Raw genomic sequence first — 144,179 nt, forward strand, 5'->3', positions numbered from 1 at the left:
TTTCTCACTTACAGGACAGTGTCTTAGTTCCAATCCAAGACAGGAGAAGGAATTCTGTGAAGGAGACCTGTTCTCTCTCTAGTCCTTCCCAGCAAAGGAGCAAAGCAGACAAGGACTGTGCACTCATGGGCTCAGGGAGCATTCATGGGAAGTTAGAGTGCTGGGACCTTTGTACTCCTCACCTTGGGAGGTGAGACAGTGTTCTTGCCCTCCCTCTGGTGTCAGCACAGATCCCAGCTGCTCCCTCCTTCCATCCTTAAAAGTCGAGTGAGACCAGATCCAGCTGGGAGGGAGGACTGGGTTCATGAAAGATCGACAAGTTTTTGTGGTGCTCTCTCTTTCTTTTTGCCATTTGCCCCAAAGGATGTTTTAATTGATATCAAGAAAATTCCACTCAGTATGGTCACAGTTCTTTTGGAGCAAATCAATGATCTGAGTGAGGAGTATAGAGAATACCTCCTCCTGTTGTTTGGTTTTGAGCAAAGAAGATTCACCCACCTTTATTCACTGTATGTCGTGGGAACAAATGGAGGGCATAAAGCACTTTGTTCTTGCTCAGGCTCAAGAGAAAAAAGAAAAAAAAAGAGGTTACATTTAGAAGACAGGAGCCTGGGATTCTGGAGTAGAAGCTGTGTATGACTGCCTCTCAGATGGTGCTCCATTTCAGGAAAAGTGGTGAAAGGACATCTGTTGGCAAATTGCCCTTTTTTGGGTTATTGAAAGCAGCAAGTTGAAAAACAGAGGAGATGAGGATGTGTGGGATCCCAACTGACCATAAGAAATCAGATTGCACTCTTTAAAAGAAAACTGATTACCAGACATATTAAACTTTAATCTTATTTGCAGTTAGTAGCCCCAAAGAGAATGCTTTGTTGGAGACCTTCCAAGAAAAGCTATTTCAGACAGCTTGTAAAGCAAAGATGATGCAGTAGAAATAATGCAAATACAGTTCAACTTTTGCTATAATTAAGTTAGTTTATGACAACCTTTCTAACAACCTCAACAATAAATGCCAATATCCTCATTGGTAATTAGCTCTGGTGAGAGAAACACTTCCCTATATTTGATGGGAAGACACTATTTACATATTTCTTCCTTTTGAAAAAGTGGACTGTGTCTGGCACATAAGTATACATTTTATTTCTAAGGTTTCTAAGCACCATCTAAATACTGAATGAGTGCAAAATGACCTCCACTAAGATACTGCCCATTTGCATTCGGTTCAAATGGGATGCTGCCTCAGATGCAGCAAACTGCCAAACCCTGGCACTGTAACCTCCTTCAGCTAGGGAGTATTTTAATTCCAGTTCTGTGAGGATTCTTTGGCAAGGCTACTCCTGGCTGTTGTCCTCAGGACACTAAGTCATGCTGCTGATGTGAATTATAGTTACACGTGCCTTGCCTGTGGGGTCTGGTCACTGATGCTTCCCTTTACCTTGTAGATAGCCTGAACTTCAGCTCCTCGTCTGGCAACTTTGGCATTTGTCATGGTCAGTTCACACCCCTGCAGCTGTAGGTGGGCCGCAGACATAGGATGGAGACCTGTGCAGAGAACTGTGCCCATTAGTGCCTGGTGTAGTACAAATTACACGGGGCAGGGAGGGGCTCCTCTTCTCTACTGTTTTCCTTAGACCTGGTATTTTGTGGGGTTCTGGGCACATAAAAGGAGCAGCACAGCTTGGGCAAACATGTAATCGAAGTAAGAAAAAATACTCAGTTTTTTCTTGCTTCCCTCCAGGTAATTCTGAAGTATGTATGTTAAAGTCTCATGAAATCAAAAGGCTGGCATTGACTATAATTACAAACCATCACGAAGATTTTTAATAAGTATTTATTCGTTCTCATGACTTAAAGATGTACATGTTGTGAAAGATCCCTCCAATAGTAATTTTACAAAGTTGACTTAGTAATGCTCCACAATCCATAAACCTGAATCTCAGTATAATTCTCTAAATACAACTGCAATAAACACAGCCCTTAAATTATAGACTATATTTTTGAATGCTCACTTCAAAATTACATCTTTTTATTAACAGAGTTTAGTGAATTCATGTCACTTCTTAAAGTGTCTCTGGCTGTATCTAGACATCTCACATTGACTTTTTCTTTTCATGAAATTAATAGCGTTTTTGCTAAGTGAGTTTCCTGGACTTGGCAGCAATGCAATAGAATAGTTAATTGAGGTGTCATAAAGACATTCCAGCAAAGGAACTTGGGATACATCCTATGGCACCATCAATCAGAACAAGTGTTAATCTGCTTGCATACAATAGATCATAAAAAAAATAGTGTGAATTTAAACCACTTTTTTTTTTTAATAGGAAAGTTGGACACTTCTTGTATTATGTGTCTGTGTATAAGCACACATATATTTAGTGCCCAGCCTATAAATGCTAAATGAAGGCAGCTCGACAGCTCCTGTGTGCATTACCTCTCACAGGGAAGCTACCTGTCAGTGCACACACTCCCTGCTGGATGTATCAGCTGAGCAACACAGCAAAGCTCAAACATTCAAGTTGTTTAAGCACACAAGGAATCCCATTCAGCTCACGGAAGGTGAACATATGTGAGAGCCCTCCACTGGGCAAAGAATGCCTCCTTGTCCTACTGTTTATGCATTGGCTACCTTGGTATTTTCACAGGAATGTTTACTCTGTCACCTGACTACACCTTCAGGCATTTTCCAAAATGTTTTTTATTTTTTTTTATTCAAACTGTTTCAGTCAATATTTGTCAAATCCTCTTTTAGTTGAATTCTCAGTGCACCCTGGTCTTCTCAGGAATCCATCCTGCACTTTTGACTCTTCCCCAGTGAGGGGAGAAAAGGCAAATGGATTCAAATGCAACCACCGTGCTGCTGCCTGCACTGTCCTGCTTAAAGAGGCTGGGCCTGAAATAGCTTCAAAATATATATCAAAATATATGAAGAAACAAAGTCCTGCATGCTACCTCACAAACTAAATGCTATCCTCAACAGATCTGTGGGTACATGAGGATTCTGAACTTGCTGGTTTTGTCTGAAGAAAAGCATCCCAAATGAATGGCCGGAAAACCTAAGTGCCTTTAAAAAGGTCTAAGTTACTTTGGAGGGCAGCAAGAGCAAGTACCACAATAAAAATTAATTCTTAGGGTTAAATAAAATGAAAACACACTTTCAAGGGTGTTGTGGTTAAAGGGCTAGAACCAGACAGTGACTGAACTGAAAGGTCTTTAAAGAGAGAAATGAATGGATGCACCAGCAATATCCCCCTAAAAATGATGAGGCATCAGTATGTTGTGTTCAGCATTCACCTTAGTCTGCACACTTTTTTTGTTTTTCCTTTCCACGTTTAAGTTCTATTTTGAATATAGGGTTTCTGCCAAGAAACTTATTAAAAATTTTTATAATGAGCACAGCATGATTTTTGGATTCTGTAAACAAATACCTCTTTAAAGTTATTTATTATTTCAGAGACTTAAGATTCACTCGTCAAGGAAACCCAGCGTTTTCTTCACTAAAACTTTGTGAGTTAAACTTTCTAAAGGGGACATACAAACTTTGATCTATAAACTTTAAAAAGCTGAATTTAAGATTAGGGAGAAGATAAAACACTTCACAGAATTTAGGTGTCAGACTATATCTTGTTCTCTGTGTGTGAAGTAATTTTCTAGATGTATGGAATAATAGAACACAAACTAGTCCTAGGGCACCTGTGTAACATTTTGATGATTCCTTGCCCAGGGGCCACTGCTAAGAAGAGGCTTGTTGCAGCCTAATGATCCAATGCAACATTTGTTTCAGCTATTCGTCCCAACATCGCTGCCGGGGCACCACGTTGACGGCACGCAAACTATGCCAAAGCCGTGGCCCAGCAAGGAGCTGGGAGCTGCTGCTGACCCCACCAAAAGGCGCAGCAAAGACGAACCGGCGCCACGCGGTTCCCGCTCATCCTCACCGACCAGACCTACTTTAAAAGCACACGTTAACGCGGGTGCAGCAGGTGCCAGCGCAGCAGGGATGACACAGGGAGACACCACACCTGCTCCCCGGCTACAAAGCCTGCATGCCACGGAGAGCCGCCACCCGGCTGGCAGCCAGGCACCCGCGGCCCGCAGGGCCGCGCTCGAAGCGCCGCAAGGCCCCTGAGCCAGGGACCCCCGGGTCGATACGTGTTGCATTAGAACCCGCCAAAGCCGGCAGCCGCCCTCACCCGGGGCAGGCTGGCACCGAGGACACCGGCGCCCGCCGGCTTTGCTGCACCGGGCTGGGCGGCGGCTCCCTCCCTCGCCGGGCATCCGCACGCCCGCGACAGCGACCCCCGCCCCGGGTACCGACATCCCCGCCACGGCGACCCCCGCACATCCGGGGCAGCGGCGGGGCGGAGCGGGGCCGCGCGGGGCGGTCGCCGCCCCTTCCCTGATCCCGCCTCTCCGCGCCGCCGCCGCCGCTGCCGCCGGCGATGGAGACGCGGCGCTGAGCGGGGCTCGGGCGGCAGCGGTGGTGCGCGGGAGAGCGAGCGGGGGCGCCGCCGCCGGCGGCAGCAGCGGGAGCGGCGGAGCGCGGGGCATGCGGAGCGGGCGCCGCCGGGGGGCTGCAGCTGCGGGCTCCGAGGCGCCCAGGGAGGCGGCGGCTCCTCCGCGGGGCTCCGTGTGACCGCGCTGCTGCGCCCGGAGCGCGGCTCCCGGCAGCCGCAGGAAGAGGGGGGCCGAGGCGGCGGCAGTGCAGCGCTGCTTCCCCGGCCGCGGAGCGAGGCGGCGAGCGGAGGCGCCGGCTCCCCGGGGCCGTAGCGGCGGCCGCCGGCAGCCCGGCAGTGCAGCGGCAGCGGCGGCCGCGCCTCAACTTGGTGCGAGGCAGCGGCCGCCGCGACGAGCGGGCGGAGCGCGGCTCGTCCCCGTCCCCGCCGCCGCCCGGAGGATTTACCCTGCGGGACTCTTTTGCTCGGGCTCCCGGCGACCGGAGCGGCAGCGGCGGGGCTGGCGGCGCCCCTCGCCTCGCCCCGACGTCCGCCCCGCAGCGACGGAGAGGAGGGCCGAGGTGAGTGTGGGCTCCGGGCGCCTCGGGTTCCGCTTCCCCCCGCTCCACTCCCGGCCGCGCTGGGGCTCGGGGGAAGGGAAGCTCCAAGTTCAGGCAGCGCTGAGCTTCTTCCCTCTCCGGCCGCCTGCGGGAGAGCCGACGCCTCGGCTGGCCGCCGCTTCCTCCGAGCGGGGTGACCCCGCCGCGGTGCCCGCTCGGAGGCAGCCGGCGTGGGGGACGGGCACACACAGCCTGCGGCTGCCTTCCGGCGGCTCCGCGAGGTGCTCTTGCCGCGGAGAGGGTCGTGGCGCTGGGGACGTCCTGTTGCTGCTTCCAGGGGTTGGGAGCTGCTGTGTGTCCGCAGCCTCCGGCAGCGTGGCTGTTTGTGCGTGTGTGTGTGTGCAGGGGGGAGTACCAGGGCACCATCGTCGGCTCTACCTCTTCACCGCTGTCACATCAAGTTCGTTCAGTTGATGTTTATTACGTAACCTGTGACTAATATTTTAGAGTTTATCTTATCTGCTGGGCTCCGGATCAGCCTTATTTTATTGCATTTTAATTCATAAAGCTGAAGAGGCTCGGGAAAGCTCTCATTCTAATTGGTTGCCTAATGGAACTTGGTTTTCATGTGACTTTGGCCGTGTTAACAGAGGGTTACTACCTCCTTCCACTCTGGGAAAGCAGAAGTGCGTGTCTTCTGCTCCCACTACCTCCGCCCTCCCCCTTATATTATTAAGCATGGGCAAGTTTCTTTAGGTCCCACTTGTTTTTTAGTAGATTATGGAACCTGCCACTTCGTGAACTTAGAGCATGAGATACTGAAATAGAAACTGATTTTTGTGCAGCAGCTGCTGAGAGAAATAACTTTTATGGCGATGAACAGGAGTGAAACAGCCTCCTCAGTTTATATAAATGATGTTGGCACTACATGAACTGTAAACGAACATAGCCAACAGCTGTGAAAACCAAAACTATGTAACTAACCATGTATTATTATGGATTGCTGCTCTCAACTTAATTCCTTTCGAAAGACATTGAAGATCGTGCTACCCTGAGCACTTGGAGCACCACAGAACTCGTTTTTCTTGTAAATACAAAGAATTACTTATCTTGAAGATAGCACTTCACTTTCTAGTGCCAGCTTCATCATTTTCTGTGACTTGGAATTGTGTCTGTGTCCTCCTGTGATGCTGGCCTTTTTTAAAGTGGTATTGCTAGCACATTCAATTTGTTTGCTGCATTTTCTCAGGCTTACTTATGAAACAAGAACGTAAACCTGAGACAATTATTGTCAGTAGGGAAATTGTGGCAGCATGGTCATCCTCAGAAAAATGATACAGACGTTACCTGGCAAGGACACCACACCCGAGTCACCCTTGATCAAGGTGATAAGGACAGCACACGGACTATTACTGGATGATGTCTGTCTGCTCAGAATTGTAAGCTGCATGAATGAGTATACCTTATTCCTAATGTACCTTGTTCTTATAGGAATAGGGCAATTCAAAGACACTATTGAAAGTCGTGAAAATGCTTTGAAAACACCATGTGACAGTCATTTCTCAGCCTAGTGGTGAGGTGGTACTGTTTCACTTTTATACAAAGATTTATTCCTCCCCACTCATCATCTCAAAGTGAGTTTGTTCAAATGAGTTCAGGAATAAGCTGTACAGAAAAAGAATGGAGGTAATTTAGAATAAATTTCAATACCGAATTGCTTTAGGAAAATAATATCCTGCTGTCCTTTCATTGTTGCATATGTGTTGATAACCCATATGTTAGCTGCAAACTTTTAAAATATTTTTCTTTATTATTTCACAACAGGAGTGTAATCTTTGTCTTTGGTCTGAGAACAAAAAGTAGCTTCAGGGACACTCATCTAAAAATAAAGTACTTCCAAATATTTAAATCTTTTGAATGCAATTTGCATCGTGTTTTGTTCAAGAGACAGGAGATTTTTGACAGATTTTACATTTTATATTTCTAGTGGATTTCGGTTGTTTTGTTTTTTATTTTAGGGCACATGATGTCAGACTGTCCATGTAGCACGAAAGTTTGATCCACAGGACCAAAATGGTATGGTCTGTGGCTCTGCAGTCTTCTCCAGCCTGTGTCTTTAGATGTCTTCTCATGGAAGTGCAAGGACCATCTCTAGATTCAATCTGAGCTGGATCAGGAGCTGTCACTGCTTATAAAGAAAAAAAATCACCCACAAATTCTTTTTTTTTTAATTGTGTAAGGTGCATTAAAATACCTTCTAATAGTTGTAGTGGTGCTGTTTCATACTTAACCACTCATTTCATTAAGAATTTTGGAGTTTTTTATCTGTCTTAAATTATAACCAAAATCTGGAAGCATGTTATGCTGTCCTTCAGGCCAAGTTATAGTGCATCATTTGCATTCCTGCGTTGCTCTTTGATTTTTAAAGTTTGTTTGGAAGGAGGTGGTTTTGGCATCCCCCTCCTCCTTTGAAGAGTCAACATGTTGATTTTAATATTGAAATTGTGACACTGGATTTTATCTAGAGTTCATCTGGTTGAATAACTCATGATAGATACAAGAAGTGTTAAAGAAGGTAAATGTTGAATACTTCTGTCGTGGTATGTGTCTTGCACCAATACTTAATAGAGGTAGGCTTGGATCATTACATGGGATGTTCTTCATCCCAGTCAATTTTTTCTGTCCTCCTTTGAATATTGACAGATTCTTTACTATAAAGATGTGCTAGACATAAGTGAATATTCAATTATGCATTGTATCAAAAAAGAATATCTCTGGACTGTATACTTCCTGCTTTCACTGAGCAGCATCTTAATTTTTGAGGTGTAAATTATTTCCCTTCTGTTTACATTTAGTCTTCTTATAACCTTTTTTTTTTTTTCATTCTTTGTCTTCTGAACCTTTCTGTTGGATTTCTAATTTCTTTACCTAGTCTAATGCTGCAGCAGCCTTTTTCAGGTCATCATTAAGAATGAAGCAGTAGTTTTATATGAAGGCAGTTTTGCTAGGGCTTGCCACTGCTGCTTTTGAATCTTGATACTTTTAATTATCAGCAGTGATGTTCTCATATTGAGCAGAGATCTTCCCTGAGTTCCACAGGGATGCTTGTAATCCTCTTGTTTGTACTAGGCCTACTTAATTTAGAAGGTTGCTGACCATACTAGTAATTATTTAACTTTCAGTGACACTTCTTCTACATTTATTAACATTGACTTTTATCTGCCAGTGTATTACCTGTACATCATGGTTGATTACATTCCAGTTGGTTACATTTTTGGATTTATGTACTTGACCATCCTATACAACTATTAACTTTTCTGCTTTCTTTTTCAGCTCATTAATTAGTGCCTTTAAATGTTGCTAGCTTTATGGATCCTTGAAGCATCCTACTGTTAACCTTTTGTCGTGTTGAAGTTTGATTGCATATTCCTAGTCCAAACTTCCCGTTTCTTAGCTAGGAATAAAATACTTAAAAGAAAATATACCAGAAATATTGAAAATATATCAGCGGTGTTGAAATCATGGCTTTTACTCAACTGTTAGCACCAGGTCTATTCCTGACAGAAGTACTCTAAATTTAGCATCCCCAAATAAAATGTTTTAACTGTGTGCTTGTCATAAAGGCACTTTGACACCATCTTCCGCTAATTCTGGCAAAGTGTTTTTTCCCCTTTACAGTCTTTCTAGAGAGCTCAATCCATTATGTGAAATCAGCCCATTGTAAAAATCAATGGAATTGATATACTTTTAGCTAATGTATTAAAGAGCTGGCTAACTGCTCTATTATTCACTTTTTGATTACTTAAATACAGTTTTGCAGTATGAAATATGAAGGTTCTTTAGGGGCATTTACTTTCAGCTAAATTGGAAGCTTGTGACTGAGCACTGCATAAATTATCTCATACATGTGCTGTTGTAGGAATTCCCAACTCATGGAGGCATTCTTACCATTGGGTTCACGTTAAGGTCTCTTTATAACCCACAAAAGAGAATTAGCTTGAATTCTAAAGCCCTTCACTATGCCTCTTACTGACTGCTGGTTTGTAGTCCCTTACAGGAAAAGCGATTTTGATTCCTCCTGTCTTTACCAGTGGAACTGAACAGTCAGCATGGAAAAGGTGTGTTTAGCTCATAACCTCAGTTGTCACTGAAAGCAAATGTGCTTGGAGACTAGTAAGTTAAGAAAAGGTACCCTTGGCAAGTTAGTCTTCCTAAGCTAGCTTTTGATACCATTTACCAACCTTGTTTTTGTGATCCAGAGCTTTATTTTCAATTATTAAAAACTCTACCACAACATGTTTTTGTTTTAGGTTTGGTTTTTTTTTTCTTTCTTCGCTCTTTAAGCAGTAAACTGTGGTATGGAAATTGACTATGAATAAACTTCAAACCAGTTATTTTTCTTTCCCCCAAAGTATTTCATTTTGGCATTAGAGTGGTCAGTTTCATTTCTTTGGAATTAAAAAGTTATCCTTGAGAGTAAGAGCTTTGTAATGGTGCCTTTTCATTGGAGTCAGTGTTTAATGACCGCAGCAACTTTCATTGATAATTTCAGCTCTATTGTCAGACTACCATTTAAGAGAAATATACAGGTATGGATTTGAGCACTGCTTGCGTTGTGTTGCTGTTCTGTGTAATCTGATAGTCCTCAAGACATTTGTGTTTGTTCTCCTGTGAGGAGATTCTCCTTGAGAAGAACAGTGTAAAGCAGCAGCAGTTTGCTACTGTGGACATTCAGACTCTGGGTAAAGCTGCTGTGAAATTCACTCTTAGTTAAGGAGGGAAGTGTTTTCATACTTTTTTTTTCTTGTGCCATGCTGGTATCAACTTGTCGAAGCTTTGCTCTTTTAGAAAACTTATCCAATAGATAATCCAGTTCTGTGTTTTGCTGTCTAGCTGAAAGAATGTTTGCATCCTTTGGAGGCAGAATGTGTGAGCTGCTCTTTTGTACTTTAATCCTCATCTTGCTTTATAAGACTTTGTCCTGTAAATTGCAAGCCATTGTAAGATTGTAAATTTTATTGAAAATTTTACTTTGTTTTCACTAGTACTAATATTGGTTAAACTGTGGAAGTGGTAGAATCTCTAGGAATTATTTTTTTTTTTTAATGAGATTTCTTACTGTAGATGAACTCTTAGTGTTTTTTGTACAAATATTTCTTTGTAAAGGGATGCAGTACTATTTTCATGCTGAATTCCAATATATCTTCCTGTAACAGGGTTCTTGATGTGTAGATGAGGTCATACGACAAAATTTGTCATCCATCCCATTTGGTTATGTGGAACAATTGAGTCAGAATGATATTCAGCATCTAAGTTGCTTGTGAAAACTTGTTACAGGCAAGCAAGAGGGTATGTCATGTTCTTTGACTTTTTATTTTTACAGTGCATTAGAATAGACTCCAGAATTTCATCTGATGCTTCCTGTCAGCCACAGGAATGATGAAAATAACAGAGCACATACATATCTCTCAATAAGTAGTTTGACAGGAGGCAGGAATACTGGTCTGATTTTGCAGGCACCACATGACAAAGGCCAACAGAACCTGAAGAACTTGAATCCCAATCTGTTTACTTTTCCATAGCCACAGGTTATTGTTATCGTATGTCTTTTTCATGGCTTTTAAACCTGCACTTGGTATGCTAGCAGTGCTTTAGTGCAAATTGTGAATGATAACCAGAATTATTCTGACAATTAAAGGGAAGGTGATAATGCCAGGATTCTTCCAGGGAGAAGGAAATAAATTTTGGGGTTGGGCTTTTGAGTTTGCCGCCTTTTTTTTTTTTTTTTTTTTAAGAGTTTGTTTGTTTGGTTTGTTTTGGTGTTTTTTATTTGTTTTTCAGATGTCTGTGAGAAACAAACCAGGGGAGGATGGGAATACTGGTAACAGGTTGGAATCAATTGTCAGTGTATATAGAGAGATTTGAAAATTCTTATTACATACCTGAATGGTGAAGCTGACTGAAAAACAGAATGAAAAATTGATCAAATGACCATGTATGTCTATAAAGACAAGGAAGTATTTAGTATTGGTCTGAATTACAGAATATGCTGAATGGGAAAGGACTATCAAAGATCTTCAAGTCCAACTCCTGTCCCTGCACAGGACCGTCCCCAGGAGTCACGCCATGTGCCTGAGAGCATTGGCCAAACACTTCTAGAACCTTGTCAGGCTGGTTGACCACTCCTCTGGGAAGGCCAGGCACTTCTGCTGCCTGACCACTCTGTAGTCAGAGAGTGAAGAACCTTTTCCTCTTGTCCAGTCCAGACCTTCCCAGACACAACTTCAGGCCACTCCCTCAGGTCCTGTCGCTGTCACCACAGAGAAGAGATGAGTGCCTGCCTCTCTTCTTCCCCTCATGAGGAATTTATAACCATGATGAGGTCTCCCCTCAGTGTCCTCCAGGCTGAACAGACCAAGTGACTTCAGCCGCTTCTTGTTCAGCTTCCCTCAAGCACTTCACCATCTTTTTTGTCCTCCTTTGGACATTCTCTAATAGTTCTATGTCTTTCTTGTGTTGTGGTGCCCAAAACTGAACACAGTGTTCAAGGTGAGGCTGCCCAGGAGCAGGACAATGCTCTCCCTTGACCAGGTGTCTCCACAACAGTGTTCAAAAATGAGTTTAACTACCACGGCCAGGGTGAGCAAGGACTAAGATCAAGCATAAAGCTGCCTCTCACCCCAACCCAAAGTGGGTAACAAGTAGATGTAATTTCATGAGGTCAGTTCTTAACTTTGGTGTTAATTTTTTAAAAAACAGAGTAAACAAATCCCATGTATAATAGGTTTCCAAATCTTCTGATGGCCCAAATGCTTATTAGTTGTGGGCAAAAAATTAAGATTGATCAGAGTTGTCTTTTCACTCAGTGACATTCATCAGTTTGATTACCACTATGAATAATTTAGCATTAAGAGCAGCCCGGGCTCTTATGTGCATATCCTGTTCATTATGTTTCTGCGTTAAATACATTCAATTGAGAACATTCACTGATGGAGCACTTTTAAAGTATCTTTAAGGACTCATTTAGGTTAAAATTAAACTAATGGATTTATTTAATTTTCAGTTCATTACATACTTAGGGTAATTGGGATTGATACACTTTTCAAACACAGAAGCTGAAACCTAATTTTAGGTGCAAAACTCAGCTTTAACTGCTGTTTCCAGACAATACTTCTGTTTGGAATTATTTCTGTTTCTCCTGATTGCAGTATTAATTTGGATGTCCAGTTTGTGAGTTTGCCATCAAGAAATTAAGTATGCATTTTCGAATAACTTTTTTTTTTTAAGATGACTTTGTGGTTTTAAAGGCTACTGTCTGTAGTGTCGTGTGAATGAATCAAATATCTTCTATCTTTATCTTTGAAAAATGGTTGAAGATGGCACACCAGAGCAGTCCCAAAGAGATACCTGAATAACAGCTCTACTTAGAATAGCAAAGAAAACCCCCACCCCTGCTAGCAGTGTGTAACTTTATTCACCCCTTTTCCAATATACTCTTGCAATTTTTTCTTCAGGGCTTGCTGATCAGAAGTTTAAGAAAGCTGGATACTTAAATTAGTAATAGTTTAGTAAACTTGTTTTGTTTTCAAATTCTGAAGATAGTGTGGATGTGTACACATCATACAACAAATATTAAGCTTCCTAAGGTGCAGCAGAGGTGCTATGATTTAAATACATTTATTTGAAATACATATTTCAAGAAAAAAGAAAGTCATCCCTTAAGGCCCTCTGTCTTCAAAGAATGGTTATAAAGTTGAATAACTTTTTCAGGCTGATGTTTCTAAATGTTTGATTTTGAGGTTTATTTTTGTGAACTGAAAGTCTCAGAAATGGCATGAAAAATATGAAGTTGTTCAATAACTTTAGGAAGTAGGAAAGCACAGTACCACTTCCATGAGCACTAATGCAGGTCAAAAATACACTCTGTACCTTCTTAGAGTCTTTGAAAGGCCTTTAGATTATTACTGGGACTTGTTCCTTGCTCTAGTGGTGTGTGTGTATAAGCAGAGTTACAGATATGATAGGAAAATTTAGTAGAGTTTGCTTCAGACTTACCTTTAATCTAATTATCTGTCCTCTTAGAAGAACAGCCTGGCAACCTTTTGTAAATGTGGTCTGAGATAGCTGTGAGAAAACAACTCCAAGCTGCTCAGTGGTCCCTTTCCTGCAACTTCTGCTGTGGTATAATTTGGCACTGAAGTGAACAGGGAGAACAATGTGACATGAAGGATGCTCAGGAATTCTTCCTTCTTTGTCAAGTTCCCTGCTAAAACAGGGAACTTGACAGTGGGGCAGCTGCTGCTATGTTAGATTGCATACTCATCAAAAATGTGTTAGTTGGTTGGTTTTGGGGTTTTTTTTTAACATCAAATTGGTTTTATGTAGGGTATCACAGGTTTTATGGACACTGGAATAAAATAATTTAAAATTGTAACAACGGCATCATCCTTAAGGACAGCTTAGGCTACACAGAGTTCCAGAAGTAAATGACTGGTAATCTAGCCTTCAAAACAACTGATGTTATGAGGGCTTAAAATTATTCTTAGTATAACTTTAAAAAAAATAGTGTTCATTATAGGTTTTTGTGTGCTCTAAAATTTGTATTTGATGTTTGGCTGTGAATAGATTCATTGAATTGCTGGGAGCTGCATTAATATTTTATCAAGTCTAAAGTTGTGTGTTGGTAGTTAAAATACTACTCACATTTTAACTTCTTGTTGTACAAAATGTTAAAGAAGAGAAAAACATTGGTACCATGACTGCCCAGTGACACTAACGGACTCCTGCAGAAAATATTAAGCAATCCATCAACTCTTGCAAAAGTGCAGTTGGAAGATATTTAAATGTGGTACATCAGAGTATCCGAAGAAAATCTTAACTTGAATAATTGAAAGGCATGTAGTACAGCCTTTTTTTTTTTTTTTTGCTGTTACAAATTCAAATGATATTTTATAATATTATTCACATTATTCTGCAATGGTGTCATGTCATAAAATGAAAAAGAGTGTTTAGAAAGCATGAAGAATTTGAGGAGTCTAGTGAGCAACCAGAGCTGGTTAAAACATTTTAAAGTAATTAATACATTATGTATGCAGACTCAGCACAAAACTTTTTTTTCTCTAGCAGAATATACTTGCCAGATTCTATATCTAATTTTGTGCTGCAGTCCTAAATCATAAAATCTTTATACCTGCAGTAGTTAATTAAAAAAAATTACGGTTACCAATGCCCACAGGAAACAAAGTAATCCTGTGTATTGGATTTGTTAAATCTTTAAAAAAAGAAACCCTATAAAAAACATTAAACCAACCCCCTTGTTACTAGACATTATTTATCTTCTTTCCTTTCCTCCTCATGTTTTTTTCTTTTAGTTGCTTTTGGATCTTACAGAGCTGTCAAATCACATCTTTTATTCTGTCTTTCCATGTCCAGGAAAACTAATCACTCTTCTGCAAGCAGTTAATGCTTGAAATCTGCTGAGTGCAAGAAACCAATTGACCCAATCTCAGCTGGGATCTGATTCATGAAAGTACAACAATATGTAATTTTCTTGCTTTGGATCATATCAAAGATTTCTTATGCAGTTCTAGACTATTATGACTATTCATTCTTCCCCCCAAATTGTGCTTTCCCAAACACAGTACGAGCTTCTAAGAGCTTGAAACAATGGTTTCTCTGTATTGTGGGAGTGTTATGTATATTTCAGAGGCATCTAAGGACTCCTTTTTTAACCACATTTTCCTCTGTATGGAAAACTTCATAAAACATCTTGCCTTCTGCCAGGAAAACAATGCCTTTTATTTGGTTTTTTAATAGTATACCTCATGTTATTTTTAGTAGAGTTGAACAGCAGTGAGTTGTGGTCACTAGTTTGCACTAATCTGCTAGTTTGGATCATGAGAATTTTAATTCAAAGAATACACAATGGAATGATTTTTAAGGTGAGCAAACTTTCTTTATGACCACTTCTGTGCAGAAGAGTTAAATACCATGCACATCAGGCACTTATTTCCAAATCAAATGTTTGACCTTGCAATCTTCATAGCTACATTTTCAGCTCTGTGGCTGTAAAAATATTTGAAACCAACTTTCTTACAACCAAACCATCTTTTACTGCAGAGGCAAATGAAATTATGATTCACTACTGCTTCCGTTGGCAGGGATGAGCTTTGTGGTTTATTTCTATGGAGCAAACCCAAGAAGAATTTCTCATTATTCCAAGAGACTGTTTGCTTCTTCATCTGTCACTTGTAAAATGCTGGCTAATTGTTAGTTAAAAACAGCTTATATCAATTATTGTTGTAGCACACCACCTTAGGTTTCCATGATTTGTGATTTCTCTGGGTATGTGATGAGTGGTTGGATGAATCATTAATTTTATTCGAAGAATGTGGTAATGATTCAAGAACGGGAGTAGAGAAATGTATCCAAAGGAAGTCAAAATAATAGAGATGTAATTTGGGGATTTTGATACATGGTTTCACATTTCTTAGAGATCTGGCTGTCTGAAAGTGAAGCTCAGTGTTTTCCAGAAAATCATCACTTTTAGTGTAACTCAAGTATTTAAATTTTAAAAAAAAGGAAATTACCTCAAAGTCAGCTAACTGAGAGTGTTCATTTTACTGTACTGGTGCTTGGAGAGTATCCAGAAAAGATGTAAGATCTTTTATTTTCCTTCACATGTGAGCTATTATTGACATAATTTAATTTACTAAAGATATTTCAATGTAGTTTGAATAATTTAATGAGTTTCTCTATGTTTTAACAATTTATTAAACTGTTACATAAAAGGTAAAACTAGGATATGTCAGGGAAGAGAGACAAGTCTTTAAGAGCAAAATGAAGACTGGTATGTTTGAAGTAGATTGAAGTCTAGTTATGATCAGGCTTATTGAAGAGGAAATCATTACAATGGCCCAACTGACAAACATTGTGTTTAAAATTTCCATTTCCAAATCTTAGGTTTTGAGGAAAAGAGTTAAGCTCTTTTGGTGGTGTCTGGAATTGGAGAACTTTAGCCAGTCTTATACATACTTGAAGAATTATCTTCCTTTTCCAGAAGGGATTTGTTTCAGATGGACGGGTAAAAAGCCAAAAAAAAATCGTAAAAGCTTGAATGTTTATGGAGGAACATAAATGAAAAGCCTCCAAGCTTATGAAGTCAACTGTGTGTAGACTAGGGGAATTTTAAAACACTTCTGTGTTAAAACTGTGTATATGTCTGAAAATCTTTGTATCCACTGTAAATGAAGGTTTATGGAGGAAATACTGTTTTCTGTTCAGCTTCAAAAAGAAAGCTTAAGATGTATAAATTTATTTTTAAATTGAACTTTCAAGACAGAGGAAAGTTAAGGACAAAACTTCAATGCACAAAAAGTGAATACACAAAACTTGAAAACATTTGGCTTTGCCTGCATGTGTATGTATCAAATGTCCAGACTTAGTGAGTGATGGGAGGGGCATTTCCCTGGGTGTACCACCACTGGCTGGGATTCTGTTCCCTGCCCACAGTTTGTCTCCTTGGTTTCTGATCGTATGTCAAGTGTGATGACATTGACATGTGGTACTCCTTTTTGTTAAAGCTAATAGTGTTTTTACTTGAAGATTGCCCCAGTCAGGCAACAAAAATCATTTTGGTTGGAGAGGAAGAGTTGCCTTTTCAAGACAGTTTGATCTCCTGCTCTGTTCACCCTCAGCCTTTCCTCTTTCTTACCCTGTGCCCCTCACCACCCTCCTGCTCCAATTTGTAGAGTGTTTGTAGTAATACCTGATGGGCAAAAATCCGCAAAATATTAAATTGACACAGTTTTGGAGAAAATTGAAAAAAGACAACTCAACAATTACCTGTTGTTTTCTAGCCTGCCAGTTCAGCAGTGAGTCTTGCTTTTGACTGGCCAGATGGGTACCTGAACCTTGGCACAAACCCTAGCATCTGATACCCACTGACGATTTGGTATTTAGGAGGCATAGGGAAGATGTCTTAGTATTGTGAGGGAAATGGACATTTTGGAGCTGGAGGAATAAAGGAGAGCTTATAAGAGGCAGCAGCAGCAAGGTGCTGAGGTTATTGTTGTCTGTGGGAGACAAACCCAAAAGTTCTGCTTTCCACAAGGTGGGATAAATTGTTTTACCAAGATCTGTTTGCAGATAGACCACAATTTATTTCTAAGCATCAATGTTCTGTCAGTCTTTTTTTTTTTTTTTTTTTTTTCTTTCCAGTGTGCTGTGGCTGATACTGCAGCTGGCCCTTTTAAATTATAAAAAAATATCCAGCTGCTGGTACAGGGCAGTTTATTAGAAGAGGATAGTGGTAGAAGTTAAATTGCTCTACTTACATTAAGGAATGGTTGATCATGTTTCTTCTCCCTGAAACAAAATTTCCACAGTTTGCTTAGGAACTGTTTGGTCTGAATTTATGGAAAGAGTTATTTTTGTATCTTTTATTCTTAATGGGAATAGTTGAAAGCTGCTTGTAAAAGAGACCATTAGCTGATAAAGTGACTATTTTGTAAGTATGACATCTCCTGTTCCTCTGTTGGAAAACCAGAGAGGGGCACGGGAGAGCAGACAAGATGAGAAGATTAATGTAGTGTTCATACATATAAAGTATGTAAGCTGATGTAATTAAGGAGAGTGATAACCTAGGTTATTTGCTTTCTGAATTGCATGAGGAAAAGGAAGGAAAGAATCTTAATTTACTGTCTTTGTGCTAATAAATATTTCCTGCACTAAAATCAAACTGGGTACCTTACTCTTATAAACAATACCTTATATACCTTGCTCTAATAAACAATATTCTTGACTTTTCTGAATGAATGCTAGTAGCTGATATGATTTTAAAGACTTGACTGTTACTAAAGTGAAATGTTAGTGTAAGAATGGACAGATTTTTTACATTGCTGTCACCTATGCTTTCATTCCAGTTTTTACCTGAATTATCTGCTTTTTGTACATGTAATAAATAATAACTTTCTTGGCACAAAGCAGTGTAATCATGAAAGGAGTTGGTTACATCAACCAACTTGAACTTACTAAATCCTAAGAAATAGTATAGGTTGTCTTAAGGTGCATTGTATCTATTTTTTAATCTCTTGGTAATGGTATCTGAATTATATGTTTATCTTGGTCTTCCTGACAGGGATTACTCTGCATGTTAGCAAAAAAATTCCAAATTGCATGTAATATAAAACCTCCTGCTACACTCAAATTTCTTGCCATTCTGGTGATGTTCATGGGTCACTGACATACTTTTCAAAGCATAAGTAAATCACTGGGTCACAATATTGAAAAACTGTACTGTTGGCTCCTCAGCTTGGAACTATTTCGGTAAGTGTAAAACACCAAAAAAATCTGATAATGAAACATTACATTGTGGAGAAGTATTGCCTCAAAGAGCAAATATTTGAGATTGAGGAGAATTGGGATTGGATGGCATGAGTGATGCTACCAAGCATCTTTTAGCACATAAAAGTAGTTTGCATTGTGTCAGAATCAGAGGCGTTGGGAGGTTCATCAGGGGCTCAAAATAAAGTCAGACAGGTACTGGGCAATGTAAAACCTGTAGGAAAAGGGAACAGAAAAATTGGCAAGAGAGAATAAAATGTGTTGCTCTAAAAGATAGCAAAATATTTAAATGGCTAAATAATATTTCACTCTTTCTTCTGTCAAATAGTGATGTTACAAAGGTATAGCAAGGTAATTAGTAAAAGAGATGGCAAATCCAGAACTGTGAAGGGAATGTGGAATTGTTGACTGGGGACAATTTACCTATTGACAGATAAAAGTTGTGACTAGCGTGGTTTGCCTGTCCAGCCAGTTTCACATAGGAAAAAAAATCAGTTTGACCTTCTTCCTTCCTTCCCCTCTGGACTCTGACAAGGGCAAAATTTACTCTTGACATAGGATTTACCAGTGGGAAATTACCAGTGGGATCTTTGCAAGATCTCAGATGGGTTTATATGCCCCAGTAAAATATAGAATAGTCATATTCTCTGCTTTCATTTACAGCATGGGGCACACCAATATAGTCCTGGGGTGTGCTGGAATAATTGCTGGGGAGGTGGGAAAGACAGTATATGTATTTGGATGAGACATGGTGTCTCTTGAGCAAAAAGTTACATGGTATTCCAAACTGTGGACCATATATAAGAAGTTAGATGTACATGTTCTTTAAATACTTGTAATTTTCTTTTAGATTCATGTGCTGAAGATAACATTGAGCTATAAGTCTTTTACAAACTTTTGTGCCATATTCATTTTTGATGAATTAGCAGAATGTCATCATGGTTTGGAAAATCAAATTTAATTTTCCATTCTGTATGTAATTTTTCCATTAATATGGAAGGCTGATAAGGCTTTTGCTGAAAGGATCGTATTTAAATCATCATATTTTTATTTAGAGTTTATTTAGAGCTTCCTTTCTGGTAGTGTGCAACACTTTTTGCTACAAATGTAAGAGCAATGCTGACAAATCGCTGGTTTGAGCATTCTTGGTCTGTAGAGCACTTCAGCTTGCAAAGGAAATACCCATTCTCAGCATTTGCTTTTCTTTCAAAGCTGATGAAGCACTTGAACTACTACTTATAAGTTGATTCTTAATTTTATATCAAAGTATTTTGAAGCTAAATTTTCATCTATCATCATGGAAACCCAGCTCAGTTATTTTGACAAATGGATGGTCTCTTCTTTGGTGGGAGCCTCACAGGAAGGAATTTGCAAGCCTGAGGTTTTCAGTTGCAGAGGAAGGTTTTAGAAATGCTGTTTTAGCTGGCACTGCTTTCTCTAGTTTAGTTACTAGTGATGAGTTGAATTTGAGTCTTTAAATAACACAGTAGATTTCCTAACCTATACAGAAAAGTTAGTTGATACTTTCCACCTGAGCCAATGTTGAGGAGTCATTTGCAAAGCATATAACCTTGTCAAACAGTTGAGCTGAGAGCTGAATGAGTTGGAAGGCTTTGTTTTGGTCTGTCATGAGGTTGGCAGAAGTATTGAGAGCTCCCTGCTTGCTTTGCTGCATGAAAGTTAAACATTTTGAGATAAGTGGTTTAAGACAGTATAGTACTTCCAAAATTTTTTCCCATGTGTCCAAAGGAATTCAGTGCTGAGTGAACAAAAGTAGTATGATAATTTTTTTATTGCTTTTCCTTTAATTGTATTTTTAAAAGCTGCCTTCTTTCATTTTGATGCATGCTGAAATGTTCTGTAGCACAGCAGACCCACTCATAAAATGAAAAGTTCCAATTTTATTCTTTTGTAAGTCATAATTCTCAATATCCTGACTCTCCTTCAGCATAGTGGGTGCCTAGCCTGCTTGTTGCATTATTTTATCTAAAGTAATTTTAGGGGCTGATTAGAAACTTCAACGTTCTGCTTGTTTTCATATTGCTACCTAGATTTGGATGTATACTAGGATGAGCCTCTATATAGAAGATTCCTGTTTCATCTCTTTCTGGAATATTCAAGCAAGAATTATTCCTCAGTCCTGAATCAGGTGTTAAGGGAAGCAACTTGTGTCCTTCCTGTTATTGAAAATGCTAAATGGTCAAATTTATATCTGAATAACTGGTGGAGATTTCCAGTAATGAAAGTTTCTCATTCCCTGAAGCATTCTGCCAAATATCAGATTAATAATCCTTTCCTCATGATGTTATGATGTAATTAACAATGTTTGTGGCCCAGCTGCTCAGGAGCTGGCAAAATTGAGGTGGAAGACTGATAAAGAATAACTGAAAACCACTACAGAGTTGGATAAAATAGAAGATATAATTTCTACATAATAGGCATGTTGAGATTTAGTGTAAGAAATGTGGCAACTCTCAAAATTTAAAAATTACATTGTTAGCATTGTGTGTCTGCTACTGCTGCTGAAGTAAAGTCTTTTCCTGGACATTCCTTCCCTTGCTTAGGCAAGTATTGTGAAATAGGTTGCAAAAATTTCTCGATTGAGGTTTTTTTCTGTGCTGAATTAGCTCTGAATCTGTGACTGTGATGTTGTCAGAAAGGAGTGTGGGGATAGAGCAAATGCTTAGGGACTAGGGGTGTTATTATGCAGTCCTTGAGCTGCAGTGCTGATGATTTTCAGCTTTCTTGACTTTTTTTTCCCCACTTCTTTTAAGCATGATGTATATGTAAACTGTATACCTTGTTTCCTGCATACTGAAGTATCTTTTGGGTTTGTGCTTGTAAAAAGAAAGATGCTGCAAACAGCTGACTGACTCAGCAATTAGTAAATCAAATGAAATGGGATATTTCTAGGAAGAAACCTGAAGGTTTGCAGCATGATTTGGGAAACTGTGGGCTGGATTGCTGCATTGCCAAAGGCTGCATTAACACAGCAGTGCTTTTTTTAGAAAAGCTAATTCATTGGGTTATTGTCGCAGTTTCCTCATCCTTGTTTTGACAGCGTTAATGGCTCTCAGAATGCTGTTTCAACTACCTGAAAGTAGTTACTGACTTTACAAAAAAGGGACAAGAAAAAAATTGGGATCTGTATTACTAACTGAATCCATTGTTTTGGAAACTTGATAACGTAATGTTTCCTGTGTTCCTCCATGGTAAACAAAACTTCCTGAATTAGGGACCATTATCTCACCTGAAGCCAGAAAAAGTTTGCCTGCTTTATTTTCCTTAGAAGAATGGAATATTTTGTTGCTGCTGTTGTTTAAAGGGATCTTGCTACTCTTGCAAGTGAGAAATGATAGTCATTTGTCAGCTCAGCCAAATTTCAGATACTGTTGCAAGCAGCAGAGCTTTGCCTGGAGGCAGATGCATATATCCGAAACTAGAATTTCTGTGGGAGGGTTAGTATTTGTGCATGAAGACATATGCTCAGCCAAGCAGTTTGTTGGTTTGGGTATGTTTTCTCCTGTTGACACTGACAGACAGTTTTACTGAAAAGCTTTAAATCTGGCAGAAGGCAGAAAACCATTCCCTCTTCACTATTTATTCCCCTCACCACAAATTTTTGTTTTTAAATAGAACATTAATATTTTCAAAGGACTGAGTCTCTAGGCCAGACCTTTTTTTTTTTTTTTCCCCCTAGGGGAATTTGTCTGTATTACTTCTGTGCCCCAGGGTCACTTTTTTCTAAAGGTTTACTTTTGTGTACTGTAAACTTATCTCTTCCCTGAGTTAAAGTCCTCCTAATAAGCAATGTGTTATTTTGGACTTTGGAGTTATGATGTGCTTGTTCACCTCTTAAACAGCTGTCTCTAAGATTTCAATTACTTACTGGGGGCTAATATTGTAATGTGTGATGATTTAAGGCTTAGCAAAAGCTTGTGGACAAGAATACAATTTTCTCATTTTCCTCTTTGATTAACAAGTGTTAATTATACAGTGCAAGAAACTACTTCCTGTTAGATTTGTGAGGGGTTTTTTATAGTTTCATTTGGTTCCTAAGTTGGTAAATATATAAACAGCCTTTTTTAGCTTTGTGTACAGCCACAAATGATTTAATTTAGAACTCCAATATTTGTATTTCTTTTGCAATGAAGCTAGAGCTGAATAGACAGTGGCCTGTCTCATGCCAGAGTGCTGCAAGAAATGATTTCTCAGTGTCCAAAGAGACATAATTAGATGTGTGGCGCAGTGGTTTTACTTTGGGGATTTTCTACCACTTAGCACTTTGTTTATTATCTTTGTGAGAAAATACTAATATCATTGATGCCCTTTGTAAATGTTGAGAAGCATTGTGTAAATGTGACATTTGCTTTTGCAAATTTACTGGTTGATTTATTTCAAGTAGTGCCTCTTGTGAATGGCAAGTCTTAGGATCTTGCTTAGTTACCTCCCCCTCCCACTTTTCTCACTCTAAGTAATGTGCTATCATTCCTGCTATAATCCTCTGTGTGTGTGAACTCAAAAAATCTAAGCCTTTGATTAGAAGTAGAACAATTCAGTTCTATTTCTCTGCATATAGGATTGAGTTGCTGTAACTTTATTATCCTGCAGGTGTTAACACTTGAGAACTGATTTCTTGGCCCATGGAAGGCAGAGGTTGTGGTCTTTTAAGCACCATTAGGACTGCATATTTGAATGTCTTTAACTCTGGATCCCTCTGATCATCTCTGAAGTAATGGGAAATATTTTTGTTATTTTACTCTGTAGTCCCATTAGTAATTACCAGTGGAAATTAGTAAAATGGGTATGGGAATAACTCATGTACATTTTTTCCCCTAAACTCTGTTCGCCCTTGCCATCCACAACTGTAAGCTTTACTACTGTCTGGGTGTTTGCATCGGATCAGAGAAAGGGAGGGAACAGATTATTCAATTGAATATAAAACTAGAATAAAGCAGGCAGCTCTCCTGAAGCCCTCTGCGTGCTCTTGAAAAAAGCATTGATCATAGGGCATGCAATTTTACAGAATGTAAAATTTATGAGGGCAGCTGTCATTGATTTTAATGTAGTTATGTATTTAGCTGTTTTGCATTCATTATTAAATAGGATGTTTTTACTCAGTAGGTCTGGAAACATTTAGTCTTTTCTCATGAGTTGGGGAAAACTAGGAAATGTTAAAGTCCCATCTTTCTCAGCTGAAGGGGCCTTTGTTAACACATTTGCCAGTGTTAATATTATGTACACTTTTTCTAGCAAAGAGCAGTATTCTGAAGATGGAAACTGAGCTACATTTCTAAGAACTAAGTGAAGGAAATACACATTGTGTACATGGCTATGCACGCGCACACATATGTGTAGCTGGGGTTACTTCTGGTTTGAACCCTTGAGGGGCCAGTGATCCTGCCTGGTTGCTGCTGCTGGATCTGAGGCTGTTGCCATACTCGTGTTTTTTGAGGAAGATGATGTGTTAGAGTGAGTGATAACCATCTGATATCTCCTGAGCTTGGTGTGACTTGTGGTGAAGAGTTGCGTGTGAGGTCCAAAGTCGGTGCTCTTTACACAGGAAATGTGTTGTCTGCAGCGGCAGGGATGTGCATCTGCTGCTGGTCCCACCTGAGCTCTTCCCTGCAAGGGCTGACAGCACAAGACTGCAGTTGAAATTGGATAGGAAAGTGGAATTTTTAGAGCAAAGTACAGCTCAGTCTTTATGTTTTCATAGCCTATTACAATGGAAACGTTACTGGAAAACTACGCTACCCACTCTTTATAAACAAACAAATGCAAACAAAACACTTTAGTTGACACAAACATTAATTTTTTTTTTTTGGCTTCTGGATTCCTTCATAGTGAATGTTTTGTCAGCTGAAGGGGCTGAGAGGTGTCCAATGCATTTTTCACTGTGGCTCACATCCTCCATACACACCAGTGCTGGTTGCTTTGCAGACTTGTGAAACAATGAGGGTAGTGTTTCCTGGTGGCTGAAGAGAAGGTGCAGAGGGTGTCTGCCAGCTCGCAGCAGTCAACACACAACTCTTTGTTGATAGTCCCACTGGAGGCAAGCATGTTTGGATTGATGCTCTGTGCTCCTACTTAAAGCTGATCTAAGTTAATGCTATCAAAATAAACTGGTTTTGCTGATTGCCTTACTAATGTTTTTGAATTGTGATAGTTAAGAAAGATTTCTATCGTCTTTACAAACCTGCAGTGCTTCTCCTGATTTTTGAATAATTTGGGTTTTTGTCTTTCTGGAGAGCAGGTGTGAGGTTATGAAAGATAGCTTTTTTTTTTTTTTTGGGGGGTGACTTGAACAATTCTGTGTAGGTAGTTTGTATTATGAAAAAGCTGTTTCTTACAGTCCAAAAGGATTTAGTAGTGATGCAGAATATGACAGTAATGACAGTATACACTTCACTGGTGGGAGCAGTAGACTGTCTTGTATTTTTGGTTTTTTTCTGGTGCTTTCCAGCAGTGTAGTGCTCTCAGGCAACATGAAATAGAGCTTTTCAGTACTCTTGATTTGGGGGTACAGGTTGGGGTGCATTTTGCAGTTGACTTCTAAAAATCACACTTACTTCAAAGTACCTCTGTGGGTTCAATCACTCTTGGTCCCTTTCATACACTGCTTGTGTTGGCTTGTGCTGCTTTGAGTCTCTGTCCTCATGGGCAGCAGGAGACCTGTGAGAAGAAGGTGCTGCTACATTGTTTGCATGGCTGTGTGTGTGCCAGAATCATTGCTTGGTTGGTGAACAACCTGTTAGTGAAGGCCAGGAAAAGCAATGACATGCATTTTAGATGTCAGTCTGATCAAAGCAACTGTTACCTTGACAGTTTTTTCCTAAGTTTTAGCAAGATAATATGATAGCAGTGTGTACTTAACAGCTGTTAAACATAATACCTGTCTTTATGGCTTTGCTGCTTCTGTTATAAATGATGCCTATGAATTTTTTTTTTTTTTTTGAAACAAAGTGTGTGCAGAAAAAAAAAATCTCTGAATTGTCTTCCTTAAGAAAGATTTACTCAAATGATTTTTTTCCCCCTTGCTGTCTTTCTGTATAAGATAAAGCCATGGAGACTTATGAAACAGAACTGTGGTTGTTTTGTTGTACACTCTGGGTTTTTTATGTATTTTTGGTCACTTCAGGAATAACAGGAAGATGATGTGGTTTTCTCAGTGTTACAAATCTGTTTTCTTCAGAGTTTAATGGCGCCCTAATAATTTAATGCTTTTCTGTTCAGTTTCTTGCACTGATTTTTCTGACCTTGTGTGGGGTCATACCACTGTAATGAGCTGGTAGAAAAAAAAGTTGATGCAATGGAGTTGGCTTCATATTTTATGGCACGTTTATGATTTTGTATGTGTGAGGAGGTGTTTCACTGAATACAAAAGAAAGTGACTGCACAGACTAGAAAGGTAATGCATGGCTAAAAAATCATACAGTCAATCTGTACTGTATTTAGGAAGAGGTGAAAGTGGTAAGTGGAGTGTGACAAGTAGGGATGGCTATTTCATTGGGCATAGATAGCTCTGCATGATTGTTGCTGTTTTAAACATTAAATGTATCAGAAGAAAGTTCTCTACATAATAGGAATGCAAATATTGAGACTATTCAGTTTAGCCACTTGCTTAAATATGAGGCAGTTGTATTTTGCACTCTACAAACATTGTGGCTGTGAATCTGGTCAGCATTTTAGGTTGACTGGCTAAAATTTGTTTAGGTTTAAATAAGTTTCAAATAAACCTTTCTTCACTTTTAAGTGATGTCCTGGTTTTGGCTGTGATAGAATTGATTTTCTTAGTAGCTGGTACAGAGCTCTGTTTTGGATTCAGTATGAGAATTATGTTGATAACACACTGATGTCTTAGTTGTTGCTAAGTAGGACTTACTCCAAGGCAAGGAATTTTTAGTGCCTCATGCTATTGACCGTGAGGAGGTGTGCAAGAAGCTGGGAGGGACATGGCTGGTTCAGCTGAGCCAAACTGGCCAAAGGGATATTCCATATCACAGAACATCATGCCCTGTATATAAGCAGGAGGTGGGGGGATGGGGAATTGGTCTGGGATACAAATACAGGTAGGGTGGGAGTTGGTTTTTATAGTGGATGAGAGGCTCAGGATGACCCAGCAATGTGCACTCACCGCCCAGAAGGATGAGCATGCCCTGGGCTGCTTCCAAAGCAGCATGGGCAGCAGGGCAGGGGGCTGTGGGGGGTTCTGCCCCTCTGCTCTGCTCTGGTGAGACTCCAGCTGCAGTGCAGTGTCCAGCTCTGGGCCTCCAGCAAAGAAACCATGTGCACCTGCTGGAGTGAGGCCAGAGGAGGAACACCAAGATGGTCAGAGGGCTGGAGCACATCTCCTGTGCAGACAGGCTGAGAGATTTCTGCCTGGAGAAAAGAGGGCTCCAGGGAGACCTCAGACCTTTCAGTACCTAAAGGGAGTTGAAAGAGAGTTGAGGAGGGGCTTTTTACAAGGACAGATTATTAATTATAGGACAATGGGTAATGGCTTTAAACTAAAAGAGGGTAGATACAGATTAGATATAAAAAGAACAATTTTGTGAGGGTGGTGAGGCACGAGAACAGGTTGCTCAGAGATGTTATGGATGCCCAGTCCCTGGAAGTATTCAAGGCCAAATAGGATGGGACTTCAGCAACCTATTCTGGTGGAAAGTATCCCTTCCTGTGATGGGATGGAACTGGATGGTCTTTAGAGTTCCTTCCAATCCAGACCATTCTATGATTCTGTGAAGATGAGAAATGCATAATCAAGGCAATGTAATATCCTCTCTAACAGGAAGCTTGTGGACTGGAGAAAGCCACATGCGATACTGGTAGAGAGCAAACTAAGGAAATACAGCCTAGATAAAAAAAGCTATTTTAGGATATGTGTAAACTCATTAGGTTAACAGTAGCCAGAGGTTTTTCAGAAGCTCTCTTTAGTAGCAAGGGAAGCATATTGTATGGGATTTTGTAAAATTGTTTCAGCTAACTGTTCTTGTTCATACTGGCTAATTAGCGTATGGTTATGAAATCTAAAGATGTGTTTGGGAATAAATGCAGTTACACAAAGGTGGGATGGCAATTCAGAAAAATCTTAAATGTTGGAAAGATGGCCTGGGAGAATAGGATCTGATTTAGAAGAATAAGTTGAATGCTGTATATTTAGGTCAAAATAAAATTTGAAGAACATCTGTTAAGTTTCTCCTGCCACTCCGTTCCTCACCATGGATTATAAAATGAGAGCCAACACTGCAGTAAGGTTGACAAAGAAGAGGTGTATGTATGTATTGGCATGACTAATTGGTGGTATAATCTGGAGGATGTGGAGTTGAACCTTTTGCTTTGGTCTATATTGTGAAATTCAAGAACTGTATCTGTTTTGGCCTTCAAGAAAGATGTAGGCACACTTTAATTTGCTCAGGAGTTTAATGACTCATGATTTAGAAAAGGTGCTGTGTGCAGAAGGAATGATTGAATTGACATTTTTGTAACCCAAAGAAAAGATCAAGGGAAATAATAAGCTTTTAAGTGTGTGGAAGCTCGCCACAAATAAGTGAACATCTGCCCTTGGTAGCTGTGCCTTGCTTACTAATGGCAACATGGGCCATTCCCTGTGTGTTCTCTTCTCCCTCTTTGGCTTCTTGTCTTGTGTTTTATAAGGACTACTTCTAGTCAGTGTCTGGACCAGCACTGAGCAAAGCATCTTAGGATCCTTTGAGAAAATATATAAATTAGCAAAATCACTAAAGTAAGGATCTTCATCTAACCAGATAGATGTAGAGACAGGTACTTCAGTTTAAACTTTAGAGCAGGTAGAAGAAAATTAGCTCCTAGACTTGCCAGCCACTTGGCCAGTAGCAGACCTATTTCCCCATCGGTAAACATGGATCATGTTCTAAACCCGCCTCTGTAAGGCAGCTGTGTTTTAGTGAAGAAAAGTGCTACACAAAAGACTAATTTAACATAAGCAGCATTTTTTTTTTTTTTTTTTTTGTGTGGGTGTATTGCATGTTACAGTGCAGCATGTAGAGCCTAGTCAGATATATCATGGAAATCTGTTTAACCTCTTGAAGGCAACAGCTGATTGGCGTTGATAAAGGAGATTGGGTCTCTTCAGGATGATGTCATGATCTCTTATATTAACATGTTCAGAAAAGAAACAAACATTATTTGTGTTAGGTTTCCTGCTGGATGTGTCTTGGGTCATATTTTTTCTGGCCTTTGAAACTTTGTTTTTTTCAGATTTGGTACAAATTGGTATCATTTCAAGGAGCTCTTTAGCCAGTTCTATTAATGATCAGACTTTGAGCGAAGACATTTTCCCCTTCTACTTTGGTATGCAAAAAAAAAGGGAAACTGCCAAGTATTACACTAATTTTATCTGCTTCAGTATTGGGGTAATAATTAATAATTAGGTGGTTGACAAACACCTTTTCTATCACTGCCAATCTTAACCTTCCTTACCATATGCTTTCTCCATGCTGTCGCGTTACCATAGTATCAGCAACTTTTTTTTTCTACAAAGTTTTACACCTGGATAGATACCTAGAAGTAAAGTTTAAACAGGCAGAGGCAGGCAGTCAAGAAACTTGACTAGTTTAGTAGGTTCAGATATAATATGGCAAGTGCAAGATACAAGCTTGAAAAATATGTGGCAAATAGTACCTAAGTGTAGACAAATTTCAATTGCATTAAAAATTGATCAAATCTCTCTTGAATGTTAAGACATTCTTTAGTTTTCAGCTGTTCAGAATTTCCTTCAGACATTGCTGTGTTAAGTGGGCAGAGGCAGAGATTTGAAGGAATTCATTCAGTATTGCTACAGTTTTAATAGATAAGATTTGGAAAGGCTCAGGCATCATTTTTCAGGTGTCACTTTTTTTTTCTAGAAGTGAAAAAACATTGCTTCTTAAGCGTCAAGTCTGTGTTACTGTAATAACACCTTTTTTCCCAAAAGCTGTCATTATAAATGCTAATGTTTAACTTGTGGGCGAGAAATGAAAGAATGTAAAAACCCCTACATCTATAAACTAGAATATGTATAGGAAGATTTAGTCCAAAAGAGTGATCATCTGGGGAGCTGCTCATGTGAATGTGTGCTGTTTTTTGAGGAGGCTGTTTTCTTGCCTTATTGAGAACAATTCATAGTTTGTTGTGCTAAGTATTCATGATTGGATAGAGAACGACATATATAGAACTCAAAAATAGATAACAGCTTATTTGGGAGGACAGGCAGTCCTCCCACTTTAATCATATCATCTGGAAGGCTAAAAAATGTTGATGACTTGTTCCACCTCTCCACTCTTCCCTGCATATGTTGTTTTCCTCACAAGCACAGTTCACTGCCTCTTTTTAGAAACAGTCTTTGACTCTTTCTCCCTTGCATGGGATTTTAGATTTTGAAATCTTAAACGGGAAACTTTCCTCCCCTTGCACCTCAAGCTCTGCCAGGAACTGAGCTAGGAACTTATCTGAATTTCTGTTTTTCCTCTAGGACAGCCTTAAGACCTTTCTGGTGGAATACCTCTCTTGCTCCTACGTTCATGTTGGAATGGCCTAGGCCAGTCTGTTGCTGTATGGTTCCTGCCACAGGTGCTCTGCAGCAATGTGTCAGGATTTTGCCACCCATGCTAGTGGACCATCCAGATGGCTGTAAAACTGCAGAGGAGGTGAGTACAAAATGTGTTCCAGGAATTTTTGGTGCTTTGGTCAGGTCTGTCTGCTTTGGGTGTGTTTCAGATCAAAGGGACCACTTAATGACTGCACGTGTGCTTTGTCACTGGATTGCACTGGGTTTGTGTGGCAAGGTTTTGCTAGTGACTTATTTAGAGGCATCTTCTCTGAGAAGCTGCTAGGAACTTCCCCTGTGTCCAATGGAACCAGTGCCAGCCATCTCCCAGAGGGACCTGCCACTGGCCAAGGCTGAGCCCATCACTGACAGTGGTGGAGTCTCTGGGGTACTGTATAGGAAAACCATGCTAGAGCAGTGTTCCTGAAGGACTGCACCCTATGGAAGGGAGCCATGCTGGAGCAGTTCCTGAAGAACTGCAGCACATGGGAAAGACTCAGATTGGAGAAGTTTGTCAAGGGCTGCTTCCTGTGGGAGCAGGGGAATAGTGTGAGTAATCCTCCCTCTGTGGAGGAAAGAGAGGCAGAGCCAGGATGTGATGAACTGACTTTAACCCTCATTCCCTGTTCTCCTATGCTGCTAGAGGGAGGAGAAGGTTAAGAAAACTGGGAGAGAAGTTGAGCCTGGGAAGATGGGAGGGATGTGAGGAAAGTTTTTTAAAGATTTGGTTTTATTTCCCATTCTACTCTGATTTGATTGGCAATGAACTCAACTGGTTTCCCCATCTTGAGTCTGTTTTGCCTGTGATAGTGAGAGATTTCTCCCTGTCCTTGACTCACAAACCCTTTTTTATATTTTCTTTCCCTTGTCCAGATGAGGAGGGATGGGACAGTGACTTTGGTGGGCACCTGGAATCCAGCCAGGGTCAATAATCTGCATGCATATTCCATATTTTACTGTTCCTTGTGTATCCTGTTGGACCAGTTCAGTTGTCTGCAGCTATTCAACAAGTTTCCATAAGAATCCCTTTAGATATTAGTGCAGACCTAACTAAACTGTTACTGTGGTTCTCTCTGAGTGTTGGGAAGCATAGTGTCCAAGTAGATAAAGGACCTCATTATTAGTTTTCCTAAATTCACCTTTACCCTCTCAGAATATCTTGAAAAGAATTACTTAGTCCAGTGAAATGGAATTCAGATCAACTTTCCATACAGATGAAATAAGGAAGCCTGAGTGTTATTTTCTGTGTTTCTACCACAAGCACAGTACCCTTAAAGCATCCTTGTCAGACAACAGATGATTTATTAAACCACCACTGTGCAGTCATTGGCTGTGCAGTGAGGTGTTTAACAACAGAGCACTCCTGAAGCCTCCTCTGTGTGTGCATCTCCTACACTTTTTTTAAGCTTGATTGAAGCAAGATGGAGAACCAAAGTTTAATGGGATGGACAGGCAATGATGTGGTGTGACAGGTCCATTTCTTTTGGCAGAAAAGTCTAACCAGTGCACTTGTATTTAGTGTGTTAAATGGTGTCCTGCGCTTGGAGTCATTGGTATTGACATTTTGTGTTAATTTTTCATCCTGATTTTTTTCTTTCCTGAAACCTATAAGCCGTTTTCATAGATTGGTTTTCACAGACTGAGTTCTGAAGGACTCTTTGGGTCCAATTCTGAAGTTCAGGTTCAGCATTGTAAAATGGGAAAAATGTGTTTCATGTATAGTGGGTCCTTTTCCAGTCAACTTCAAAAGATCTAACATATAGGCTTAAATTCAGTCCTTCAGAGGTATAATTGGAACAAGTATCAGTTTAGAGGAGAGGAAAAAGTATATCCAAAATTGCTACCTAATACTCTTTAGTAGTGGAGGCTGATAAGAAAAAAAATCTAGGGTAAAAAAAAAGTAGAAGGTTTTTTTTTTACTTCTGTGTTTACTTCTGTTTACTTCTTTTGGCCACTCAAGTGGTATCTTGACTAACTTTTTTTCATGGTGGCCCAATCACCTCTTCTGTGGTTGCTGACTAATGTTGAGTTTAGTGAGATCAGAGACTTGAGTAGAAATAACTTCTTTTAGAGAGAATACCCGATTGGTCTGAGTCTGCACTGAGAGACTAATGTGGCTGAATAAATACAATGGTTCTTGGTTCTTTTTCAGCTGTGTCAGTTCTCTGATTAAGTTTCTTCGTTGCTGTGTAGATTTTTGCTGGCAGAGCAGAAGGCTGGCATGTTGGAGTAGCAACTACTTGTGCAGTAATGGTGTGCTGATAAATCTTTAACCATGGTCTGGCTTCTAAGGCATGTCTACTATCTCTCCTTGTAAGGGTTCTAGAGATTTCAGAGAAGGTGAAAATCTTTCAGAAAAGGTATTGAAGAGTAATTTTAATTGTCTTGGAGCACAGAATTTTAGAAGATGTTTTAAAAAATACCTGATCTCTGATTAGATTTAAATTTTAGCAGTGATTTTATTTCTCAAATTCTGTGATTTTCAGTTAATATGTAGTTGAATTTTCAAAACACCTCCATTACATTGCTTTCTTTAATATTGTCTGACAGACTGACCTTTTTTATGGTGACCTGTTTGTCTCTTGGCTTCTAGTCGGGAATTAATTTTGAATTGTAAAACAGCTCAAGTTGCTACAAGCTTTATACCTTCAAAAATCATTTGATGTCAAATTAAATACACTAGCTGTTTTTTCATGAAGTGCCTGACAGTTTCTGGGGGAAAAAAAGCAAAGTAATAAGCACCAAAGTATTTGAAGAAATTTAAGCACTTCACTGAAGTCTGATGCATACCTCCCTTCCTGAATGTTCTGCTGATTGTTTTCCCTCTGCAACTATGCAGAAAATTGTTATCATCACACTTATAGGTAACTTGGGAAACAAGTGAAGTCTTCCGCAAAATAATCTTTCTGCCTCAAATTGAATATCCCACTCTTCAGATTTCTCTGGACTGCTGTAGTACAGGACAACAAATAAAAAATTTAATTTTTTTTTTCTTTTTGACCTTACTTATGCATTTTCTATATCATGATATGGCTGTTTTATTTGAATTTGTCAGGATGAAAATTTACAAGTTCAACCAGATGAAAAACATGTTTTGGGATTACTAGCTTTAAGAGTATAGTCTTGAAATTTAGTGTCTGAGAGAATCTGCCAATTTTTTTTCTAAGAAATATGTAAGAAATAAAATGCAGCAACATTTGAAAAGCATTTATTACAGAATAATGAAAATTTAGCATTTTCTTTTGAAAATGACCTTGTTTAAGTAATTTCTATGGCCAAAGTGAAAACAATTTTTTTTAAAGTTTTATTGATTTTTGCTTTTCTAGCATTTTCTCCCTTAAATGAACTCAAAGCATGATCAGTTTGTTCTTTTTGTCTTTTTTTAAAGTGCAGATTTGTAAATCTATTAAGAAAATAGGACTTTTATTTCTGTGGAACTCAATTTATCTTTTCCATAGTTCTGCTTTTGACCAAAAGTGAACTTGAATGTAATACTTTTATATATTTTTCAATGAAGTTGAAAGCTGCGGAGAAGTATGTGCATGATCAATTAAAATCTCTGTGATTTGGCCCATATTTATCCACTTTTGCAGGCACATATTTATTGGATGGGTGGGTACTGTGTGCCCCAGGCTTTTTGAATCATACAGGCTGCTTTATATTTCTTAGATAGTGGGTTCTTCTGTCATTTTCTCCTCCTCTTCTTTTACAGTGTTGAGTCCAGCAGTAGCAGATCATTTTCCATCCTGTCTCTACCTGTTACGTGTTATCTTAATTTTTGTTGGTATGGTAGCAAACTAGGAGATGCAGGTGTAAGAGCAATGGGGTAGGAGGGGGCATCTGCTTGAGGGACCTGAATTGGTCATAGCTGCTCCCTGCCAGAGTTAGGGATACTTTGCTTGCTTGAACAGCAAAGGGAAAAAGGCACTGAAAAAGGAGAGGCACAGTAGAACTCTGTGGTGAGAATGTCTCACTGTGAAACTAGCATTTGCAAACCTTTGCTCAAAATGGGGAGTACTGATACCTCTGTGAATTCTCTTGTGATGTCAGGCATCACAGGTCAGCGCATAAACCTCTGTAGCTCACCTAAAGTCAGAATTCTAGAGTTTAGAGTCAGTGCCTGTGCAGAGACCAGTGCCAGTGCTTATGACCAAGATTCTACATGGACAAAGATGCAGGATTCTAGTCCTGAAGAAGAGCCATTGCAATAAGAGTCTGCTTGAAAGCTGTTCTAGCAACTTCTCCCTATCAGCTTGTTCTTGCCTTGTCCAGTCTTGAAAGTGTTCTCAAGTTCTAAAGGATTTCCAGAACTCTGCATTTATTTTTCTGTCTTTTTAGCTTTTTATCTGAGAGTTTTTTTTCTTGTTCCCCTCTTCAGTGTAGAACCCAAAATTTGGATATTGCCTATATTAGAAATAAATTTTACCTGGAAAAATTGATGAGTCTCATTGTTGAAGAAAATCTCTTTGTTGTTCTTTTTATATTGTGTGTACATTTGCATGGATTAACAATTAAAACAAAGGACATAAAAGTGTGGTATTTCTCAAATTTTTTGTTGTCAGTGATCTCTGAAAAGACGGAATTAAGAAAAACTGCATCTAAAACAAGTGAGTCTAAGAGGGAAAGGGAACAATGGATGTGAAGAATCTTCTCTTCAGTGCAGTACTGTGTGTGTTAATTAAGTACAGAACAGTTGTTAGCAGCAGAAGCTACCTGCTGAGCACACAGCTTTGTGATGTGAGAACAGGCTTATCCGGGATTGTATGCTTAACAGCTACATTGCCTTTCTCTATAAACACTGCCTTTTTGCTCTCTAGGTAGACTTTTAATGGATATAAACCAAAGGAGCACAAGTTTTTGGGAGAAACATTGCAAAACTTTAATGTATCCCAAAATTTGACATTGCTAGCTTTTCTTTTTTTCCTCCATATCTGATCAGTCTTTTCTTTCTAGAGAAAGAGAAACACCACCCGCATGTGTTTTTTTGTTTTTTTTTTTGTTTGGTTTGGGTTTTTTTTGTTGTTGTTGCTAGACTTTTGTTGATGGAGATCTGATGTTTTCTCTGTATTTCAAAAAGTGCTTAGCCCTGCAGAAGTGCTGACTTATTTTGGTTAGAATTTGGATGTTTCCCTAGACATGACTAGGTGTGGTTCTTTTCAATTTTTTTTTTAAACTATCTGCTGTGGCACTTTTAAAGGAATGGGGGGTAAAACTGGGTAATTTGTTTGAATTCTTTGCCATTCTTCATTCTACTTGCACTCTTCATTTTACTTGTGGTGGAAGAACCCACAGTGTGTTAAAGGATTGTCACCCATATGTTTTCAAATGATGTATCCTAATTCTTCAAGTCTTCACCATTAGTCATGCGTGTTATCCTTTCAGCAGTTTTTAACTTGATATCTGCATTTGATTTTTCAGCAAGTTCTGCCATTATTCTAGGCAGAATTCAGCCAGCTTCTCTATGATAAACACCCTATAACCCCAGCATGTATGATGACTTTTTTGTTTAACTGTGCTTATTTCAAAGCTTTTCTTCTAAGACACTATTTTGAATATTTTTCACATATGCTGAAGGCAGAGAAAAAGTGTTCTTTAAAGTTATTTGGTATTTTTTCAATTTTCCCTGCTGGATTTTTAATCTACAGTAGAAAATTTTCAGGATTAGAGGTTTCTGCACCTTACTCACAAAAGGATAGTTGAATCTATTGACTGCAATTTACCCAATGTTTCCAGAAGTCTCCTCTGTAATATTTTTTTTCTCTAATTAGCTACTCTGCTTTTCTTTAAATCAGATTCTTGCCCATTGGTGATTCATCCTTAATGATGGCTATTTTCCTATGTAATTTTCTGCCATCTTTAAAAGTGTTTGAAGAATTAATAAACAATTTTATTCCACTCTAGCTTGTGGCTTTGATATATACCTAAAAAATAATCAGAAGCTTTATGGAGATTTGATATTTTTGGACATTTGAGACTTAGCTTGAAAGATTTAATAATTTCTTACAACATACAAGGAAGGTGTCATGGTTGGCTTGCATAAGATTTACTCATTTGATTGTTTAGAGCCTGCATAAGTTTTTGTCTATGAAAAATACGTAGCTAGTTTTGTGATGGTGAATTCACCTGACCTTCAAGTAGTGAAGGATTTCTCCTTGAGGTTTGTAATTCTTTCATACTGACACCTGAGTTTCTAGTTTTCTTCTAACTTAATAGCAGACCAGTGAGTGAATTTGAGACCCTTTTGTCTGTGCTCATCGCTGTTTTCGAGAGGAATTTGCTTATTTCCTCAAAATACTTCAAAAGCAAATGCTGCCTGACATTTTTGAGTGTTGACATGTGCAGACTGAAGAAAGCAAAATCAGCAGAAAATTCTATTATTTGACACATTTGTTTGAAGAGCGACCTATTGATAAGTATAGTATCCATTTTAGCTCTGTCTCTGCTGGTAAATTCTAAGTTTGTTGGACAACTAAATGTTGAACTTTTAAAACATTTTGGAAGTCAATTTGATTTTCTGAACTGTGTAGAAACATTGTAAAGGAAGATGGAAAATATGAGCTTTGAGAATATGAAACAGCTTACTGTGGTTTTACTTCCACATAGTCTAATTTAGCACAAAAGAAGCTTGCTCACAATACTAAATTAATTTTTTTTCAGAAAGAAATTTAACTTTAAAAGAAGTCCTATCAAGTATTCTACTTACAGCTCAACTGATGCTTGCTGAGTTATTTAAAATAATTTTTGGAAATGTATAAATTTTTGATTATTAGAAATCCATGACTCCTTGCATGCTTTGTTTCTTAGGGAACCCATGCCTTGTAAGGCCAGGTGATGCTGTTTCTGGCTAGAAGCCTTCACAGTGTTACATCCTGTCACAAGACTGAGAGCCTAAAACATGTGGAGGTGTTTACAGCTTTTTCTTGCAGACAGCTAATAGTCTACTAATAGCCTAATCTCTGCTACTGTGACACTACTCCACTACAATATAAATTTTGGGTAGTTCAGCTTTTAATTTCTTTAAAGACCATTTAGATCCAACAGGGAGCCTAAAATTACTTAGTTTTAAGCTGTTTCTTCTGAGTAATGGTAAACTTGCACAGTCTGTACCTCACATGACAGATTGTTTTTCTTGAGGAAATGGAGGTCCTCACCTAGAATACCTGTGTTGATGTGACCTCAATTTTTCTCTACAAGTCCTGTAGTGTTGGGGTTGAAAGACCAGCTAACACAGCTCTTCAGGGAGTTATTAAAAACTGGAGTCAGTTTATAGCTCTGGGATGCTGATTGGCAGGAGTGCTGCTGTGCTGAAAAAGCCAAGTGCTGGGTCACCATCTGTGAGTCTTCCAAAAAGAAAAACTATTCTAGTGGTTCTTGTCCACTTCAGCCTTCTAGGCTGCTGTGAAGGGTAGCAGAAGGCTCAAAGAGGTCTTACTGATGCATCTTTGGCCATTAATTATTGCATGTCAAGGCTTTATGAGCTCAGTGCTTAAATCATCTCTTGCTGCTGTTAACAACAAAAGCTTTTCACTCGTGAATTGCTCATTGTCTTTGTGCTGCCTCTGATACTCAGTGATGAAAATACTGCCTGTATTCTCAAGCTGGCTGTTTGTCTTAGTCAAGCACCCTCAGTAGCCCTCCCCGAGTGTGCATGCATAGTAGCTATGGCTTGGAAGAGGAATGTTTGCTCTCTGTCAGCATCTGAGGTGTCAGTAACCCAATTTAAGACTGCACTTGTTTCAGGAAAAGAAATAACTGTCTTTTGGCTTAAAAATCTGCTTTCCAAAAAGGATTGCCTATTCTGCACCTGTCATGAGAGGCAGTTCTGTGGTTCAGTCTAAAAGGGAAAAGATTCAAATAGCAGTGATTTGAACTTAGCTGCCAGGACTGTAACAACAGCCAATAACTTGATGCCCATGTAAGCACCTATTTCTCTTTGCTTCAGGATGATTATATATCTGTGTATTCATTTTCTTATGTGTTGCAGTTAACCTGGCCTAACGATGTGCTCCAAATATTTGAAGCAGTTCTGTAAAAAGATGTATAGTTGTTTTTTTGTTATCGGATTGGCAATATTAAGTAATATAATTTGATTTCTCACTGGACATAATAGAAGTATATTATAAATTTTAGAGCAGTTGAGAGAGTGGGAATGTGTGAAGAATCCCTGAATGAGATGTCTGGTTTTAGATAATTTTTATCCAACCTTTAGAACAACAGAAAAATGAAATTGTTCCCACAAACATTTGAAATGTACTTCAAAGACATAGAATAGACATCTAGTGAATCTCAGCTGGTTATATGACAGCAGTAGTCTTTGTACTTTTATTGTGTTCTTAATTTCCAAATTTTAGCTATCCTCTTGAGCTCTTGCAATATTTACAGTGATATTCTGATAGGGAATATTTCATCTCCCTCCTGGATCAATTTATTCCTTTTCTTGCATAGCAGAAGTTACTGTGAAAAAAAGAATATTAATCCAAAATATGTGCATTGAATTTATTTGAACTTTTATTATTTGATTAAAATACTGTTCTTCTGGTCCTTTGAAACCTTGTCCACTGTAGTTTCTTCCTGCAAGAAGGACAGGGCTTTCATAAAGTCAATCTAAACTGGTCTGATTCTGACTGGGAAAAAGTGTAATTTAAGTGTTTTCAAAGGTTTTCATTTGAGCAGTTGTGTAAATAATCTTTTGTTCCATTCTCAAAAATGCTGTATTGAGGGAATTTGGCATTTTTACAAACTCATTTGAGAAACCATTAAGCACTGATTTGCAAAATTATAAGCTGTTTTCAGAAGTTCAATGACTATAGTTGTTTCTGCAAACTATAGGTACCAAAGGAACATTGCATTTTCAATTAACTTTCTTGCATTAACTGTAAGAACTCGTTTGAAAAGCCAAACTTTATAAAAGCCATTTTTTTAAATTCAGAAATGCTATTTCCTTACGATGTAGAAGTATTTAGAGCTAATCTTAAAAGTTTAGAGGTTAAGTAAAGACTACTTGGGTAAGAAGGTCCCTTCCTACCTGAAGTATTTTATCATTCTGTGATTCTGAATAGGGGGAATCAGAGGTTCAAGCACACAGTCTTGTAGTTCCATACAGTTGTAAGCAGTTTGACAGAGTTGTAGTCAGAGTGCATAACTGTTGTTCCATTTTTGGTATTGCTTTTCTATGTGATGAGAGATTTTAACCTCACAAGAGCTTCTACTTCTGTAAGTATAATGCATTCTGTTAATTTGTAGGAAAGGAGGCATGAACCAGTAGCTTCTGCCTTTGTGTATGAAGTTCATCCTTGTTTTTCAGCTGTTGTCAACCACTTCTGTTTGTTGTTCTGCCTTTGTTCCAAGGCCCACCATTTTTAGAAACATAATTGATTTTTTTTTCAAATGGTCAATTAAAAAATTGACTTTTGAATTAAAAAATTGCTTCTGGTGAATTAAAAGTGTAGTCTTCCTACACAGAGCAAGAAGAATAGAAATTTATTTTACTGACCTACATTTCTCAGATTTACTGAAGTGCAGGTTTGCTTTTAATGAATTGTTTTCATATGGTTCAGACTGGTATGATCTGCTTTGTCTCATCACCTCCTCAGAACTTACTTGCTGAATTGTACTGAACAGATGAATAATAAAACCTTTCAAAATCCATCAAATGAGCATAGCCCCATCAAACATTCTTTTCTTATGTTACTTCTGAGAAGAAGACTACTGGCATCCTAAAACTCTTTAGTATTATTTTTGCCTGTTGAAATTTACTGGATGCATTTGTGTTACTGTGAAAAAGATGAAGAATAATCTGTTTTCCACAGGTGATGGGCTGACCTAATTTAAATGGTTTTTTATCACTTGCTTTCATAGCATTGAAAGGTAGTGCTTTGTTTACCCTCAAACCAACCTGTTTACTGATGTTCTGATGGTAATGAGCTCTCTGCAAACAATCATGAGAACCAATTTAGAGCATGGGCCAGTAAAAAAGAGAAAAAAATAACAAAACGAAACATATCAGCACAGCAGCAAAAGTAGTTCTGGAACCTGATGGTTGTGTTGGCATCACTTCTGTTTTCAAATACAGATGTAATCAATGGGATTGGACTCACTAATAGTTCAGAGATACAGAGCTGTAGACAATGCTCACAACAGTTTGTGTTGGGTCCATTTTTTAGGAATTTGCTCAAAAATCCATACACATGCCTAATATGTTACCGTACAGTGTGCCAGTTTTTCTCCCTCATTGCTAAGTAGACTGAGAAGCTGAAAATTCAGTTTTGTATAGGCCATCAATCTTTCCTTAGATGCTGTTCAGTTAATCATTTTCCATTTGGTATAAATTGATATTAATAGCTTAAACATAGTAAATATTGTGTCAGGATTTTGATGAGCCCTTATTTTGTGCCAGCTTCTTTTTGTTCATATCTGAAGTTCTGGAAAACAAGCTTTACATCAGCTTTGTCTGGTTACGTGCTGCATCCAGTGTAGAATCCTGATTTAGCTGAATAACAGCAATGAAGTCCTTTGTCAAGCCTGCCACAGAGTCATATTGAAGACTGATCACTAATATAAACAGAGATAAAGTTGATCCAAAGATAAAAATGACTGAGTATTTGTGTGCTATACTGAAAAAGAGTAAGTTTTCTTTCCCATGCCAACTGTGTTTGTAAAAGAGGTTGTTAAGTGAAACAATGCTCTTTATATAAGCAGTAATTTTAAAGATGACCTTTTCCTGTAGAGTCAAATGTATCATGGATTTTGTCACAGGGAAGAAAAATTCACTCGACCTTCAGAAATAACAAGGCTTGAATGCACCCATTTTTCCTCTTTTCACTTTATTCTTGATAAAGTACAACCTTTGTTCCTACCTTTTCCAAGGTGTTTTTAATACTCCTTTTTCTTCCATAGTATAACGGTTTTGTAATGTATAATCCAGTATTTTGAAGGCATGAAAAATACTTGGTTTTACAAAAATCTTCAATTCTATTACATTACTCTGTAGGTAAATGCAGTTATTAAGTCTGTGCATTTGGGGATTATTTCTCTGGTTGCTGGGCTGGTTTGTAGATGCAGTTGACTTTCTTTGCCATAAGAACACACTGCTGATTCATTTTGAATTTGCTCTGGGGCTCCAAAGGTTTCTTCCTGCAGAGCAGCTTCTTAGCATGGTAGTACCCAGCCTATGTAGATAATCCTTGTAGAATCATGAGATGGTTTGAAGGAACTTAAAAGTTGGAAAGAACTTAAAAGGTCATATTCTAGTTCCAAGCTCCTGCCATGGGCAGGGATGCCACCAGCTAGATCAAGTGCTCAGGGCCTTATCCTTGACCTTTAAGAACAGGAATTTGTACTTCTTAGTTACTGAATATTTGAGGTTTTAACCTGCCTGTTTTTCCAGCCTTTGAATGTCCCTTGAATTGGCCACCCAAATCCATTCCTGCATGTTGTTTCAGGGTGTTGCCTGCGTGCTCCAGCCCAGCTGGGTGTCACCAGCAACCTTGCTGAGCGTGCTTTCAGTCCTGTCCCTCAGCTTCTCAGCAGAGACACTAGCAGGTGTCAGCCCCAGTTTTGGCCTCAGAGAGCTGTCACCAGTGGTTGTCAGCTGAACTTTGTATGGCTGGTCAGAACCCATAAAGCCTGGTGCTCCAGCTAGCTCTCCACCCCCCTGAAAACCCACTTCTTTAGATTAAATCTCACTAAATTCTGAAAAAGTACTCTGGAAGACTATCACAGTCCCTGTTGAAGTTAATGCAAACACCATTCACTGTTCTTCCCTTGTTCATCAAACCACTGCTCTCCTTGAAGTGAGTCGCCAAATAGTTCAAGTATGGTATGGCTTTGGTGTATCTGTACTGCCTGTTTCCCTTTTAGTTTTTGTGTTGTGGTGATCTGGTTGGGATTGGGTTTGCTTTTTATTTTGTTGTTTGTTTTTTGGTTTGGCTTGGGGTTTTGTGTGTTTGTATGTAAGATTTCTTACATGATGTTTGCAAGGACTGAAGTAAACCTGACTTAGCAGGTGGTTCTCCAGAATCTCCTTTCCAACTTGATAACTTTTTTCCATATCTTGAGGATTGGGAATCTCTGGATCACCATTGCAGACGTTTCACAGATAATAGAGAATGAGAATGGCCCTGCTGTGAGATTAGCCTGCTCCTTCAGCACCCTCCAATGCCACCTTTCTGATGCCAGGGAATTGCACATGTCCAAGTGGTTTAAGAGATCCCTGACTCAGTCTGTGTCCTGCATGTGAAGTTTCACTCTTGCAGACTCTGCCTCCAATAACAGAGAAACTGAAAAAGGCATTGAGTATCTTAGCCTTTGCACGCTAAGCACTGGATCTGCATTATTCTCAGCCTTTTTTAAATTTTTTATTTTTTTGCTATCCTTAAAGTGATGTTCTTGTTGCTGCTTTTGCTTTGTTCCAACTTGTACTCCTTGATTATCTGAGAAGCTCCTCACATGCTCAGGAAATGTAACTCAGGCCTATTCATCAGTCTTTCAACAGCATCCCAGCAGTATAATTGTTGTGGAAGGGTACATCTGCAGGCTTTCCTTCTGTTGCCACAGTTTCCTGGATTTGTTTCTCTCAGCCTCCATTCTGGGAGTTTCCATCCACTTATCCTTTGAGTGCAATGCTTAGCTGTCTCTTCTTCTTTTTTTTTTTTTTTTTTTTATCATGGGGGACAGACTCGTGACACTTCAAGGTCTCTGTGGAGATGCATCCACCTGCTGTTTGTCCTTGATCACTTTGCTCCTTAGCCTCTTCCACTGAAGAAGCAGCACTCAGGCAGAGCATTCCTCCCATGGTTGAGGCCACCACCTCTCCAGCAGCAGACGGAGGAACCAAGCCCTGGATGACAGAGCCCCCTTCCCAGAGCTCTGAGTCAAGGCTCTGGTGTGCTCAGGGCAGTTGCTTTGTCAGAGTTTCTGGGCCCCTCTGCTGCACTGCTGTGCTGGGGAAGCAGACGGGGGAGTGCTGTCATAAAAGCAGTGGTAAAAATGCAGCGTAATTGATGAGATGATAGACTGCCCAAGGGAATGAGAGCCTTCTTCTAAAGGTACCGGGAAGGGCCTTTTCGATGGAAAACTGTGTGTTGAACTTTCGCATCGCTCTCTTCTCATCACTTCCCCAAACCCTCAAAGGGTTCACAAAGTGTCTTTGTGACATTTCACTGAACTGACGAAGGAATTTTCTTTTGTTAGAGGCAGATATACCACCAGGCTATGCATTCCAAAGCACTTGATATAGAGCAGCAAGTCTAGATTGTGGTTCTCCTGGTGTCTTGCTAATTTGAGGACCCCAAAGCGCTGTGCTCCTGTGCAGTTTTACACCGTTTTACAGCCTAATGTCTCACAAGTCTGAACTTCCAAAAGGGTGAAATTAAAAGAATTGGTAGAGTTTTCTTTCAAAACACATATTTTATTAGCATTTGTGTTCTTTAAGTACAAGCAGGGTGGTGGTGTGACTTGATTCCTTGCCAAATCATTTCTATAGCATCCGAGTTTGGACCAGAAGAAAACTATTGTATGAAGAGTTTAAGGGCAGTCATGCACTATGTCAGACAAATTTTGTCTGTATACAGTATTTGTTTCTGCCAGTGGATGCAGAGAATATTGGAAACAGGAATGATACTTCCTTGCTGTACCCTCCTGGAATGCAGTGACTTGAAGTTCACAGTCAGGGACTGGCTGAAGTAGGGGTGAGGACTTGGTATGTATTAGTTGATGAAGAGACTTGCAGTGCTGGCAGGGGATGGTGGCAGGCAGCTCCCCTAGATGACTACACAATGTAGGGAATACATTCCTTTTCTGGATTTTAACCTCTTGCTGTTAAATTCGCTTAATTTCTGCCAATATAAGTAAGAGTAAAAGGCAACAGTTGATCTCTATTTACCATCTCCATAGAGCTTTTGATTTTACAGACCTGCCACTTGATTTAGGTTACATCTGTTCCAGCCAGGAAAAATGCTATTTTCATCTTATAATAAAGCTGTTCTTTGTTGTATTCATCCTTTCGCACTTCTCACTTGGTCCTTCTAATCCTCCTATATCCTTTTTGAAATTATAAGACTGGATGTTCACACAGCCCTCAAGATGAGAGAGCAGATACTGTGTAATGGAGTAGTGATGGTTTGGTTTTCATTTTCTACGTAGTAGTGTGTAACAAATTTATTTTTCTTTCACTGCTGCTGCTGATTTTACAGAATTTCACAGTACAGCTCCCAAGATCCAGAGTTCAGGTCTATCCTCTTATCTTTTTAAAAAAATAACCAGCCAGAAAAAAACCCCAACCGAAAAACCCCTGGGATTTTTTCATAATGTCACTTAATATTTCCTTGTGGTAATTTCATCTGTTGCTTTATCATCAGGTTGTTAGTTACAGATGCTTCTGCAGTTCCAAATTTTTTACTGTCATCCCTGCACACCAAAACTATATAGGTGCAAGCTGAGATCCCCAAAATAATTAATTCTTGGCATTCGATATGCACCTATGCATGAAGCAGAGGGTTGTACACCCTTCTAGCCTTGTACAAGTGGAAGGCCACAGGCTCCTATGGTGCTGTGCCATCCAAAGCTGTGTGACTTCACTGTAAAGGAGTGCAGGGAGATAGCAATGTGTCTGCTGCCAATAAGTAGTAAGCTGTATTTAGAAAAGGGATATCATGGAATTTTCCCTTAAGAAGGGTGGGGAGAGGCAGGGGTCAAATTATGGCAATGAAATAGTAAAGGAAATGCAGTCTTAATGAGGCAGGCTTTTAATGAGGTTTTTGTATAGTCACAACTGATGTGCTTTAACTCCAGCTGGCATCCAAGCCCCATGCAGCAGCCACTCACTCACTCCCCACAACCCTAATGGGATGGAGGAGAGAATGGGAGGAATAAAAATGAAAAATGAGTTGAGTTAAAGCAAGAGCTGCACAAACAAGTAAAACAAAACTAGTAGTTTATTCACCATTTCCCATGGACAAGCAGATGTTCAGCCATCCCCAGGAGAGCAGGGCTCCATCACATGCAGCAATTGCTTGGTAAGACAAAAGCCATCACTCCAAACATCCCCTCCTTTGTTTTTCTTACCCCATCTTTATATGCTGAGCCTTATATGATTCCATATGGTATGGAATATCTCTTGAGTCAGTTGAGGTCAGCTGTCCCAGCTGTGTTCCCTTCCAGTTTCTTGTGCACCCCCAGCATCCTCACTGGTGGGGAGGGGTGAAAAGCAGGAAAGGCCTCAACAGTGTGTAAGTACTGATCAGTAGTGAAAAAAAATCCCTGAATTATCAATGCTGTTTCCAGCACAAATCCAAAACATGGCCTCTGCTGGTCGCAGTGAAGGAAATTAACTCTACGTCAGTCCAAACCAGCACAAACACTTGTGATTAAAGTTCTCTTTTCAATAAATTCTTCAGTTTTCACTGAAAGTATGTAAGAAAAACTTAGTGTATGTAATTTATAAAATCCTAGCATGTCTTTAAAGTCTCCTTATTTTATTCCCTTCATTTTCTATGTGAAGAGTGTCTACAATTCTGGTTTTAACTGGTATTCTGTTCCCACTGGTAAACATTTCAGGAGTACTTTGAGTTGAAATATGTCAGTAGTGGTTAAAAAAAATTAAAAATAAGCCTTCCATATTTTAGTATGAGGAAGCTCAAAGCTATTCTTGATTCTGCCCTACTAGTCATGAAAATATGCAGTCTTAGTAACAAAAACTGTGATTTGAGTAGGGCAAAAGAGAATTTCAAAGGTTGGCATTCTAAAATTGTAATGTATACACATTGAAAAAATGTGTAGAGGTTTGCTCTATAATCAAACATTAGGCTAATAAAGGCAGTTCAAGTGTCAGATTTGCTAACTTTAGCTTTGAATACCTAATAAATGATCCTGGTGGCTTATGGATACTTTGTTAACCTTGCCTACTGTTCTATTTTACCAAGAAGGATGTTTGGTTTTGGTTTGCTGAAAGTAAAGCATTTGTCTTTGTGATGATTTTGTAATAGGCAATTAGACCCTGTATAAAATCCTGGCATTTGTAGGCCAGCATTCCTAGTGATGGACCCAGAATGTCAGTGTGTGCTACATGGGAGAAGCATGAGAAATATTAGCCATGGGATTCTCACAGTAGAGAGTGATACCCTACTTCCCCAGATGTTCCAGGTTTTCATTCATTTGGGTTGTCCTGGTTTCCAGAGGATCCAGGGAGTTTCTTCTAATGCCATTAGATGTGCCTGCCTTCTTTTCCAGTGGCTCAGCAGAGGACTCTCTTTTGGTCACTCATTTTGATGTTTCAGGTGATGAATGTTAACATCATAAAGGACTGGAATAATGCTGCTATAATTGACCCCATTCCCTTATCTCACTGAAATGCATAGGACATTAGTTTTCTTGCATACATCATAACTAAATTGTTACCTTTTAAATTGAGTTAAAATTTCTGTGTCTGTCCTCAGGTAAATGTTGTGACTTCTTTTTCTTTTTTTTTTTCCAGATATAGAACGTGGTCTCTCAAACTGGATTAAAAAAAACCCTGTTGATATTTTTATTTATACTTTTTTATTTTTGTATTTGACTTAAAGTGCCATGAAAAAATTTGCATATTGCAAGGTGGTCCTTGCCACCTCTTTGGTTTGGGTCCTTCTGGATATGTTTCTATTGCTGTACTTCAGTGAATGCAATAAATGTGATGAGAAAAAGGAACGAGGCCTGCCAGCTGGAGATGGTAAGTTTTCTGCCTAAGTATTCTTTAAACTATGATCCTTTAAAATTGCACTCTTTTTAAAGATTTGGGATTTTTTTTTTTCCTCAACAGTGTATCATTGTGTCAGCCTTTAGGAGTCACAGAATATTCTGTGTTTCTTTGAATGACTAGAGAATAACCATGTTGTCTGAGATTTATGTTGCAGACTTAAAACACTCATGATGTAGAATTTTAAGCACTAATGTATATGAAATAACCCCAAAAAACCATGCAACAAGAAGTGCAGAAATCTAAGCCATGTTAATGCAGTCTAAAGGATATTTTAAATTTCCGTGATTGAGGAAGCAATGGCACTATTAACTTCATTAGACATACTAATAAAACAAACCAAGCTAATAACCAAGCTCACTTGTCTGCCTGCCCCTGCAAAAAAAGACTTCAACCAACCAAACTGAAAAACACCCCCTGCCCCACAACCCACCTAACCCAAAGTTTGGACAAAGACTGTAGCAATAAGGCACAGTAAATATTGTAATGAAAAGGTTTGTGATAATAGAATGTACTTGGATGTAAAAGTGACAAATATGAGTGCATACTTATCTAGATAACTTTTAAGTGAGAGCTGTATTATGCAATACTAAAGGGTTTCAGATAAGCTGAAGTTTTGTTATTGGCATCTTAAGTTTTTGAGTACCAATTAGAAGAGCTGAGTGTGGGGTTGTTTTGTTTTGGGTTTTTTTGACAGCACTACTATTGATGTTGCCAACTTTTTTTTTTTTGGGGGGAAGTTAGCATAGTTGATCACATGGGAGAAAGGATTGGTGCAGGGAGATTTCTCATCCCTGCAATGTCTCAGCATATGCATTTAGAACTGCAGGCAGCTGCCACCTCCAGTTTGTTTGTGAATCATCTAATTCTGTAGTTTGGTGTCTCTCCACTGAAAAGTCTGTGTCTGTGTTTCACTGCTGATGTTGGAAACCTTTTCAGTGATGCTAATTGTTAAGTCCAATCAATTAATTGCACTCAAGGTTATTGCTTTCCATCACAAAAAACTTTTTCACCTGTTGACATCTGGTGTGAACCTTAACCTTCCTTGGAAATTTTCAGAAGTATTTTAATAATATTGCTCTGTTACAGAGTAACACTGGGGAGATATTTAAGAAGTGTCAGATTTGGTTTATTTGTTTTCTTTCCCTGTGATGAAAACAAGCCAATAAATCTCCACAGAGAGCACTGTATAGAATGTAGAATTTCTGTGCTCAGCACCTCTGGACTCCTGTTTTCACAACTGCATGTGAACATTTTAAAGGGGTTCTAATCCGCCTGAATTTTGCAGAACTAACTTAAATTTTAAGTTAGTTCTGCAATTGCTGGCATTGCATTTTTTGAGTTTCTTTTTCAGTAAGAGGAAAGCAAAATGTCAAGAAAATTAGTTAGGCTCATGTTGCAAGTATGTCTTCTACAGGAACTCAGTCTTTTTTTTGTCCTTTTTTTTTCTTTTTTTTTTTTTTTTTTCCTCCAGAAGTTAGGAAATTCTTACATGGTAGGACAATGACTGATGTGTTGTTATGTAGGAATAGATCCAATTTTTGCCTTCCCATAAAGCAGATAACTTATGCCGGAAAACTGCAGGTGAAGTCAGTATCTATCAACTTAGTGTGATATTTTGATAATGTTGAAATTTCAGATGACTTTACATATGAAGTCATTGGGGGAACCTTCAGGTGAGGGAAACTCTTGAGTTTTGACAGATTAGTATTATGACTTTCCCTATGCAACACTAATTTTACTTAGTTGAGTACGGTCTTCATTCTGACCTTTACCCAAACCTGTGTGTGTTAAAATTCTTGATATATTTTTAATATCTTATAATTGACTGGTAAACAAACAAATGAAAAACCACCCAAACAAAACCTTGTATATAGTTTTGTAAATTTTCTTGTTTGGTGGGGGTTTTTTTCAGGTTTTTTTTTTTAGCAGCTGATTTGTAGTAAGGTACATGCAGGAATAGGTCTGCTAGAAACCTTGGTTGACCCTGTGACATTTCCTTTTAACCAAGCTGTGTGCCTGATCATAGATATTTTTACTTGTTCCAGTAGTTTACTGATTTGGAATCTGTAGTGGGTTTCCTCCTGCTCAGAGTGCCTGCAGTCTTCTCAGATAACATTGAGGCTATTTTGTCTGTGAAGCTTTTGTCAAAATCTGCTTTTTCATTTCACTTTTTCCTCTGCTTTTAATTTCCATAATTGAATTAGTTTCCTTGATTCAGCATAAATTATGCTAGTGTTCTGAATTTAATATCCTCTTGTCCATGTCACTCTGGAATATAGCTTCTCTTTGCAATTCATGGAAGAATTCCATGGCATTTAATGAACTTACTCAACATAGGAGTAAGTTTTTCTGAAGAGTTTATATTTATTTTAGGTGGTGCTTGCCTTGTTGAAAAAAATCAATCTTTAGCTATTTCAGCAGGAGCAAAGGATTTTGAGGACAACTTTGGACAGTTTGGGCTTTTATGAAGTTAGAAGGACATTTTCCATAGGTCTTTAATACAGAAAATGGAAGGGGTTTTTTTGTTGGTTTTTTTTTTTTAAATAAAATTAGGCAAGAGCCATAGACAAAATTGTATTTGGGATCTTTCTCCTTTGTATTGATGGCATAAGATACCATCATCTTAAATCAGTGATAGTAAAGGAATGTGCAACTGTGGAAAACTCAGTGTACATGGTTATGGGGAACTGTAAGGTGAGATAAAAGCCTTGGTGTCTGCTCTGACAGAGATTAAAGGCTGGGAGCTGAAATGACACAAGTGTGGAGTTAAGGGCACAAAAGGTGAGGTAGAAAAGGGACAGGCCACTAGCCAGGTAGGAGGACAGCTGAGGTGGAGTTGCCTTGGGAAAAGGGAGCCTGGCATGGGGTCTGGCGAGTACAAGACTGAGTAACCAAGATTATACCAGAGGGAAGAATAGTTGGAATCCAGTGACTGTAGTTGTGTGGGATTTGTCTATGGACTTAAGCTTTTGCCCACCCCCTCCACCATGGCAGAAGACATCTGCAGTGGCTTCACCAGGTAACCTGGGGAGCTGGGATCAGAACACCCAGCAGTGCTGTTTCCAGCAACAGTCCCTGAGCTGGGAGGAGCCTGTGCTTGTGCTGGCTGGTATTGCTGCTCTTTCTTCTCTCTGCCATGACCCACCCAGAGGGGTTGGGAGAAAACTGGGGGAAGCCCTCTCCCAGTGGGATGATGCACACCCCTTATCCAAAACACCACACGTGTTCTTCCTATTGCCGCATCGTCTGGTGGTAGCTCTCTTTTTGTAATTCCTGATGATTACTCAGTAAAACCCACAAAGAGTAATTAATTGTTGTCTATGGAAGTTGGCTGATGTAAGTTTAAATGTTGCTGTGAATTGGAAAGAAAATCATTTAACCTTAGTAAGCATCATCCATGTTATGTAGTATTTTTTTCCAAATCTAATATTCATAGGATAGTTGCTTGAACATTATTGTTTTCATATGGGGATTGGCATTGCAATTTAGATTTCACAGCCTGGAACAGAGCTTACTTAATAAATGTAAACAAGTTCCAGACTTAAAGAAAGGGTTCAAGCTGTTCCCTAACAGTACAATTAGGAACTGTTCTTGTAAACAAAATATACCTAGGTGGTAGTGTGGTTTTACTAATAAAGTAATAAAGGGTTTTTTTTGTGTCGCTCTGTCTTATTTCTGTAAGAACCTTTTATGTCATCCCTCAGGTCTTGACTTAAATGAAGGTGAGTCATTCTTTACCCCCAGTTATAGGCTTCCTAAAGTTCTGATTGCAAAAAAACCTTCCAGCCTTGGCACTTGATGTGGTTTCTAAATAAACTTTCAGATTCATCCTCTTTCCCTTTTTTTTTTTTTCTGACCTCAGAGTGCATTCCCCTTGTGTAAAGATTAGAAGCCCTGGGCACTGGGGAATCTTTCAAAATTAGGACTGATGAATTGCAAGAGCCATGTAATCTAAGCTCCTTGCTATTTGCACTCTTTTCCTGGAGCAATGACAAACTTAAACTAGGACCAGCCATTTTTGTCAATTGCCAATCAAGACCTTGCATTCTGAATTTGGAGCTCTGGTAAAGATGGAATCTCTAAATAGCTTTCTGAATAATTGCATCTGCATGAAAAAATCCTAAGAAAAGTGAGCAATTTCAAGATTTAATTTTTGAAAATCTGAACTATTTGTCATAAATCAGTCTTGTTCTATTAAGGTAGAGGTGTGTGTAAGAGGCAGAACTGCTCTGAACTTTTACCTGTCCTAACAGCTTTTTGTAATTATGGTCGTGCCTCCAAAGGTGACTGGACTTTGCATTGGTCAGTTTACTTGGGCTCTGAAGATTTCTCACCAGAAGAATCCACCCCTTTTTCCTGGCTTTAGATGGTCTTAGATTTTTAATTATCTGATTTTCATCTGGCATATTGCCTGGTAAAAAGAAATTTGTAGTCCACAGAAATAAAGAGTTCCTGATTTTTTAATGAAGATCTGGAAGACATCAAGGCTTCTTTGAAACTAATGGTTTACTGTTACAAATAAGAAATATCTGGAAATACATTACTAGATTTCTTATTTACTCAGGTGGTGATTCAGTCATTCATTTAGTTCTGAAACCTGTAGCTATAAATTTCATTTCTGTTTGTTAGATGAATGCCATCAGTACATAGAGTCCTTCAAAGGAAATTTTTTTTCTGTATTTAACTGACAAAAGAGCACTGTGGTTTAAATTCTTAACAATGCATTTATTAGTAATTTCGGGAGAACGTTGTTGGTTGGTGTTTGTGAAACCTACGTGCTTCTGTGGGAAAACAGATAACCATAAAAAACCCCAAGAGAAGATGGTTCTCAGAAACTTGAGAGAACATCTTCTGATGGTTAACTTTTCTTGGAAAGTCATTGCCCTGCCTGCGCCTCAGCTTGACTGTCTGCATTAGTGAGTTGCACAAAATATCTGGATCTAGTGAGTTGTTGCTGGATTTTTCTGCAAGGAGAATGAGGTACTGAGGTGGAGTTTGTAATCAAGCAGTATGTATTTACTAATGAAATTTAAAAATTCAGCTGATGAATTTGCAGAATTTGTACACCAGTATCCAAGTCACTGGTGTGCTAAACTCTCATCTTAACAGGAAGATGTGCAAATGTAAGAGATGAGCTTTTGGCTGATTTAGCTATTCAGTTTAACTGGTTTAGTGAAAGTCAAGAAGGAACTGGAAGTGTAAATGAAACAGGAAATTATTTTTTCTCTTCTAAACAGGTCATTTGTAGGATAAGACACTTGCTTTTCAGAACTCAGGAAAACATGCTGCATACAGCTATATTCTGATAGGGTTTTTAAAATTGTTTTAGTTATGTGGAACACCCATTGCTAAATCGCTTTCTGTCTAAGTGAACCTAGGTACTCATTGCTACACGCTTAAGGAAAATTGCTGTGATAGCCCAGATAATAATACCATGCTGAATGTGTAAAATTAAGCCCAAATAATTACTTTATTGTATACCATAATTTTAAGTTAATTACCCCCCAGAAGGCACAAATTCTACTTTGAAAGGTTATGCAATTGCAAGTCAGCAAGTTTTGATGCAGGTTCCAACCGTACCTTCTGAAGAGGCAAAGATGCAAAGCAGACTGCTTGCTCAGCTTAGCCCATGGCTGGAACAAGCACCTCAGCCCATCTGTTCAGGATTTGCTGGAACACACTTACTCCATCAATTTTCAGTGGATGAGTGGCTGGCTGGCAACTTCTAGGGTTTTATAGCTCAACTGGCCATCAAGGAGAGTTTGGTTAAAAGAAAGCATCCCTGTAATAGGAGGAGGATGGGAGGATTTTCACTGCTAAATGCTCCTGTGTGACTGCAACTAGTGCGATTGCTTCAGGTACCTGAAAATGAAAGCTTCTCAAGGAGCACGTTGTGCTTGTTACCTGATAGCACTAAATGCAGACCAGCAAAAAGCCTCATTTATTAGTAATATGTATTTAAGTCTTAGTGTTTCAGCAAGGATGGAAGCCTCAGGACTTTTTTTAAAAAAAAAATTCTTTTTATTCTTTATATGCCTGTTTACTCTCTGCCTAAGGTTTAATTACACCATGCTATCCTAGATGCAAATTAAAGATAATTTGAAGCTAGGTTTGTTTCTCGGGAATTTGGTGTCTTTCTTTTAAAATACTTTCTGTTCCTCTGTTTAGATCTTAAATTGCTATTTTTTAAATTAAAACTTTTGCTGAATTTGTAAAGCACTAATATAGCTCAAATTCAGTATTTGAACATTTCTGTTCAGGAGAAAAGTGAATGGTACTTGTAAAGAGAAGTGTAACTTTTTAAAAACTGTTCTGATTTTTTAACTTATTTGGTTTAAAACCCTAAATAATGCAAGAGTCTTAATTCCTTTTTACCCCATTCTTTCTCTTCAGTTTGATCAGATATTTAATATTTAAATTTCTTTTGGTTTAAGATATTTTGTGTTAAGATGTTAACCTTCAAAATATAATTTTGTTGCATAAAAGTAACATTAGTAAGAACAAGAGAAATTGTTTCTAAACTGTTGCTGCCAACGTCATTCTGTCAAAATAAAAATGTGGAAATAGACGTAAAGCTACACTTTAACTGAACCTTTACTGTTCTGGAGCATTATTTGTCACAGAGTCACAGAATAAGCTGAGTTGGAAGGGTCCCATCATGGTAATTGAGTCCACCTCCTGGCCCTGCATGGGACACCCTAAGAGTCCCACCATGTGCTTGACAGTCTTGTTCAAAGACCTCTTGAACTCTGTCAGGAGGAGGAGGAGGCACTGGCACTGTGACCATTTCCCTGGGGAGCCTGTTCCAGTGCCCAAACACCCTCTGGGTGGAAAACCTTTTCTAATATCCAGCCTAAACCTCCCCAGACACAACTTCAGGCCATTCCCTTGGGTCCTGTCACTGTGACCACAGAGAAGACATCAGTGTCTGCCCCTCCTCTTCCCCTCGTGAAGAAGTTGCAGACTGCAATGAGGTCTCCCCTCATTTATATCCCAGATATTTTTTGCACATGCAGGCTTTCCTGGAAAAGTTGAATTTTCCTATATAAAGTCAGTTATGATGTAATGGTGGATTGGTTTTTTACATGAATTGTGGTGTGTAAGAAAAGCACTTAAATATTTCTGTTAAACTCCCAAATGTGAAGATTTGTTTTCACTTTCAAAACCTGGTTTAGGACTGTTCTAAATGTGAGCACTCCTACAGTGTAAATTAATTTATAAACAAACAAAAACAAGCTTAAAAGGAGTTAGTAACAAATTTATTTTTTCAAAGTTCCAGAACCCATGCAAAAACCACATGAAGGACCTGGAGAGATGGGGAAGCCTGTGGTCATTCCAAAAGAGGAGCAAGAGAAAATGAAAGAAATGTTTAAAATAAATCAATTTAATTTAATGGCAAGTGAAATGATTGCACTCAACAGATCTTTACCTGATGTCAGGTTAGAAGGGTAAGTACTTTATGTTGTATTAAAAATGTACTCTCTTTAAATGAAGAAGGTGTGAAGACTAATCCAAAACAACAGTACAGGTCTCTAAGATATTACTGTTCAAGCAAACAGTTGGAGAATTTCCTGTTTATAAGATACTTATTAGTAAAATTAAGATGGACCAGCAGAAACCTATTTTCTTCAGTGTTATTTAACTTTGAATCTGATTAGAAGTATGAAGCCTGTTCAGGGAATAGAAATTAATTTGGCCGAAGAAAAGTTAACTTAAGCATCGTCATTTCAGGAAAAAAATCACTTGTTTGAAAAATTCATGCATTGCTTGTAATGAGGCAGACTAAAATTCTGCATTATATAAAATAAAAGAGATTGGGTGATGAGAAAAATACTTCAAAAATTTTCTTACCTAATGAAATGTGCAGAGGCTCATTTAGATTGCTTTATAATGTTTTCTAATATCCATCTGGTTTGGTTTTGATCTTGCCTCTGGAATATTGATCCTTTCAGAGCTATTTGAGTCATAAGTAATTAAAAAGAAAATTGTAGCCTTGTTTTAACAAAAAATAAGATTGCTTTACTCTCCTGGGACTATGACAGGATAAATGATGACTCCCCCCACCTCAACCCCTCTTCTTTATGAAAGGGGCTTTCAGGTTGAATAAAACTTATGAAACAAAATTTTCCTAATTATCTACATTATCTTCTTGCAAGAATAATTTCTTTAGAAGCTCTATTTTGCTGCTGTATGTACAAGGCCTAGCTTCTGGATGAATTGTTTTCATCTCCTCTGTCAGAAGATAATATTAGCAGAGTGAGATGAAGCTCTTGCTGCTTTTCATTTTTAATGAGTGATAAAGAACTGGTTTGTAGGTGCCTTCATCTGTTGTGATGAAAGTGATTCTGTGACTTCCTGGTAGGGCTGGTGTTCTTGGTGCATTGCTGGCGTTCCTAATAACAAATGCATATTTTTCAAAATATAATTTTGCAAGATTTAAATAATGTATTTAAATTTTTATTCGATTTTCAAATATGAAAATGTACATTTGAGGCTCTAAAAAGTTGACTTAATCCTAACCTTTGTGAGGTCTAGATTTTGAATTAGACAAAAATGGAAAAAGAAATTGTTATAAACTATTAACAAATTATTTCAAAAAAAAAAACCCCTAACAACTATTGCCTAAAAATTATTACCATCACTCAAGTTTGCAGGCAATTGAAATTGCTATTTCAAAATCCAGTTTAGCGAAATAGAAATTTTTGTCTTTCACATTTGGCTATGCTCTGCAGTTATTGTGTTTCACAGTGAAACATGTGCTATAAGTTTTGTAGTGTTGTATTTGCTTCTCTTTTCCATTTTTTTCTGTGTACAATACTCTCACTATACTCGGTGTGTGAAAGTGGAATCTTAGTATAAAATTTTAGGTATAGTCTCAGGACAGAGTTGGTTTTTTCTGTTCTTGTAAGTTCCTGCCAAAATTTTAACATTTATGTGTGTAAGCATTTTTAGTAGTTTTTGAGACAAAATTGCTTCCCAAAAATCTCTTCCATTTGTCATTTTTTCAACATGTACTTTATACAGTCATGGTAATTAAGAAGTCATGGAGAATGTTAACATTTCTCTGTCAAATTTGAAAACAATACTGTGTTTACAATGCAAGGGTGTCTTAATCTGTTTATTAATTACTCTTTGAGAACGCTGTAACCATTTTCAGAATTGTGAACACTATAAATACAGTCTGCTGTTGTGTGTATGTCTGATGAAACTATTTATCTGATTAGTCAAAATACTCCAAAGTCAGAAACACTCTGTGCTGCATTAGTGCAATTACTTCTGTTATAATTTGTTCTATCTATGTCCCTGGTAATATGGAAATAGTTTGTGGAGAAGGAGAATGGATAATTTTTAATCATTCCTTACCACATTTATGTGCCTACAGCACAGCTGTCAGTAGCACTTTCAATCAAGGTTTTGAAAAAGCAGGATATGTTCAAAGGCACGCTTAGCTGTTCAACCATGTAATTATTTTCTTCACAAGTTTTGTGGGTTGCTTCCTTTAATGTGGTGTGGCGGGAAGAAGTGATTATTTCAAGTCCTCTAATTCTCCAGCATGTCAGTTTTTCTGAAGTACAGAAGCCTGCAGAGGTTTTGCCTAGCGGTTAATCATTGGAAAGCTGGTGGAATTAAGAGTGCTAGGACCAATTTGCCACATGTATTTAGTGGGAATGGCAGGACATGTCAGCTGGGAGCAGTTTTTGAAGTAGACTTCTTCATCCTTCAATTAATTTCTAGTTCTGCCAAACCCCTGTCACCTGTGCAAAAACAAGTGTGTTGGTCCTGGAGTGCTCATAGGTTAATCTCTGCAGATGATCCACTCTGGGCACCCTGTTTCTGTTTTGGCCAAGAAAATTTGTTCCTTTACTAGAAGAACAAAAATCTGAGCTTCCTTGATAATTTCTAGGCACTTCTCCAGCTGAGGGAACTCCTCAGTACAAGACATCTACAGAAGCTGGCATCTCTGTTCTGCCAAGTGTGCCCCAGCTGTATTTAAAGGTTTATATCTATTTTTATTTTTTGGCACAAAATTACCAATGCACACAGACACCTATAAAATCATTGACATGTGCCTGAATTGCTGGTCACTTTGTGTCTGTAGCCAGGAACATTGCTCTACCTCTCTTTTTCCCAGCTGAGTGTGATTTGCTCAACAGAAAAAGCTAAACCAGAACAAATTTTTTTTAGCCTGGATGCTTCCTTGAATCTGGACTGGAACATGTTAGTATAACAAACTAATATGATGGACAAGGCTACAACCTCTGGAGGAAAGCTGTTGCAGGGGAAGAAGCAGCTGTGCATACCAGATTGGTTTTAAGTTGTTAATAGAATTATTCTCGCGAGCATGTCTTATTCTAGCCTGTGAATCAGTCCTCAAAGTGGGAGTTGATTCACAGTTGCCAGGAAAATATGCAGCTGTGGGCTTGACATGACAGCAAAGAGTAAAAGATGGATGATCAGGAACACTGGTGTCTTGCCTTGATTTTGCTGAAGATGAGGGAGGCAATGAATAAAATAGGTGCCAGGGAGTAAAGTGCATGCTCAGCTGTGTCTGTGTGCCTTAGATTGGTGTTCAGGCTGGAAAGTAGGGGGGTTGAAAGCATGGAATTTGCACATGTTGTATGACTTGGTTTGGCTCTCACTGCTGTTGGAGGTGACTTCAGAAACTGCTTTGCAAAATGAAGAATGAGTATTGTGTTCTAAGGCTGAGCTTTCCAGCCTGAACTCATTAGTTAGCAATTTGTGGAATATATAAAACTTTTAAGTAGACATTTGTTCCTTGTGAGAGTTTAAACCGAATTCTGAAATTTTTTCACTTGAAAAGAGCTGCTTAAAACACTTTTTTTTCCAGGCACAAGCAATCAAGTCTTCAAACAATGAAGGCATAGCTGTGGCAGAATGATTTTGTGTTCATGTAGGCTCTGGTCCCCACTGGAGCTTGTGATGCAGTGCTAGCAGGGTGTCATATTTGCAGGTTGATATTTCTTGGATTGGTGATTGGCTTCCCCAAGCAGACCCACAGCAAGCAGGAGTATCCACGCTCCTTGCTGATCCCTCAGCAACCCTTTTCCAAGGCTACAGGTTCTATACAATTTGGCATAAAAGATCTTTCTTTTCCTTTTTTCCAATTGGTATAATTTTGCCAGAAGTACGGGTGTCAGGCATCTTATTATACCTCAGTTAGTTCTACATAGAGTCTGGGATCTTTCAACTATCATTTTCTCAAACTGTTCTCAGGAAGGTAGGTGTGCTGGTATTTTGAGTGCTAAAAGTCATGTTAAAGTGTAATCAGTTTTTAGCCAGATGACCCTACACATTTTGAGTCAACTGTGCTTACATCCATACAAATTACAACTTCAGCCACTTCATGGAAAAAAAAAAAGGTGCATATCTCTGAGATCTTCATGTTTGACTGGTACAATGATGTTGTCAGATTGTTATTATTGAAGGGTTTTTTTCTGGATCAAACCACCCTTCTCAGTTTCTGCTGCCAAGTTTGATTCCACAACTGGGAGGAAGTAGACAGTTTTCCAAGTTAAAAGCCATTATTCTATGTTACATGTATGTCGTGGAGTTTATGACAATTATGCTGGTCTCCTCTCTGAGTAAATCTAGTAAAATAGTGATTCTGACTGATTCTGTCATATCTTTGGTTGGAAAGAACAGAATTTAGATTTCAGCACTGTTAATTAGATGATACAATAAAATTTTTTCAGTTACCACAATGTGGTTTTCATATCTGTGCTTTAAAAATGTAATGTTGATTTTAAGTATGACATATGAATGTGAGAATATACTGAAATTCGGAATTTTAGCTTCTCAGAGCAAACTTATTTGCTCTATACTTTAGGATACTACAGTTGAATCAAAATATAACACTTCCATAAAATTAACACAATCTCAATGTGAGGAAAATAGCTTGAGTAGAAGTATTCATAGTAGAACAAATAAAGGCACACATGCAAGAGTGTAGTCTTGGGACTCAAGAGTGATATTTCATGGGTTTTTTAAAAAACAGCACTCGAGGTATTTGCTTCTATATGAGGCTTGTGAAAGTGTGCTCTCTACTTAGTTATTTAATTTAGGAGAATAGCTCAGGGGTGGTTTTATGCTACATATAATTTGGTATAAATGTGGACTGCAGATGAAAGACATTTTCTCATCACTTCTCTTGATACTAATCTGATGATTGTGTGTCCTGGATGTTCACTGACTGGATGGACACTAAAAAGTGGAAAAAAGTATAATTTGTTCAGCAAACTGAAGCAACACACACAGCAGGCATATGACTACCAGATCTGGTGGAAAGAAGGGGATGGGACAAAAGTGTAATGGCAGAAGGTGGGTTTATTTTTTGGCAGCAGCCCACAGTTGCACTGGATTATGTGGAATGTAGTGGGGAGAAAAGCTCTCTTATAAGGCCTGAGCATTAAAATCCCCATAAGGCCATGGGGATTTAGCTCCATAAATTGTGATATACTTTGTGAACTTTGGGTAATCATTTAGCCCAGGTCATAGTAATGTAAAGACAATAAAAAAAGAGCAAAGTTGTCAACATAAGTGGTGGAAGACTCAGGAGCTTTTGACTTAAGCTAGAAATCCAGGCTGTTAATTAACCTGAAATCTGTAAAGAAATCTGCTGACCTCATCACCAGCAGTGTAACTTTCAGCAATGTCATGGAAGTCTGAAAGCATGTGAGGTATTAAAGACCTTCCTGTTCTTTCAAGCAGGAATGTTTTTTCATCTGGCTTTTGTGGTGCCTATAGCTTGTTACTGGCCCCTTGCAGAATCGATGTTTGGAATTGTTCTTGTTCACATTGATTTAGTGAGTTAGCTGAAAGAAATTCCCTATAAACCTTTTCCCTAGAGAAAGCTTAGAGGGGAAAAAAATAGCATTAAAAAAAAAAATCCGCTTACTTCCTGTAAACTGCTTTGGGTTTTTTTTGGTGGTGGGAGGGGGTTACACTATATACAGAGAGAGAGAGAGATGGGTAGACACAGATGTGTATGTGCACAAACACTTGGCAATCTCATTCTTAATTGCAATCTTCTTATTCATGCTCATCCATTTTGGATGAGCTACCATATCCTGAAATTTATTCAGATTGTTAGGTCAGGTATGGAAAATAATTGGTCTAGAGATCTAGGTTCAATTGCAGTCTCTGAGGACAGAATTGGTTTTACTTCTGTCAAGAGATGCTTTTCTGTGATCGCTTTCAGGATAAGGAAAATAGTATTATTTTTGTGAAGTTCTGCTTGAATTCTGTAACCACAATGGTTTTAAGAACCATTTTGGATTTTGTTTTCAGGGTTTAAGAAGATTTCTACTTGACTCATGAGATAATGCGACCTTTCTTATATCCAAATCTTTGAGATCAGAAGAAAGGAAAATTTCATACTCTTGATGTCAGGTAAATTATGTAATACTGTTGAAGGCAGATATTAAGCAGGCTGTGTTAAAATGTTTAAATAAGGATAAGGGATTTGCCTGCATCCAGGGCACCTGTTCAGAAAGAATAATTGAAGTTGTGATATGAATTACAGAAAAGGATTCTGAATTACAGAAAAGAATTTCCTTCGTAAAATGAATTGTTCTGATTTGATTGGAAGAACCAGATTCAGGGTAGTGTGAAGTTTTGTTGTAACCTTATTTGCAGTGCTTTCTCTTTGTTCAGTTGCTAGTTACAGGTGTGGTGGTATGCAAAATCTGAGTAGTGAAATGTGGTTTGGCATGTTACAACAGCTAGTGATCCCATATCTCTCAGAAGAATTGCTTTTAGTCCTTTTAGCTGTATTGCTTCTATATGAAAATCAGATCTTTATCCAGCTTGATGTCTTCAATTTAGGAGCTTGGAGTGTTCTTAAAATTTATGGAAAAAGCAGATTTATTATCATCCCCTCTTGAATGATATTATGAGGCTGCTGCTTATACTCAATGATCTTTTTGGGTCCCTTCCAACTCAGCACATTCTGTGATCCAGGAAAGACTAAGTCAGTGTTCACCAGAAAAACACCACGTGACTTGAGTCCTGGTGGTTCTTGATGTAGTGTTCTGACATTTTCTCTGACACCCTGCTACAGGGTGTTCTCCCTTGATGGAAATACAGGTCAGTCTCAGCAGCTTCAGGGTGACTCTAAGAGTCTTATTTCAAAACTTGTTTTCACCTGGATTTAAGTAGAGAGGAGGTTTCTTGTTGGGCATAGCTGTGACTCAGCTCTGTAACATTAACTTTATTGCAGGCTATAACTTAAAGCATATGAACAGGTAAGCAATGGAATACTGACATTTTATAGCACTGCAGTGATATTCATCAGATATCAGTAATTAAACCTGAAGTTTCATGAGGGGAGTTCAGATTTTCTGATTTTGTTTTCTATCGATCTGGAATTAACTTTTGTAACCTCAAAGGAAAATAAATGTGTGTTTTCAAGTCAAAGGATACTGATGCTTACTTTCCAGAGACTCTCAATGTATTTTAATACTGAAATGTGAGTTGTTTGTACTGCATCAGTAATATTAAACAAATTTATTACAGAGGCTGTGCTGTGTAGTATTTCCTCAATACCTCAGCTCTAACCTGATTTTCAGCAAGACTTGGATTATTCCTATGTATCATTGTCAAATTTAAGTCCTGAGATGCAGTTTATTTATAACTGCAGTTTTTATTTATAACTATTGTTTGTAGTATCCAAGAAGAAAGATTGTATTAAATTTGTAAGATGACTAAACGTGCTTCCCTTCCTGCCCCAATCTGTTGCTAGTTCAGCTTTCAAAAATGCATTGGCACTGTGTTACCGTACTGCACGTACGAGCACCAGCCTGAGCTCCACTGGGATTTCCCAACTGAGCTGCTCGGTGCACAGGAGACACTTCTACTTGTGTTCCATCTCTGCTCTTTATCAGAGTGCTCTGGGCTCTGTGCACTGGGCTAGAAAACAAAGATTGCATACATGTTTTACTGCTGTTAATGTTTTTGAGCCATTGTAAATTATTGCTCATGGCTTGTTCCTTTGAAAGGCTGGTGGAATAGGGAATAAAACTGGAAAGAAGTAGAGCAAATCATAGCTCAGGTAGTGTCTGACTCTGTTAATTTTCATGATTAGATAAGTATCAGTGGCCTTGTTTTGAACAATCCATATTAAAAAAAGTTCCAATGTGTAGCTTGTTCTCTTATTTCTCCTCTGTGGAGAATAACATGTTGGCAGCATTAGAAAGGGTAGAAATCTGCCCTGTTGTACTTTAGAAATGTAGCATTTATTTCTAATGCAGACTATAATTATGTCCTCATCTTCCTAGAAAATTATCTAAAATTTATTTCATATTTTGCCTCAGTGAATGAGGTTTTCCTCATTGTGTCTCACTGCATAAGCATTATGGTAGTGTATAACTGATTTCCTACAAGACCTCTTTTCTGCTTGTAGCTTTGTTTGGGATGTGATTTTTTTTTTTTTTTTTTTAGTCTATGAAAAGGTATTTAAGAGCTATCCAAATAATAAATCCTTGTTTTTCACTTTCAGAAATGATTTAGTATGCCTTTGAAGGGTTTGCAGAGATCACTACTAACATTGTAAATATATATCTTTCAAGATTTGCCAACATTACATACGTAGCACTCAATCTTGGGTTTCAGGAATAATTTCCAAGTAAATTGATCCATGAATGCAATTTTAAAATATTGATAAAATGCCAAGTGCTATTCTGTAATAAGATGGCTGCACAGTTGCAGGGTATTTCTAATGTCATATTTGAAATATTTGTGAAAGACCCAACAATAAAATGAGAGAGGCAGCATGAAAATAGCACAGGTGTCATCTCGAGTTCCTGGAGTCTCTGCATGCCTGGCTGTGGCCAGAGGGAGTAGCTTTTTTTATCTCTGATTGGACACTGAGGAGATCAGAGAGGTGTCAGAAAGATTTCATCTTCTGATGAATTCAATTGAAGCATCTTGTAGGATCAGCTGGTAGATTTCTTCTGCCCTTGCAGTGGCGAAGTACATTTGATCCCTTATTCCCTCACTGGTGTGAGAGAAGAGAAGCTTCCAGTTCTGTCAGATGTGGAGAAGGATTGAGTGCGTATGGTTGTGATGTTGTAGAAAGTGCAAAATGAAAAGTTGTCTTCCTTGCCTGCAAGTTTGTGCTGAAGCAACAATTAAACTCTGAGATTTAATGGCTTAATTTTATTTGGACATAATTGCTGTACTTGCTGTCTCTTCTGGTTATTTTTGTAATGTCTCCTGTGGACTATTTGTACTCTGGGTTGAAAGAGAATGTAGGAAAGCAGTTTATTCTGTGGCTCTTCAGATGCATTTGAAGTAGCATCAGGTAGTTTTCAAGTGGTTATACTTAGTCCAGTGAATAAAATTCTCTCAGGTTTTTTGTCTGGACATCTTCCCATGTAAAACCTGCAAAGCTTCTATGAAAGATACAACTTATACCTTTACAAAGAGTCATAATAATGGACAAGCAAAACAAAACTCGTAGTAGCTTTTAGCCTTTAATTTAAAAAGCTTTTGTAATGGACTTAAAACTTTGGATCCTGGCTACAGGTTGTCAGGGACAACAACATGAGTTTATTTTACCGTCATTGTCTTCTTTAGCAGTGATACAGATAAATGCTAGGATCTGTCCACCTTTCTTTGCTTTTAGTCCATTGAATTTGATTTCAAGTTATAAAGTATTCTGGCTTCTAACACTGTCCTGTGTTCTTGGGGAGATGTGGACTAGCTATGTAGTTGTAATGAACTGGGCCAAACTATTCTCATAGAATCACAGAATCACAGAATCATGGAGCAGTATGGTTTGGGTTGGAAGGAACCTTAAAGATCATCTCGTTCCAATTCCTCTGCTGTGGACACTTTCTCCTAGACTGGATTGCTGAAAGTCCCATCCAGCCTGGCTGTGAACACTTCCCAGGGTCATTCACAACCTGGGCAACCTGTTCCAGTGTCTCATCACCCTCACAGTAAAGGATTTAGTCCTATTATCTAATCTAAACTGACCCTATTTCAGTTTAAAGCCATTCTCCCTTGTCATGTTATTACAGACTCTTGTAGGAAGTCCCTCTCCATTTCATTTATACCCCATTTAGGTCCTGGAACGTGCTGTAAGGTCTCTCCAGAACTTTTTCTTCTCTGGGCTGAACAACCCCAGCTCTCTCTGCCTGTCTGCATAGGCGAGGTGTCCTCAGACATCTTTGTGGCTTTCCTCTGGGCTTGCTTCAACAAGTGCATGTCCTTCTTATGTTGAAGGCCCCAGACCAAAATGCAGTACTCAATATTCTGAATGAATGATGCAAGAGTGCAAAGAGATAAAAGTCTGTGAAGAGTAAGTGTGAGCATCTAACAAAGGTCAGAGCAGGGTCATGTCTTTATTGTGGTGTTTATGTAAAACAGCTTTAAAAAGCCTAGGTACTAAACTTAATTATTTTTTCTCACATCTGATTTTGATGGGGCATTAAAAATCTTTGATAATTTTAATTCTATTTCCTATGTAATTTTCCACTTTATTTCTGTTGTAGTTTGACCCTAGCTGGCAACTAAGCCCCAGGCAGCCACTTGCTCACTGCCCACACAGTGTGCTGAGGGAGAGAATCAGAAGGGTAGAAGTGAAAAAACTTATGGGTTGAGTTATTCAGTGTAATCAGGAATGCAAAAGCCACACGTGTGCAAGGAATTCATGCACCACTGGCCATGGGCAGGCAGGTGTTCAGCCATCTCTAGGAAAGCAGGGCTCCATCACCTGGAACAGAGACTTGGCAAGACAAACGTCATTACTCTGTATTTTAACAACCTGGGCTATTTTTTTTCTGTCTCTGTTTGTATTTAAAATACATGATGTTTTTGGGGAGTTTCCACAATCTAAATAATATATGGAGTCACATTAGCTGAGAGTTTGCATAATCTACAGTGAGTGCTGCAGATTAAAGGAGGGATGATGCATTCCATGAGGAGTAGACATTCTCAGCTGGTGTTTGGAGTCTTCATTAAACTGCTGGGGATGGTATGCCTTCCTAATGTTATGCAGTCAATTTTAAAACAGTTTGAGGCATGATCCAACAAAAGGAACACAATGTATTAGTAGCTCATTAAAATTCAAATTGTCCTTAATTCATAGCCTGTGTGTCATACCCCTCATGGTTTTATTCTGCTTCTAATGTTGCATAACTTGGGTTGAAGCTAATGCTTCATTTTAAATTCTATAGTACTCCTTTCTGGGGTAATTTGTTTTCAAATGAAAGACAAAAGAATTCTTAATTTAAATGTTTGTTAATAGAATAAAACATGATGTTTCCTTAGAAGGCTAATGTATAATCATGGGCATCAAGTGTTCTATTTTATTTGCCTTATGTTCTGCAGCAATATATTCCGGGGGCAGAAGGAGTTATCAGTGTTTTCAAAATTCAAAACAGGAGGCTTTATTCGTGTGTATTCATAGTAATTTGTACAGATGTAGCTAAAAGGTACATATAGAAGGGCAGGTAAAAGGAATATTAAAAAACAGGTCTCATACTTTCAACTCTTTCATTTGTTTTGACTGCATCAATGAATCCAGAATAATTTAATACCAAACACTTTGTTAAGAATAGCATTCAAAAATGCCCAGCCAGTCTTGTTATGAAACCACCCCTGTGTTACTGCTGGCAGCCTTTTGTGTGTTGGTAAACACGTGCCATGGGTTAGACCCAGCCAGCAGCCAAGTGCCAGTGCAGGGTCACTCCTAACCTGTTACCCCAGGAAGGGCTGACCTCGGGGGGTGAGAATAGACACAGTTCATTATGGCAAGGGGGAGATTGACCTTCTGCAGGACAGAGCAGGAGGAATGCCTTGCAGTGGGGAGGAAGGTCTCCAAAAACTCCTGTAAGCCTTCCTGTTAGTGCTAAAAAGCTTCCCCTCAATGACAGATCTCAAATGTTTTGATATATTTATACTTCAGACAGTGCAATGCTGTATAAACATTGTAGGCCCTGATCACGTGGCTGATGTTTATACCAGCTCATTGATTTGAGCTCAGTAAAATAAAATCTTCTGTAAAACCATGATAAAAGGTAAGGCTGAAGGTAGGATTTCATACTACAATAGTAGATCTGTGGCTATCCCAGCATGACATTCCTGGTGAATGGCACATTGTTACTTCTTTTCAAAGAGAACTGCTAACAGACTTCTCTCAACTTTTTAACAAATATTCTTCCAAAAAGTAGAGGAGCAATTGGTAGATTTGTATTACTATTGTAACTGAAGGTCTACAATCAGAAACTTATTTTCTGGTCTAGGGAACAATGCAGCAGAAGGAATAAAACATCTTAGGTTTAAAGTAGCAACGTAGACTGAACAAATGGCAAACATGGCAATAAAATTATTTGGCTTATGATTGAATTTTTCATCTGAAATTCATAGTGTTTTTGTGAAAAGCTATTTTATTTTTCGAGGTATATCAAAGAAGTAGCTTTTTCAGTTGGCATGCTTTGCAAGTTTTTTTTTTTTAACATGTGAAATAAATCAGGATAACATAGGGATATATGGGAGCTTTCCATAAAGATTTTATAATGTTTGGTTCAGTGTGATGAATAATTAAATTTGGCATAGTTGTATAATAAGTAGGCATAATATTGAAGGCAGATGGTGCCTGATCCGACTGCTTCAATTCCCAGAAATGGTTTCACAGAAGCCCTTCCAGGTATTTCTTCATTTGCACCTGGACTTACTGATCCTTTCTGAGATGTCTGTGCATACTGGGCTTTTGTCACCACCTCAGAGCTGAAGTGTTGGTTTGCTGTGAGAGCTGCTCTGAGAAGAGCTCTGGCTAAATGAGTTATCCAGCTAATTAAATATTGATGTTGGGAGCCTAGTTCTGGCTGACATTTCTTGTGTCGCTGTTTGGCATGGTACTGGATGCTGACTCCGTGATCCTGTTGTGTTGGCAGGCTGCTCCTTAAGCACTGCTTTTGGATATTTTGGGTAGAGGATATGCACTCTGTGCTTCTCAAGCCCTTGGACAGTGCTGCTGTTAGGATGATAGTCATGAATACTTGTAAATGTATTGTAGCATTGAGATCAGGTTACATTACAGTGAACTCACTCAACAATTTGGGATCTAATAAAAGCTTTTTTGTTGGAATGGAGCTCTGTTGAATATATTTCTCTTTCCACCTCGGTGTTTTCCTTTTGTTTGAGATCTGCATATATCTCTTTAATTTGGATTCTTAAAAGATTAATAGCATCAAATCTTACATAAGTAACTGTGTCATTTTTAAATGTGCAGGAGGAGCAGATCTGTTCAGAGGACACTTGTAGTTGGGTGGTTATTTTTTAGAGCAGAATTGGAATTTTTTTAGAATTGTGATCAGTACTTTGTGTACAGTGTATTGATTTTTCTAGAAGATAATGAAAACATCATTGTTTCAAAATAGCATTGCAGAATGTAAAAGTTTGGGGTGTGGGGTGGCTGTGTGGGGTTACTTGAAGTGTATGTCATAGTTTATATAAATGCCCTATATATGCTGTTAGCAGAGATAAGCCTATGATTTTCCATGCTAATTTTGGAAAGTGAATATAATTCTCTTTTAGTTTGGTGAACTTTATAGCACTTTGAGCATGTATAAAATGTGCACTGTGTGCTCCTTTGTCACACTCTGCATAAAATTGATATATCCGGGATGTCAGTAGCGATCCTCAAGAGAGAAACCTCAGACTCTCATGTCTAACTGAAGGCTTGACCTTTACGAATACCTGCTTTAACTTGGTTTACAGGTGTAAAACGAAGGTGTATGCAGACAACCTCCCCACGACGAGCGTGGTCATAGTGTTCCACAACGAGGCGTGGAGCACGCTGCTGCGCACGGTGCACAGCGTGATCAACCGCTCCCCGCGGCACATGCTCGAGGAGATTGTGCTCGTCGACGACGCCAGCGAGAGAGGTAAGGACAGTGCCGGTGCCTAACCTGCTGCTCCTCGTGTTTCCAAAACTGAAGCTGTCTTGTCTCAGAATCTCTGCTGTGACTCCAAGATGCGTACAAGTCTCTTTTCCCAGCCTGGCAGTCGAAGAAGGAGTCAGGATTCTTTTGTTCTCGTTCTCAAGGTTGTTTATTGTTTCTTATCCATAGCATTCTTTCTCCAGCCCGCTGCAGGTCTGTCCAGCAGGTCGGGTTGAGGCACTCTGGCTGCCCTCGGGGCAGTATTATCTTTTTATACTAAAAACTACATGTACGTTATTTACCATAACTTCCCAATACCTATCACCTATGCTAGACCATGTGTTTCTACTCTAAACCAATCCAAAATGCCGCAGTCACAGCAGAAGATGGAGGCCAAGAAAAAGAAGGAGGAGAAAGACTGGACACACCCAGATTCCTCCATCTTGCCTCCTGAACCCCCATTTTAAAAAACCCAAAATTCTACATTCTCACCCTGTGATAAATTCACTATCATTCTACTTAAACTTTCGTGACTTGTAAATCCTCATATAAAGTTGGTAATTTTTTTCCATGGGTCAAGATCAAAGGCGCAGGGGTCTTGGGCTCTGTGCCAAGGTCTCCGGCCCCCTGTCAGGGTCTCGAATCTTCCAGGGCAGTCAGAGGAATTTCCTGGGTTCCAACATCCTTGACGTGGGCTTATCCCTCCTTAGCAAAACACAGCACCTGGGGCAGGGGAAGGCAGAGGGAGCAATGCCCATTTTGAAATACAGATGGATTATTCTGCACTGGAAGCTGGTGTAATTTCATCTGTCTGGTTACTTTTCTGTTGGCAGCATGGACTGTGTGTTTTGCTACAGTTTTAGTGTTTTGCATTTAGAATTTGATCACATTCATGCAGCTTGAGGGCGTTTAATACTTGAATCACCTGGTGAATAATAGCAAAGGCAGCTCTGTTTGTTGCACACATTTAAATTTACTGTCGCTGCCACCGTTAGGCTCAATGTTCACAGGGATCAATTTTGATTATTCAGTTCATGGGAAGTTAAAACTCAGTTTCTGTGCTGCAAGAGGTTCCATTTCTTAATAGATAGTGCTCCAGATGAAAACTCCATGCTTCAGAATGACACTTGCCATGTGTAATAAGCAAGACTTTAAGCTGATTTTTTTGTAAAATGTAATATTATTATTTAGATTTTAATCTTCATAGTTTTTAATTGCACTATATTAGAAATAAAAATAATATTCTATAAAATACTTAACATTTAATTTTGGTTAATGATTGATTTTTGGCTTGTTCTTTACTTAGTATTTCTTGATGGCATGGGTTATGAAGTGCTTTTTTTCCTTGTGTTGGCAAACAGAGGTGAGAGGGTAGAACAGGTTTACTAAATAAAACATGTCTATATTTTTATATTGATCCACCTTTTTTTTTCATTCTATTTCTATATTGAAAGTTTTCAACTGGAGCCAATGTAGTAGGACACTAGAGAAAAAGTCTTGATGGTCACTGGTTACAGGCTGTTGCCTGTATCGGAAGGAATTCCCCTGTGTAAGGCATAGAAGAGTTTTACAGCATGCTGACATCTCAGCCTGTTGCTTCTTATTCTAGTGATGCCAAATTGGTGTTTTGCTGCCTATGGTAATTCCAGCTTCAGAGTAAGATGTCTGACTGTTGTCCAGGTGACAAGATCTGCCCAAGATCTGCGTGTCTGAAGAGAGGAGCTGGGTTTGCCCCAAGCAGCCCCATGATACACAGGTTGCAGTGTAAGGGGAGGTTTTAGGATAGTTAGGAACTTACCGTGGTTAAGGGGACCTTTTGTAGCTGAGGAGCATTAGAAGTGGGTTTTTGCTCTACCACGAAGGTGGTAGCAAACATACTGAGCTGCCCCTTCAGATTATGTGTGTGTGCATGATGCCTGGCTGGTTGGCTGGGTCGGTGTGGGGCACAGCTGCCTGTGGGGCATGGACAGATCCCATCAGCCAGCTGAGCTCACACCGCTCTGCTTTCCTGAGGAAGCACAGCACACACACTCGGGTGGTGTTTGCACTTGTCTCTGCTCCTTTCCTCTCTTGGACACCCTCACTTGCTTTTGCTTTTTCTTTTTTACCCAACTCTAAGTGCTTCAGCTAATTCCAGTGCAATTTGGAAGAAAGAACAGAAGCATTAAATACAATTACATTCCAGCAGCAGAGGAGAAATGCCTATGCAAAGTGCCACAGAAACGTGTTCCAGATTAAATGAGAGGCATGATCAAATTTTGCTTTTACGAAGGCACAACATCAAATTTTTGCTTCTTGTACTTGTGGGTAATTTGTAATTATACTTCTTGATTTGTTGTAGTCTTTAACCTTGATGTAAAAATTCTACATTTTATTTATCAAATTTCAAAACAGTTCTTAGCACTAATTCACATCAGTGCTAATTATTATTTGTGACAGGTCAGCTTTCAGTGTGACCTAGAAACAAAGAGCAAGCTAATATTAGAATATGTAGACATCATATTACTTGTGTTTTGCCTCTTCAGTTTCTGTTTTAGAAAAAAATCAATTTCAACATAGCGATAAGATGTCCTCACTATGAATCATAGGATTTTAGTCCACTTAAAAAAGCATGTGGCTTTCTCTAGATAAATTTTCTCTTTCTGGGTCTGGTAATAAAAACGTATTAACTTAATTCCCAGCTGAAAGAGCATTTCATACTTTCTTTGGTGCTGTTACTGAACCTGTTCCAGCATTTCTTTTTGAAGCCCATGATCTTAATTTCAGATCACTTAGGCATCTTCTATTTGTTGTTATTTTCAACAATTACTGAGAGGGGTTATTTTTGTTCTGTTTTCCAAGAACTTGTTATGGTTCCATCAAGCATGCTTTTACATTAAACAAAACAGAAGGGTACGATGCCTGAAGATGTGAAGGGTTTGTGTTTGCTGTTTAAGCATTCTGTTTGTGTTGAATTAAAACAGCATACTTTTCCAGAGAAATACAGTGTTCAGCCTGAGTATTGTATATTGAATTCTAACATCAGAGTCATTTTAATTGGAATAAAGTAAGCATTCAGTCTGCCTGAAGCACACTTTGTACCTGCTAGTGTCATGCTCTTAGAGGAATGAATTTGTGTAATAGCATGCATTTATTTACACCCAAAAGAAAAGCGTTGGAGAAATAAGACGTATCTATAAAATTGTTCTCTAGTTACTGATCAGAACTACAACTTTAGTTTTGAAGTATTGATCTTTGGTAACTAGTTTGAAACAGTTAACAGGAGAAATCACAATTAGCTGGTACCTCAGACTAGGTCAGCACCCAGTAGCCAAGTGTGGCAGGCAGATTGCATCAGGATAGACCACATCCACAGAAGTTAGCTACAGAGATGCAGGTCAAAGCAATGTGACTGCAACTAAATCCTGCCAACACTTCTTACAAAAATATTTGTAGTTCTTAAGAAAACATGTTTGCATGCTTACAAAAATGATAAACCTGTGTTTTATTGTAGTTTAATAAAAAAAAGGGTTGAAACCTAATTTTTAATTTATATTTATATGAGTGTGACTTGGTAATAGAATTGGCAAGGTATTTTTCAACTAATGCACTTAGTTGACTTGAACTGAAAATATTTGCTCTTTTGTCTTCTTTAGTTCTGCTATTTCCACAGAAGATGCTCAGTCCTAGGTAAAACTATGCACCCTTTTCACAGAGAAAAGGCTTGAAAAGGATATCCACCACAAAGAGTTATTGTTATACCTATGAAACTACATGAATTCTTAATCTTCCAAATTAGAAGTATTGTGGAGATGTTTGGTTTTATTAAATATTATCAAACATCACTCTGTTGTGAAGTATATGAAGCAATGCTAAAAAGTTAGTCAGCCCTAATCCTGAGTCGTTTATAAGCAGCTGACTCTGTAATGCATAAAACTTCTCATCTCAGTGTTCAGCATAGAATTTAGTATGACCAATAGGTTTGAATAAAAAGTCATCTTCATGGCTTTATCCTGATGCTTCTTGTAGGCCAAAGTGTATTGCATTCATTAAAAGATAATGCAAAGATTTGGGGTTTTTTTCTTCAAGGGAAAAAAATCAAGTCTTCCTTATAAAAGACTATTACTAGCTTCTGGATGCATGACTAATCAAAATAGCTAGTTTCCTGCTACTTGAACAAAGGGAGCAATTTGTAAGGGATGTGTATTGCTCTTAGAGAGGGTGTTCTGGAGGGAAAATTAGCTGCTTCGATTTGAACATTTTACCCTAACTGCTGGTAGCAGAGGAACTTCAGAAATCTTGATGCTTGAATTATTTACTATGCTTTTATAGAGATGAGAGATCAAGCTTTATCTTTTCTGCATATTTTGCTGGAGCTCTAGTGATATTTTAAGGACACAGTTACTGGAGGTCTGTCACAATGTTTTGTTTCTGGGAATAGTCCCTTCTGCAGGTTTGAACAAGGTGATAGTTCATAAGAATGTCCTTATGGAGATGGTTAAACATGAGAGAAGGGCTGTTCTTAACCTTTTTCCCTCTGTAGTGAAAACACTGCACACATCTCTGATTCTTTCTTGGAGAAAAGGAAGTTAAAAGTACTTGATAAATTGAAATTTTAAATACTGATAAAATGCAGGTAGGACTCAAGATTTTCTTATGAATGCATTGAGCATGACTTGCTGTATGTAAGTTTGTGTTTTATGCAAATTCTTGACTGGCTGCCGTTATATTATTGCAATCTTTCTCTCTTCCCTCTGCCAGAATTTTACCATTCTGTTAATGTAACTACATTCAAGAACCAATGTCAGAGGCCATATTAATTCAGAGAAGTTTAAAGTGGATGGAACTACTTTAAAAGCTTATCAGTATTACACCAAGATGTGCAGAGAAACATATTGATTTGTGTGACTTGCTCATCAGATGGTGAGCATAGAGAGAAATGCTGCACACTCTCTCTGTGTACATTATGTGTACATTAAAGCTATAAATATTGCCATGATACTAGTTCTTTTAAATTAGTGGCTTTGGAAAGCTACACTGTAAAGAGATGAGACTATATTTGCTACAGACTCAGTCATGATCTCTGTGCTCCACCCCAAAGCCTTGCAAAATGTTCTGACATGTGCACTTGGTTGGTACTAAGAAACATGTATTAATTTGAGTCTCTGTTCATCTGCAAAATCAGAATTAAGTTGCTTTAAGTTTTTCTGGAGACAAATATTTAGATGTATCAAACTCATATACTTTTAGCACAGTTTAGCTTTCAAGACACGTCAGAACTTATTTCTGTGGGTTTTAGTGGCAGCCCAACAATGCACAGAAAAACATGAGAAGGCAATTAGAACTCATTCATCTGGAGAAGTGGTAAGGCATGGTAATCACCTTCAAGTCAACCCTCCCTCTTGAGATTTACAAAAGAGTCACTAAGAGTTCATGCTGAGCTTCCCCCCCACCCCTCCAGTGTCACTCTTATTTTTGTATGAGGTACTTTCTACCTTATGTGAAATCCTACTACAGGCCATGCACTGTTGTAGTACAACTTTCAACTCCCATGTGCTTTGAGTGTACAGTCTAATATTCCATAGCTGTGCAATAAGACTATTTTGCCCTTTTTACACATTTTGAAACTGAGAGTTATTGCAGAAGTCTGTTTCTGTGACTGTCCATTGCATTCTCCCTCACTTCTTTGTTCTTCCCTTGGCATCAATCATCACAACCCAATAGCTCTTTGGAGTGCAAGTAATTTTGAGTCTCTGGGTGTATGGTAACTGACTCTTGTATTTTGAATAACTTGTTCTTCGTAATTTATGTTACAGATTCTCATTTATGTATAACTTATTTCTTTTTTTTTAGCTGTTATGGTGATAATCTAATATAAAAAATATTAGCCAGAAAACCCTAGAGAAAGCACAATTGAAAAATCAGTTTGATTTTGTTTTAAACTTCTCACAAAGATATTATATCTAAGTTGCATTACTGTAGGAGGCAATTCATTATATTCAGCTAGTCAAAACCATTTCTGAATTTCCTTGGTAGAAAAGTCCAAGAGCACTTATGCATCTTTTTTGAAAATAAATGTCACATCTTCTCTGCCATAAAAACCTGTGAATCCCATCTTGGTTTTGTGTCAGTGTTCAACCCTCTCTCCCTTTTTGGGTTTTCCATAATGAAAAAATAAAGAGGAGGAAAAAGAAAAAAGAACTTTCTGTGCTGTCTAGTGAAACATTTGGGAGCTGTGGAAAGGAGTATTGTGAAGTGTAGAGGAAACTAGCTGAAAAAATAGAAATAGGATAGACAAGAACAGGGGAAATGTATCTTGATTCAAGTCACTCCATTAAAAAAAAAAAAAAAAAAAAGAAGCTGAACTACATAGCTAACAGTTTTGATCATTCTTTGCAGACTTCTTGAAAAGACCACTGGAGAGTTATGTGAAAAAATTAAAAGTACCTGTTCATGTGATTCGAATGGAACAGCGTTCTGGATTGATTAGAGCAAGATTAAAGGGAGCTGCTGCTTCTAAAGGCCAGGTCATCACCTTCTTAGATGCTCATTGTGAATGTACAGTAGGCTGGCTTGAACCTCTGCTGGCAAGGATCAAAGCTGACAGGTAATTTTCCATCTATTCGCCCATCTTTGGTTTTTTACTTATTAAGAAATTTTCCAAGTATTACAAAATAGCCTACAAGCAAATATCTGCTTTCTGAAGAGCTGAATAAATTGTCATTGGTGTAAGGATGAAAGGCTAATTCAGTTAAACTTTTAAAAGTAAAACTCTGTTTCAAGTGAAGTCTATATTTGGATACATGGAATAATGTGTTAAATAGCGGGAGCAATGAATGAAATTGAGGAATTAGAGGAAATTGAGGTCTTCAGTCTGCAGCTTGGCCTATTCCTTCATGAATTTGGGTGGGTATTCTTGAGAAAGGAATCAAGCCCTGATTTCATGTAGCACTAACATTGTGAACAAGATCTCATTTTGATTTCTTTATTTCATAACGGTTTTGATTGTGGAAATCTGGGCTGTGTCTTGGTCTTCTGGGGTGTATGTTCTAAAGTTAGAATAATTACTGGAATCACACTGATCTGCACTTATATACACGATGGAAATTGTATTGGGGATGAAGGTGAGAGAATTGTCTGCTTTATAAAATATCCCTACATCTGAACAGTAGCTGTAGTTGTGCACTAGTCTGTTAGTAGTCTACATATTAAATAGACTAAAACATGGTGCTAAAGATCCCTAGTTTTTTTATTGTTATAGATAAAAATCACACTTAAAATTTGATGTTACAAAATACAGCGTTACATGATGAGTAAGCTACAAATAATGAAGAATCTTTGTTCAGCACTGTGCAAAGATGAAGTAAACTGTGTTATCATTAATCAGCTTTTGTGAGACTACAATACATACATTGTTACAATTTGTGCAAATATCTTGACTTACGTCCTTTGAATTCAGTTGCAAGCAGCCTCTGAATCTTTACAGACCTTCCCATGAGAAGAAGACTGCTTTGAGCATGGTTACTTAAGTGTCTTTAAGATGATTAGAACTGGTTTCTGTGAATATGTGTGTTAATAATGTCAGGACAGTGGACAACGAGGCCACTTTCTGTCAGCTGTGATGCAGTAGTTGTTCATTGTTAACAACTACTGTCATCTCTTAGTCCTGAGGATGTATAAAAATACTTACCCAAAGTTAATATCCAAGTTTTAATTTCAAAACACACAAGTTACTTTTACCACTCAACTAGAAACAAGAACCTCTTGTTTTCTATCTATGTAGCAATAAGAAAGTTGGGATCATTATTTCTGTCTGCAGAGGGATGAATATTTATTACTGGTACTAATGCAAATATGATTTAAAAAAAGATCTGGCACTGCCAAAATTGTATCAGATTTACAATTAGCAAGACAGAATTTTAGTATGTTTCCTGATAATTTGTTGAATAATATTGTTAAGAGATGGTATTATAAAAATTTCAACTGAATGTGTAAAAACAATAATTTAAAAAAACCCCAAACATCTTCTTTACCCTTTTAACTAATAGATTTTATTAGTTTAAAATTTAATAATTTTGCTTCTTTCCTTTTCCTAGGAGGACAGTAGTGTGTCCCATCATTGATGTAATCAGTGATGACACCTTCGAATACATGGCAGGTTCTGACATGACCTATGGTGGATTCAACTGGAAGTTGAATTTTCGTTGGTACCCTGTTCCTCAGAGAGAGATGGATCGACGGAAAGGAGACCGAACCCTCCCGGTTAGGTAATGAGAATTTATTAAATTGCTTAAAATCTTTGTCTGATATCTGCTTTTTATGATAAACTCAAAAGTAAGTACTTAAAGTTGTTAAGTACTTAGTCAAACGTTGTAGCATCTTTTTTGTCTGATTGAAGGAACAACACAACAGTTCTTGCATGGATTGGTTGTCAGTAACTTTTGGTAGAAGTAAAGGAATCAATCGCTTTGTCACTTTGAAAATATTTTTCAGTTCTATGTCAATTACTGGAGAATTACTAGTTTTCAGGTAAAAGCTATAACAATGCACAAGATTTTAACAAACCTTTTTTTCTTTTTTTTTTTAATTAATCCTTGGTTTTATCTTTTATTATAACAAAGTAAACTGTATTTTGTAAAAATGCATTGATTTTTGGTATATGAGTGTATATACATATATATTTGTGCATGTGCATTTATATGCAAACTTTAAGTCTTAAAAGGTGGGTTGGGAGGTGAATTTATACTTGGATGTCATGTAGGTTTATGACAAAGGTAATGAGGAAGATAGCTTGTGTGTAATGTGTACCTTTTAACAATTACATTTTCTGTCCTTTTCTGAAAGCTGGACATTATTTACTTACAGTAAAGCTCAGGATCCAGCCTTTGCTGGTTTTTGTTTGTCTTTAGTTAAAGAAATGAAGAGGTCTTGTCAGGATATTGCTCTCTTCCCTCTGTTTCCTTTTAGCAGGTGTAAGGACACATAAGTTTTTAGTTAGCTTGTGACCTAGCTTGTATTTAATGTGTCTTTCAGAAAAAGCCCTAAACATTTCAGGAAAATAGCTAGCGGTGTAAAATATTTAATGCTAAAAGTGTAAGTAATTGAACTATAAAGTTATGTCATTGACCTGACATGTAATTTACTTATTGTATATTTGTTGTCTAAAAAAGTTGAAATTTGGAAGATGTTTCTAAAGCTCTGAGAAACTACTAGCAGAGTATTATTTTTTTGTACCAATAAGGAATCTGTAAGGAAAATCTGGATGCAACCTTGACTGTGCAATTTTCTTGTATGAAGCAATAAAAGTGAAAGTAAGCAGGCTGCTTAATGGCCTCCCAAAACTGTTTCAAGAACAGTAGCCTGAAGTATAATTTTTCTGTGTGAAACTGGTTTCTTTTTTATGAGCTACCAGCATTGGAGACAGAAGTCTTTCTCAGGAATGGCAGCAGCTTTCTAAGGGACTGTTTCTCTATCCAGTCCAGACACCAGTCTGCAGTGAGAAGATTAGGAGAACTGCCACTACCCAATTCCATCTCTGGAAAAATTTGAGCTAGCAAGTACACCAACAGTAACAGAGTTTGAAAGGAAGCTTACTGAGAAGGAATATGCTAGGAACTTGGGAAATAAACAGCTATTTTGTCAGTTAAAGTGTGAAATTTATCTAAATAAGTTTTTACAGTGACCAATGTGGTTTTTTTTTCTCCCTCCAGGACACCTACAATGGCAGGAGGCCTTTTTTCAATAGACAGAGATTACTTTCAGGAAATTGGAACATATGATGCTGGAATGGATATTTGGGGTGGAGAAAACTTAGAAATTTCCTTCAGGGTAGGTTAAACTCTGCAGGACTTTATTAATCATTAATTTATTAATCAGGACAGTGCATCTGGAGTTTTGTAAAACACAGAGACCAGTGTCCTCTTCTGTTGCAGCTGGCACTTCCCTTCCCTGTTAAGTTCCTCCAGCAGATACACAAAGACTGTATCTGTCAGTAAAAAAGTGCATGATGAATTGTTGGTATAGCTTTGTGATTAAAAGATTAAGATGGTTATTCTGAAGAATGAGTGTTTGTGTGTTGAAAGGAATTCAGGTAGAAAAGCTGTTGTGGGAGCATCAGTTAAGGGTGATGTCGTCAGTGCATCATTTAATGTGCCAATGGCATGTGAGAACCTCTGTTACAATCCCTCTCTTTTTGCACTTTACTAACTTCATGGGTTCATTTGGTTGTGGACCTAACCAGTGGTATTCTCATTTTTGTTCCTACCAAATGGCACCATTTCCTTTAATTTTATTTGTCAGCAGAAAATTCATAGCTGGGGATTCTTCTGAAGTACTCCAGCTTTCTGAATCTGCTATTTTTCAAGATCCAAGATAAAACTGAAAGAATTTTCAGAGACTTGGGTAGCGTGTGGGTTCTTTTACGTGGAGATTCTGTTTTATAATGGACTATTTTAGACACCTGTTAGTTCCTGTGATTCATGTGAGCCTTTTCCTTCCTTTGTGGTCAGCTTGCCCCGTTCTTTAAAGTAATCTCTGGCTGATGTGGTATTGCTCCAGGGGCTAAAGTACTTTCATATACTGCCTTGCTTGGGCTTGTGAGCGTCTTTAGCTGTTGAGCAAGAAAAAACATGCAGTTCTCTTCCATGCAGTATGCATTTGTTCTAGACCTCAGCTAATGTTGTTTCCCCACCTTAAACAGAAGCAAGTGATTCATGTTTTGGAACTTTTTTTAACAACTTGTAACCATGCAATAATTGTTCTATCGCTTCCAGATCTGGCAGTGTGGTGGCACTTTGGAAATTGTAACTTGTTCACATGTTGGGCATGTGTTCAGGAAAGCAACACCATACACTTTCCCAGGAGGTACAGGGCAGATAATCAACAAGAATAACAGGCGGCTTGCAGAAGTCTGGATGGATGAATTCAAAAACTTTTTCTACATTATTTCCCCAGGTGAGCAAGTCTTTGGTTATGAGAAATACTTATTAAGAATTAAAATATTGCTACTACTGGGAAATAATGTGAGTATTTATTTAAGAATGTAATTGCTTTGAAGTTTGTTAAGACAGAACTCATTTAAGGTGTACAAAAAGTAAGGTCTTAATTGAAAAATAATTTTTTTAGCCAGAGACATGCCCTGAAGGGGTTTTTGTTTGTTTGCTTTTTAACATAAACATGATTTATGAATGAGCTTCCTGTGCAATAGAATTGAAGCTCAGTGGAACATCAAAGAGCTCAGCTGTAGTGCTGAAAATTAGCCATCCAAACTCATATTGCAATAATGTGCTGAATTTTGGGCTCTGGCTCCCATGTTGCAGGCATTCCATGTTAAATACATCACAAGTGATATAAGTGAAACACAGAAGGAGGAGTAGCAAAAGTGAATATCTTCTGTCTTCATAGAATTTGTATTTCACTATCTAGAGTATAGGGGCAAGTTGCAATATAATTGCCTGTGGTGATATTTATTATTGTTTCTTTATGTGGCTGTTAGCAAAACAAGAGGAAGTAAAATATGTGGGAAAATTTCCCGTGAGCTCAGATTTTCTGCAAAAAATTCAGGAAAAGAAAGGTAGCCTGGGAAATACTGAATTATTACTTTCAACTACAGGTTATTTTTGTTGTTATATAAAAAGACAAACTTCAGGTAGCAACAGCCAACCTTTCTAACTACTTGAGACATTAGACTTTATGCGCTAAGTGGTAGTTTTGTATGCCACATGTGCTTTTCCAAAGAAATTTCTTTAAAATTAGTATTTCCTTATGACCTGCTTATTAAACCTACATTACTATTGACATTTAAAAGCCGTAATACAATGTAGTATGAGTCTGAACAGTGTCAAATTTTAGATTATCTATTTTACAGACACTTGTGAAAGCAACTGACAGTGCAGCTTCATGGTGGTTTTTTCTCGAATCCTTTACTCAAATGAGACTGTGTAAGACTTTTAATTAAAAAAAAGTCTTGCTACTATTCAAAGCTTTTTAGGTGAAATCAGAAGCTAACAGCTTATTGTTATTGCCCTGTTGTGTAATTAATACAGCATTATGAATTCAAACATGAACATGTAGAAATATTCAGAAAAGTTGTATATAAATAGGTGCAGTCTTTTTTGGTAAAGATAGCTCTTATGCATCCATGTAAAACTAGATTTTAAAAGGTACAAAGTTACAGGAAGACCTAATTATAAAAAAATAATCAAGTTCCTTTAAAAATGTAAGTTACTGGTAAGCTGTGATGAGGCTCTGTTACTTTATATATCACTCTATGTGCCTTTCATTTTGTGAGCTAAGTGTAAGCTACAAAAGGAGTTGCACTCTTTGAATTTTGTAGGATTGGGGTTTTTTGAGATGACTTTTATAGCATTGCAGTTCTGTAGAATATGCATGCATTCCCCAAAGACAGTAAAAATTCTGAAACTGAAACGGTGAGAGTAAGTTAAGCAGTTATCTGTAACTGCACTGTATATTTTCTTTCCTTTCAAAAGATGCATGTCTGCATAATTTGTATGCTAATGGCCTGAGTGATTGCTGGATAGGGATGTGCTCTGGCCAAGCTGCTCTTAGAGCATCTGCACCTACTGCCTGTCACACGCTCCCCTTTGTGTCCCCGTGACTGTATTGACCATGCACTGAATTTCCATGCCAGAGCTTTCAAGTGTCTCGAGAATAGGATCATATTGTATCTGAATAAGTTGGGTTATTCTGAAATTGTTTTGTTGCCTGGGGCTGTGAGGAGAATGCCCAGTACTGTGGGTCATTCTTTAGCTCTGATGAAAACCTGTTGTTCAGAGAATGAGCACACAAATGTACCCAGAGCCACTCATGCCTCTCACTCTCCCAAATCCACAGAAGTTGTGAGAGCCAGTAGATATCAACTAACAAGGATTACCATTTTGGGAAGTTCACAAACAGCTTATTCTTGTAATTCTGGAATCTCCCATTTTAGCTGAGTGTTGCAGACTGTGATTTTACCCATTTACAGCAAGTAGCATCAGTACAGGTTTCAGGAAGTCCCTTGCAGGCATTAGTTGTTTAGGATCTCAGTGAATCTCTGCTAGCTTGGCTCACCTAGCTTTTCCAGATGTCCTTCTAATATAAAAATTTAAGTATATAGTTCTTACAGAGCGCTGGTGTAGTAATCTTCAGGCAGAGCACAGTGTGCAGCCGGTGAAACTGTTTGCTAGTACAAATGTGAACTTTCAGTATTACTGTGGCAGTGTCACAAGCCCTTGCAAGGAGCAAGGTGAGGATTCTTAGGCTGATGCTGGTTTGCAAGCCTTTGGTGCAGATGAATGAGGAAAAGAAGCAATCCTCTGCGCACCTAGGATTTTTCTCACTAGTTGATATGGATGCAAAAAATTGGATTTTGGAGGAGATAATATACTGACAAGCATCACTGAGCCTAGCTAACAAGACACACTTGTTTCCTCCTTTATATTTTCTTTCCTCTTCCCCTAAGATAGTGAATCACAGAGGGATTCATTCAGAAAAGCAAATGTAAGATTCTCAGGTAGCTTTCCCACTTCATGTAATCTGTGTTGTCTGGGAAAAAAAGTCTTGCTGCTTGAATGTTAAGAACTCAAGAGACTTTTTACTGTTGATGCAATGTAGTTCAATGGAAAGCTGCCCTCTTGAAAAGTAAGCCTGAAATCCTTTCCTTCTTTTATAAGTATAACCAAATAGAAACTGCTACTTGTCTACTAAGCTTGTGTGAATTTTAGAAGCCACCTGTCTGCTGAGGAGTGGTTAGGTACAGATGGAGGTTGGGAGGAACTTGTTGCAGCTGCTGCTTGGCCAGAATCGAGCCTGTCTGTTTGCAGGCAGCAGCTCCTCTCCCCAGCAGCGCAGGCACTGGCTGCAGGCCTTGCTCAGGAGCTGATTGCTTTCCTTGCAGTCATGTGCTACACCAGGGCCCTGTTTCCCAGACCATTTTCAGCTCTCAGAAAACAAATCCAGCATGTGAATAATCTGTTTCCTGGCTCCCATCCTTCCTTCTGTGGACTCTGCCACTTGTTTATTTCTAGTGCTGGTCATTCATCACTTTCTCCAGGCTAAAAGATTAGGACTGTATTGTCCAGGATGAGGAGGCTTCAGGAGATGTTGATATCTGTCTCACAGCTTGCTGTCAAGGGACTACCTTGCTTTTCATGGCAGGTGTGCTGGTAGGGAAGGTAATAGGGCTTCATCTCGCCTCTCCTGCTGATCCTTCATCTGCATCAGCTGCTTCTAGAACTTTCTGCATTTGTCAGGGCTGTTTCTCCTGTGGGCTGGCTCCCCCAGGTTAAGTTAGAATCTGTCAGCACAGGAGGTACAGCAGCCATCTGAAGGTGAGCAAGGGAAAGCTGCCCCTTAGGCAGCAGCTGCAAAGCATTAGGCTGGTCAGCTTTGCCCCAGAGGGTGTATTCTGAGATATACTTTGGGATGTAGCCAGGAGGTGTATTGTCCTGGGACTAAGTGGGCAGGCAGAAAGCCTGGATAGATGGCACTGTGGAATTGCCTAAGCAGGAGTCACCTAGACAGAGACAGGGTGCGTTATCCTGAAAACTGGGACTGTAGGGCTCATACCTGATCCCTGCATGCCCTGGTCTCTAGCCAGGCACAGCAGGTCAAGGTGTTTGCTATGTAGAGACTGGAAATGGAAAACATTATTTGTGGTTGGTAGGGAGGACAGAGGAAGGACTGAGTCCACATCTTGCAGTGCAGCTAAGCCTGTGTTCAAAGTACATACTGAATGTTTCCATGTGGTTTTGTGTTCAGATATTAGAATTAATTCAGAATGCAAAGAATGTAACTATTCAAATTGGTTTTAAATTATTATTGCTTATAGAGTTTCATAATACTAAATAAAAACAAGTTATATTATTTTTATCAGAAGGCTAGATTTAGATGAAATAGTTTTCATACTCTGCTTTTGCAAATGACTGAGCAATTTATAATCATGATGATAACAACATGCTATTTTTTTTTCAAAGGAGTTTAGCATAAATTTATTGCCACACATTGAACTTGGGCAAGGAAATCTTCAGCTCTTGAAAATTTGAGGATGGCACAACTGTTGCAGCATGACTGGTGCTGGTGTGGCTGGATGATTTGAAGTAGATGTTTTTTGCATTACCAATATTTTATGTATTATATTTTTCAAAATATTTTATATATTTTGATTATGTCTTTAAGCATGTGTGTGGAAAAAAAAGCATGTGATTGTCCCACAGCTAACAGCAAGCTGTGTGACAAATAGAATTATCAGGGAGGCCCAAACTTTTAAATGTAATTAGGGTTAGGGGCAGGGAGGTTGAGGAAAAATATAGTTTATGTTAAATAAAGACAACAGTAGCAAGATTTCTTAAATACTATTTCTGATTTGTGTGATTTATGGATACCCCATCCCTGAAAATGTTCAAGGTCAGGTTAGATGCATCTTTGAGCAGCCTGGTGTAGAGGAAGGTGTCCCTGCCCATGGCAGAGGGGTTGGAATGAGATGATCCTGCAGTCCCTTACAACCCAAACTATTCTGTGGTTATATGATTTTTTTTTTTAATGGACAAAAAGTTTAAAGCAACAAGTGGACATGACTGTCTTTCTCATGATTCCTTTGGAATCTGTAATAGTTGTCTCCTCAGAGGAAATCTGATCCAATTTACGTCTTGCAGTTTGGTTTTTGTTTTTTAGCTGAGCCTTTGAACAAATGTCCAAAACCCCTAGAAGCTTATATGTCACTGTTGTAGGTATACATGTAAATTTTACTGGTCTGTGGAGGAAATAATGATTTAAACCTGTACCTAATTTTTGGTATGCTTTATACTTCACTGCAATTTTCCTTGTTTTCTTCCATTTTTTTTGCCCCCCAAAATAAATTCCCCGTAAGTAACTGGCACTGCACTGGAGAGAAATACTCGAGCTGGTTTAGAGTAATATCAATAAGGTACCAAAAATCTTGGAGACAGAATAATTCAGCCTTACTAGAGGACACCCCAAGGGCAACTCTTAACTATTCTGCTCTTCAGTCCATCTGCTAACCTGCTGCTAGCTGTAGTCTTTGTGTATGGTTTGGTGCAGACCTGACTTCAGAGAAGATTTTTTGAAAACCTTTCTGAATAAAAATGGTTTAATGGAATACAATGTAAGAGAAAAATCAGCTGGCACTTTCTTGTGTGTGGTGACATTTAAGACTACTTTAAGAAACAGCTTGCTTATATGCTATTAACTCTCACTTTACATTTAATTATTTATGGATGTGACTTTAATTCTTATTGCCATTCAGCGATGTGACAAAGCCCTAACCATGCTGGTTTTGGGATGTCAGTGTAGCAACCTGAGTATGTTTTGAGTGTTGTTGCATGTTGTTTGTGAAGTTGTTGCAAGAGTGGCATGATAACTCTTTCATCCATCACCTGCTTTTTCATCACTGGAAAATGAAGAATCCAGTACTTAGCCGAGGTCAGAACCTTTCTGTTCTTGCATTAGCTTTGAGAGAGTATTGCTTTCTCGTCGAGCAAATATTTGCTTTCATGAAGATGTAGCAGCATTCTGTGGCTTGGTTTTTTGATTATTTGGTTTTTTTAAATTTGTTTTATATTTCTTGGTTCTGGGATTTCTTCTGTGACTTGTAAGCCCAGACAGAAGTTTTCTGGGATTCTATACAAACACAATGTCCTTTTCTTTCATTCCCTTACCAGTATACATTTCCAATATATTTTTTTAAAATAAAGTTTTTCATAAAAAAAAATCCTAAAAACCTGGCTAATATTTTTTTTTTCTTTCTGAAATATTGTGTTTTTCATTGGCATTTACAGGCAGTTAGCTAAAGTTTGATCCAATTATCTGTCTCAGTTGAGTAGAAAGACACCATCTGCTGGCAAGTCCATTTAACACACAGTATGCCAGCTTAGAAATATCTCCAACTCTTTCCAAGGTCAAGGAATTTCGAGGTAACTCTCAGTCCTCCAAGTGGAGAGATTTCTGAAAAATGTGTGCAGCTGGAGGTCTGTAGTGTGGTGGCCAGTCTGTTAGAGGAATTTAAATTGCTTGGGCCAGTTTTTGTTCTTTTTTTTAGTTTGGGTTTTTTTGGTAGTGTACTGCATTTGACCTGTGTGATATGGAGTGTGGTGTGGGAAACAGAAAAAAAGAAATGATACTTGAAAAGTAGAAATTATCCTACTATTATTTTTTATTGTTATTATTGTTATTATTATTGGAATATTAATTACAATTGTGATGAATTTGGTTGAAGCAAAAATATCTACTGTTCCTGCACACCATCCTCAACCTATCTGCAGACTGGACTTGCACAAATTAGTTTTCAGAGGGAATTAAAGCAACCATAAAGGGAGTGGGAAGGTACAGGAAGAAGGAGCACTTTGATAAATGAGGAGCAAAAGAATAAAAAGGCAAGCAAACTACCACAAAAAAAAATGATAACAGTCATGATGGTGAACATACTTCCTGCAAACGCTGCGATTATATTGAACAAATGCTGAATTATTTAAGGTTTAGTGCTCTGTATGAAGGCTGCTTTCTGCCTGCTTCTTTGTGCAGTTAGATAGATGATGAAGAGTCCAGCAGGTGGTACCTGGCTTACAGAAATAAATTAAATTGGAATTCTGCTTGCTCCACGGAAGGAGACTGCTGTGTTATGCTGCATAGATACGCACTCCAGTTACCACTGGGGATAGAATGGCATTAGTTACTAAAAAGGTTACAGCCTTGCTCCTCTATTAATTTAGTAAGAAACTACACTCAAATTGTTCCACAAACCACAGGTAAGAAATTGTCATGCACAGCCCAGATGTAGTGATTCTATCTGTTGTGGAAAAAGAAGTCATGGGTCTTGACAGACATGTTCGTAATGCTATATTTAGCAAAAACCCCTTTGTATAGAGATGACTTTTTAAAGAGAAAGTCTTTCATGGAAGTAGTAGATTTTACTGATGGGTTTTTTACTAAGTAGAATTAAATTGTATTTATTGGCAGCCATTGAATACAACTTGGGTTTTTTTTCAGGAGTTACTAAAGTTGATTATGGGGACATATCGTCACGACTTGGGCTAAGGCGCAAGCTCCAGTGCAAGCCTTTCTCCTGGTACCTGGAAAATGTTTATCCTGATTCCCAAATTCCACGTCATTACTTTTCTCTGGGAGAGGTAAGATTTTATCTTTCATATTCATCTTCCCTATGTGAAGTTCATTGTGCAGTAAGCTGTATTTTGAACAGAGTAGTACATGCAAGTTGTCTCCAGCAAAGTTCAAGTATCTTGCGCCTGTGTTTCTGTCCCATGTAGAATGACAAATCTGGCTTCTCAGTGGGGCAGACAACTGAATTTTGGTATACAGTCCTGTAATTTGCATGTTTTCCTTTTTTTCTACTGTAGTACAAAATGTCATATATAAACAGCTTTAGAAATATTCCTTCAGAAATGTAGTTGTGCATAACTTTCTCTATAACATTCTCTACAAAGAGTATGAGTGAAGTTTTGCTTGAAAGCTATACTAGGTCAAGCAAGGTCTTTGCCTAAAAGCTGTTCTGAACATTACCCCCAGAACCCTTGCCAGTGGCCAGCAAATTCTAGTGACCCCTAAGCCTTCCTGAGCATTTCTCTTTTTTCTTTAATCTTTTTTACCGATGATGCTGTCCTAAATAAGTAGACACCCTCTCCTCTACAAGTCATGTTGAACTAAATATCAAGTTTTCTGTAGAGTGATTTTGTACTGTTGATTTTATAAGAAACACTTTTAGCAGAATGTGCTTCTTCATGACTATGAAGAGACTTGATATTCATGCCTGCTTACTATATAGTGATATAGGGATTGGTACTTTTGAAGGTTTTGGGCTGCAGACTCAATTGTGTCCTTTCTGTTGTAGCTGAATCTTTGAGCAAAAAGTGCTCCCAAAGTGGAAGGATCCCCTAAAGAAAGCAAAGAAACAATCATGATTCTGTAACCTGGTAGCTTGAACATTTGCTTGAGAATTTGAGTCTTGGACAGTGATGCCTCATTGTTAATATGGGTCATTTATTTCACATAACCTCTGGTGCACGGAGAGAACTGGTGCCCATTGTGGTTTGATAAGGACCTAATTCTCTTCTAAAAATATCAACCTTTGGTGATGTGCTCTTTTTTACCTCCTAGATAAGAAATGTGGAGACAAATCAATGTCTGGATAACATGGCAAGAAAAGAAAATGAGAAAGTTGGAATCTTTAACTGCCATGGAATGGGTGGCAATCAGGTGACAATTTTTAAAAAGGAATTTTCCTAATGTATTGAATTATTTGGGACACTACTGCTTATTGTGACAGTTCTGGGATGTGTTCAGTAGTGATCTTCAAAATATTCTTAGGAAACCCTCATGCAAGAAAGTACCTTTAAGAGGAAATGCATCAGAAGATTTGGTGTTGGTTTCTGCTTGTATGTTTTTCAGGCCTGATTACAATACATTTTAGATCAACTTTAAAGTCAAAAACAAAATCATGGGAGGAAAATACTGCTATGAGCTAGACTTCACCACCTGTAGGTTCTTTGGAAATGCATTCTGGTTAGAACTCCTGATTGGCATTGTTACTTAAAAAAAAAAAACAAAAACAAACATGCCTGTGCCTGAAATATATTTTTAATATATTTTTTATGGTTGTCAGTTGTGGGATTTATATTTCATCTGGTTTTTTGTTCTACTTTCTTAATGATTCTTGATGAATTGTTTTCACATAAACAGAGATTACCTCTGTTTGGGGATTCTCCTGTTCCTTCACAGCAAGCAATCTTCAATTAGAAAAAAAGTCTGTTTTGACTGAACAGCTTGTGATTGTGTTAATACTTGTTTCCCCACCAAAAAAAAATCTAAAAATCTTTCCATGCCTCTCTATTCTGAAGGAAAGAGAAAGCAAGTGAAAATAAAATTTGTGGGAATAAGTGAAGTAATGCACAAATGTTCCCCTTTCCCCTCACTCCAGGAATCTTTTGGTTGAAGCAGTTCTTTTTCAGATCCTCTCATTCTTTTTTTCTGTCTAGGTTTTCTCATATACTGCCAACAAGGAAATTCGAACAGATGATTTGTGTTTAGATGTATCCAAACTTAACGGCCCAGTAACGATGCTCAAGTGCCACCATCTAAAAGGAAATCAGCTTTGGGAATATGATCCAGTGGTAAGTCTTCTAATGACTTTTGACTGTAAAATGAGGCAACTTTGGCTTTTACATGAGCCTGCAGAACAACATATTCTAGTGTGGACCACTATTGAGCAGACAAAACAGGAAACAAAGTCAGGATTATGTTCCCTCTGTTACTCATTCACTGTGAAGTCACACAGTGGACATCTGTGTTGATTTAATTACCTGGTGAGTTTGAGGAAGCTTTTGGAAGAACAGGTTGCATGTGCTTTGGGACCCTGTGGAGAAATATTATCTGACAGTGTAGTGTTGTGTTACAATCAGATCAAAAATGAAGAAGTATTCCAGGTATCTATTGGAGGAATAAAAGAAAATTCAAATTTACTTTGAAGTTCATATGTTGAACTGCCAGATCTAGAAATCATTGTCCAGTGACCAATTCGTCATTAATTTGATTTGCCAGCTCTAGAAATGATTTTGTGATTTGGTAATGCAGTCCAGAACTCTGACTTGATAGTTAGAAAAAAAGTAGCTCTCGTGCTTGTTAATTTATTATCAGTTCTTTCAAAAGACATTTTTGAGACAATTTGTGGATGAAGAATCTTGCCAGTATTTGCAGTGACTATTTTTAAAAAGAACTTTCAAATATTTAGCTGTTAAAAAGTCATTTCACTAATTAAAAAGCAAGGTGGGGGTTATTTCTGACTAAACACACTTGCTGTAGACTTCAGTAGCTGAGGTATTAACAAAGCCTGCAGCCTTTTAGACCAAGAGCAAATATGTGTGAATGATGATTTTGTGATTAGGATAGCAGTTAATGTGGAAGACAATGGATCTCTGCTAGGATTTCTGCACATTGCTGGCATGGTGTTAGGACACTGAAGAAAGCTGAAGGCTTGCAGGATTAAGTTAGTCTTGGGAACCATTCATTCTTGGTTTTAACGTAGTTAGTTTACGTGACTTAAGCAGATAATATAAATAATACTACCACCTACAGTGATTTACCAAAGAGCAAGTGCTTTTCATTAGGTTTCTACCTTCTGCATTTTTATTATCACTTATCAGTGATAATAAAAATGCAACTTTAGACACTTAAACACAATAATCCATTTTGCAGTGATTGTCACAGACTTCCCCAATGTTGATCCTCAACTATAAATTTGGTTATGTTTGTTTTTTCTCTTTATTTTGTCAGTAGATAATCCAGGCATAATCTTAAGAACATAACTGAAAGGTGGCTAATAAAGCACAAGAAAAAGTTATGGGGCACTTAAAAAGAACTCCTGCCCACATTGATAAGTGATTTTTTTTTTTCCTGTGGTTTTATTTTTTCTTTCTTCCTCTGTTCAACTCCCTCCTTCATTCTTCAGCACCTCTATGAGTGCAGGAGATTGATGTGCTCAGGTTTTTGAATTTGATTTTTTTTTTATTACCCTTTGCTGTTTGTGCACGTAAGGCCATGACTTTTCAGTCATTCCAGTGTCCTGGCTGAGCTGCTGAATGAGAGAAGAAATACAGGTAGTAATGCCTGTGGTAGCATAGGCAAGTTGGTGCACTGAGGAGTATCTGTAGAACTGTGGCAGGAAATGCAGTTTCTGGGGATCTCTTCTCCATGAGGATAGTGCTGAGGTGTAGATGAAGTGGTTTACCAAAGATTGCATAAGTGGGATTAGTAGGTATTGCAAAAGATGTGCACTTACTTGAAGTTGCACGTACTTTTCATTAAACATACTTTCAAAAAAGAGCCCAAAAAGTGCTGAAAGAACGTGGTGTAAGGTCAGTATTGTGTCCCTAGCTGAGGAAAAACAGTAGTTTTGAGAACATATTCAATGCGTTCATTCTGATCTGATAAAAGCTACTATTATAACTAATAACTGAAGTCGTATATTTTACCAACCTGTAATTTCTAACTCTTCAAGTGTCTCTAGCCGGATAGCCCTATTTAAAGAATGGCTGATGTTGCTTGACAAAGAACATCATTTACAAGTTAAGACTGTTTTGTTTTTCATAAAGCACTGCTTTTAGTATCTACAATGTCATGTAGCATATTTAAGTGTTTTTAGGATAGGGATCTGCAGTCAGTAACCACAGAGTCTTGTCTAGTTCCTACTTGCCTATGGAAAAGTTTTGATGCCAACTCGAAATTGTTTTTGCCTTATGCCTGGTGATTTTTATAAAGCTAATTTCTTTTTATTTTCTCTTCAAGAAATTAACCCTGTTGCATGTGAACAGTAACCAGTGCCTGGACAAAGCCACAGAAGAGGACAGCCAGGTACCCAGCATCAGAGACTGCACCGGCAGCCGCTCCCAGCAGTGGCTGCTCCGCAACGTCACCCTTCCAGAAATATTCTGAGAGGTTCTAGAGAAGAGCAAGGATTGACTGGGCTACCTCGGCTGATACTTGGGCTACGCTGTTAAGTAGCAACAGAAGCAACTTCTGCTCGGCAGAATCCACAGTTCCTCAGCTGTTAGAACTCCTGCAGCTTCTCAGTATCTGTGAACCAGCCTTCCTGTATAAGGATGTGAAACTACCACACATAGCAGTGAAACTGTGCCCACTGATGTTTACAAGATCGAAAGAGATTCTTCCAGCAAATAATTTAGAGAACCTTTGGACAGTGGAAACATAATCAATGAAATAGTCTCTCTGAAGAGCTACATATCGTTTTAGTTTGCTTGCACATCAGTAACCTCTGCTGAAAGTGCTGTTGTAATGAAGAAAGTTTCAAGAATTCTTTTTTTCCTGGTTAGCAGTGGTAACCAGACTACTAAATATAGATCCACAAATAAATGAAAGAGAGAGCTGCAAACCAGATTCAGTATCATGACATAAGAATTCTGTGGTTTAAAAGCAAAAAGTAAACAGGGTTTAATGAAACTAAATCAGAACTATGAAAAGTACAATTTGTTATAGTGAAGTATCAAATTTATATGTAGATTTTATACCTCAGTGGGGGAAAATAACCAAGTCAAAAGGCAATTGTTTTTCTTTTTCAATTGTGTGATAGTCCATAAATACTTTTTTTTTGTCCTGGTGAGTCTAAAGTTATTTTGGGCGCAAACAAAATGAGCATAAGAATAAATTGAGCTCTTGAATGTCAGATCCACTTTCCTTTTAATTTTAATTTCTTGGCTGTTGGAATTGTATCTTTTTATTACTGTCTGAAAACTGGAGGTTAACATGCTGTCTAACTTTTTTTTTTTTCCAGACCTGCCATTTCAATTTATACTTGGGTCAGTCAGCTTATGGACTTTCATGGCCAAACAAAAGATTTAAGTACACTTTGAGATTAAGTTAACTTCAGTATGCTTTAGCACCCAAGACTTCTACTACTGTACTACAGTTTTGTTTTCATAGCAATAAATCTTTTGTTCCTTGTTTGATTTCAGTCATCAGAAAGCCAGAAGAAAAGATACATTATTTGGGTAGAAGATTGGCAAAACTGAAGGTTTTCTGGAATCCTTTTTCACTTCATATTCAGATGTGCTTCATTGTCAAGTGCATATTTAGATTAGACTCAATTGTAATGTTGATCTGCTGCTTTTTTTCTAATAAAACCTAAAGAAAAATAGTGAAATTGGCATGGTTTTTAAAGTTAACATAGCCAAAAGCAATATGACTATGTTATTACATTGGTCTGCATTTTTTAACTGAATTGCTTTGTTTTGTTAAGAAAAATATGTGTGGGCTGATCTTGAAAATGAGCCACTGACTGCTCAGAGTATACATTGAATTTTCTTTTGGAAAGAAAAATGAGATTTGCTTAATGGAGAGGATATTTTTATGATAAATGTCATTGTTTGGCCAACTGTCCTGTAAAGCAAATTAAACCTAGACTCATGAAAAAGTTGTGTGAAATTATATTTGGCTGTTAAGGCCTTTTAAGATTTACTATACCAAGTTGCTGTTGTCAGTGTTATCTCCATTATTTCTGCAGCAGTACACAAGAGTTTTCATACAGAAAACAGGGGAAAGGTTAAAAAATTGTACTATTACATTGCTACTTTAAAAATACATAGGATGAGACAATGTGGGTTTAATATGAGACAAAACATCCAAATGTCTAACTATGTTTTATTGACCCCATTGTTTGGATAGCCCTGCAAATTTTATGAGATTGAAGTTGATTTATGAAAGTAATTTATGAGAAATATATTGAAGTATGCCAAGATGATTTAAAAAAACGGGGGAAAGTCCATTTTAATGGTTACGTGGAAGACTTATTCCTTTCTTATGGTCAATGAAGATAAGGTGGGTGACAGTGCCAGCTTTATTTTTTTTATCTTAGCAAACTAGCAATTTTTCGGGCATTTGTGTGTGGTGGTGCCTAAGAATGTGGTATCTTTTACTTCAGAAACAATTTGCCAAACACAAAACATTCTTTTAAAAACATTTCCAGCAAAGAGGCTCTAAATCAGAGTTGGGTAAGGTTTCATGGAGTGAGAAACAGAAGCATCAGAAATGTAGTGCAAAAGTCCTGTAAGTATTAAAAATTTCTTAATTTGTTTCAGATTTCATATGCACACAGCCTATCACTGAACACACAAAACAACATTTTCACTTTGTATTTTCAACTCTTATGATCCCTGCTGTGATATCCTGTTAACAAAACTAAAGTACCATGGCTTGGGAGGTAACCAAACTTGTAGGCAGGCCTCAGTGTTACTGTGATTCTACCCTTCTTAGTTCAACAAGTCATTTTACATGTTGGTCACATAAAACTGCAGAACAAATAATTGCACAGCTTAAAATGCATGTATCAAGCTGTCAGCAAGCTGAAGGAGCAGTCAGATTGCCAGCCTATACATTGCCAGTTCCTCCCTGCTGAGTGTGGGGAGGGGAAGCAGCAGTCCCAAGGGTGGCTGCAGCCCTGAGGTGTTTGACTCCAAACGCCTCAGCTCAGCCAGTCCCGTGGTGGGTGACTGGGGCTGCTTAGGGCCAGCAGCTGTGCTGTGTTGGGTGGACAGCACAGGACTTTGCAAAAAATCCCTGCACCAATGTCCATTTCAAATATTCTGTCACTTTTCAAATATAGCCATAGAACACACAGAGTTATCCTAGAGCCTCTCTTGCTACAGAAGCTCGTGTCACCAGGGCTCCCAGAGCTGCTGAAAAGTGATCTTCCTTAGAACTCTGCTCAGCTGTAGTCACCCAGCAGTGGTCCTCCACTTACAGGCACAGTGCTTCCATATACCAGCTTTGAGTAGGAATATTAGTTGGCTCTATCAGTTACAGACATATTTAATTCCTTTCCATCTAGTCTGTCTTCTTTTACTTGAGTCTTCAGATAGAATTTTAAGAACCTCTGTATTTTTATTTAATCCATTCCAAAAAAAACCCAAAGCTTTGCCTTTTCCTTATTGTGTAACACACCTGTGTTATGAGATTTATTAATAGTTTCCAGTAGAAATCTCACTTTAGTTCCTCAGCATTTTTGCTGTTCAAATCAGATGTAGGAAGGGAAAAAAACCCCCACTGCTGTCTTATTTAACCTTGACAGCAAATAGTTGTAGTGAAAAAAAAATCAGTAGCTATATTTTGAAGAGAATTGGTAAGCTCTCTTATTGTCCTTTGTCTGTCCTGTGCTCGGTGTATTTAGCATAAATTTCCTATGCACACTCTAAAGGCAGTGGTCTGTTCTCCATCTCTTTTCATTTGCTTGTCTGAAGACATTTATTGAGAAATACCAGTGCTTTTTAACTGAGTTGAAGTAAATTACACATTATGATACAAACTTTAGATAACTACACTGTGCCAGGTCTCATTAGGTCATCTTGAGTCTCTTCAGATACTGAAAGTCACAAAAGTTATCTGTGTGTACATATGACTATGACTGTTGTCTCAAACTGCCAGTTTTTTTTATCAGTATTAAGTTGTATTTTAATAGTGTTATTTTTATGGCAGTTCCATTCAAAGGGGCTTGGCAGTTGCTTTTCATTTTATCACTGCAATGGTTCTCATCTGAGATATGTACTGTGAGCAAAATCTGTGTTACAAGTTAGAAACAAAATTAGGATGATCCTTTCTAATTCTTTCTTGTATTTGTTCAAGTAATGTAGTACATTCAGAGAGATGAGCAAAACACTGGCAGATTAATTCTGCTATATTTCCCCTTCAAGGTGAGTAAGGAGATGCAAATGTGCTTCAGAAGATTAACTAAGAAATAGTAACTCAAAGCTTTCCTTCACTGCGTTAACTGTTCCTTCATGCTTTCAAATGAAGAAATGTAGGAAAGCAAGTGCTACAGAATAAATTTTGGTAGCTTTAGGAGCCTTGTATCTGATTTGAACTAAATTGTAAACAGTAGAGATTTAGGGTAAGAGGAATGTGCAAAGTTTAAAACTTGCACAGTGTCAGAGTGCTGTTTGCTCTCAGCTCTATTATAGCATTTCTTACAGTTATTTTAAAGGGAATAGTTCTCAGGTTTGCATCTTACTCTAACCACTGATGATTGAGAATTGTTCAGCTAAGCACAGTTGTGGTATATGAAGGTGGTGAGCATGGTGGTTGGTATTTTGAACAAGAAAATGGTACTTATATAAGTAAGTAGTTATGTAGTAAGTTTCTAATGCAGAAAACAAAACTGACACATAACTAATTGGTTATCTAAAGACTAGAAATTATGACAGTGAGATGAAAACTAATTCACTATATTGTTCATTTGTTTTTTGTGAATCTTGGAAGATGTTTTTGTAGCATTTTTCTTGCATTTCATGCAGTGTAAGCTGACCCTTACCTTGCCAGGCCATTCAGATTGGTGATGCTGCTCCATATCAGAATTGAATTCTGAGATGAAAGCAAACTGCTCCTTCTGACAACAAAACAAATAATTGCCAAAGCACTGGTTCAGGGCATAGACAGTAACCTGCCTCTGAAAAAAATCATGACTGGTCTCCTTGCTCCTGGAGTAAATAGTAAGACACAGAACTTCCTTCAGTTTTAAATGCATCTTGTTTCTTTTTTTCAGTGGATGGATATCATTAGGAGGTCTGATAACTCTGATGTTTTTCATTGCTGTATTCTTTAGAAAAGCCTTTTGACCTCACCTCTTGTTAAGTCCTGTCTCATTTTCATTACCTTTCTCTGAGTCTTTTTCTTTTTTTATTTTATTTTCAAAGGTTGGATTGTGGTTTTAGGATAGTGATGAGGACATGTATATATTGCCTTAGAGATGTGCATTATTTCTGTGTTATTTGTTTGGCATTCCAATAGTGCATTAAGTAAATGTTTTCAGGAAGTGATCCTCAGAGGCATTTTGGTCTTTGAATATTTATCGTATTATACAGGACTATAGAAGTAATTCTTTGTTCCATTTTCCAGTAAGTCAGATTTATAGACTTTTGCTTTCTTTCCATGTATGCTGTTTAGTCACCTAGGGTTGGTTATTTTGCTGTTTTGAATAACTTAGGACTTCTCCTCAGTACTTAATGATACTGATTCAGTCACACATTTTGAACATTCTCACTTTTGCTTTTCTCTTGGATTGGAACAGACCTTGGCAGGTCATCTGGTCTAAACCTCTGCAAAAGCAGGGGTAACTTCAAAGTTAGATCAAATTGCTCAGGACCTCACCCAGTCAGCCCCTCCGTGTCTTGAAGGATACAACCTTCAGGCCACCCTGTCTGTGTCAGACACCTCTCGTGGTGAAGACTCCCCCACCTCCCCACCAGTACCTAATCAAAATTTCCTTTCCTACAACATTTCTGTGCATTTCACTGTGCATTTCAAAGTTAATCATAAATCTTTACTTAGCAGATACTGTCTGCTCTGTCATTTTCCTGCTTCTGGGACTATAACCAATTGGCTCTGTATAGTTCATATACTGAGAGTGAACTTGCAATAGAACAGAGGTTAAACCAGTGTTTCAGGAGACTTCACCACTACTTCCTCTAAATTCTAGAAATATGTGTTTCATACAAACTTAACTTTGGCAAAGAGAGGCACCTATCTTGTGAAGTGGTCCAAGAAAAACTGTTGGGTCCATGTCCAGTCCACAGGAAGTGGGAAAGAAGCCCAGCCTTTATTGCTGTGGCGACTCCAGCATTGGAAATATTCAGACCAAAGAACTTGAGAGTAAGTTTTGTAGTTGCCTTGGCTGCCCAATGAGGAGATCTGGATTGTATCAGAACAAAAACCTGGTTTCAAGTTCAGTGAAAACAGGAAGAATTTTCTAGCTGCTGTTTTCTCTCCTGGTTTTGATGTTCATGAATTGATTAATTGGGGTATCTGAGTCTCTAGTGGATCTTTTTGGTCTGAAAATGTTTTCAGGTAGCTAAACAGAATAGCAAAATAGCATTCTCAGTCTAGGCCAGTTAGACAGGGCTCAAATGACCAGTTCTGGTGGTAAGTATTCCAGGGTCTGGGGATATAACAGCTGTCACTACAGATGATGGCTGTAATACAGTAAGTGACAGCTTGTTGAACAGCAATGACCCTTTGCTTGTGCTTTTTCCTGTACTCTTTTGAGTCAGGGAAGTGCTGGGAGTGGGAGTGTCATTTCCATTACCCAGAGTAAAGAACCTCTCCCTGTGTGAAATGATGAAAGAAATGTATGCTTGAGGCAGTGAGATCAAGTTGCACATATAGTTCCGTTTAAATGTGGCTGTACTTACATGGTGAATGAACTGGAAACAAATCTCAAACCCCAAAATCCTCTCTCACATTCCCAGATGCTGAAAACCACAGGAACCGACTGTATTACCCATACTTAGGGCATGCTTGAATGTAGTAGCTCTCAGAATTACCCTTTGTAGTCAAAGCCAATCATTATCCTTATCTGGCCTGGTTTTTTGGGATCCTGAATGTGAATTACTGAATGAAAATGGAGAATTATTCAGTTACAGATTGGGCATATGTGTGTATTTATGTGAAGTAGTTCAGACAAAGCACATTAAACTACTTCAATTAGAACTGAAGTTGAACCGGCAGCAGGAGTGTGTACACCCAACCTCCATCAAGAGGCTGTTGTACAACTTTGTTAAATGTTGTAGGCATGCTTAGCCCTGCCTGTCTTGTTTGGTACAGAAATTGGCCAGTGCCACCTTGACCCTGCTCAGTCAGGTCCCTGGTATGAGGAAACACTACATAGTTCTCATTCCTTTCCACAGCTCTGGGCTGCCACGAGGCATCATGTGCCATTTCCACTATTCTGCCTTGTACTTTTGCCTTGAAAAAAATGCATTTCAACCCTGTGCAACAGTGCTGGAATGTAACTTGGAGGAAAATTTATGTTCTGAGTCATGGTTTTTGTAGAAACCAGATCCATATGGTCTGGGTTTTTTCTGGCTATGGACTTGCCAGGGCTGGGTCTCTTGGGTAGAGTGGTAGAATGGGTAGAAACCAGTCTCCTAAGAAATGCTTTGTTCTTGGACACTTCAGTCCAATTGGATCTTCCAGCCTTCTGCAGGCTTCAGAAGCCATTTATGTATAATCCATTACCACTGTTGGTTCCTGAAGTCAGATTTGTGACAAATAAATCTGGAGTGATCTTAAATGATCACTGCCATTGTTGAATTGTTTTCTTTGGGTTCCCAAAATTCCCACCCTTACCCCTCAGCACTTGGTCAGCATAGAAGAGGTTTTTTGCCTTTGCCAGGCCAGTAACTGGAGATGACTCTTCAATAATGCTCAGGTGTTGGCATTTTAGAGCTCCCGGTTCGCTGCAGTTCAGCACACCTGGTTTGCTCTGTGGTTGGTTTTGGAAACCACCTGCTTGAGAGCACCTCTCTACCTCTGCCAGTGTGGTGCTACCACTGTGCAATGTGGACTTCATGGACAGGTCAGATAATTCTGCATGGCAAACAGGCAATGCCTCTGGCAGGGTGCAGCTGACTGCACAACATAACCAGCTGGTGTAATATCCACAACACAGAGGATGTGTTTTGGTGTGGAAGCAGTTGACCATTGTTGTCTTGGTGCTCTGAGCCTCAGATTTTCTTCTGACTCATTTACTGCATACTCTGAATATTCTGGTTCAAGTCTCACTATCTTGTGTGGGAAATATCAGAGGAATATGTAATGGACTTTCTTCCAGACATGGGGTTATTTGAGTCTGCCCATTAACTGAGTGTTTGACTTGGACAACAGGAAGACATAATAATTGTTCTCATCCTGTCAGTGATGCGTGGGAAATTAAAAAAGACATCCATTAGATGTGATTCTGGCTGTAGGACTGGAAAGACTGATGTACAAGGTTCCTTCATTTTTCAAATAGATGACAGAACTAGAGACATAGTAATGATGACAATGTGGTTTGATGGGGAGTCTGATGATAGTGGGAATGCCTTTATCACTTTCCCAAAGCTGTTCAGTGCTGTTGTCCCTCCTCCCAGACCTCTTTTTGGAGAACTGTGGAGCACTGTGCCAAAGAGTTCTCCAGTGCTTTATCCCAGGCATGGATGTGAGACAACTCTCAGGATCAAACATATATTCTGCCCTGCAAAATACTCTCTCAACAGCAGAAACAATTGTAGCACCTTTAGGTATTTATGTTTTTTTAGTGGGTTGCTCTAACAGTCCTCAATATTGCAGTGGTTTGTCCTGTTTTGCAGACATCATTAATGTAAAGATTTTTTGGTTTTGTTTTGTGGGTTTTGGGTTTTTTGTATATTGCCACACTTTGATGTGTTAACATTCCATGATATTACATCTCCATAAGGAAGTTACATGAGTCTTAAGCATCCTCTGATGGAACTTGTCTGGAGATGTCAAAAGGACAAATTCTACCAGAAGCACAGAGAAGGTAATAGCACTTAGAGATAACAACTCCTCCTCCCTGCACCAACCTTCACCTGAGCTTTTTTTGAGAGACGCAGTGAGGTAGCTCATCATAGATTTCTTCCTGTAGTCATCTGAGGCCCATCCACTCTAATTGTTACATGAAGGTACCTGTTTGTTTTTTTTTCATTAAACCCTGCACCACAAAAGCTGTACTTCAAAGTGTTACCATAGACAGTTTTGCTTTAGTTAGCAGTGTGAAGCTCTTAACTTTCATTAGTCCACTTGTCTGTAGTATTAGCTGTCAAAAACAGCCACCTCGGTATCCTCCACTTCTTCACTGCAGTTATGTTACCGCTGGGCTCTTGCTGTGTTCTTCCTGCCCCTTCTCAAGCAGGTGATGTGAGGACCTAGGGCTGACATGTCAGTGAGGTGCCTGTGAGAAGCGACCCCTGGCAAGCAGCTATCGATGTCTTGGGCACTTCACATCAGCACCGTAGGTGGTTCCCCACATATTCCTTTTGAAAATAGAGCAGTTTAAAACCCTCAAGTGGAATTCATCCACATGTCTTTGCTCATTTTCCTCTCTCCTTTCCCATTCCATGAGAATCCTTACAATTTTTGGCTAAGAAAGAACTTAGATGGTGCTAGGCACAGTTGTATTCTAAATATGAGGAGAGGAAGAGCTACTTTTCCCACCATGGATACTAGAAATAAAGAATTGTGGGATTTATGCAACAAAGATGCAAACAGCAACTTGAAGAAACCCAGTTAGAGGTAATCTCACTGTATGCAAACTTTTGTATGTTTTTTTTTTAACTGATGAAGAGAGCTTTGACTTCTGACTGTCTTGATTATTCAGAGCATGAAGCTTATTGAAAGCTAAGCCGTTGCAAAAGGCTAATGAAGTGATTGTTCCTGCATCCTGTGGATGTAGCTTGATGACTGGAAAGTTCAGCTCAATTTTTTTAGGATGTGCCTGGACTAGGAATGTTAGCTAGCTAAGACAGATTTAATACAACTGCATATGATCAAGAAGAGTATAAGTAGAAGCTCATATTCTACCTGATGGTGTTCAGGTTAAAAGGTAATAGGGTAAATGTGACTTGTTGCTTGCTGGCACATAAAAATGGAAGAAAAAAACAACACAGAAAAGCAGCAGCCCTGCTAGTTGCAATACTGTGTTTCAAGTTTTGGCAGTTATGGGGATAGTGAAAAAAAAACATCAATGAACAATTGCTTCTCTGATTTCTTGAAAGATTGATGTCTAATGCTTCCCTACCTATTGAAAGCAGGAATTTTCTCTTATAAAATCCAGGTTGCTGTATCTTCTTAACCACTTTTTGCTGTCTCTGCAACCACTGCAAATGAGAAATGTTTTGGGTCAGCACAGGGGCAAGCTGTGCTTTCCCAGGAGTCATTCTGTTGGTTTAAGTAACTTACAATAGATACATATAGCTGAGTCCTAGGAAAAAACAAATTATTTTTCTTAAAGTTAGGAGAGCCAAAAAGTGTATCTGATACCTAGTGGGAAAAAAAAGATGTCTTGACAAGTTTGAGCCAAACTTAAACCATTATTTTACAATCCTTTCTCTGAAACAAGTGACTGAGCTCAAGATCATGTGCTTCTTACAGACAGGCTACTAATGCCTGTCACCACTGTGAGGAACTACCAGCTCAGTGACATGTTCTATAGCAAATGCACAGGGAGCTTTTGCTTTGGGCTGCAGAGCACAGCCCAGAGACCTGGACTCCCCAGGTAGTTTTGTGGTAGTCACAAAGACAGCTATTAAGAGACAAGATAAGAGGTCCATTAAAGTGTGATGACAACTGGAAACAAACATGAAACACTGTGAACTGAAGAGGCTCCCTCTGAAGATTTTCTCATCCTGACTCCTTGTCACTTGCATGGCATCACTTGTGTCTGCTTCACAAAAAGGATTGCTGAATATCCTGAAAGAGGCAGGCATGCTGGGGCTGGGGCAGTGTATTTCTAAGGGTCAAAGCAGCACCAGCTCCAGGACTGGAATTTTGGTGACAGGGCACAACAGTAAAGCACAACAGTGCAGTTGCTCCATGCCCTGTTCAATTTTCATTCACAAAAGGGATAGCCCACAAATGCCATCTTTGTCATCCCATTGAGGAGATTGTGCTCGTCTTCCTGCCCCTTGTCCTGTGCATGTAGAACAGGGGTTTTTTAAAGAAAAGGAAGCCTTAACATTCAAAGGATGTTTTTAAATTCCCTTTTCATGAAAAGGGAGGGTGCAGGTATGGGGAAGCAGAAAGTCTTAAGATAATGTGTTTAGACTTAAATGTCTCTGGTGAATTGTGTGGAAAGTCCTGCTAGTCAGGATTCTGCAACTGTCAGCATGAGTATCTAGTTCACAAGAAAAAATATAATACATAAAGCAATTTTTTTGAGGAAAAAAAACCAAAACCACACTAACACTTCTGGTGTTGAGATGTCTGAGTATTTTGAAATCTTTACCCTTAAGGAAGAATATATAACACACAATTTTGCAAAAGAATTGGCAAAATATTTTGATGATGACAGCTAAATGAGCTGACTTTTGCCTTTTGGGGGGTCTATTCTCATTCTGTTAAAACTGCACCATGTATTTTCACTTTGTTTTTCCCCTTCTCCCTTGTCCTGAGGGCCAAGAAAGGTAACTCTGTGGTTACATCTGAGGTGTAAGGCTGGAGCAGAGCAGGAGATAGATGGGTGTGGTGTCGTGCTCCTCTTGGGTTGCTCTGTGCTTTCCTGGGTTGTAATTGTTCTTGCAGTTGTGCCTCCTGCCATTTCCACAGTTCCAGTCCCTTTGTGTGTCTTTTCCCTCACCAAATCAGAGCAATCCCCACTTTCTCTTTCTGAGCTCAAACCAGGTACAAAAGACTGCATCAAATTTCAGCAGCTCCCCTACGCCGTGTGTATCTCACTGACTTTATTTCCTCTCTGCTTTTCCTTCCTGTTGCAAAAGTGTTTGATATCTTGAGTCTGAGCCCTGATGATCGACAGCCATGGCCTCATTTGACTTCCTTTCTGACTGAATCACCGTGGCAGGCACAGCTAAAGCGTGGGCTGCTGTGGCTGCCATTGCCCACTCAGCTCCTGCTCTCCTTGCCACCTGCCTCAGGTGACACACATTGCCTCAGATCACTTGGCTGCTCTTGGCATGAATGGGTTTTGTTGCACCTACCTGTAAGGCACGACCCTTTGCAAAGTGGCAGCTTAAAGCCATGGCAAAGGCAAAATTGTTTGGTACCAGGATTGGATCCACATGGAACATAAATTCCATGATGTTTTTTGACAATGTTTTAAAGGTGTAAAACCAAAAAATCCCAACAGCTTCTTCTTTGGTTTTGTCCTGTGAAGGGTACCAGGGATCTGGACAGGGGCTGTCAACCATCAGCAAGGCTTTTACCAAGCTAGAAGTACCCACGAAAATCTGACTTAAAATCAGGGAACACTGACCAGACAAAACTGCATCTCTTTCTATAGCAACTTCCTCACTCTTGAGCTGAATTTTGAGTTTCTCCCAAGATTTTCAGTCTTTTATTTTTTTTTTTCTTTCCCCTCAGTGTAATGAAAACCTTTCAGAAAACTTCTGGGCACTGCAAGCAAAATCTTTTGTGTAGCAGCAAGGGATTAGGTCTTAGAGAAAACCATTAAACCATTCTTTTAAACAGATTTGAAGTGTTTGTATTGGACCACTTTTTGGCATCCTCTTTTTTTCTTCTTAAAGCCAGAAGCATCAGTTACTATGAGTACAACTGTGCAAGGCCACAAGCAGCTGCTAAATCATATGAAAGAAATGAAAACCTATTTTCTGGGCCTAATAGAGTTGTAAATTCTGTGATCTTTTAGGATCTTGTAGGGTTAGCAGTAATAACCAGCAGTCCTGTCAAACTTTGTCATAGCTGGCTTAAAATGCAGGGAAAAGCATGGAATTACACCTGTCCAAAGCAGTCTGCTTTGGGGCCTTTCCAAAAGCTGAGGAATACAAAGAGTGAGAAAGCAAATCTTGCATGCTTATATCAAAAGGCTTTCTAGCTGTCACGGAAATATTTGCAGCTGCACATGTAAACCCAGCCTGCCATTGGCACTACATTTTGATTCAGTGCACAATGGTTAAAATTTTCAGTACAGTTATGCATGATTTCTATTTCATTTGTAGATTTTGCTTTGATAGACACCATGTGCCTGAATTTAAAGAGCAGAGGTGGCTTCAGTTTCTAATTTGCACTGCTGATAAATGATCTCTCCTCTGCTACATTGGGTAAGTAAATGGAAAGTATCTATGGCAATTTTTCTCCTTTTCCTTTTCCTTTTCCTTTTCCTTTTCCTTTTCCTTTTCCTTTTCCTTTTCCTTTTCCTTTTCCTTTTCCTTTTCCTTTTCCTTTTCCTTTTCCTTTTCCTTTTCCTTTTCATTTTCATTTTCCGTTTCCTTTCCACACAATTTCCCTGTGATTTAAAAAATTGCTAATCTGCTTCTTTGGTTTTCAGCTTAGCTACAGAGTGTGTACATAGTACTAGTACAAATGTTGTGCTTCAACTCTCACTCTTGTATGTTTTAAAACCAAGTAAGAAATTTGCAGAATCTTATGTCATTTTCATCTGTTTTTTAAGTATGAAAATAATGCTGATTCTTGGGATTTTTCCTTTCTGTGTTTATAGTTTACTTTGCCTCAAAAATGGGCCTAGAATTGACTTGAACTTTGCTATCACTCAGCTGAAGCAGGCAAGCAAGTTTTCAGTTATTTCCAATAATCTGAGAATGCTGAAAAGAGAGAGGAGACTATTTGAATAAAATATCATGGCCTGCTTTAACTTAGAAATAACAGTGCTGCTCTGAACGTGTAAGTGAAGGTTAAAGAAAAACCTCTGAAAAGGACTCTGGTTTTTTACTATGACACAACAGGACTCATTTCCTGATGCACAGAAAAGCTCCTCTGGGCTATAAATGTCATCCTCTGCAACTGTGCCATGTGCTGAAGGCTTGAGATGGAGAAACTGTTTCAGTGACAAGTTCGACTTTTTTTAAACTTAGATCAGGCATTTGAAGGAAGCTCCTGAGCTGAGTTTGGATCACAGCAGAGTTCAAAACAGAAAAGTGAGGGGGAAGGTGCTGAGCATGTGGCTGTGCCATCAGTCACTAGTGCATTCAGGGCCACGCAAGTAGCACAAGTGTTTCTTCTTTGTGCTTCCACTTTCTTAACTGTGGACACGCGGATTTAGTGTGTTAGCTATGGTTTAAGTAGGTTCTTTAAATAATTGCATTTCAGAGACCTTTAGTCAGTATTTTTCAGTCTTGTTCACATCACACAATGGTCATCATCTGTTTGGAATTCAGGCTTCATACGGAAATAATCCAGAGTGCAATAGCTGTGTTCTTATTTGGATATGCTCCTGTCATTTTTTGACACATCCAGTTCTGTCAGAAAAGAAAAAAGAGGGAGATTACAGTAGTATTTGGGGTATTTCACTCTCAGAAGCCACCCACAGTACACCTAACTTCAGTGAAAGCCTGACCACCAGCTACCAAATAAACTTGCATTATTGTTGCTCTGTTTAAGCAGCACTTCCAGTGGACTTTTCCTTCATTTATCTGCATTATGCTGATACCAGCAGTTTGCTCCCTGTGAGCCTCCTGAGCTCTGTCTGGCAATGTTTCCATCACACTGCAGATGGTTTTGCATGAGGGGTTTGGCAAGGGAGTGTGTCAGTGCTGCCTCTGAGCAGGCAGGATGTATTAACCAGCTCTTTTCTCCCTCCTTCCCTATCTCCTGTCTTTTCTCACAAGGAAGAAAACATTGCACAATATGAAGGTGAAATGCAAACAAAATTGTTATCTTGGGGCTTTGAAGGCTGGCTAGGTAGGCTCCTGAGGGAGGTGGTGGTCCCCACAACACATCCATCTTTTCCCAGCTAAACCCAATTTTGCAGGCTGCTGCAATACTGCATGAGCTCCCAAGATTGCGCCTGGTTTTACTACTGGCGTTCCCATAATGAGCAAGTTGCTTCAGGAGGCTGCCTGGGCTTGCAACTGAAACAGCCTTATCTGTTTATTGTAGCATTCTCAAGGCACTTTTTAAATCTGCTTTGGTTGTAGCCAGAGGCTTTGGGGGGAGCAGGAGTTCTGTCTTCATCCTCCCTTGGCATCCTCCTGCCCTGAAACTGAGGGTGGCTGCTATCTCCCAATGCACACTTCTCTGGGTGTCAAGCTGGTGGCATGACTGGTGTCTGAAGTCCCTGGTGTCCCCAGAGGATGTAGGCTTGTGTTGCAGAAAGTGGAGGTGGGACCAAGAACCAAAGGTTTTGATAGAGCTTTCTATGAAGATTTATCTGTCTCTTACATATCCATAAAAAGCCAACTGCTCTGATACCAGCTTTCAGCATCACAGCTGCCCTCTTCTTGACATTAAAACACCTTCTTTACCAAAAATCTGTTATATTGCAGATCTGTTCTAAATTTAGAGCTGTCTCAAACACACTTTACCCTGACATCCATTATCAGGTTGCTGCTTCATTATTTAATAGAGTTCCCATGTTATGAAACTTGTCTGGGTTTGTGTTTGCGCTGGCTTTTCTTTTTTTTTTTTTCCCCCTCTTTATGCTTCCTTATATTTTAACCAAATGAAGGAAATTGGAGGAACACATTCTAGAAGGAAAGTGTTTGGAAGGTGAAGCTCTGAAAGATGTAATTTTGTATTGTCATAACCAGATCTCCAGGGTTTATATATTTAAACAGTTGAATTTTTTTCTTCCATGCTGCAGCAATGAGAAGGTATTCCCATCCTTTATTCTTTATCCTGTAAAGGTAAGGTACTATGTTTCCTGAGCACTGGTACAAGTAGTCTCTTCTTCATTAATATTGATGGTGGTTCAATCATCAGCATCAAGTTTCCTTTCTCCTATTACAGGACAGACTCTTCACAATAAACTCCAACTCCCTGACAAATTTTCAGAGCTTGGACCTTCTTTTTCCATTCAGTACCGTTGTTTCTGGCAACTCACCTGTAACTGTGTGATGGTGTCCAGTTGAAAGTAAATATTCTCATTTGCTTTTCAGAGTGCTTTGGAGAAGGCTATGGACAGATTGTCAATTCCCCTTAGCTAGCAGTGCTTGAGATGCTCATTCACTTCTGTCCACAGTGTGTTTGCCAAAAATGAAACAGTCCATTGCATGCCTCTTTTTTTTTTTTTTTTTTTCCCCTCTATGTAGTAATGTTGTCTTGACCTGTGGAGAGAAGCACACCTTGCTTGACTGGTTTTAACCTCAGCATGGCTTCCTACTGCAGGATTTTGGAGACAGACAGTCCTGACTGCAGCATCAGACCTGTGCTCCAGGTTGTGTGCAATCTTCAGAAACTAAATTGATTTATCCAGGGATAAGCACAGGTCTCCCCTAGGGCTGCTGCTTTTGGCTCCCACTGCAGCCTGATTCCTTTTCAGGCACTGGCAGTGTCAGAGAGGCTGGTCAGGATCATCCCTGGATCTGTCACAAACTCAAAGCTGCATTGTTTTCTCTTGTCATCCCAGACCTTTCTTCCTGCCTTCCTCTGCCTGCCTCATCTGGCAGTTGCTAAGGGTACCATGGGCATCACTTTGCCAAATGGCTGAGCTCCTCTTCATTGCTGCTAGCAAGTTTTCGCCTCATTTGCTGCTTAAATATTTCCATTCCAGTGGGTCTTCATGCACTCAATGCCATAACATTCAACTCCTTCAGTCTCCCAGGTGTGTGTAAACCCAAACCATCCTTTCCATCAGTTTTTCGTAGGGGGGCCTGATGTTTGAGAGCTGCCCAGGGCAGAAAGTGCTTGGACACACGGCTTTGGTGTCTGGTGAGCTGGTCCCAGGACACAGAAGTGGCTGAAAATGCATTTCTGCCTGATGGACCCCCTTGCTCAAACCAGGCCTCTAGCAGCCAAACCACCTGCTTGTGGACTGACCCCTGCCTTCTGACCACTGTACATGCATGGATTCAGCTGCTGCCCTTTGAGAGGAATGTGGTGGGAACAGTATTTATTTTGCAAGCACCAAAACCATCTTTGTGTGCAATAAAGTGCAACAAGCAGTTACAGCACAAAACAGCTGTGGAACACTTTTTTAGTATAAGCCTCTGTATGCATCTTAAATATGTCTGTATACATGTAAAAACAGTCCCAGTACATTAATATGTGTCTATATGGCATTTTTGGTGGGGTGTTTTACAGAGGGGCTATGATCTGTGAACAATATTTTACAGCTAGAAAAAGACAATTAACTCACTGCCTGTACTTATTGATGAAAATTGTGTGCTGGTAGGTGAAGTTATTTTTAGGGTTATTGATAAATGGGCTGCAAAATGAGGTATATCCAAACAGGCAAACTGCTGTTCATGGGCCTGTTAAGGTGCAGTCTTTGTTAGGCCACTTGTGTGTGCTGATGTCATTAAATGGGCACCTTCATGTGCAGTTGCTGTAGCACACCCAGGCATAGAAGCAGATTGAGCATAATCTCTTTGTCATTTACTTTGCTAATTGGCTGTTAATCAACGCTCTGTGTGTATTTGGTTCATCTGTGGAGTTTAGCAGTGACATTTTATGTGTTTGGCAAAGCAAGGTGCATTGTTTTGAAGAGGCAGCTGTCCTCCGTGGTTTGTTGGCCCAGCTGTGACCCACACTGGGTGCTGCAGGGTCCAGCTGGGCACCAAGCAACCAGGACGGGCAGAAAACAGCCTCTGCTTGGGGGCTGGGATCTTTTGCCCATCAACCTCTCTCTTGCAGCAGCTGAAACTCACCCATCACAGACCTTTTTTTCTGGGAGTGTCTTTATCCACCAAACTTGATAGGGATTTTATGTCTGTCCAGGCAGATACGAGTTTTTTTCAAGAAGACAAGAGATTTATAAATTTTGGGTTATCATGCCTGAGAAATACAAGGCAGGAACTTCATTTCTCAAAGTTTGGGTTAGGACAGTGGGATATCAATGGGGAGCTGTGGATGATAATCACTCTTTGGAGAGGAAAGATGCTCCTGTATTTTGCATATTGACTGAGGGGAAAAAAAAGATGAAGGAGCTTCTTGGGTTCTCTGGGGCCTGGCAACAATAAAGGACTCTCTAGATGAACAGACTTGCAGCATTGCAGCTCTGTTTGTGTACTCTGAGCTTCACCTCAGGTTGTGTGCAGCTTGCAGCAAAGGAATTGCCTTACCAAGGGATAAATATGGTCTCTTGGCCATCTCTCCAGGTGGTGCCTGTCAGGAAAGGTTTCAAGGCACCCCCATGTCCCATTACCCATCTTTCTGCCTTGCTCTCCTTCTCCACACTCTGGCATTTGCAGCTGATTTGTTGGTGGGGTATAAAGAGTCAGGAAGAGGGAGTACCCTGAAGTGAGGGCAGAAGGATAGCCAGCAGGCTTAACACTTTGCTTGTTTGGGCCTCAGAATGCTTTTTGTTTTCTCTGTTTCTGTAGAAAATAAGGGGAGTCGGGAGTGGTGTTATAACTTTTTCTGGATTACAAATGCTTCTTAAAAAAAATCAGCAAAGAAAAATCCTGGCTTAAATCAGGTTTGTTTTGAAATTAGCTTCCCAGTGTTTGTTATCTTTTTCTGCATGTTTAAAAAATCAGATGTTTGCTGGTTTGAGCTGAAATCACAGCTTCCCTTTACTGCCCTTCTTGGCTGATTACTATGGGCTTGGAAGCCCACTGTGATCCCCCTGCTTTGGCTTAGCTGGGAGGAGCTGGCTGATAAATGAGGAAGGGGAGCGATGGATCTAGCCTGGAAAAAACTTTAATAATGAAAATAATAAATGTGGCACAGGGTACAGAGGCTGGATTCCAAAGACCCCTTGGGGGGGGCAAACACAGCCAGGTATAGGGGCACAGGGTCCAGTCACAAACATAAACTTAGAGCATGACCTTAGAAGAAAAAGGTCCTGACCAATGGAAAACAAGAACTGGAAACTTGAGCAAATATAGGATAGGACAGGATGTAGGTTCTATTAGCACACTGCTAATTCCCATGACCCCACTCTTCCCACCATGACCTGGTCAGGTGTCCCCTCCCCTCAGTATCCTGCTTGCCTTGGTTTATGGCCAAAGCCCTCTGCAAATGCACCTGAAGCAGGAATCCCAGTTGGATGAGATTCCACAGATTACATCAGAAACACACCCTCAGAAGAGTCACTGCCTCCTGGAGGGAGGCACTGGACCTGAGTGGTTCTGTCCTCCTCATTGTGCCCTGAAGCCCTGGAGCTGCAGCTCCCTCTGGTTGTGTGCCAGAGGTGAGTGCCTCTGGCAGTCACACACCGCCCTGCTCTGATCTGGGGATTGTTGCCAGGGCTCAGCAGAAAGAATTCCACCTGAAGGAGCAGTTACTGAAACCCATTGGGGACAAAATTAAAATGAGGAAATCACCTGGTGTCTTCAATACTGTGTGATTGCAGGGATTTGTGAAGAGGAAAGATCCTTAATTAAAAGCTTTCAGAAGTCTTAATGAAATCAGGTGTCTAATCCTGGAGGTAGAGCTGCTTTTGACTAGATAAGGCATACTGACCTCACATGAAAAGAAACTCAGTTGAAAATCAGCTCTGGTTTCACATTGGATGAAATTCTCCAGAGATGGAAAGGGGTTTGAATAATAACAATATTCAAAAATAGCCATAGTTTTCTGAAAGTGCAGGTGCATTATGAAAGCATAGTTTGGATTATATTGTCTCTAGCAATGTAAGGTCCAGATGTAGGAGTCAAAACCTGTCAGCAGGTGAAGAAGGTGGTTGTCTCAAATGCACAGTGTCTGCTTTGTGCAGGGATGGATGGATGGATGGATGGATGGATGGATGGATGGATGGCTGGCTGTGCTCATCAGTCCACATTTCTGTTCAGCTACTGTGCCGGCCCCACATTTTCTCTCCTTTCCTCCTCCCCAAACAACCTGCATGAATCTGATCTTTGAATGCTGGCAACGTAAGTTATAGGAGGAAAACCCAAAGCAGTAATTTCTTTGTCCATTTTACTCAGTGTTCTGTTCTCTCAGGCCTTAATGTGCAGTTTGCAAGTTCTTCACCCTTCCTGGGTGTTCCTTCACTTGGCTGGAAGTGCATGTTCATACAACCTGCCAAGTATTAGCACAAGTCCTTCAGAAGGCAAGAGGCATAAAAGGGGAAAGAAAGCTTAGCAAACTGGGAAAAAGTACCTGTAGGAATAGAAAAAAAAAAAGGCAGACATACCAGGAGCTGATATAGTGCCATACTTTTAGTTCAGTTTTGTTTAAACCAGCCAGATTTCAAGTTTCTTCTAAACCAGTAATGTGCAGCACACTGGGACACACTGAGACTAACATAATATCCATGTATCACACAGGTTTCTACAGCAGCCAATATTGCACTCATGTTTATGGATGACATGAAATTGACAGTTGTCATATATAGGTGGAATTAGTCTATAGAGAGATCAGGAGCAGTGCTGACTTGTGTGTGTGTGCAAGTCCCTTGCTTCCTGCCTTCATCTTTTTGTGGATCAGAGGAACAGCCTCCCTCTTTCTCCATTTATGCCCCTATCTTGTAAGTGGTGTCCAATGGGGATGCTTCACCTGTGGAAGCACAGGTACCAGGAAGAGATAGTGCTCTGAGCTCATGTGGGCAGAATTGCATGAAGAGAATGTCTTACAGCCAATTACTCTGGTGTGGTGTGGTGGATAGACAGAAAGTTTATTAAAATTTGAAGTTTGCTCAGTTTCACGGTAGAAGGAGATGGGCTCGAGTTTCAGCTGGGCACCTCCAAGGGCATGAAGGGCATACGGGATCTCTTCTCTCATCCAGAAAGGAGCAAAGGTTAGAAGCAGGCACCAGACATGACTCATATTTTTGTAGATGAAGTGGAGAGGAATAGCCAAAAAATCTGGGAGGAGCTGGTATTACAACATGGGATTCTAAAAGTAGTTGTTAATCAAAGATAATCTCTTGAAGGAAGTAAAATGATGAAAATACCCTTGGCTTGGGGATGGAAAATGTCTGTTATCACAGATGTAACTCTCTCTTTTAATTTAGCAACTCACACTCTTTCACCCCCACCCCTTACCCTCAACAAAATCCACGGATCAAAGGAGCAGAAAGTTGTGGCTCAGCCTCACTGCTGCTGAGGCTTTGAAAGAGCAAGTGAGCTGTCAGGATGCTGCAGTGCACAACCACATCAAAAAGCTGTGATGATATTAACAGATCCTTTCTATCTAGGTTTCTAAGTAAGTATTTTCCAGGGTTTATCCAGGATGGCACTGGGCACTAGCCTGTTTTGACCTGTTCTTTCATTCATCTCCTAAGAAATTCCTCAGAAAGTATTTTGGCTGCTGAGTAAAGGAGAGTTTGTGAAATTCCTTAAAGGGGAATGATGATATTTCTCCCACATAAATGCATCATTGTGGTAAGAAGGTGCAGTGGGTTTTAGGTAATCATTAAGTTATGAAAAAAAGTTATTGTTGGAATGAAACAAACACACTTGGTGGGGGTTGGTTGGTTTATTTGTTTGTTTGTGGGGGTTTTTTGCTGGTTTTATGTCTCCTCCTCCCACCTCCACACCCCCACCCCCCAAAAGTCACAAGTTCATAAGCAGTAAAAGGTGTCTTTGTCTTGGTGAAAGGTTAGTGCTCCTAGAACTAAGTATCAGTACAATTCTGTGTAGGCAGTACCTGTGATTTCTATTTCAGATGGCTGAGGAGTCACTGTTGCTATCTCTGACTCTACACTGAAGTCAGTGTATAGGAATCTAAAGAGACCTAAAGGTGCAAGACATTAACTGGGACACACCAGTCAATTTAACAGAATCACAAGGGTGATTACTTGTGTTGCAATGAGTAACAGGCTTTGTAAATGGATTATGTGGGTAATTCTAGCTCTGACTCTTGAGATTTAATGCTTGTGTGCTTTCTTGCCAGCCTGTCCTCAAAATTCCTTACTGATATATGTTGGTAGCAAATTGTAGGTTGGCGTACATAAATCACACCTAGAGAATTTCTGCAACCCTCACAGTCTCTGGGATAGCAAAACCAAAGTCCCTAATTTCCAGTTTACCTATTAAATTGAATTATGGAAGACTGAGCTGCCTGCCAGGTGTATGAGAATGAGATGCCTTAGTGAGCAGAACGTAATGCAGCATGATCCTTGGGTATGGAGTTACCAAGAAGCTCTTGGAGGTTTTACCAGCAGTGTTAGTGTCCTAGTGCCAGCCATCCTTATCCCATCAGCAGCCTGGGACTGCTGCCTTCCAGTACTTGCAAGGGCCAATGTTTCCCTCATTGTTATATTTGACGTTATCAGCTGACATACAGGGCATGGTCTGAGGTCTTTACTGTGACTTGAATTACCCTTCCAACTGAGAACTGCCATTGGAGAGATTTAAGAAACCACTGCGAATGGCCCTTCCCTTCAGCTCTGTTCATTCTCTGTTACAGACTCAGTGTAAACCAGACAAACAACTTACCGCGTAGTTTTGGCATTTTGCTGGAAGAGTTGAATATGCAGGGCTTTCATTGTAGCCTGCACTTCCTGCTCTTTAAAAATATGAGACATAAAAGAGGGAGCTTAGAAAATATGTTACAGATACTTGTAAGAGGGAACATTGTTCTAGAGAGCATCTCTATCCTGCTCTCCCAAACAGTTCTCTAAATCAAGAGAACAAAAAGCTCCATTAAACCTTGATATGGCCCAATTATTGGAATCCCAGTTTGTTGATGCCTCTTTCCCAAATGATGATACTTTCCTTGTCTCTGTCCTAAAATGTGAAGGTCGAGATGCTATATTTTTAGGATGTTGGCAGAAATAAGTGTGGGTCCACATTATTCAATTAGGATGAAATGTACTGCATATTCAAAATACAAGCATATTTTGTACTGCAAAATACAAGCATATTCCTTGTATTTTGGCAAGCAGCATGTGGTAAAGTTTGCATTCAGATTTTTCTCATGAGTTCCACTCCACTGTGCCATGTATGATGGAACTAGCTTATCCAGTCAAAATTGTAGAAGTTCTCTGTAGTCTTTGAGTGAACCTGAAAGTGAACCTCCTTACCAAGCAGATTTTAATCCATCACAGCCTTTAGCTACTGCATTACCAACATGCTGCATTCATGATTTGTGGGAATTGATGCTGGTTGTGTGGCATAGTGGCCTCATTTGAAGATGATTGCAAAACTCATAGATTTTAATGGTAACAGGAGGGAACGTTTAAGGAGGCTATGTAAGCCCTTCCTCTGATATCGGTCCATGCTCTTTGTAGTTCTCCATCATCCAAAATCTCCATTGTAAAAATTAGGTGGAACACAGCTTTGCCCAGTCCTTTCAGATATCACTCATATATTGTCTGTGAATTTGTTTAATTACTTTTTTAGCTGGCTGATACTGTTGACATCCACAATCTCCTGTGGCAGCAAGTCACAGAAGCTCACTACCTTCTGTGTAAGGAAAAATCTTTCAGCTTTTTAAAGCTAGTTTCCAGAGAGTTTTCTTGAGTGTCATGTAGTTCCTGCAGTATGGGATTTGGTGAGCGATGGTTTGGCATTCAGCAGGGCCACCAGCTGTCAAAGTATGTCATGGTATTGATATTGCACTGTATGATATCCCTCAGCTTTTCCCTTTGCAAGTTGAAGAGTCCCAGTGTCTTACAATCTCTATTTTTTGGAACCTAAGAGGTGTCAATGATCACCCCAAGATGTCTTTTCTCAATTGTAACTGCCTTTTCCAAACTTCACATCCTGTTGGCACAGGCAAGCTATTTTTCTTTAGGTGTATTTCCTTGCCTTCCTTGACACCAAATCTGACCTGCCATCTTTCTGCCTGCTCAGCTCTCCTGAGCTGATAAAGTTCAGAATGGCATTTGGACCATAGCCTGTTAACAGGAGAAACTGACAATGAAGTGTGTCGATAAAGAATTGCAAAACGTTATTTCTGAGTGTTGACAAACATGCCAGTTGAGTCTGTGCATCAGCTGTGCTTGAGAAACACTGATGGCAGGGTGGCACACCTGTGTTTGTCACAGAGGTCAAGCATAGATAGCCCTGTCCAGTAGATAGGGAGAGCTGGGATCCAGAGCCAAGAAGTACCAGAGGTCCCAAGCTACATCTAGCTGCCAGCCATAAGATTAACTGGCTTTATAATGTACCTTCTGGAAATTAAAATTAGTTTTTAAATAATTGACCTAAAAGCTCTTGCAGTAAATCTGCAAATCTACCTGCTTCTTAAGCTTGGGCTGTTATGGCCGCACCATTAATTTCAGAGCTAGCAGTAAACTAATGAGGTAAATTACCCAGCTGGTCTCATGTGGCTGCAGGGACCACCCTGGCACAGCAGCCAGCTTTCTTTCTTTCCCTAGTGTCTACACAATAGCAGAGCTGAAAGCCTGGCTTCGGTATCTCTGCACTGCACACAGTCTGCAGTGCGATGCTGCGTGTATTAATGAGTCCTCAGAAAGCTGGTTGTGCCTGGGACAAATCAAACAAAATGTAGCTATTGCAAATATGTTAGAAAACATTTACTTTTTAAAGAAAAATGTTTGGTTGATATTGTGGACCAGTGTTAGGGGATTATGGAGATGTGTACGTGCTGTCTCCACGCAGTCTAATGCCAGGTGCTACAATGTGCGAGTGTATGAGATTTACTTTAAATTGTGTCTTAATAAATAGCAGGCGATTAGGCAAGACTTGTGACATGTAAAGAAGAATCAAGCTTTTGTTTGCAGTTGCTGCAATGCTGAGAATCACAGGCTTGGCTGTGGATAGAAGAACATACAGACACCAAACTCAGATTTGCATTTCCTAAAACCAGTATCATGGCACATAAAGTGCTCATTTCTTTTAAGGCATGTAGAAATCCCCAGTTGCAAACTCCCTTTCTAAATGAAGCTTTGGAGGGCAACCTGGGAACCACAGGGCAGTGAGTCTGACTGCCAGCATGGACAAGATAACAGAGCTGATAGTAAGGCATAGGAGCTCTGGACAGGTAGATATAAACACAGCCTGTGGGAAGCAGCACAGCTATTTTAAAGGGCAGCCCGACCAGTGCAGCCTCCTGGGTCCTATTGCAACCTCCTGGTGGTATGTCATTAAGTGTGTTGATAAGTAGGGCCCAGGAGGGGGTCATACATGGATTTTCAAACAGCATTAGACAATGGTTCCCACCAGAGGTTAGTAAAAAACTAAGTTGCTGTGGGACTGGAGCAAAAACTTGGTAATCTTTTTTTCTTTTTTAATAGACAGAAAGCTGTTTAGAGGATGAGATGCTCTCCATTCAAATTTCGGATGCTTTGAAAATGGAGTCTAGTCCAAGGCCACAATGAAAATTCACATTTTAGTTTCCCTGTGAGACAAAATGCTTAATGAACATTGTGTGGGACAGGCTTTTGGGTGAACAACCACTGTGTGCAATGTCATCAGTAGTGAGTCTGTGGCCCGTTCCCTCCAGGACTTTAAGGACATGTGTGGTCAGAAGGAAATTGATGGCCCATGGACATGCAGAAGCCAAGCACATAAAATGAATGGTTTTAGGCTGTTGGCCCCTCACAGCTGATGCTGATCATGCCACCCAGCCCATCTGTGGCGCAGGGATGAGACTCTGAGACTGTGCTATCAGTCAAAAGATATAAGGAGAGCACAATTTCCTTTCTTTTATTTCTCCTTCCACTGTATCCTAAAAGAACCCCCTTCCTGGTCAATATTCAGGCTCTCATTCCTCCAAATAGCATTAATACAAATATTTCTGAGGTAGGAAAAGGTGTGTATGAAACTTCAGCCCTGAGGAAAGATGTTAGGTGCAGTGGAAATTACTTTTTGCATTGGAAATGTTTGTTCAGCCTTAATGGTATTCACCGATCCCACAAAACAAAGCAGGGAGAAAGAGCAAAGCTGAGTGAATCCAATGCAAGTTTTGCCTGTAGGGTTTTTTTCCCCCCTCTTTTATTCAGAGCAGAATTTGATCCATTTTCTTTTATTTGCTGTAGAATAACAATGATTCTCTGCTCCCCCAACAGTAAACACTGCAGCCTGTGAACATCAGGGTTCAGCAAGCAAACTCTGAAAACCCCTTTGCAGGGTAAATGTCAGGCTGTTGTTCAATTAATTATTTTTTAAAAGTGAATTCACAAGCAGCAGTGACCTTTAGCTGTGCTCCACACACACTGCTGCTTTTTATGATCTCATTTGGTGTTTCATGTCTTGGGCTGATAGGAGGGACTGGTGGTCTGCACAGCAGCAGAAGAGATGCCTGCAATGCTGGGGTGGGGCAGAGATGCTTCCTCCACCCTGCTGGTTTGGGGGATGGGGAAGGGCACCAGCGAGAGCCTCAAACCTCACAGGGAATCTACTCTGAATCTACTCTGCCTCTCCACCTGACACATGCTGGGACCACCTTGGTCTTGGTCAGAGTCCCCTGGGCTTGGGGAGGGGGTGAAATGACTGATCCCACCTGGTGCCTTGCCCCCTTCTCACTGGTGGCATCTTCTGTCACTAACAGATTATTCACAGCTGGGGCTCGTATGCTGAAAGGGACAAAAAGCTGATGGGGTTTGGAGTCTGTAAATGAGACTGGGCTGTCTTGACCTCTCCATCTGGCACAGTTTGTTGTCTCACCTGGTGTCACTTCAACATTCAAGTGAGAAAATAACAATTCCTCTTTGCAGGTGGACTGAGAATGGCTTTCTTGACAGGAGGAGTACATGTGCATCCCAAGGGAGCGAGCAACCAGCTGGAAGTGAGTGCTTTGGTTTTACAAGTTTTCTCACAAAGGTCTGGATTTGCCAGTCCTTAGAAAATGTACCCAAAAGCAGTAAGAACATTCACCTGAAAAAAATCTGCTTGAATGATATTAATGGGAAACACCAGTGAGGGTCTAAAGTAATTCCAGAGAGGTTTAGGGCTCTTACCTGCTCTCCAAGCAAATAATCTATCATCCCCACCTTTCACTACAGCTGCTCTGCTGAACTCAGAAGCTTAAAGAAAATCATACCTCACTGGAATCAGAATCTTTTTTTTTTTTTTAAACTCCTGAAGTTACTTCAGCAGGAGATAATGTTAAAAACATTTTGATATCCTCTCACAGATGCATAGAAAATCATGAGAAAGAGAGAGAATGATGGCAGGAACCGGGAGTGTCCTGTTACACAGGTGGGGACCTGCTGGAGCTCCAAGCTGTTGCCATGCACTGGCTGGAGACCCAGCAGGCTTGTGTCTATTAAAGTCCACTGGAATTTTACACAGCTGACACCCTTACTGGGCTGTATGAATTTCCCAGACTCTACCAGCTTCATGCTTTGGCTCTCCTTTGCTGTGAGGCAGAGAATTTTTTTTTTTGTCTAGGCACCAAACCCTCTACCCTCTACGTTTTCTGAAGCATTATTATGTTTTCTAAGACAAACTCAAATGTGAGGTTCTATATCAAACAATTTCTGTTTTGTCTTCCCCTCTTTGCTCTCTATCATTCTCATGCTCTATATTGTTTATATTATGGACACTGTGCAAGCAAAAAACAGAGGAAGCACATCCAGATGCATATATGCCGTTTGATCATATTTAGCCCTAGTGCTCAGCTGTTCCTTGCTTGTGGCATGTATATTCTGATATTCCTTAATCCACTTTAAAAACTCCAACCAAAACAGTGTAAATACTCAAAAATGTAATTGACCTATTCCTTGCCTCTTGCACTGAAGACAAAAAGGAAAACAAAATACTAGTAAAAAAGGCAAAACTTGCAGAAGCAGAAGAGTTGAAAATGGCCTTCCTGTTGATGATGAGCAAAAAGTTGTACATATGCATGTGTATATTCCATATAGAGTAACTCTATTTGTGATTTTTTAAGGATCCTCAGTATAGACTCATTCAATGTTCACTTATAATTTATTCTCTTTTAAGACTGGCTAATAAAATTCAGATTCAAATTTGCTGATGTGTTTAATGACATCCTAAGAGGAAAATTTTTCCATTCATATTAGACTTGGGCCTAAATTTGTGTGTGATGGCTCAGGACTTGGGTTTGCCCTCCTGTGAAGAGGACACCTGTATATATTAGTGGCATGATCATAATTTTGGCTCCCAAGTTAGGTTCTCTTTAGTAAAACCACTGCTGGTTTTCTGGCAGGTGAGTATCATGAGGTACCAGAGCTCAGCTGGGGTGGATGGGAGCTAAAGACCTCAAAGCAGACGTCTGTGAGAAAACTTGCACCTCGTGTGTGCAGTCCTTGCTGACCACTGAGCCTGATGACAGCATTCCCTCTTCCACTGCTTTTGTGGTCATGCAGCATCATCAAGGGGTCAAAGCAACTGCTTTACCAGCTATTAAGTATGATGGTGGAAAAGGTTTGTGACCAATACTTCCTTTGAATATTATTTAATTGAAGAGCAGAGAAGATCCTTGCAGTAAGAGGTACTTAGTATGCAGAGCATCAGTGCCTGGGTCCATTTCCTTTCATTAGCCTTCCTGGAAGCACTTTCTGTGACTAATGTGACCCTTTTATACAGAGTGGGGGCATGCAGTTTGTACCTCCTGGCAGCACCTGGTTTCTGAAGCAGCGCCACAGCCAGCAGGATGAAGGGGGGCTGAGGTGGCAAGGCTCAGGGAATTGGGTCTCGTATCCCCTGGGGTCTGGCAAGAGGGGGGAAAAAACCAGCTCATAGGTAACTAGCTGTCTATTTTAGGGAAAATGTCCAGTTTATATCCATCTTTGTGGAAACAGGACCCATTTCCTAGAAGGTGGTGCCAAGAGGAAGCCAAAACATCTCTGCTTCAAAGGGAAGATGTGGCTCCCCCCACGCCATCCCTGCAGATGTGCTACTCTGAGTGTCTGGCTGATGAAGTGTGCCAGCAAGAGAAAACAAACTCATACTGTTTGCCACAAATTTAACCCGGAGATCAATACAATACCTTGATTTTCTGTGCTCTCAGTGTGACATTCAGAACATACACTGCCCTCAGGAGAGCACGCAGAGCCTGAGCTAGAGCTCCAGTGCATATTTTCCTGGTGTTTTTGTAGATTGGTGAATCTACAGATTGCTCAAACACGTAGTAGAGTGTATCCTCAGCCTGAGTTTTCTCCTGAATTGGACTGGTCCTTGGTCTCCCTTCAGAAATGTCATTATGGTAATTCATTTAAATGCATTTTAAATGGCTATTCTCTCTTTCTGCTTGTTGAAGCTGACAGAAAAGCATGTCTCTGCTGTTGATGCATTGGCTTGAAAGGCAAAGGTCTTGTCTCGGGATTACTCCTCTTGGGTGCTGCAGGTACAGGGCTGAAGTGCTGCCCTTCACAGATGTTTCTCAGTCGGTGCCAGGAATAGCACTTTTCTTCAGGTCAGAACACATTTTAAATTCAAATTCAGCCTCATTAGCTGGTCACTGGGGTTGTGATTGTGCACAAAGACCAACTACTGATGGGGATATGGGGAGAAAAAGCCTCTGGACAGATTAAGCTGGTTGTAAAGCAAACCCTGATGGTCTAACACAGTGATTTCCTCATCCTGTGATGTTTTTCTTAAAAACCATCTTCAACAAAGAGGGTGTGGGAATGCCCACTCAGCCTGGAAACAGGGAGGGGTATGGGTCTAGGTTAACCATGCAGACTTGGAGAAGACAGAGGAGAAGCCAGACATGACATCATGATACACTGAATGGAACCAGGGTTTCCAGTGGTATTAATATTAGATGATAATGTCGGAGTGCAGCTGGTAATTAGACAGGACAGCTGCCAAGGCCAGTCATTAGCAATGTTGATCTACTCACTTAAAAACCAGAGGAAAGGTATTGCAGATGTTTCTCTGTCACTTTTGTTTTGGCTGTAATGGACACGATAGCTCATTGCAGGTAAAAAGTTCACCTTCCTGCCCAACAGTCTTGGATTGTTTGAGTTGCCACAGGATGTTCTTATTCCTTACTTGTTGTGTTTGGCCCAGAACTGTAAATCACAAACACCAGGCTGTGTAATTGTGACTTTTATTACATTAATGTATTTTAAGAGCAGGAAATCTATAGACTCTTGGCTCAGTTCAGCAGAAGCAGAGCATGGTGGGTACTCTGTGGTCAGGAATGTTCTCAGAAATATGCCTCTTGCTGAAAAGGTGACCTTAAGATAATCTTTGCTTGGCTTCTAGGCTGGGGAAGGAAGGACATCTCAACCTCTCAGCACAGGTGTGAGCTGGGAATGGTTCTGGGTGGAGGAGGAATTTGTTCCCTAAGCTTAAGAAGGGAGGAAGGGAAGGGTGAAAAAAATGATGTTAACTTCAGTGCTGAGACCAGCCTGTGGATGCTGGATTCTCCTTGCACAGGGTCGTTGCAATACTCTTAATTGCATAACATCAGCAGCACAGCTGAGATACCAGTGGAAGGCTCCTGATTCCCCACCCTGGTGCCTTTTCTACTGAGCCCCAGCAGCAGCTTAAGCTCTACCTGCAACCTCTTCAGGAAAAAAAAAACATCCCCAAAGTTTGCACACATTGGTAGCTGCACTGAAGTGTTTCCTCAGTCTCTTTCCAGGCACTAAACCATTTTAAATGAACCTCACGTGTTTTGGGAAGCTCCCCTCCAGCCCCACTGAGTGTCCATTGTGTCACAGCATGCAAAAGTGATCTGCATGTTGTCAGAGACTGGAAAAGGTGATCTGTTTCTAGACATCTTGGGAGCTCGGGATGAGTGGCAGGAGTGGGTCAGGCCTTGCTCTGGTGAGGTGGTGCCCTGCCCCAGACCCCACAGCCCCACAGTGTCTATCAGTCATGGCACACTGGAGGCAGCCCCAGCGTCACCTACCTCAGTCCCCAAGAGGCTGAAAGACAAGAAATCCTTCCTGGAAAGAAGGCCCAGGATGGATTTAGGAAGTCTGACCACAAGGCAAGCACATGGTCCTTTTATCCTACCTTCATCTTGGAGTTTCACATCGCTGCAACCCAGGAGCTGGTAGCTCTGTGTCTGGCTTTTTATATCTTCCCTGTCTTTCTTTTTCTCTCCCTTTCTTCTTTGAACTCTCTTCTCATGGAACAGAGCATCAAATGGCTTTAAAGGTTTTCTATGTTCAATGCTGTGACAAATGATGTTATTTTGTGTTTACTTTTTTTACCAATGTTCATTAATTTTCTATCATTTGCCATATAGTTTGAAATAAAAAAACCTTTTTTGTGTTTTTACCTCTTGAGAATATTTGGTTGGAATTTTCTCCTTTGCATCTACCCAGAGCAAAAGAACCTTGGTTTAGCCCTAGGTTTGAGTGATCAGCAGGTAGCACATGTGCAGCAGAAAAATCCCTTAGACTTGAGGCTGGCTACCACCAGAATCCATGTTATCTGTGCCAGTGAACTCACTAATGACCATGATCTTCTCCCTGAGCATGCAATTTTCCACTCTGCTTTTGCACAGCTATTTTAATATGGGGAGAGAGAAATCAGAGAAACCAGATTGCTAAACACTTGGTCTGCAGGGCCAGGACTGCTCTCTGCACCTAGCGTGGCCTCTGGGCCAGACTTCATACTGCTGTGCCTGGAGAAAAAATTCTTGCCTGTGTGAACAGTCTAACCTGAGAGAGCCCTGTCAGTGGCACTCAACAGGCTGTGTTGTATCTGTGAAGTTGCCAGTGGATACAAATATTTGCAGGAGAGAGGTTCAACAAGCATCCATCTTTTCAAAGGCATAAAAAGTGGATTGCTCCTTTATTTTACTGCTTCTGAATATCCTACCCTGAATGCACTGCTTTCCTTCAGCTGTGAAAGTGTGCTGGAGAGTCTTGAACATAAGAGTCCTGTTACAGCTCTTGATCCTTCTCATCCGTGAGTTCCCTGCCTGCTCAGGAATGCCTCAGGTAAGTAGTGCTGAGCTGCCGGGGCAATTATACCACTGGGATACCTTTTAACCTTTCTTTTAGCTCTCATGCACTGGGAGAATTACACTAAACCAGGTCATAATAGAAATGTTGTGAAATGGAACTCGAGATAAGAGAGACGTGCTTCAGTAAGAGTGGAAGTGGAGAGGGAGTGATGCGAGGGGGAGATTTGAGCCGCATCTCCAGGTTCAGCCTCTGAAGAGGAGAGCTAGTGGAAGCTAATGCAGTGAAATGAGCTGTAACAAAGCCACACCAGGAGTTATTCAGCTGTTCACAAGAATTTTAGAAGAACTGTAATTGGGAAATGATGTGAATATCAAACAAAATGTCACTTGACTGGAAGCCTTGAAAAGAGGCGGAAATAAAAGAAAATGAAGAAAAAACCTGAATTACATGTCACCCTCTTAGACACACTCTGAAAGAGTTCCCTGCTCTCCACTCAGACCTTTTGACATGCTATTGTGCAGCATTGTGTATTTCTGTGTGGGGTGCTTCTCCTTGAAAGAAATTAAAGTGATGGGAAAGCTGGCATGCCATGTTAAATAACATCACATGTTTTTCTATTGGGGAGGGAAAAAAAGGAAGAAGTACTATGCTGAGTTCCAAGAAAATAACTACTGAGGAAATGAGCGCAGCAGCCAGCTCGGATCCTGTCCCTGGAAAATAGCAGCCAAGCCAGCACAGAGAAACATGGTCTGTATCCTGGCAGGGCTCAGAAGTAGGCTTGAATTTCTTCTGTGTGCTCTTTGCTGGTGACCTGCAGACCAGATTGTCCACGTCTCTTATCTCTCCCAGCTGCCCATAATGATTTTCAAGTTCTAATGTTATGGGTTTTTTTCTAAAATTTGAAATGTGTAAAAATATCAGGATTGCTGTCCACCATTTCTGCTTTTGTTAACTAATATTCACTTTTTCCTCCTAAAATCCCTGTCTGCCATTCTTCTCTGGGAACAAGTCATCTTGAAAGCACTTTGGCCCTTTCTTCTTCCTCATCATTATCCTTCACAGGCAGAGAGCACCGCTGGGTTGGGTCCTCTGAGCCCCTTGATGTTCTCCTCAGCACTCAGAGAAGCATTGTCATTTGGATGACCTGCAGCTCCTCTCTCTTTAATTTAGTGTGTTTTTGTCTGGAAACACCAAGAAACCACCTGCTGCACGTAAAAACATAAGAACCCTCTGGGCCATTGAGCCCACTGCATGCCTGGAGAGGGAGGAGGACTAGGACAAGATTTGCTTTGAGGTTTACCTGAGTGAAAAAATCCTCTTTTCTACTGAAAGGAGATGATGACAGCGCTGTGGAGAAATTATCCATCAGGAAGATAAGCAGAGCACTCTGATTTTGATTAGACAGAATTTCTCAGTGGCTTCACAGTGTTCCTTCTCATCTCAGATCTTCTGCAACGAGGAGCTTTAAAAAGAGGTTAATATGGGTTTTGCATGCTTTATTGCTGGGGCTATATGGAGAAAAAAGGGGTGATACACTGCAGTAAGAGAGCTGTCTGATAATAGATACAATATAATATTATGTACATAATATTATATTCATTAAATGCATTAGTAACAGATACCACAATTTTAGTAATGTTGTTATGCATCTGTCATGATTTGATAGGAAACCCTTCAGGCAATATTCCTAAGGGGCTGATGAAACAGATATGCTGATTTCTATCTGTAAATTGTGGTGATTTTGATGGAAATTTCCTAACTTGTTTTTTAAAATAATGTTTCATGTACAGTAAGCATAAGAAAAATCCTGCCTTGGAGCATCACAGGAAAACAGCAAAACACTAATCCCTGTTGTGTTTTTTCCTCACCTTCATGTCTTCACTACAGAGCTGGGAGACACTTGCCAGCTTCAAAAGAAGGAAAAAAAGTAAATTCACTCTTTTGTTGTGAATATCAGAAAATGAGGTCTGATTTTAGGTTTCCAGTCAATCTTCTTATTCTGTCTTTGAATGTATATTTTGATTTTTTTGAAATTTGGCTTTTCTGGATGCTTTTTTTGCCTGGTGCTGTTTCTAGTCAGTGAAGCATCATCTCTAAAGGCAACCCCCCCCTTCTCCCATCAGGTTGTGCTGGGGAAGAATTCCAATACCAGAGTTACATGTGCAAGCACAGGTCCACAGGCAAGTGAGTGACTCTATAGCCTTGAGGCACGGCTGGAAGAGAGTCCCAGCAGGAATAGCAGGGCAGCCTTACCAGCTTCCCTGTCAGAGGGTGGCTGAACAAGGGTCCCTGTGCCCCACCATGTGCCCCTCGAGCACAGAGGGAGGATGGAGAGTGACAGGAGGTGGCTGGGCTATCATCACTGTGGGCACTCTACTCCCAAAGAGAAGCCCAGTCAAATGGTGCTTGCATTTCCAGGTTCTCTGGGCATTTTAAACCATAAATTCAGATTTAAAAGGCCCAGAAACATAATTTATTTGGGGAAGCTGCTACTGCAAAAAGAAAGCAATAGGGCAGCTCAGCACTAAGAGCTAGCCTCATGCAACCTCTCAGCAGATGATTTTGGTATCTGCATGTTTCTCCCTGCTTCCTTTCCCATTCAGAAGGATACATGAAGCAATGAAGATGATTTGTGGCCTATTCTTATTCCTGCTACAGAGAATAAGTGTTGTTTTCAAGTCTGAGCAGGAGCAGGTCTTGTATCTCTCTCAGCTGTACAGCTCTCAATTGTTTTTCTCCCTTCACTTAAGGATCTTACAGAGGCACACCTCAGGTGTACTTGTGCTTTTATCTTTGCTCTCTGTTATTAACGGGTCTAATAGCTAACATTCTTTTGGATGAGACCTTATTAATCAAAGACTGTCTGCTCTAGTAAAGGTCTAATGGTATTTTAAAGCTTTTCTTCCAAGGGCAGAGATTTGCCTGTGAATCGTTAACCAAAGGTTCCCCTGGGGCTCTCTAGTGTGTGGCCAAGCACTGCCCCTTCCCCTTGCAGGGATGGCTGCTTTTTGGTGGGTCTGAGAGGCAAAGGGCAAAATCAAACTGAAATATTAGCTGCATGTTTAAGTTAAATAACAGTGCTGCTGCTATTCTGAATTCGGTAGCATTCCCTGAAATAATTTCCTGGGAAAGGTTTTGGCAGACTTTACTTTCCGACTCATACAAATATGAGCTGTTCTTGCTGCTTTGGAGTGACTGAATGGAGGAGATTTGCACACTGTGGTGTGCTTTTGATTTCCTTTTTTACTTTATTCCAGCATTTTTTTTCCCCCAATTTAAAAAACATTATAAAACACTATTAATTCACTTGAAAAGCACTGTGGTTTCTTTTTCTTTGTTATGCTATACAAAGTTATACCATCAAATATTACCCTTCTGTGGGACTCTTTTCTAGCTGGCTGCATGGCAATGCAATTGAGGGCTTGGCAAATACCAGCAAGCAACTCTTGATGTTACCGCAATGTTCTGAAAAGCTTGTATCAGGATAAAGGGGTTTTCAGCTATGTTTAACTGCAATGCAAAGTGAAAAAGAAATACTGGAATGTGACCAAACAGTTCCTGTTGAATTTGTTCTTGTGCATCATATGTGCTGGGGACAGAAACTGTTCAGTTTTCAGTGCTGCTGTAATGGCTCCCTCTAGTAATGCATTGGGCGTTATTACAGACGGAATGGCCGCACTCGCACCTGGGAACTGAAGCTTTGCACACCCCTGGCAGCAAATCCAGCTGCTTCGTGTTCCTCTTGAAAAGCCTGATGGGGTGGTGGGGGAGCCCAGGTCAGCAGATTTCAGCTGCAGAGGAGGGCAAGAAGCCAGTTTTTGGGGAAAGCAGGGGAGGTGGTCTGGGCCCTGGGGGTGCTGGGGAGCAGCAAGGGACTGATGGTGAATGCAGCAGGCTGCCTTTTTCACTCAGCTGCTACCTTGGAGAAGGAGACCTGAAAATAGGGAGTGAAAGGGTGGCTCTTTGAGCAGCTCGTTTCCCATCTTCTGCAGTGGGGCACTTAGAAGGAGAGAGAGGGGCCTGGAATTATCCTGTGGTGACCCTTCCTGCCCCCCGCTCTGTCTGGCAATCCGAAAAGCTGCCACTTCCCAGACCGGTGCAGCTGGACACCACTCAGCATTACACCAGGCATCTTGCTGTAGGAGACAAAGACCTGCCTTTGAATGCCCATAGAAGGACACTGAAAATAGCTGGAAGCATCCCAGGACAAACAGATGAAGTGAATGTGCAGACATGGGGGTAATATTATAAGAGGATTGACCGTATTTATCCAAGGTATGAAAAGCGCTATTATTCCCAAACAAAGAGGTAACCTGAGGAAGCTGCAGCTGTCAAGGAGGAGCAAATCAAATGGCTTCCACTCTTCTTTATGCCATGACAAAATGTGCCAGGGGCTTTGTGAGCAAATAGAAGGTAGGGCCCTGAGGCGAGCAGCTAACAGTTTAAGGCTAGACCAAACAGTGTGTGTTTGCAGGTAGCAGTCTGCAGGTTAGGGAAAGGGGAGAGGAGATTAGAGAGGAGATAATCTACAGCCCCTAGGGGATAGCACACAGGCTAGCCAGATCAGATGGTTCAGCGATCACGATAAATCCGTTTGCTGTCTATCTGGATTACTGTGTGCATTTTTGGGATGGGTACTGCCTTTGCTTCTGGAGCAGTCTGACCCTCTAACACCCCTGCTTTATAATGTGCTTGGAGGTGGGGCAGCTCTGTATGCTTCTCTCAGCTTCCTGATGAGAAAATCCCTCAGACTCTGACCTTGAGGGAGCCTGGAGCAGTGCAGAAAACATTAAGCCCTGAGTATCTGATCTAGATATGTTTCCTATCACCTTATTTTTGCAGTAATATTTGCACATTTAAAATTTATTTTTGACTGGAATGTTTGATCTGGTAGCTGAGACCAATCTTGTGGTGTTTTTTGCTGGGCTCTCAAAAGTCACCCTTGGGTCATTCAGGCAGATCTCAGGTAGAACAATGTTGCCTGTGTTCAGCTTTCCTGGTGTAATGATACCAGCTCTAACCTGTAATGCAATGCAATATCCTGCAGCCGAGAGATTTTTATGCCAGTGCAGTTAAATCAATAAGCTTGGTAAGTTAGGCTGGTACAGATATTTTTAATTGCACTCCCTACGGACAGCCTCGCAGCTCCAATGTCTAATCAGAACTGCAAACTATTCAGAGGAGTTTTCTTTGCAAATAGGGTTATGAGTAATCAATAGCTCAGTGTATGTGTGTGTGCACAAATACTCATTTAGTAATTCTGGCCTGTGAACGCATTCATTAACCTGACTGCCTGGTGTTACCCCAGCCTCCCTCCCCTCTTCACAGACAGGAAAAAGGAATGCATTCATTGATTACACTGCTTTAATTTATTTGCCTAGTTCTAATCTCTGCACAAGATAAGACTGCTGAGAATTGTCAAATTGCATGCATTGGAGAATTGAAAAGGCCATTTCCTCTCTATTTCCTACATTATATGATAATGCTAGTAATTTTGCTCTCCATGAAAAACATGGGTTAGTGCATATAGCTTTTAAGTGTCACTGTTTTGTGCTAGTATGTCCCGTCATTTATGCACAGAAAAAATAAATAAATAGTTAAGGCCAATGGAATACAGCTAGACTTTGAGGAAACAAAGAGAATTACCTATCAGCCCTTGTCTTTGGGAAAGGCTGGTCCCAATTAAATAAAAACAGATTGGTCCTGTTTGATGTATGTCATTTGGATGTTGAAGGTTTATTTAATTACGGTTGTTTTAATTCTGTCTCCTGTGAGTTATTGCTCTATTCCTCCCCCCAGGCTCCTTAGTCCAATGTTGCCTGTCAGTGACAGATTGCTCTCTGCTTGATGTGCCTGTTGCTTACTCGTGAGAGCAGGAGAACCTGTGCAGCAAAACTCTCCTTCAGTGGGTGTTGGAGGTGGTCTTTGTTCTCAGTCCTACAGGATTGCTGTAAGCAGCCCCTGGCTTTCACATGAAGCAGGTTCTGTTTTCATTTCAGCAGTGGGAAAGGGAGACAGCCCTGTCAGTGCTGCAGGTGCAGAGCTGTAGGTGAGTGTGGATCTGATCACTTGCTGGCCGCCTGTGCTGGAGTGTGGCATGATGCCCTCTCCAGGAGCCAGGGCACTGACAGGCCAGCCAAAGGCTTACACCACAGAGGATAAATTACAGGGAAAGAGACAAATTGCAAGAGGGAAAGAGAAATGAGAGCAAAGAGAAGGAGATGAAGTGATGGGAATGTGCAGACAGAGAGAGGAAGGAGCAGCAGCAAAGGCAGCTAGTAGGCAAGAAGGAGTAACCTTCCATGACCTCAACACTCCCAACAACATGGAGTACCCAGGGCTCCAGCCTTGGCACCCACATGGCTCCAGGCACCTGGAGATGAAGGGGTGGAGGCAGCATTGTGCTCTGTCCTTCCTTGGAGGATGATTTGGCATTCGTGTCACTGTGGGGAGCATTGTGGTGTGGCTGGAGAGCTTCCCCCTTCCACCCTGCCTGCGCCATGGAACAGCTACAAATTGTCCATGAGGGCACTGATGCTGTACCTCAGCTTAATTCTGCAAAACCTTTTCCTGACTTGGCCATGTGTCGGCCCTGCTCCTAACCTCCTCTGATGCTGGGGTTTTCCTAAAGCCCAAGAAGTCCTAGTCTGGGTCAGGGGGAAAGGAAGGGGGTCTTAGTGCATGGTGGAGTCATAACAGTATCCCACAACTTGATTTTCTGTCTTCTTATTGTGGGTGCCTTGTTTTTCCCCACATGGATCTGAAATGCAGTTGTGTTTCCTGGCTGGAAATTATGAGGGCTGGCTGCTTCTGAAGTGGTAGAACAGTGCTGCACATTGTGCTGGTGGGACCTGGGAGCCTTTCATCAGGCTGGGTCCATCTGGAGAGTTTTTGGGAGGTCCTGCTTAACCTTACAACCCAGGGAAGAGACTTTCTGCACTGAACTGGTGAGGAAGATGAATATCCACAGAACCTCTTGCCTTATCCCCCAGGTCATGAACTGCACAGGGCTCAGACAATAGGGGGCTTCATTTCTGGTTGACTTCAGTGCTCAGATAAGAGTACCTGCATGCAGAGAAGTGCTACACTGCTGTGACATGGGAGATTTATTTGTCAAAAGTGTCATGGGTATTTCTCATCAACTCTAAAGTCACGTCAACAGCCTTAAAGTTATTTGTGTTTTTTTTTGGTTTTTTTTGTTTTTTTTTCCCTAAGTGGGGGTAAAATAAAAATCAAAGCAGAAATGATGTCTCCCTGCCAACACTTGCTGTGGTCAGCCCAGGTGCATGACTTTGAACGTACTGATGGCTATGGTATGTGACAACCCCTCCTGGCCTCAGAATGGCTGCGTGCTCTGGGGAAACACTGCTTCCTCCTGAAGGCCGTCAGAAAGGAAAGGGGAAAGAGAGGGGGAGTGGTGCAAACACCATTTACATATCTGGGAGATGAGCTCATCCTCTTCTGTGCAAATGGGAATTGAGAGGATCCATGAAAAAAAAATAAATTCAATTAGCGTTTTCTGAAAGGTAAAGAAAGCCCTGCTTGCCTCTGGTAATGGGCTTAGAGGAGAAGGAAGCTGCATTGCTGATGTGCTGCAAGTGTGTAAACATCTCTCTGGTTTGTAAATGCCCTTTCTTTCTTTAAAGCAAAACCTGCAAAATTCCCATATTTCTCAGTTTCTAGCCTCCTGACCAAGATGTGTGGCTTCTGTTCATCAATTTCCCCTGCCAGCTGAATGACAGATATCCCCCTACATTTGGGAACACTCACCACCCACCACCAGCTAGACACTTACCTAAGGAAGGAAATTGTTTAGTCTATGAAGTGGCTCCTCTATTTCCCTCTAATTGCAGCAGCTCTGTGTTGGACAGATGGCCAGGTCTCTGCATCATGTCAGGGAAGTTCTGCTTATTTGTCTGTGCACCAAACTTTATTACAGCTCTTCCAGACACATTTATTTTAAGTTAACTTCAACCACTCTGGTGCTGCATCAAAATAAGGCACATCTTCACAGCAGCACCTCCTGCTTACTCGCCCTGTCTGTAAAAACCTTCCTGCTGCTCCTCCAGCAGACTTTGCTTGATGTTTTACTCCCATCTAGTGCTTTTTGTTAAAACTGCTGGTGCTGTGTTTCTGACATGGGATTAGTCTGAGCTAATCAAACATCACCTTATTTCAAATCTAGGTGTTCATCAATTTTCTTTCCATCTGGCTACGAAAATCCACAGCTCTTTCTTTTATCTGTAGAGGATGTACAGGAAGGAGGGAGATCCCTGCAGACTATTACTTCTGTAAAAGTCTTTTGTGCCTCTCATTTAAAAGACACTTCTTTCATGATTGTTTTCTTGTCAGAGGAATCTTGACACTTATGTTTGCTTGAAGCAGGTTCCTTAAATACATTCTGGTTGATATTGATGGGAATGGGAAGGCTGCTGTATGAAATATGAGTGGTGTACTTTCGTGGTCCCTATTAGGACCAGTGTTATTTAATAGGCAAAGGGATCAGGTGCATCCTCAATAAATTTGCAGATCACACTAAGCTGAGTGGTGCAGTTGTCACACCTGAAGGATGGGATGCCATCCAGAGGGACCAAGACAGGCACAAGAAGTGGGCCCATGGGAATCTCAGGAGGTTTAACAAGACCAGGTTCGAGGTGTTGTACCTGGGTCAGGGAAATGCCCAGTACCAGCACAGGCTGGGGACTGAACAGATGGAGAGCAGCTCTGCCCAGAAGGCCTTGGGGGTGCTGGTGGATGAGAGGCCATCAATGAGCACCCAGCCCAAAATGCCAGACATGTCCTGGGCTGCATCCAAAGCAGTGTGGCCAGCAGGTGAGGGAGGTGAGCATCCAGGGCAGCAAGGTGCTGGCCTGGTCCCAGTTGTGTGTTTTTTGTGTGCTGTCAGTTCCTTACTGTGGCTGTGGTTTGTTCTTGTACAATGGTTAGCACGTTAATGAAAAGAACATTAGAGGAGGTGATCATGTGGTGGGGAAGCTGGCAATGAAGCCAGACCCCTCAGCTGGAGGGTGCTGTGCTTTGAAGCAAAGCAGCTTCATGTGGGTTAGTGCTGACCTGGTGGGGATCCTGCACAAATCCCATCTTGGCTGTGCTGCCCAAGTACTGACATCCTTCCAGCCCAGATTCCTCTCTCCTCTGCTCTCTCCCACTGTTTTCTTCCCCATCAGGGCTTCATGGAGCAGGCTAAACACGGAGTACTTGTGTCTCCACATTTCTCTGTCTCCACTTGTGTCTCCTGATAAGCCTGCTGGTCTTCTTGGTGTTAAAATTTCAGTAACACCAAAAAGAAATGATTCCTCATTTGCACCCATTGCTGAACTGCACTAGGAGGTATTGCTTTTCCTACTGAATTTCTGTCCCTTGTGCTGCTTATATCACCAATTGTTCCTGCTTGGATTGATCCAACCTCTTTTTTGCTTAGCTAGCAGCTGTTTTTTGCTGAGTGCTTTGATCCCCTCTGGCACCCTCAAAGACCCCTTCTGCTAACAAAACCTCAAGCTCACTTCCACCTCTGGGCGCTGCCACTGCGCTGACCCTAAATTTTCTCCTCATCTTTCTTTTTTCCTTCTCCACTTTCCCATTGCATTTGTCTGCCAGCAGGATGCAGCCTGCTCAGTTTTCATTCCCTGCTCTTCCAATGAATATCTAGACAAAGCTGTTTTGCTCTCTATGATGTGGTCTGCTCTCTGGTTTTTTACCCTTCCTTCCCTCTCTTCATGGTCAGTTAAACCACATCAATGAAACCTCAACTCTACTCCATCTAGGAGCAGAGACCATATTGGTAAAAGCTATAAAGCTCCGTGTTTACTTAGCATAGCAAAGATGATTTTTGCAAGTAGGTGGTGAGACTGCAGAATAAGAATACTTCCAACAGCAAAAAATGCACAAAGGCAGGAAAAATATTAAGGAATGTTTATAGGCAGATAAATATCAAATACAATGCACTGATTAATATTCTGGTGGGATGGACTTTGGTAAACTGGCATGCCATTCTGTAGGTTTTATTTTTAACAGATGGGAGAGAAAAACAACATTTGGTCTAGAGCCTCTGTCTGTCTGAGTGAGGTTTTGCTCATTTTGGGGGCTGCAGCTATTCTAAACATGGCAACTTGATTTAATTAGCTGACTGGGATCCTGCTTTGTCAGTGGTTTTTTGTTATTGTTGCTTTGTTGATTTTTTCTTGTTGATTTTTATTTTTTTGCCTAAATGCACTTTTGCAAAACTGACAGAACCCAGAGCTCCCAGACTTCTCTGGCCAAGTTTCTGTCTGAAATGTGCAAACAGAATAGCTGATGAAATAATACACATGTCCATGCTGGAAACCTTTCTCTTTCCTTTTTTAGGAAAAATTGAATATCTATTGATTCATTGTTTCTACCAGATGGGGAGCACAGCAGTAATTCCTTTGTGTTTTTGAAAGCAGTATCTTTCACAGAGTTTGCTTCAGTTGACAAGTTATTTTCCCTCTGATTTGAATCTGTCTTTAATGTGTTCTATTGGGGTATTGACCACATGAACAGACAAGCTCTGATTACAGCTCTTGCATGGCTGCCAAGGTCCTGCAATGAGCAGAGAGCTGATTTAGTCTGTTCCCCTTGAAAGCTCAAGATTTCCTAAGGATGGAATAAAAACTCTGGGTCCATTAAGCAGAGAGGCTGATTGTGATGCCTAGGAGAGATGCAAAGGCAGTCAGGCTAGACAACAATGCTATGTCCTTTGAGCAGATTGAAGTTTGGCACCATAAAAGGGCTTGTGCCAAGTCCATCTGAAATGTTTGAGGATGCTCTTATTGAAAATAGTCTGTTGTCCTAATTAGGAGTTCCAATTACAGCACAAATCCAGCATTATGGGTCTTCTTTTTCAAGCATGCTGGGCTGAGCTAAGCTTACGGGAGAGAGGACTGGGGAAATAACCTGGGCTTACTAATTTTTTATTCCATTAATGATGCAATATCATGTTGCAATATCAGCACCTCCCCAACTATGTGGTGTAGATACCCACATGGATTGTTGAATCAAAGGAATGGTTTTGGGAACCTGTCTGGCCAGTTCTCCCAAGCCTCGTGTGACACATGTCCCTGAGTGTCCCTGTCCTTTCTGTTGGCTGGTTTCAGTCTCATTTGAAATGGACATCAAAGTCCCCACATAGCAAAAAATCAAGAAGGTTTCAGCAGTGCCTCAGTGTGTGTGATTGCTGGCCAACAGTTATTTTCAAATTGGCTGCCCCTGATGTTTCACTTTGTTAGTGCTATCAAATAGAGCAGGCAGAAGCAGTTACTGCTCATAGAAGGAGAAGAAACTATGGGATATGTCACAAATCCATGGGAAAGAAAGTTTGATGATTTCTGCTGTTCACAGATCAACTAGGATACTTGGTTGCTTTTTTCTTTTGTGAAAATTCTGAATTGTTACGTTCATTTGTTTTTTAGTTTTCTGGTTAATTTATTCAAGGTTTAAAGTTGTTAGAAAAGTCATGCAAAGAAGAATTTTTGTCCAGGGGTTTTTCCCCCCTGCATATTCTAGATAGCCCCCTGTCCTCTGAAGTGCTCCCAATATAGAGACCAAGACAACAGGCTGCTGGCTGAAGAGCAGGTTTTCTGCAGGGACTGGAGCCATGTGTGTGAACAGTCAGAGCTACAACAGTGCTGAGCCTGGGGAGAAGGTCACAGCAGCCCCACAACCATATTTTGCTCATTTAGTAGCTTCAGACACAGCCATCCTGCCTACACTGCAGTTTTCAATGCACTTGAAAACTATCTTTGCATATATTTGCATATATTTACACATGTATGCCAGCATATGCCTTGTTTTCTGAACATGGGGGCATTTATTGCCTGGCCTCATATGCTTGCTGGCAAAAGCATCTGAAATCCACTGCCAACATCTGGCTGGAACTAGGAACTAGGTACTCACTCTCAAGCGTGGGAAGTGCCGCGTTAGCTCCAGCACAGAACCCTTTCTGGTCACAGCAGCTCCGTGCAGGCAGAGGGGTCCTGCATGTTCCAGTTCTTATCTGCTTATCCACACTCTGGGTGACTCTTTAAAAACCCAAGGATTTCATCCTAACTGTGCACAAATGAGGATGGGAAGAATGTTTTGGGCTCAAACACAACCTCCTGGCAGTTAGGACAGAGAAATACAATATAACTGTAGCTTGGCCCTTTGTATGCACAGTAATTAGACTTTAATTAAAATATCATGTTCTGTTATTTTTCTGCAGACGGCTGTCTCAGTAGGTGCCCAAGAGAAGAGCAGAAGAAACTAATGAAAAGGAGCAGGACTGTGTAGTGAGAGCACTTTCTGTCTGGAGAGCTCTGGCTTTGCTGGCTGGAGAAGGCTGCAAATGCATAATGAATGAGGTAGGATGCTGCAGAAAGACATAAAATGGTCTCAGAGGGGATGCTTGATGCCTTTGTGGAGAACTAGGTTCTACAGCTTGCTCAGCCACAAACTTTGTCTCTCTCCCATAAACAGAAAAATTGACCACAAAGTGCATGATTCTCATTTCTTTATGTCCAAGGTGAGACATACAGGAGTTTTGGAGGTTTTTAAGAAGAAGTAACTGCAGAGGCAGTTGCGGGACTTTTGTCTGGTTGCTGAGCTACAAGAAAGTCCAGTACTCTGGAAAATGGGAGTCTCAGTCTCATTATTCAAAATTTGCCTGTGCTGTTGTTCAGCCTATACATAAGTTTTCCCATCTCTTAGTTTTCTGTTGATAAACTGAGGAAAGTGATTCTTAGATATCCTAAACTAACTACAAGGAATTCTTAGAATTTGTGGAGTACAAGATGCTACAGTGAGAATAATTGGAAGGAAGGCATAATTTTTTTTCTGAGGCAGGATTTAGATGATGTAAAGTAAATAAGGATAAGGGATGTGCATTATAGTGGCAGAGCAGAAATAAACAAAAATATTTAGCTGCTCACTGAGGAAGACAGGGCCTTTATATAAAAATATCATCTACAATCGTGTAATTAAAGACTGTATTTTAACTCAAAGCTGAAGTAAGAAAGCTGTGTGGGTGGTTTTAGCTTTTACATTTCTTAGTCACCGAGTTTCTGCTTTAATAGGTAGCTTCTCAGATGTAGTTGTGTTTGTAATGGCACGGTAATAACTTCCATAACACAAGCTTTACATCGCATTAAAAGCACACATCTTACTTTATGCCGCTCAGTAAACAAAATAATCCACTTCTCTTATTGTCACTCATCTCCTTCCTACATCCATCTCTGTTTGTCACCCCTGTGCTCTCTGGGACAGGACACATGAGCCAGTGTCATGGGTCTCCTGCAGGTTTATCCAACACCAGTTTATCCAACTGGCACTTGTGCCTTTGGACCTGCACAGCCCCTCACAACAAATGCCAGCTGACAGTTTCAGAGCTGATGCTTCAGTTGTCAGCCCTGCTCTCTCCCCAGCTTTTGAAGCCTCCATGGCATCCAAGGGCTGCACTGGCATGTCTTCACTGAACTTGACATCTATCAAGTCAGTACTGAGTACTGGCACTGCTTATTTTATTGTTTTATTTTTCCTATGCATCAAGTGCTCCTGAATTCTCCCATTTAATCCCACTTTATTGGAGTTTATGTTTGTTTTGCTTTTATTTGTTTTGCTTGTATTTGTTTTTTTTATTATATAGTTTTCTTGGCATGCATTGCCTTTGTCCAGCTGTGGTTTCCTAGAATGATGCATGATTTCTCTTTATTTCCCTTGCAGGGAGTAAGGGGTGATGAGGAAACAATGCTGGTCACTCACCACCACCCCACAACTGTACTTTTCAAGGCCATGGAGTTGTGTGCACCTACAGAAGGGAGTGGTGCTAAATGCAGGAAACCTGAAGCCAGGATATGTTTTACAGCATGGCACTTAAAATGCAGGATAGTAAGAAATGTTTGCATTTTAAAATGTTTTATCTTATGTTTAAAGGACAGTGTTTCTGGCAGGGGAAAAAATATATAAGGGCATTAAATTGCTTTCTTTGCAGGCAATTAAACAATGAAGCCAGCATGAGGCATTTAAATAATTGTAACAGATGTTTATTGCCTAGTGCTGTTTATTGCATCCTATTATTCCCTTTACATACAGGAGAGAAGAGCACATGACAAACTATACCATAAAAGAAATTCTTTACTGCTTTGTGAGCAATGTGGCTGTTTCTCTGACTTCTTAATTGAATCACCTTGGGAACGGGTTGGTAATAAATAGTATTTGGAGAGCAGGCAAGTGACTAACTGCCTGAAGCAGCAGCAGCAACTGGTGTGCAAAGACCTGGGGCTGCTGGTAAATACCTCTGAGCAAACAAACTGAGTGGGATTGCTCCAAGAGGGATGCTTGTCTCACTCTCCTTAAGGATTTCAGTGCCTTCCAAGGAGACTCTCCTTGCCTGAAATCCATTTTGTGTGCTCCATTGAGAGAGGAAAGATATGATTCTAGGTCCTTGGATGGACTTTTGATAGGACATTTGTAATCCCGTGTTACTACAAACCTGCTGGGTGGCTTTATTTCCTGCACCCCATCCCGATGAGGTAGGGAAACATTTCAGTCTGCCCAAGATGTCACATCCAGTGTAGGGCTGGATGTCCTCAGCCAGGCCAAAGGTGCACAGAGCCCCACTGCTTGTGATGACCTCTGGCCTTCCTTCATCTAGGAAATGATGAAGGACAAGTCTGTGTGTTACTTTCCCCAGATACTCTCCAAATATTTGTTTTGCAGAGCCAGATATGTTTTCTATGTGTTTAATAATGTATTTATTCAACCAGGTAATGAACCTGTGTATTTATCAGGGATTTTTTTCATCTGTTCTTCCTTTGAAGAATGTCCTGCAGACATTTAGTGTTCAGGGCACTCTGTGTAAGGCTGTAGGATAGTAAATGCTCTAGATAAACTCATAAACTTCCTCAGCTAGTAAAGAAAAGGCTCTACCTTCTCAAAACAAAGAAAAAAATCTTCATCGACTCCCCTCCCAATCCCAAACGCCCAAAGCCCTGTAGACATTTCAACTCTTGCCTAGTATCCCTCCTGTTGTCTTATCCCTGGCTTTGACTAAAATTTGAGGAGTTTTTCACTGAATATTTCTATTCAGGTTTCTGGCTCATTTCAGCTTTGGCTGTTTTGTTTTTACAGGTCAAATTTAGCAAAATTTGAGAATTTTCAAGAATCTAAAGACATTTATATTTGGTGGTTTTTTTCAGGAAAATTTCAGTGTTCTTAGCTTACATAATATTTGGACACCAAGTTTTGATGCTGTAAATCATGAAAGAAAGAAAGCCTTTGCTTGCCCAGTGCCTTTTGCAGGGAGGAAAGTGGCGCCAACAGTTTCTTCCTCACTCCTTTTGCTTTCCTTTTTTCTCTCTTACCATGTTTGATTTGCCATTTTGACTCTAACACCCTTTTAGACCTTGCTCGTTTCTCATTGTCTGCAGCTCCATGTTATGCTAAAGCTTACTGTAAATGTTGCTTTTTACGTGTGTTGCATCCTGTGCCTGGTTCTCTTCCTTACCCCTAGAATGAGTTTTCTCCAGCCCCAGGTCTTCACTTCTTTAACTTGCTATTGGTGAGTTGTTTATGGCTGTGGAATCTCCAGGCCCAGTCTGTGTCCCTTGTGCCACCGCCCCATGCCAGCACTCCTCTATAGCCCCTCCAGTGTGTGCCCCTCTCAAGGCCTCTGTCCCCTCCAGGGCATCTTTACCTTAGAGTGGTGCATATCTCATTCTTTACAGAAAACCTGCTTGTTGCTGTGATCTACCTAAAATCACTCTTGTATCATGCTGAGGTAGACAGAAGTAAAGCAAAATATCAGAGGAGCTGCTGTTACAGGTGATCTGAGCTTTGATGATGTTTCTGGGTTGCTCAAGTCTGCTGTGCCTGCCCTTTCCTGTACAGGGTTTCATCCTCAGGCAAGCGGCTGCTGCACGCGTGACCTTCACGGGGTCTGCAGCAGAGACACGGCTGGCTGCAAGGAGGAGCGGGAAGCACAGGAGGATCAGCCCCAGCTGCAGGATGTGGATCAGTGCCTCTGTTTCTCAGGGTAATCAGCAGCTTTTATGAAAAGTCCTGTCAGTTTGTCAGAAGCCCTTCAGCAGGTTTTGATCTACAGCTTGTCCTGGCAATGTGAGTGGGTAGCAGATGATAGCTGAACCGGGAGTTCTTAAAGTTTCTTTCCTCTCTTTCTCTTTTGATTATTGAAAGAAGGCTTCACTGGAAAAGCTGAATCACTTCCCAGATGTCTGTGGAAAGACCATATTATTTTCTCAGAGCTAAAGAAATCCCAGTGTAATATCTCAGCTCTGATTTGGGGTCACTCCTGGGTGAGGCACTAGGCTTCCTTTTGAAACAGAAACCACCCCACACAAATAAGGACGACACAAAAAAGGACTGATGGAGATTGTCAGAATAATTTAGAGAGGAATCATCTATTTAAGGATGAGGACGAGCTGAAAGGCCTCCATTTGGAGGTTGTCTACACCTGCCTGTGCAGCTCTGAAGGGGATTCTCTCCATTGGAGAGTCTTGCCCATAGCTTTGGATACATCGAGCAAGAGCCTTACCTGCCTCTGTATCTCTGGATCATCCCCACAAACAGCCTGACACCTCAGGGGGAGGTGAGTGGTGTGTGCAGGTCCCAGCTGTGCTGAAGTCAGAGTTCAAGCAGTGAACAGAGTAGAAGCAGAAACTTTCAAGCAGTGGTGGAACCAGGAGTCCAATTCCGAGCAATTAGGTGAGCCCTGGTCTCAGCTTGTCTTACCAAGCTCAGTGGTGGCGCCTGGGGGCCTAAGAGTGAAAGAACCATCCTAACCCTTGGATTTCTCATCTCCACTTTTCCCATGACTTGCTACAACCAGCCTTCTGTCATATCTCTCCCAAGTGGGGCTCTTAGCACCAGCCTTTTGGTATGTTAGAAAGCAATAATCAAATCAGTCTGCCTTCTCGCTGAAGCAGAACAAATCCATGGCTGTGTTCCCAGCTGTAAACAAAGGTAAACAGATGTGGGACTGTGGTCATCTCCTTCCCAGCAGGAGGGATTATCAGAAAAACTCCATAAATAATGAAAATGTAAATGGGGCATAAAAATCATTTTTAGATGAAGCTGGAAGCCCTTTGTACACCCCCTGTCCAGTTTAGGTAGAGAACAATCCCTGGCTCACCTTATAAAATTAATTTTCTTCTTGGTGAATATTTTTAAACTTTAAATTTTCAAGAAATCCCCTGTCATATTTGAGTGTTTGTTTTCCCCTTGTTTTTGTTTGCTGGCTACTTAAAATGAAGAGGTTTTCTTACCAGTGATTACCTTTTTCCTTTTCCTTTTGTTTGATTTTTTTTCTATTTAGAATGCTTCTTACTCTGCCAGATTTCTCAGCTGCACACTATCCCCTTTCCCAGATTGTATCCCAACCTTTTAGGCACCAACTCATGCTTGTATTAGTGTTTTCACAAGCAGTATCAGAGTAGCAGCCAAGAGGGAAATAGAAAATAATATAAATCTGAGGCCAATACAGCTGCATTCTCAGTTCATGTCTCATCACTGGACATAGAAGATGGTATGTGTTATTATTTCCTATGTGCATTGTTATAATCATTGCCATTTGCAGGTTATTTTAGAGACTGAACCTCTCTTCAGAGAAAAAAAAACCAACAAAGCAGAACAACCCACCTTCCTGCTATATCTTCAGTCCCAACACAAAATCTGTTGTGGTGGATTTTATATTGAAATAATGACAGCCTTGAAATCAAGGAGGGGCTGTGCGGTGGCTGAAGTGCTGCTGGGTGCCAAAAGCCTCTCTGGAGAATGTCTCCAGAGCCTCTCTGCAGACTGTGGGTGCCCTCTGGAGTTAGGTGATCTGGGGTCTAGCTAGGTTTCCCTCACCTGCACAAATGCACTGCCTCTTGTTTGGGATGGGGAGACTGCCTGAGCTCCTAGTGCTGAGCTTTAGATGAAAACCATGTCAAAGTGGGGATGCTTCTGCCACATGTCAACATAGCAGTAGATTTTTTTGGTTTGTTTTGATTTCTTTACTGAAAATAGTATCAGGGAACTCCTGATGACTGAAGGAAGATCCCAGAAGATCTCAGGCTAGCCTTCAGGAGGAACCTCTGCTGGAAGCCAAGCACTGGGCAAGTAGTTAATGTGCTTTAAACACAAGCCCTTGAAAAGCATTTAGGCTGCATTCAGTGTTGCCATAGCATGAGGTCCTAGAAAATATAACTGCACAGAAAAGCTTGGTAAAGGCACCTAGACCCAAGGCTGCTGTAGTGAACTCATTGAAATTTTTGGGGAATGATGAAATAGCAGCCAAAAGACCAGCCCATCATATGGCTCTTTTTAAAAATAAGTCTTAGAGCGAGGTTTCCTCTTTCCCATAAGCCATGGGAAAGAGGAAACCTCCACTTGCTTGGAGGGTCAGCAGTGGGGCTTGCTGCTCCCAGGTGGACACAGGCAGCTCCCTCCCTGAGCCACCAGGACAGCAGGCACCACAGGAATCCACAGCCATGGTCTGTGTCTGCCTGGAGGTGCCTCCTCCTTGTCACAGCCACAGGTCTGCGCCTGCACAGCGCTCTGCTGTGGCTGCAAACTTCACTGCTGGCCATCAGTCTGTCCCAGGAGCATTGCCCACAGCTCCAGCTGTTAGAACCTATCATAATCCACTAGATGAGAAGAATTACTGCCACATTTCTACTGCAGCATTATGGATTATAGCAATCCTATCCCTTAGGAAATAGTTCCAGATTTATTTTCTTTCAAAACGGACAGAAAAGTAGAAAATTGAGACTATTCCTGGAGAATACAAATTAAAGAAAAAGCAGTGTGGAAATACCCATGAGTTTTGACAATATCAAGTTGTTCAATTTTTGTTCCTTTTTTTGGTCATGTCCAAATACTGAATGACAAAATGTTTTATAAAATGGCTATGCACAATTTTAAAATATGACAGCAGGCAGAATGTAGCCTAATAATCTGATTAATCCAAATTATATATTCAAATATTACTGAAACAAGCTGTGGTGCTTGAAACTGCACTCCAGTCCCCATCCAAGCTTCCTCTTTCTCAAACTTATTTGAAGGTAATGTTCCTGTGAAAATATCTTCATTAAAAAAAAAAAAAAAAAGGAAGAAAAAAGGCATTTGTCTATTTGTTTGAGAAATCTTGTCTGGTTTGTTTAAGCATCCATAGTACACTGTATTTTACATTTCATCTTTACAAAAATTGGTAAGGGCCTCTGTAGGAGGCATTCCCTCTCATGGGTCAGTAGGGAAACCTTTTCTTTGGAATGGGGAGAAAATAAAAACCAGTTTGATCCAGACCAAAATTACAAAGTTCTATTTTACTCCTAATTAACTGAACACTGTTGATTGCAGCTTTGAACAAAAGAAGTGCTCTTTCAAATAATTTAATTTTATTTCTATTCTGAGCATCCCTTGGCAAAAACAAGACAAATGCAGCAAATGCTGGGTTTAGACACATCTTGCAGGTTGTTGTGGGTTATGATTGCCTCTTCACACATATAACAGAATGTGAAATCACCTCTTCTGCTGCTCAGAGCACTTGGAGAACCCCTCATGAATTTAACCTCATCTTTCAGGGGAGATCATTTGCACCCTCAGGTCCCTAGAGACTCCCCAACAAACACCATGGATCAGACAGTATCCTGGGATGGAGAAATGCCATCTCTCCAGCTAATGGTTTCCAGCATCTGAAAAGCTGTTTAATGTTTATTGGAACAAAGTCTGGAACATAAGGGTTTCTCCTCTGAGCCGAGTGCCCTCACCAGATGACAACTGATCTGGCTCATTGAATGTTTTAGTCTTTGTAGAAATTATATCAATTCCAGCAGGAGGGGAGGATGAAGCAAATTTACCCTTTAGTGCCCAGAGCTGTGTTAGTAATGCTGCTCTCTTGAAAAGCTCTGGTCCAGGTCCCTCCTCTGCACTGGCAGACTTGAAGCCAGGTTTGGGGTTATGCAGTTTTTGGATTTCACTTTTTTTGAGTCATAGGGGCAGTATGCCAGGGGCAGAAAGGGGTCCCTGATATTTTTAAGGGAGAAGCAGGAGATTTAAAATATTGCAATGTGGCACGCATTTGGTCTACATGCAGTCCACAGCGGTTTCTCCTTCCCTTGGATGCAGAGACACAGTGGAACTCCCATCCTGGTGTGCCAGTCCTAGACCCTTTCCTTCTGCATTTCTGCCTTGGCTGATGCCTGGATAAGTCAATCTCTGCAGTCTCTTTCAGTGACGTGAGGAAGAGGATGATAAAGTGAGGTTTGGTGCCAGAAAGAAAAACAGATAAGTGCTGATTTAATGTCCCAGCCCCTCTCATTTTGAGTGACAGGAAGAGAAAGTGGAGAGGAGAGTTGCATCCCAGGGATGAGGAGTCATGGTGCTGATGCTGGTGCTGGAGGGGAGTTGCTCACTGGAATGAGACTGATGGCTAATGACTGGCATAAGGGGCTGAATAGATCAGACAGTGGTGCTCAGCACACACTGATAAAGCTCCAGGGAGCTGACCCGCATTGTCCTGTGCCATTTCTTTAGTTTCTGTCTTAGGAGATCTGGAGTGAGAGGGACAATTTATTTGTTTGTATTAATAAAAGCTTATTATAGCACGGTGGATTTACACACTGCTTTGCAAACTTAGCTGTGTTCCTTACCCTCTAAGTCTTTCATAGAAAATCCATTGAATAAACTCAATTAATTATTTGGAGTGGAACAGCGGTGAGATGGGAACCATCTAACCCTGTCCTTAAAAGTGATTTTACAGCTACATGAGGTGAATTTGAAGCATTATGCTTATTTGCTTGCATGCCTAAAAAGCTGAGTTTTTTTTTTTTTTTTGCTTTCTTACCTTTCTCATGATTTTTTTCGTGCCAGAAACTGTGCTGCTGTCAGGAGCTGACCCCTGCTCTGTCTGACCAGTAGGTCAAGTAATTAATTTCTTTCCTGCACATAAAAAATGCCTTTTCTCGTCTGCATGCTTCTTGTTAGTACCTCATCTGAGAGAAACACTGGCTGCTTGCTCAGTTTTCTGCTTGAACTCAGACCTCCTTCTTGTTCTGGTTCAGATTAAGAGAAACACGTCCAAAACCTCGGTGTGCCCATCCCCTGGATGTTGCAGGATTTGAAGGTGGTGGAGCAAAGATCAGGGATGTGAGGAGGGCCTCACCTTTTCCCTAAGGCAATCCTGGATGTGCAAAGGCTGCTGGATGGGAAGTTTGGCACATAGGAGCTTTTGCAGTTTCCAGCCCTCCCACCTGCTGTTCTACTGTGTGACCTTGCCTTCCAGCTATAAGAAAGGGCTGATCATCCTCTCTCCTCCCTGCTTGGCAGCAGTGCTGGAGCGCAAGTTTTGGCTAAGCACCATGACAAACCTTTGCTGGGGCCAAGCAGGGAGGAGAGGACCTAGTAGATGCACTCTACAGGATTCAATTTTGCCATCCTCAAGAACACGGAGTAACAAAGGTCTGGCACTGAACTTTAGGCAGTGATTTTTTTTAGCCTTTGTAAGGCTGTGGTCTTATAAGGCCATGTCCTGCTTGGATGGTACCAAGAAGGGTCTCCCTGAACTGCTCAGAAACCAGGGGTGAATACTGAGGTCCTCAGCAGCATTAAGCTAGCAAGACCCCCAGATGTGACCACAGGGAAGTCATGCTGCAACAAACCTGGACTTGGCTTCCCTGCTTACAGAGGCCTTTCCTCTGCCTTAAATAGAGAGGAAGGGATTTGTGTCCACTTAGGGGAAAGGCATATTAGCTTGGGCCCACCTCTGTAACCAGCTGCTCCCAAACTTGGGTCACGTTCAGATACAGCAGCTAACTTTGTATTTGGAGCCCACCTGTGGCATTGATGGAAGTGTTTCATTTAAAACAGCATGAAACTGGCTAGAAATGCCTGTGAGAAACATCTCGTGCTGTCCTGCTAGGAAGGGATTCATTCTGCTGGCTCTGGGAGGCAGGGAGCTCATTGCTTTTCTGGAGGAGGGGGAGTTGACAGCCAGAGAGAGACAAAAGTCTTCTATGTGAACTCATTATACCCTCCAGGGTTAGCAGTGTGGTTGCAGGGATGGGAGGATTGGGGTACATGCTGGCTGGGGCTGGGCACAAACAGGAATTTAGCCACCACCACCCACAGCCGGCATTTGAGCTCTGAGTCCAGACCTGATGCTTCAAAGACACCTCGAGCCCAGTGTCTGCCCAGTTAGCAGAAACAGTGCTCCATGTGTGGGTGAGCTCTGTGGGATCCCTGGGCTGGACTTGTGCCTGCCCACCTGGGGCACTGTCTTAGCAGGCTTGCTGGTTGTGATGCTGGTGTGAGCTGACACAGGGAGCTGTGAGCAGCAGCAAAGGCAAATGGTCCATTCTTGTCTTCTCCTCCTGGTATGGTGGCCCTTGAGTTTGAACCAAAACTTCTGTCAAGATATCTACATTATTTTTTTAAATTCTGTCACTCTAAAAGATTTTATATCACTGTGATTTATACAAATTGGGAAGTATATCTTCCTGGTGTTCTTTCTTTTCTGTCTTTAGGGCTTTTAGAGCTACATTACTGCCAGAAAGAAAGAAAAGGAGAGACAAACGTTAATTTACAGGAAAAAGAGGTCACCAGAAACATGATCCTACATCTATTGGGTGCTTTTTCTGTGTTCAGGGAATCTCTGCAACAAACAGAACAGCTAAAGCAAATTCACCTTTAATTGCTGCTTGTTTGCTTGTATAACCAGGAGCCAATTCCTGAACTGTGCAGCAAGGGATCAAAAATGCATTTTCTTGAGGCGGGCCCTCTCCCCAGGAACGTGCTATTCAGTGAGTTTTCACTCCTGGTTTCAGCATGCATGAGCTCCAAGCCCTGCAGAGGTCAGTCCAAACACTGCCCCACGTGCAAGGGGGGTTGATGGACCACACAGGGCCTGAGTGCTGGGGCTGAGATTTGCTGGGACGGGTGGGTCTGGCACATGCCTTGTTTGTAACCTCTGAGTCCAAACCTTGAATGTGTGACAGCAAAGAGAGACTGTGCTCCCAAAATTACTGAAGAGGTCCCCATAGTCAAATGCTGGACTTTCT

At 40.1% G+C, this 144,179-nt stretch overlaps 1 protein-coding gene across 3 annotated transcripts; it reads left to right on the forward strand.

The window, feature by feature from the left end:
• The first annotated feature begins 4,872 nt into the window (after positions 1-4,872).
• On the forward strand, positions 4,873-91,200 carry GALNT1 (polypeptide N-acetylgalactosaminyltransferase 1). 3 transcript variants are annotated; one of them, XM_059856782.1, is made up of 13 exons: positions 4,873-5,014; positions 29,834-30,003; positions 46,375-46,605; positions 53,909-54,083; positions 67,381-67,547; positions 73,923-74,130; positions 75,620-75,790; positions 77,234-77,351; positions 78,296-78,476; positions 85,527-85,666; positions 86,652-86,750; positions 87,530-87,664; positions 89,835-91,200. In XM_059856782.1, exons 3-13 carry the CDS (start codon positions 46,467-46,469, stop codon positions 89,979-89,981), a joined length of 1,680 nt encoding a protein of 559 aa, XP_059712765.1. In that variant the 5' UTR covers positions 4,873-5,014; positions 29,834-30,003; positions 46,375-46,466; the 3' UTR covers positions 89,982-91,200. The 3 variants fall into 3 exon arrangements, with proteins under 3 accessions (XP_059712765.1, XP_059712758.1, XP_059712775.1); XM_059856775.1 differs by having other exon boundaries at positions 4,876-5,014; positions 29,829-30,003; XM_059856792.1 differs by lacking the exons at positions 4,873-5,014; positions 29,834-30,003; positions 46,375-46,605 and adding an exon at positions 59,944-60,045 and having other exon boundaries at positions 53,962-54,083.
• The last annotated feature ends 52,979 nt before the right edge of the window (positions 91,201-144,179 follow it).

The sequence above is a fragment of the Haemorhous mexicanus genome, chromosome 1, assembly GCF_027477595.1.
Source record: "Haemorhous mexicanus isolate bHaeMex1 chromosome 1, bHaeMex1.pri, whole genome shotgun sequence".
NCBI lineage: Eukaryota > Metazoa > Chordata > Aves > Passeriformes > Fringillidae > Haemorhous > Haemorhous mexicanus.

What these genes read in the sequence shown, in the direction of transcription:
- GALNT1 (XM_059856782.1), top strand. Translation starts at nt 46,467, where the DNA reads ATGAAAAAATTTGCATATTGCAAGGTGGTCCTTGCCACCTCTTTGGTT. An exon ending in CCTGATGTCAGGTTAGAAGG is followed by an intron (nt 54,084 to 67,380) that starts GTAAGTACTTTA and finishes CTTGGTTTACAG; the next exon opens with GTGTAAAACGAAGGTGTATG. An exon ending in ATGGAATGGGTGGCAATCAG is followed by an intron (nt 86,751 to 87,529) that starts GTGACAATTTTT and finishes TTTTCTGTCTAG; the next exon opens with GTTTTCTCATATACTGCCAA.